This window comes from Globicephala melas, chromosome X, assembly GCF_963455315.2.
Source record: "Globicephala melas chromosome X, mGloMel1.2, whole genome shotgun sequence".
Lineage (NCBI taxonomy): Eukaryota > Metazoa > Chordata > Mammalia > Artiodactyla > Delphinidae > Globicephala > Globicephala melas.
In genome coordinates, this window is record NC_083335.1 from 119,290,299 (window position 1) to 119,434,477 (window position 144,179).

The following is a 144,179-nucleotide window of genomic DNA, read 5'->3' on the forward strand; positions in this document are numbered from 1 at the left end:
AGAAAGTAACACAACATTGTAAATTACCTATACTTCAATTTTAAAAAATGGTTAAGGAAAAAAACAAAACCAAACCCAAACCAGCACTGACTGCAGGAAGAGTCTTCCCCTGGTTGTTACTCATATCCTGATGCTTCCACCAATGGTTCAGAAGCTGCAGGGATTTCAGGGAGACTTCCAGAGGCTCAGTAAGTCCCGCAGACATCTTGCAGCACCCCGATAATAAGTACGTGCACATAGTGCCCAGGGGGCGGGCAGAGGGGTCCGTGCCCTTTTCCTGCTTAGCGACATCAGCCACACTTTCATCGCATACGAGATCTGCATTCTGCAGACAGCGTGATGAGGTGGGGTCCTGCCCTGGCGTTTTCCAGCCGGCCTGGCCCAGCTCTGTCACCTGGACGCGATTTCTGAGATAGCTCTGAGCCCAGCAGGTGCTGAAAACACCTGCGGCATCTGTCCCTCGAGGCCGATGGCTATCCATCCACGTGCTGTGTCTGTGGACAGATGCCCTGAGGCTCTGGGCTCTTGCCTCATCTGTCTCCCCACATGGCACGGGGAATCCCCTTCTTATTCCAAGCCAAGTGAGCCCCGATGGCTTTTACGCCTGCAAAGCCCCCTGTTCCCCATGGGGCATGAACTCCAGCAAAAAGCCCAGACAGAGATCCCAGTCTGCTGGGCGCTGGGTGACATGCACGCCTTACTGCGTCGATCGCTGACGAGGTTTAGCATCGGCTATGTCCTCTCTTAAGATTTTTTCTGTCACTTCTTGAGCTTAAATTGTACCGGTTCCCAAAGTGTGAAGTGTGGAACCCTGAGGGGGCGGGTTCCCCGAGATCAGGACATCCGCGTGGGAAGAACTCCTTTGCCTTTGTTAAAACTATGTGGACGTTTGCACAGACGGTGGAGAAGCAACACGGGGCGGGGGGGCGGGGGGTGAGGCCTTTTGGGGCTATAGTTGGTGTAGTGGAGAGATGACCCCCCTCCCGGGACGCCTTCCACCCACCCCCCCAGGTGACATTTTCAGAGCAGGAAGCCCCGTTACTCAGGAATGTCCATTCCTTCTGTCGATCCGTGTTCCCTGGACCCTTGATCCCGCAGGACATGACAACGTGCTGGATGGGCAAGGTCCAGCAGGTGGGAGAATTCCTGAGATACCGCCTGGTTTCTCGGGCCCCTGGTGCTTACGCGCTCCTATGGCCCCAGCCAGTGGCTGCACCCTCCCTGAGGACAGCATCTGGCCCACTCCTCTCTCCTTCTCTACAACCCGCCGTGGCTCACAGGGTTCAGATGGCGACTCATCCACTCATGCGGGCATGCACTCACACGTGCCTTCATTCATTCCATTCGTCCACTCCTGCATTCACACGTTCATTAATTCACTCACTCATGCGTGCATTCATTCATAAATGTATTCCCTCGTTTATCTACTCCATTCATTCACTCATAGTTCTCTCCCTCCCTGACGCACGTATTCAGCAGCCGAGGTGCCCATCACTCCATCACTCACTCATTGATTTTCAGTTACTCTCTCCTGCGTACACGCACCGTGCACGCTTGCATGCCCCTTTCCTTTGCTCACTGAGCGTTCGTTCAGTAAGATCACGTTTCCAGCGTGGCCTCTGCCCGGGCAGCGCGCCGGCCTTGGGCCCGGCCCGGGAGGCCACTGCAAACGTTTACTTTGGGGCTGGCCGGTTAAAGGTGAGATGTCCGAGCGGAGACGCCTCAGACTCCTGGATTGGGCGGGGAGGGGTCGGGGGGCCGGGGCGGGGCGAGGATGCCCGGCGGCCGCTGCCCCCTCCGGCTCTCCTTCCGGGGCGCCAGGGGCCGGGCACGAGGCGGCGCCGGCCTGGCGTGGGGCTGCGGCGGTCGCGTGGACCAGCGCCCGGGGCTGCAGAGCGGGGGCGGGGGCGGGCTTCCGGAGCGCAGCCCAGCAGGCCGGGCCGAGGCGCTGGGGCGCCGGGGACGCGTGGTGGGCGCAGGGCAGGGGCGCCGGCCCGGGCAGAGGCTGCCGGAGCGCCGCAGGTGCCGGGGCGCAGGGGCCGGGCGGCGCGGAGGCGGCCTGGGCGCAGCGGGGACTTGGCGCTGCAGCTGCCCGAGCGCGGGGGAGGAGCGGGGCGGGGCGCAGGGGTGCGGAAGGCCGGGGGGCGGGGGAGGCGCCGGCGCCAGGCGGAAGCTTCTGGGGCGCAGTGGAGGTGCTGGGCCTGGGGAGGGGCGCGGAGGCGGCCTGGGCGCTCGGGGGGCCTGGGGGCGCGCGAGCTGCCCGAGCGCTGAGGAAGGGCGCGGGTGGGGGGCGCAGTGGTGGTCGCGGGGCGAAGAGTATTCTGCGGGGCGAGGGGCGCCGGGCCAGCCTGGGACACAGGCTGCCCGGGGCGCGGCGAGGTCGCTGGGGACACCCGGGCGGGCAGGGGCCGGGGGACGACGGGGGTGTGGGCAGAGGCAGCCCCGGAGCGCAGAGGGAATATGCGGAGACCGGGGTGGGGAGGGGGTGACCCGGGGGAGGGGCTGTAGGGCGGTGCTGCAGCCCCGGGGGTCTGTCTGGAATGCCGAGCTGTCTCCGCAGGCCCGGAGCTCCGCGCGGATCGCCTAGAGACGACGCCTCCGCCAGGCCCGGCTCGAGGCCGCCCCCGCGCCCAGGCGCACTTGGCCGCCCGGTGCCCACGGCGCGCTGGGCCTCAGACCATGCCGGGTGAGTCGGGAAGACCCCTCGTGCTCAGCCTCCCTGCTCTCCTGGCGCGGCTCAGATTGGCCCGCGCTGGGGGCACCCCCCGCTTTGCGCGCGCAAGGTCGCCCCCAACCCCTCAGCTCCCACGGTGCGCCTTCCCAGTGACCCCCGGGGCTGGAGAGCTTGGTGTCCCTGGGGCAGGTGGAGATGGGGGTCTCAGCAGCTGGGAGGCGGGCGAGGTTTAGTATGGTCAGGGGGCGCTGAGATTTGGTAATTTTCCTTCTGTATAAAAGTAGCCCTTGGAGATTAAATGGGCTGGTTTGTTGGCCAGCGTGGAAACGCGTGGGCGTCTCACGGACGCGGAGACCCGTGGGAGTTCGTGCCCCTATGGCTCTGGGAAGACAGAGCCTGTGGTTCCCCTCCCCCAGCCTCGCCCCTCGAGGTCAGACTGGAGGCAGAACTGGTTATTCCGGTAAAGATCCAGGGTTAATCCCGCAGCGGGGCAGCAGGCCGACCGTGGCCAGATGCTGGGACTTCGGCGAGCCCTGGCCCCCCAGGGCTGCAATTCGGTCCTGTCTGCCTTCTCTTGGGTCTGGAGTGGACATCCGATTTGGGCAGTAGACTTCCAAAGCGTAGAAACGTGATGATGGAGAAGTTCCCTGGGGATCCAGTGGTTGGGACTCCGTGCTTCCAATGCAGGGAACACGGGTTCCATACCTGGTGGGAGAACTAAGATCCCACATGCTGCGACATGGCCAAAAAAAAAAAAAAGCTCCCAAGAAATGTGGTGATGAAACATAACCTCCACCCATGGGAAAGGTGCCCGTCCCGTTTTTATCATGAAGACACCCCGTGCTTGCACCAGTCCGGGCCTGAACATGCATGAGCGCATTTTTCAGGGAAAAAAAAATCTGGTTACTTATTATTCAGAGGAGCGATTTGGTAATTCAGGGAGCGGTTTCCATGCTTCTGTACCTCCTCTGTGCCTTAGAGAGGAGAATTGTTGGGGCAGAAAAGGCAGATATCCTGCCGTGTGCTGCGGTGTGCTGTCAGATTCTTGCAGAGAAGCAGAAAAGTCTGTGTGTTCCAGGCGGCGGTTTGGAGCTCTGCAGAGTGAAAAACACATTTTCTGCCAACCCGCTGGGGTCAATATAATGGTAGCATTCAGGAGGGTCGTTCGGACACATCGGCCACGGAATGTGCTAGAAAGAGCCCATCTGGGTGTTCAGCACTTTGCAGGGAACAAAAAACAGCATTGAGTATAAGAGGAGGGGCAGAGGAGGAAGTCGGGATGTTATTTCGGGGGAGGGTCCGGGGGTGGGTTGTAAGGGGGGTGGGGTAGAGGAAGGCGAGGAAGAGAAGTAAACATTTCTCCCAGACCTGTTATAAAACTGTCAGCCACCGCCGTCTTCAGGATGAACTCGGTTTTGCGGCATTCTTTTTTCCCCCCAACCTGGGGCTGGAGGACAGCCACCCGTTCTATTTCTGTTTTCCCACCCTGCACGCATGCCAAAAGTCCCCTCCCCAGCGCCCTGCCTGGTGGAAACAAAGCCTTTCAATGCAGGAGGCTTGGATAATTGTGCCGTGTTTTTTTGATGCCACGCCCAAACCTGACAGATGGGAGTTTCTTAGAGGTAAGGTGGTGTTGGAATCTGCAGACTTGTCCATGAAGTTTTCAGCCTTTGTGACATTGACGTCCACTGGTCTGCCTTTGCACTTGAGATGGAGATCTTATCCAGCCATGATTTTGCACCATCATGCCCCGGCCCCTGGGGGCTGGCCTTTGGAGTCATGTGTCTTTGACCTAGAACGTGACGTTGAGTCTTGGGGTCGCTGGAGAAAGGGGGTCTTCTCTCCACTGGGGCTGTCTTGTCATCCTGTTAGCAGAAGCCATAATCCCTCCCCCTAGCAAAGGGAGAGTCCAGTAGTTCCGTAAAACCTACTCTGCAGACCCAGCCCTGTCTGTCTCCTCCCCGAGAATCGGAAGCTCTGGACAGTTGCCCGTCGCTGCTGCCTGGTCCCACTGTAGCCCACCTGCCCCATGCCTCAGGCATCTGGGTCCCCAGAGACCTCCCAGATGATGTGGCTCTGTCTATAGGTAGAGATAGGTGATAGATATAGAGAAATAGATAGGTGATAGGTGAATGATAAACAGTTGGATAGACAGACGTTGGATAATGATAGATGGGTAGAAAAATGGCTGGATGGGTGGACATCTAGACAGATATCTTTTGGGCTGCAGACTTGAGTTCTGAGGTTTGCTGTCGTTACTACTCAGCCCACAGTGGAAATGCCAGGAATTCTCATTCCATCTTAATACAGGATAATGTGTAGACAGGAGCTGTTGGAACAGGCACACTTGGGCGTTTACCCCAGTGGAATGTCAAGGGTACGATGCCAGCTGCAGGAAAACCGGCTCCAGAAGCTTGGGTCCTGGTGTTCTGTTTGGCGTGATGGTGCCTTTGGGCCGTGCTCTGGGCAGGGCACGGTGGCTGGAGGGGAAGACCGTCTGGTCTTTGAGAACTGAGCTGTGTGTGTTCCAGCCGTGGGCTGTGAATTTTAATTTCTGTCGACAGCAGGGGAGCCAAGGCCTGGATTTCTGGATCCCTTTGTTTTTATCCTGGCAACCAGCTCCTGGGGGTCCCAGACTCACACTGCTTCAAAGTCCCCGTTAAAGTCAATGTCACGAGTTCCCACTTAGATTCAAAACTGCCATAAATCGGATTGGCCGTCTGAGTTTCTGCCTCTGCTGCGGAGACATTAGGAAACTGAGGGCCTTTTGGTTAATGAGACAATATATTTTCCCTTCTCCCATCTCCTCGGCCTCATATATCCTTGAGTTGAAGTCTTTCCAACAAGTGGGTTGTGTGGAATTTAATTAATGGCTTTGGCCATTCCTTCTGAGAGCCCAGTTCTTTTGAGCTGGGTGGGAGTCCTCACGGTGACTCAGAAACTCCAAAGCTCTGTTTCCACCTGTTGCTTTGTGTTCGCCCAAGACCCACCTATTTTGGGTGAGTTTTTGAGACTTGAATGCAGAATCACATAAGGGGTCTGAGCTATGCCCATTTGCCGTGTGGCAGCACCAGGAAGGATTTTTTAAATTGAAGTCTGGACGATTTACAACGTTGTGTTGATTTCAGGTGTACAGCAAAGTGATTCAGTTATACGTATGTATCTATATTATTTCGACTCGTTTCCCTGATAGGTTATTACAAGATAATGAATATGGTTCCCTGTGCTATACAAGTAGGGCCTCATGTTTATTTTATATACAGTAGTTTGTATCTGTTAATCTGAACCAGGGACTTTTAATGATGCTCCTCTTGGCTTTGTCTCACTCGTGTTTAGGGTTTCCTCTTTTCCTGTGTGTTTTTTTTCTTTTTCTTGTTTTGAAGAAGAATTGTTTTGCTTTATTTTGAAACAAAAGGATGCATGTGAAATGTCCTTGATGCGTATCTTAGAACAGCGAACAGTTATTGAGTTAGAGTTGTGAAGCTTGAGAGAATTGGAGGTGACCCTCAGCCCCGCCGTCCCATGAGACCCGTCGAAAACATAACCCTGTTGTTTTTGTCTGTGTCCACAGTGTCTGACCAAGCGTTTGTCACGCTGGCTACCAATGACGTCTACTGCCAGGGGGCCCTGGTGCTGGGGCAATCATTGCGGGACCACAGGGCCACCAGGAGGCTGGTGGTGCTGGTCACCCCTCAGGTGTCCAACCTGCTCAGGTAAGACTCAGACACACACCTGGTCCTTCCTCCTGAAGACGCAGGTCCCAGCCATGGTTCGTGGGCCCGGACCACCGGCTGTCCTGGGGGGCCTCAGACACTTGCACATTGCCCTCCGGTCGTTGTTAAAGGAGGAAGCTCTGCCAGGGGTGTGGCCAACTTCAGAATCCTTGTAGACAACACGCTGTGTGGGGACCGTGTCTTGTCTCAACTACGGAAACTCAGATGCCAGTTATCTTGCGGGGGGAGAGGGCAACTTTGAGAAGCAACTGTCCTAAGCTAAGTTAAAGATTTTTTTTTTTACGTTTTTATTGAAATATAGTTGAATTACAATGTTGTATTATTTTCAGGTGTACAGGAAAGTGATTCAGTTATATGTACATACGTATATATTCTTTTTCAGATTGTTTTCCCTTATAGGTTATTACAGGATATTGAGTAGAGTTCCCTGTGCTCTACAGTAGGTCCTTGTTGGTTATCTAGTCTATATATAGTAGTGTGTATCTCTTAATCCCCAATTCCCAATTTATCCCTCCCCCCTTCCTTCTTTGGTAACCATAAGTTTGTTCTCCATGTCTGCGCGTCTGTTTCTGTTTTGTACATAAGTTCATTTGTATCATATTTTACATTCCACGTACAAATGCTATCGTATGTTATATGTCTTTCTCTGACGTACTTCACTTAGTGTGACCATCTCTAGGTCCATCCATGTTGCTGCAAATGGCATCCTTTCATCCTTTGTTATGGCTGAGTAATATTCCATTGTATACATGTACCACATCTTCTTTATCCATTCATCTGTCCACGGACATTTAGGTAACTTCCACGTCTTGACTGCTGTGAGCAGTGCTGCTGTGAACATTGGGGGGGGGGGTGCATGTTTCTTTTTGAATTAGAGTTTTTTCCGGATATATGCCCAGGAGTGGGATTGCTGGATCATAAGGTAGCTCTGTTTTTAGTTTTGTAAGGAACCTCCACACTGTTTTCCACAGTGGCTGGATGCGACTTAAATTTTAAACTTAAATACTACGTGGAACACTTTGCTGATAAAATTGAAAGCAGGAAGTACTTGATCCTTCTAGGGAAATTCAGATGGTCCACATGACACCAGAGGAAGTGAAGCCCTTCTGCTGACCAGTAACGGTGGGAGAAATGGAGGATGTTATCAAAGGCTCATCTGGGGGAAGGACCTGGGCCTGGGCAATTGTAAGGGATGTTCTGTAAAACTGGGCACAATAAATTAATTTCCATGCAAGAAGAACTATGTGAGAGCCTAGGGGGAAAAAATCAATGTGTTCCTTTATTTTAAGACACTGTGGTAACCTTGATACGGAAACTTGATTTACAGATTTGATTGTGTTTCCATATAGATGAGAAAAGCCCCCCAGTACAGATTATCAACAAGGCAACTCTAGGCCTGGAGTAGAGAAATAAATGATGCTGGATAAACAACAGGGTCCTACTGTATAGAACAGGGAACTATATTCAGTATCCTGTGATGAACCGTCACGGGAAAGAATATGAAAAAGAATGTATACGTATGTATAACTGTGTCACTGCTATACAGCAGAAAGTAACACAACATTGTAAATCAACTGTACTTCGATAAAATAAAGAAGACAAAAAAAGAAAGAAATGATGCTTGCTGTAAGAAAGCAAGGATAGTTCATTGTATAAAAATCTATCATTGGGCTTCCCTGGTGGTGCAGTGGTTGAGAGTCCGCCTGCCGATGCAGGGGACACGGGTTCGTGCGCTGGTCCGGGAGGATCCCACATGCCGCGGAGCGGCTGGGCCCGTGAGCCATGGCTGCTGAGCCTGCGCGTCCGGAACCTGTGCTCCGCAACGGGAGAGGCCACAGCAGTGAGAGGCCTGTGTACCGCAAAAAAAAAAAAAGAAAAAAAATCTATCATTGTAATTCATCACATCGCTGTATCAGAGAAAGGCAATGATGTGATCCTTTTATATAAAAGTTGAACACATACCCACATGATTTCCAGGTAGATTTTGAAGATAAAGGTAAAATTTAAAGTGTAGGAAAATCTTAGAAGTCGAGATCTTGGCATGACTGACATCTGGGGCTGGATGACCCTTGGATGCGGGGCGTCCTGTGCCCTGTGGGGTGTGTAGCAGCCTCCCTGGTCTCCACCCACCAGGTGCCAGGAGCACCGCCCCCCCCGCGCCAACCCTCCTTGCCTTTGTGATAACGAAAAACGTCTCCAGATACTGACATAGTTGACTGCTTCACGTGTCTGCCATTTTTAATTACACAAAACAAAGGGTACCAGAACTGCTGTTTGTCAAATGTATTTGTGTAAACGTAAAAGGTAAAACAAGCCAATTAGGGAGCCCATTTACAAAATTTATAACGAGGAGAGGATGTTGTCCATAGAATAATGAAGGAACTCTTCCAATTGATAAGCAGAGATGGATGGATGGATACAACCAGGGTAGACGGCATGACCAAGGGATACGTACTCTGTCTTCACAGACATTGAAGTCCTGTCACATCAAACAGCTCAGTGATACGTATGACGCGTCAGGCTGGCAAATGTGTTTTTAAACGTCGGTGTTTTGGGAGGGGGGGCGTGCACAGACCTCAGTCATTGACATTAAGTGTTGTCATTAGTCTTTAACCAAATTGGCCGTCACCCATTCTCCCAATAGTGTTTCAGATGAATGGATGCTCGAGGTGTATTTCTTCTTGTCTAAGATGATTCCTGCAGGCCCCAAAGAGAAAGAAAAGAGAAGAAAATACATTTGTGTGCAGCGGACGTTTCCCTGTGCCCGGGCCGCTGGGTCTTCAGAGTCAGACCAAGGGCTGCAGTGGAACCAGCGTTGGGAACGGTGACCCTGGGGGTAGCCACGCATCCTTGGGGGGACCTCTTTGTGGTCCCATCATCATCTCCTGAATCATGGTGTGCGTGGAACAGTTACATAGAACTGATAAAGCAAAAAAAAACCAGACATGTCTGTTCTCTGCTAGATTCCTATCTCCTCAGCTGTCCAAAGCTGTCAGCACGTTTTTTCAGTCTTTCAGTCTACTCATGATGAACTGTAAAATATTCAGGGACAGTGTCACAGAAAGACTGGGAAAGGCTCACTGAGGCAGACCTAGTTGCACTGTTGTAGGACCAGTTATGTATTTTGTGGTCGTTGGTAGGGTTGAGGAACGGTGCTCTGTGATGCAGTCAGGGCAGTAGGACATAAACAGTGACCTGTGACTCCAAATGACCAGGGGGCGGTGTTCAAGAGACTGCCATTCCTCCAGGCTGTGTGGTACATCCATGGCTGGGGGAGTCTTTCTGCAGGGAAGGGGACCCAGTAGCATGTGCTTGTAGGTTCACACAAATTGCATTCTTGAAACTTAATTCTCCCTCCAGGAATTTAAGTTAAGGAGGCAAGGAGAGCTGAACAAAAGCCTATAAGGACATAGGTGCTACTTGTAGTAACGTAGAATGACATTTCTTGGCCCTCTACCTCCCTCTTTATACAATCTTGAGGATGCCATAAATGCCATAAATAACTGGGTAAAAAGCAGGAGGAAATTGGTGATGGCGTGGTATCTTCTTAGAAAGTTACTTTGAATACTGTGCAACGTGAAAGCACAAATGTAGAGTAGAAGTGGAAAAGCTACTAAGGAATAGAAAAGATAGACTCAGAAGCTCCAGCATCTGTCAAGAGTGGGAGTTTCAGAAAGGACAGGAGTGGAGAGAAGGGATTCAAGGAACTACTTCAGCTCTGAGGAAGGATTTTAGATTGTGGGTGTTCCCTGAGCACTGAGCAGAATGAATGAAGGAAACCCAAGTGTTGATGATACAGAAGGTACCATTTCAGAGCACGAAGAAAGAAGAAAAAGTACTAAAGGCATTTCAGGTCTCAGCCTGGTTGAGACAGCTGATGCCTCAAAGCTCTTAGACTACCTAATTTTGAAATGAAATGTCTGTATTCAGCTAAATGCAGTTTGAAAGCAAAATCAAGATGTTTCAGATATGCAGAAGCTGAGCCGTTTTACCCCTCAACGACCTTTGAGAAAAAATTACTTGAGGATATACTCAAGCACAATGAAATGTGAATCCAAGAAAGAAGAAATAGAATGTAAGAAGCTGTGCAAAACAAATAAACCAGTAATATTGAGAGTTAATTGGGAATGTATTGGTGAATAATTACGAAAACCTGGAATTAACAGTCCCCATGGGAGGTGGTTGGGGGTTAAAAGAGGAGGGAGACAGGTGAACGTACGCTAATATTCCTGTCTTGTCTGGGGCGAAGTTATAGATGATAACTGTTGTTACATTTGATAGGAAATAGTAAGGTTAAATAGATGCGTTGAGGGTTTAAGGGTGGCAACCACCAGAGGACTAGAAAGGGTATAAACAAAAAACACAAGGGAGAGAAAAAAATCGAAACCAAGCAATGAAAAGTAGGAAAGAATTACAAAGAAGAAAGTACCTTTTTCAGTGCATGATATTACGGAGTGTGTGATGTCTTGGTACTGGTGACATTAACCTTGGTCTCCTTTGGGGTATCTCTACTGTAAAATCATTATTTTTGTCTTTGTAATTGATAAATATCTTGGGAGAGGTACTTTTAGACTATGAAAACATGCTGTTTCTCCTCAAAACCTTTACTCATTGCTTTTAGGGTTCATCCATGAATTTTGTCTGCAACACTTAACCACTGTGATGTTCATCTAATGGTGATTTTTCTCTTTCCATCATTCCTTCTACATTTATTACTTGGAATTCTTCTGGGAGGAAGAGCTACCCCTTTTACCCCATTTACTTATGTATTCACTTGTGATATCAGTGTGGATCCGTGAATATTCATGTTATACTTTAGGTTTTGTTGTTGTTGTTTTTGCGGTACACGGGCCTGTCACTGTTGCAGCCTCTCCCGTTGCGGAGCGGAGGCTTCGGACGCGCAGGCTCAGCGGCCATGGCTCACGGGCCCAGCCGCTCCGTGGCATGTGGGATCTTCCCGGGCCGGGGCACGAACCCGTGTCCCCTTCATCGGCAGGCGGACTCTCAACCACTGCGCCACCAGGGAAGCCCTAGGTTTGTTTTTGTTTTCTTGCCCAAATTGCGTCAGCTTTGGCTCCTGGGACCTCCTCCTGACTGACTTACTGTATCCTTTTGACATGCCCCTATCCTTTTTCTAGCACCTTCTTAATTTTCTGTCATCGCAAAGATATTCCAGGCAATGATGAAGTAGAATTCAAGCAAAAAAATTTTTAATGGAACAGAGGCACATTTCATTTTGATGAAATGTACATTCTTTCAAAATTTGAGTCTCAAAACTTGTATGCAACGAGCGATGTAGGTTTTGAATATGTAAAGTAAAAACTGATGGAGAGCTTCTGTTGGTTTCTACCTCCTCAGCCTTCCCTTCTCACTGCCCCTGCACTTTGGAAAGAGAAAGTACCTTCCTAAGAGATGACCCGAATCAGTCTGTGTTAGGACAGTTTAATATGTCTTGCTTTTCACGTTTGCCTAAGTTTTAAGCATGAATGGAACGTGGGCAAAGCCACGAGACCCACATGGAGACAATAAAGCCTGGTATGCAGACTGCAGCAGCAAAGGGACAGCACGTCTCGTGTTAGAAGGTGGGCTGTTCTCCTGGGATTTGGCATGTCTTTTCCAGGGTGATCCTCTCGAGGGTGTTTGATGAGGTCATCGAGGTGAACCTGATAGACAGTGTAGACTACATCCACCTGGCCTTTCTGAAGAGACCTGAGCTCGGAGTCACCCTCACCAAGCTTCACTGTTGGACACTCACCCATTATAGCAAGTGCGTCTTCCTGGATGCAGATACCCTGGTGAGTACAAGGGAGGGCAAGGACCAGACCCTCCACCTGTTGAGGAACCCCCGACAAAGACCATGCTGCTCCCTCCTTAAGCAAGCTGCTAGCTTGTGCCGGTGGGTCCCCACCAGGTAACGTCCATCACTATCACCAACATCGTTTAGTCGATCAACATCAGATAGAACACACCTACTGCAGTGGACCCTGCTGAGTATACTGGGATGCTTGAAGGCATGTTCCTTCCCGAGGAGGGGTTTGTAATCACATTATTTTATCTACACAGGGTAAAATATTAGAGAAGTATTCTTTCTTGATTGTAAATTAGAGAGTCCTGTAGGGACTGGTACACCTGGCTTCTGAAGCTGTGGTATCCCCCATTGTCATTTGGGGTAGTTGCCGTTGGTGTAGGAGCCCAGGATGGGCACGTTCATGAACAGCCATTGGAGAGTCGAAATGTAAAATGAGGTTGGAGTGTCAGAGATACATGCGAGCTTGTCTTGGTTGTGCAAAAGCAGCTCTGTAGGAAAACGGGGGTGGAGAGGAAAATAATAAGTGCGTAATCAGAGTAATTTCTTTCCCAAACAGCACAGTTCAGAAAGCCGGTAGGTGTTGGAGAGAACTGCTGTTGGTGGTCAAGCTCTCGAAGACAGTGGATTATATGATATTGACTTGCAGACCTCTCTGTTTATGGATTTCCAGTCTTGTAGGTCACATTTGCTAGAGGAAAGAGAATATATACAATTAAGAGCATTTCATGGAGGATCTTAAGAACCTTGAAGTGATAAGTGCATTTCAGTGACGGTGTTACTTCAAACCCTTGAAGTAAACCAGGGAGCAATCTTACACACACACTCTTCTCTTTTGAATATAAGTCTAAAAGAAGAGAGTCAGGGGCTCCCCTGGTGGCTCAGTGGATGGGAGTCCGCCTGCCGATGCAGGGGATGCGGCTTTGTGCCCTGGTCTGGGAAGATCCCACGTGCCGCAGAGCGGCTGGGCCCGTGAGCCATGGCCGCTGGGCCTGCGCGTCCGGAGCCTGTGCTTCACAACGGGAGAGGCCGCAACAGTGAGAGGCCCGCCTACTGCAAAAAAATAAAAAAAAATAAGAGAGTCAGTCAAAAAATTGGGTATAAGTTTCCCATCACTGAACGTTGTCTGGCCCATTGTGAAGTTCCTGTTGCATTTCTCACTTGTGCCCCAGAGGTTAAGAGAAGCGTCGCTGTTCCTGAGTCCAAGCTTGTACTGCTCACCACACGAGACAGGCCAGTAAATTGAGAGACGAGGTGTTGGAGCAAGGAATAATGACTTTATTCGGAAAGCCAGCAGACCGGGAAGATGGTGGACTCGTGTCCCAAAGACCCATCTTCCCTGAGTTAGAATTCAAGCTGCTTTTATGCTAAAAGGGGAGGGGCTGAAGTCCTGCTACTGGTCAGAATATCTTCCTTCTTGCAGCCTTTCACAGGTTGGCCTGATGAGGGTTTCCTGTGAGCGCAAGAGAGGTATTTTAGCTTAACACTCATTGCACCGGAGGCAGGGTTCCCGGAGATGGGCCATTATGTATTGTTTAAGCTTATGGGCAACATCCCTTTGGTGATTAACTTGCAGCAAAAGCAGTAGAATACAAAGGTTAAACTAAGAGAAACAGGTCTAATATGGAGTCAGATTGGTTCTTCCCTGTGAGATCGTACGGGTCCCCCACGCTCTGTTGCTCCAGGTGCTGTCCAATATCGATGAGCTGTTCAGTAGGAGAGAGCTCTCTGCGGCCCCGGATCCCGGATGGCCGGATTGCTTCAATAGCGGGGTGTTTGTCTTCCAACCTTCCCTGGAGACGCATGGCCACTTGCTGCGGCATGCCACGGACCACGGCAGCTTTGACGGTAGGTGAAGGGCAGCTGGACATTTGTGGGAGAGAGTGGGGCCTGAACACATCCCTCTGCCCCACCGACAGCTATAGTCCCCACCACCCCGTATCTGTGAGCGGCAAGTTAAAGTTGGGGATTGAAGAACAAGTGCAGGAAGAGATGAAGATATAAGTAAGTAAGTACACAGTAGAGAGGACCGTTGACAATATCTTCGATGGGTAGAAGGGAGAACTCCTCAGTCCTGATCACATAGGATGTGTGGACAACCTTTCTCTAAAGGGCCCTATAGGCGACTTCCCTGGCGGTCCAGTGGTTAGAACTCCGCACTTCCACTTCAGGGGGCACGGGTTCCATCCCTGGTTGGGGAACTACGATCCCGCAGACCTCACGGCGCAGCCAAAATAAAAAAGGACCAGGTGATTAATGTTTTCAGCATCGTGGGGCGTATCGTCTCTGTGACAGATATTCATCCCTGTCGTTGTAGGGTGAAATCAGCCATTGACAGGACTTAAATGAGCGTGGATGTGTTCCAGTAAAACTTATTTACAAAAATGGGTGCAAGCCTTCGTTGGCCAACCCCGATATAGAATAAAGGGGAGAATGAACTGGAACCAGACAGTTGCCTGAACAGGCGTTAGTACATGGGAAAAATACTAGAATTTTTGTAATGGGAAGGAAAATGGTAGACTATTGAAAAATTGGAATGTAGGTTGGTGCAGCCACTGTGGAAAACGGGATGGAGTTTCCTCAAAAAACTAAAACGAGAACTGCCATATGATCTAGCAATTCCACTTCTGGGCATATATCCAAAAAAACCCCAGAAACGCTAATTTGTAAAGACACGTGCACCCCAGTGTTCATAGCAACACTATTTACAGTAGTCAAGCTTTTGAAGCAACATCAGATGAGTAGATAAAAGAGATGTGGCATATACACAATGGAATATTACTCAGCCATCAAAAAGAATGAAATATTGCCATTTGCAGCAGCATGGATGGACTTGGAGGGCATGATGCTAAATGAAACAAGTCAGACAGAGAAAAACAAATGCTGTATGCTGTATGGTATCACTTATATGTGGATCTAAAAAATACAACAAACTAGTGAATATAACAGAAAAGAAGCAGACTCATAAATACAGAGAACAAATGAGTGTTTATCAGTGGTGATGGGGGGCAGAATAGGGATAGGGGATTAAGAGGTACAAACTATTAGGTATAAAATAAGCTACAGGGACATATTGTACAACACTGGGAACAGAGCCAAGATTTTATAATGTTTATAAATGGAGTATAATGTCTAAAAGATTGTGATCACTGTATTATACACCTGTAACTTACATACTATTGTACAGCAGCTATACCTCAATAAAGACATAATAATAAACATTGATAGAAAAAAGAAAAGAAAAATTCCTTCTAGGTAAGGACGAGGTAACAAAGTTGGCAAAATTGATGGGAACAGCGATTGTCAATACCAGATAGAATTCCCTGGGGAGGGGTGGAGAATTTTGGAGACCGTGTGCGATTTTATTATTAATTGTTTGCACCATCGGTGGAGAATTCTGGAGAGACTATGCACTTTTTATTTTTATTTCATTTTATTTTCTTTGTTTGGCTGCTTTGGGTCTTAGTTGTGGCACGCAGGATCTTTGGTTGAGCTGTGGATTCTTCTTTGTGGCATGCGGGCTTCTCTCTAGTTGTGGCGTTTGTGTTTTTTTTTTCCTGTCTCTAATTGTGGTGTGCGGGGTCCAGAGCACATGAACTCTGTAGTTTGCAGCACATGGGCTCTCTCGTTGAGGTGTGCGAGCTCAGTAGTTGTAGCACGTGGGCTTAGTTGCCCCATGGCATGTGGGATCTTGGTTCCCGGACAGGGATCATACCTGCATCCCCTGCATTGGAAGGCAGATTCTTTACTGCTGGACCACCCAGGAAGTCCCGAGACTATGCACTTTTTAAGTGAATGGAGTGGGTTATCCGTCACTTTTGAGACAACGACCATGTTTTAGTGGGTTGAGAGAGGAAATGTAATTTGTGCTCTGGGATACCCGTGTCTTTCCATGATGTCTTCAAACATGTCTTGCATTCTCTCGGTGCACTGTACCATTCTTTATTAACTTCTTTGGCTGTTTGTTTACTCTCTAGGGGCAGACCAAGGCTTGTTGAACAGTTTCTTCAGCAACTGGTCCACAGCAGACATCCAGAAACACTTGCCATTCATTTATAACTTGAGTAGCAACACGGCCTACACCTACAGCCCTGCTTTCAAACAGTGAGTTTCATGCCAAGCCCAATTCTTCTAGACCTGGTCAACCATCCTCTCTCAGAATCTAATATCACCTTTTGGCATTTTGAAGGAAAAAAAAAAAAACCAGATCATCCTGCTCACTTATTTATTGCTTTACATGATAGGTCATCAAGGCAGCTAGGCTTAATGAGAGTGGTTCCCAAAGTGTTGCCCAGGGAACCCCCAGGGGTTCCCTGCCCCTCTCTCCAGGGTCTTTGAAGTCAAAGCGACTTTTAAAAACTTAATTTTAACATGTCATTTTCATCTTTTCACTCTTGTTTTCTCATAATTGGACAGTGGGATTTTACAGAAACGCCATGACATGATGTGATAAAAAAGCATTGTACTGAATGCAGGTGCAGATATGAGAAACCAACCGTCTCCTCGTAAAATAGGCAGTGTCACTCGTTTTACAAATTTTTAAAAATATAGTTATATAGAGTTATATTTTATGAAAAGATACGAAAGATGTGGCATTTTACGCATTTTAAAAATATATATATAGTTATAGTTTATGAAGAGATATGAAAGATGTCACTTTTTACACATTTAAAAGGTATATAGTAATATATAGTTATAGTTACACTTTATGAAAAAATATAAAAGTTATGTTAACATATAATGGGCCCACGGTTTTTTAATGAGTTGGTACACGGGTTTTCTAATTTCTCAGTTTTAACTTCTGTTGCGGTGAATATGGACAGATGGAATCCACGTGAACAAACATTTTTTGTTCCTCTGTGATTTGTAAGAATGTCAAGAGGTCCTAGAACCAAATGTGTGAGATCCTCTGCTCTAGGGGACATTGTTATAAGTGAAAATGGGAAATCTGAGAAGATTTTGAGCGTGCTTTTTTAATAGGGGCTGCACTGTCCCCAAGGAGGCAGACACTGGTTTGTGGGGTGTAAAGCCATCATATCCTTTTTAATGTAAAAAGCACGGCTGTACCTACAGAATGTAGATATACAAGGCAAATATGATATTAAAATGTCATAGGAAAGCAATTAAGAAAAAATTGTTTAAAAAGTTTCGAGGTTGGTGAGAGTGGTGATAATGAAAAAAAAAAAGGTCGAGAGGGTAAACTTCACCATCTTATACAAGAAGCCAGTTTCCTGGTCTGCAGCTTGCGTTATCTACTATAAAATCAACTTTTTAAAGTTGTTATCGTTTTCAGGATAAGATGATTTGGGCTACGGTACTGCCCATCTTTCTAAAAGACTCCTGATTTCTTCTTCCCGTTTTGGGGAACATCCCAAGTGAGTTATGATCATGTTTCTTGGTCTGTGGAAAATGAAAGGCTGCAAACGTGGATTGATGAAGCAGTTATTTTTACCGCAAGTCTAGGCGGTCGTTAATGACAGGATCGTCCATAACTCGTTGAGATGCATCTTTACGTCCCGCTGTCTGTGATGAGTCCTGTGGTTGTCACAGCCTCTCTGTGTGTGGTCACTTCCAAGAGGAAGGCCGGATGCTTTGTGTTTCCTCCTCAGATTCGGCTCGAGCGCGAAGGTGGTCCACTTTTTGGGGTCCACGAAGCCTTGGAACTACAAGTACAATCCCCAGACGGGCTCCGTCTTGGAGGAGGGCTCTGGGTCTGTCAGCCAGCATCAGACGTCCTTCCTTAACCTCTGGTGGGGGATTTACCACCGCAGCATTCTGCCTCTTTATGAAAATATCCTGCACGAGGACGAACAGACATCTCCAGGACACACAGTAAGCACACAATACCCTTGGCATCCAAGAGTTCAGACCGGGGATAAACTCTCCGTGATCCACACCTGTGGGTTTTCTTCAAATACACGTTCCTCCCTCTTTTTTTGGAGTCTCTTCTCATTTTTTTTTATAAGTGGTTTTATTCTTTTTTAAAAATTAATTAAGTTATTTATTTTTGGCTGCGTTGGGTCTTCGTTGCTACACGCGGGCTTTCTCTAGTTGCGGCGAGTGGGGGCTACTCTTCGCTGTGGTGCACGAGCTTCTCATTGCGGTGGCTTCTCTTGTTGCGGTGCACAGGCTCTAGGTGTGCGGGTTAAGCAGTTGTGGCTCGCGGGCTCTAGAGCACAGGCTCAGTAGTTGTGGCGCACGGGCTTAGTTGCTCCGTGGCATGTGGGCTCTTCCCAGACCACGGGTCGAACCCGTGTCCCCTGCGTTAGCAGGTGGATTCTTAACCTCTGTGCCCGCAGGGAAGTCCCTCTTCTCATTTTTTATGTTTCAGGAAAGACAGATTTAGGATATCTTAAGCAATTATCAAGTTATATTTTTATTTATTTATTTTTAAAATGTCACTTTTTATTCCAAATTCTTTTTTTCTGGCTTACAAGATCTTAGTTCCCTGACCAGGGATTGAACCCACCCCCTCAGCAGTGAAAGTGCAGAGTCCTAACCGCTGGACCGCCAGGGAATTCCTCACCAAGTTACATATTTTAAAAAAATCTGTCAAGGCCTACATTAATGAAAGAAATAAGGTTTTTTAAAAGTTCAGTGTTTATAGACATGTTCATTAAAAAAGGATGGAATTAGAAGGTAGTAAATAATGTTGATACACCCCAGGAAGGGCTCAGGCAAGGAAAGATACGTCATTTCGTCGCAAGAAAGAAAGACCATAGTTGGAAGTTAATGGCCAGCCCAACTTTAGGTCTTGTGCTAGTTTTCCTTCTGCGTCTACAGCCTATATCTAATGCAGGAGGATGCTGAAAGAGGCAGGCAACATTTTTTTTTTTTTTTGGTGTAAAACCGTAAATGTTTCATGAGCAGAATTGCTGCTGTGATTTAACAGGGCTGATGCATAAAAATCATTATTTAAATTAGCCGCCTTCATCAGAGAAAGAGCCCCTCACAGATTAAGTGGCTAAAGATGATTGATTACAAATGTCATTGGAGGGGGCGTTTTCCACTTTCCCTCCTCGATGGAAGTAGCATTCGGAGGTGGTTTCTTTTTTTGTAAATTTATTTTATTTTTATTTTCGGCTGCGTTGGGTCTTCATTGCTGTGTGCAAGCTTTCTCTTGTGGCGAGCAGGGGCTACTCTTTGTTGCGGTGCGCGGGCTTCTCATTGCGGTGGCTTCTCTGGCTGCGGAGCACGGGCTCTAGGTGCACGGGCTTCAGTAGTTGTGGCTCGCGGGCTGTAGAGCGCAGGCTCAGTAGTTGTGGCGCACGGGCTTGGTTGCTCCGCGGCATGTGGGATCTTCCCGGACCAGGGCTCGAACCCATGTTCACTGCATTGGCAGGCGGATTCTTAACCACTGCGCCACCAGGGGAGCCCCATTTGATTTTTTATAACTGTAACCCTACATGCTGTCCATAGTAGAGTTTCTGCAGTGAATTTTTTTTTTTTTTTTTGGCTGCAACTGGTCTTAGTTGTGGCCTGTGGGATCTTTAGTTGTGGCACTTGGACTTCTTAGTTGTGGCATGCATGCAGGATCTAGTTCCGCGACCAGGGATCGAAGCTGGGCCCCCTTCGTTGTGAGCACGGAATCTTACCCACTGGACCACCAGGGAAGTCCCCCTGCAGTGGACTTAACAGGGAGGCACCTGCCTTGCCAAAGACCTTTTATTTTTTATTTTATTTATTTATTTATTTTTTTTTTTTGCGGTACGCGGGCCTCTCACTGTTGTGGCCTCTCCCGTTGCGGGGCACAGGCTCCGGACGCGCAGGCTCAGCGGCCATGGCTCACGGGCCCAGCCGCTCCGCGGCATGTGGGATCTTCCCGGACCGGGGCACGAACCCGTGTCCCCTGCATCGGCAGGCGGACTCTCAACCACTGCGCCACCAGGGAAGCCCCAAAGACCTTTTAAAATAAGGTCCCAGGAAATTTTATTTCCTGGTCAGTTTTTGACTAGTGCATGTATCGGTACAACGGAGTGCAGTGTCCGCAGATGCTTGCGTTGGGATCTTGAAACGAGTTCACATTTTAGCGTTTTTACTATGGTTTCTGTTTGGTGCACCTGGGTGCTGCTTTTCAAGAGAACTAAAGCTTTCTCTGACCATGCGACACGAATGAGTAGGAGTTTATTCAGATTCTTGATAGGAAGTTGCTGTTCTTTTCTGCAAAGCAGTATGCGAGGTACTGGGTTGGCTAGGAAGGAAAATAAGACCAAGTCAGGTGGTTCTAAGAGTAAAACGTGGAGACCCTGTGCCTGGGGGTCCTTCCTACCTGGAGCAGTAATGTGAACGCGGATGTCGGCACTGGGGACCACTGGCCGCACAGGGGAGGGGATGGGCAGCGGGAGATTGGCAAAGATGTCAGGAGGACCTTGCTAACTGTGAATACCTTTTCTTGCAGGCTCACCTCGGGGGCGCTGGGGTGCCTTGTTCAAGTTCAGCGCCCACTGCTGAGGGGTCGTGTGCAAATGCTGTGCCCCGCTCCGGGGAGCCCTGTACCAATTGGGCGGAGGGGCCCCGCCAGCCTTGGCCTGAGAGCACCATGGTGGTGGTGGAGGAGACCCCCGCTTCGCCTGACGCATGCCCTGTGGAAGATGTAAGTATGTGCTCTTCGCACCGGTGCGATGGGGACACAGACGCTGGTTCCCCCGCGAGATGAAGCAGAGAGGATACTCCCCGGGGTCCCGGGGAGGGGCTGGGGGGACGGGAGGAACCTGTCTTCATTTTGCTCTGTGGTATTAGGGCCTCCTGAGTTTCTTTAGAGAAAATGGCAAAATTGCACGTCACAGTAAAGCCAATGACAGCTGCATCTAATCCCTGGAAGCTGGAAATGCTGCCTTATATGGAAACGGGGTCTTTGCAGGCGGCATTGAGTTAAGGACCTTGACGTGGGGACGTGGTCCTGGCTTATCTGGGGAGGACACAGTGTCGTCACGAGGGTTCTCCTAAGAGGGAGGCGAAAGGAAGCTTGATGAGATGGGAGAGAAGCAGGAGTGAGACGGGGAGCGATGGGAAGATGTGAGCTTCTGGCTTTGAAGGTGTACGGGAGCCACAGGTGCCTCTATGAGCTGGAAGAGGCGAAGAAATGGGCCATTGGCTAGAACCTCCGGAAGGAACTCAGCCTTGCCAAGGACAGCTGCCCAGTGAGACCCAGCGTGGACGTCTGACCTCCAGAACTGTTAACGTCATCAGTCTGCATTGTTTTTTTTTTGTTTTGCTTTTCACACTTCCTGAAGGTTGATTCTTTTGCCAGGTGCAGCCCTAAGCACTGTACGGTATACTGTTCCTGTTCAACGGCACCAGAGCACAATTCTTGTGTCCGTTTTTTAAAACTAATTTCTTTTAGTGTGTCGTTGCTTTACAATGTTGCGTGAGTTTCTGCTGTACAGCTAAGTGAATCAACTCTACGTATCCATATATCCCCTCTTTTTTGGACTCCCTTCCCGTTTAGGTCACCACAGAGCACTGAGTAGAGTTCCCTGTGCTCTACAGTAGATTCTCATTAGTTAGCTATTTTATATATAGTAGTGTATGTATGTCCATCCCAATCTCCCAATTCATCCCACCCCGCCTTCCCTCCCCCCCGGTAACCATAAGTTGGTTCTCTACATCTGTGTCTCTGTTTCTGCTTTGCAAATAAGTTCATCTGTATCATCTTTCTAGATTCCACATAGAAGCGATATTACACGATATTTGATTCTCTTTTTCTTACTGACTTCACTCTGTATGACAGTCTCTAGGTCCATCCATGTCTCTGCAAATGGCACTATTTCGTTCTTTTTTATGCCTGAGTAATATTCCATTGTATGTATGTGCCACATCTTCTTTATCCATTCCTCTGTTGATGGACACTTAGGTTGCTTCCATGTCCTGGCTACTGTAAACAGTGCTGCAGTGAACATACGGGTGCATGTGTCTTTTCTAATTATGGTTTGCTCTGGGTTTATGCCCAGGAGTGGGCTTGCTGGGTCATATGGTAGCTCTACTGTTAGTATTTTGAGGAACGTCCATCCTGTTCTCCACACTGGCTGCACCAGTTGACATTCCTACCCACAGTGCAGGAGGGTTCCCTTTTCTCCACACCCTCTCCAGCGTTTATTGTTTGTAGATTTTTTGATGATGGCATTGTTTTAAGCCACCTAGTTTGTGTCTCTAAAAATGAGAAGGTCATTGCCCTTCTATAAGGAAGGGGGGCTTTTTTGCGGTGTGTGTGTGTGTATATTTCATTATTTTGCACTCCCAGGCCATCTTTGCCATTAATTATGCAGCATTGCTGCCACCTACCGGCCATCCATTGAATGATTCACTCTGGGTTCTTCATTTTGGGGATTTGGAACCAGTCCAAAAAACCAAAAAAACGATTTTCATAAATTCCTGTAACTGCGGAAGAGCTGGGTGTCTGGATCTGGGATCCTTATTCCAAGTAGCAGCCTTTGTATGTATAGTCATGGCAGTGTCGAGGAGTAGGTCTCCGTTTTCAAAAGTTGAATATCTTGGGCTTCCCTGGTGGCGCAGTGGTTGAGAGTCCGCCTGCCGATGCAGGGTACACAGGTTCGTGTCCCGGTCCGGGAGGATCCCACATGCCGCGGAGCGGCTGGGCCCGTGCGCCACGGCCGCTGAACCTGCGCGTCCGGAGCCTGTGCTCCGCAACGGGAGAGGCCGCAGCAGTGAGAGGCCCGCGTGCCGCAAAAAAAAAAAAAAAAAAAAAAAGTTGAATATCTCATTTATTTCCCATATAAAGGCATGTGTGTTAGATAAATATTTTTGCAGTTTGTTATCTTCTCAGCCAAGTGTCCTGTCCTATAGCCTCTTGGGTTGGGAAATGCAGTTAGTGGAAAGATTAGGGATGCCTTTCCTTGTTTTTTTGAAGTTGTTGGCTGTTTTTGCTATGGTTAATTTCTAAATGGTATCCTTGGATGAAAAGAAGTACCTAGTTTAGACCAATTTGTTAATGTTTCCTATATGAGGAGTGGGTTTTGTTTACCTTTTAGGAAATCTGTCTCTAAATCAGGGTCATAAAGCTCATCACCTCTGACGTCTTATGGATTTTTTATTCTTTTTACATTAAAGTATATAATTGATCTGGAATTGATGTTACGTGATGAATGAGTTTGGGGTCCACATACATCACTGTTATGTGTGGATCTGTAATGAACTCAGCATGGTTTGCAGTCAAAACTGTTACATCTCCACTGCTTTGTCATGTCTCCTTGGCCATCAGTCAGATACTCACACGTTACTAGGTGGCTCTGTTTTTGGAGTCGCTAATCCTATGGGTTCCTCCCCCCCTTGGGAAATGGTATATACGTATATTTTTAAAATTGAAGTATAGTTGATTTACAGTGTTGTGTTGGTTTCAGGTGTACAACAAAGTGATTCAGTCATATATATATATATATATATATACTTTTTCAGATTCATTTCCGTTATAGGTTATTATAAGATAATGAATATAGCTTCCTGTGCTAAACAGTAGGTCCTTGTTTATCTATTTTATATATAGTAATGTGTGTCTGCTAATCCCAAACTCTTAATTTATCCCCCCCTTCCCCTTTGGTAACTGTACGTTTGTTTTCTATGTCTGTGAGTCTGTTTCTGTTTTGTAAATAGGTCCATTTGTACCGTTTTTTTAGATTCTGCATATAAGTGATATCGTATGGTATTTGTCTTTCTCTGTCTGACTTACTTCACTCAGTATGACAATCTCTACTTGCATCCATGTTGCTGCAGATGGTGTTATTTCATTCCTTTTTTATGGCTGAGTAATATTCCATTGTATACATGTACCACGTCTTATATATGTACACGTCTTCTTTATCCATTCATCTGTCGGTGGACAGTTAGGCTGCTTCCACGTCTTGTGAATAGTGCTGCTGTGAACATGGGGGTGCATGTGTCTTTTCAAATTAGAGTTTTCATCTTTTCTGGATACATGCCCAGGAGTGGAATTGCTGGATCATATGGTAACTCTGTTTTTAGTTTCTTAAGGAATCTCCATCCTCTTCTCCGTAGTGGCTACACCCACTTATATTCCCACCGAGGGGATGGAATTCTTACTTGGCAATTCCCTTACAGTGACACTCGGAAGACGTTTCAAAATCATCTGACTTCCATTATTTCTCCAAGAATTCATCTCCCAGTCTTACGTTTATACATTTGAAGGTCATATGTCTTTTTGGTCTGCTTTTAACATCTTTCTCTTAGGCTCCGGTTTTTATCATAATGACTTTTTATTATCATTTGAATTTACCCTATTTGGGTTTGTAGCACTTATTGAAACTGTATTCCTTCTGCCCTTTCTTTCTCTGTCTGTGTCTCTCTCCTCTTCCCACTTCCCTATCCTTCTGTGATTCCAATGACATCTACAGTAGGAATTTCATCGCATCCCATGTGTCTGTGACACACTTCTCCCATCTGTCTTCCCGTGCTTCCGTCTACTGGCCTGTTTTCCAGTTAACCAGTCTTCTCTTTGGCTGTGTCTAATCAGCTGTTAAACCCACATCCTGCACACTTTATTTCAACTATCGTGTTTTTAGTCCACATAAACGCCAAATGTTTACGAGGGGGTTTTCAGTACTCCCTTGAAACTCTCCAACTTGTCCCATCATTTAAAGTATTTTCCACGTTCAGTTACAGTCTGTGTGCCATCCACCATACATCTGTGTCTCACATGGATCTGGTTTTGTGCTTTGATTTCGTTTTCTCTTGATTTTCACGCCTTTGGTCTTGTCTCGCTGCGTGCTGGTTGATTTCTGATTGACTGCAAGACGTTGTGTATGGAAAAATGGCAGGGATCCTCTGAGGCTCTGAATCACAGGATCACCCAGAGAGCATTTCTTTCTTTTTTTTTTTTTTTTTTGCTGTACACGGGCCTCTCACTGCTGTGGCCTCTCCCGTTGCGGAGCACAGGCTCCGGACGGGCAGGCTCAGCGGCCATGGCTCACAGGCCCAGTCGCTCCGCGGCATGTGGGATCCTCCCGGACCGGGGCACGCACCCGCGTCCCCTGCATCGGCAGGCAGACTCAGAGAGCATTTCTTATGTGTTGTTTTTCTTTTCCCAGTAGGAAGTTTTCATAGAGATGGTTTGCCCACATGCTATTAGAGGTTGAGTTGGAGTGAAATTGGGTTTTGGTGTTTGTGAAGGTTGCTCTTTTGCTGGTTCTCTTTTCAGTGGAGTCCTAAATGAAAGCTTGTGTTTAGAGTGTCCCTCTTGGATACCTCATTATTTATGGGCTCCTCAGGGCTATAGCCTTTCAGTTGCCTCGAGGGGAAATAAAAGAAGTGTGTGTGTGTGTGTGTGTGTGTGTATATATTTTTTTTTGGTCTAGAATTTTAAGTTGCTTTTGGCAGGAGGTTTACCAGGAAACAAGTAGCTTCACCCATTGATGAAAGTGGAACCATCCCTCTTCGGTTCTTGAATGGATTTGTATGTTTACACTTTTTAGTTTTCACCACCTCTTACAGTCATAACGTTCACAAGACGATAGCCCATGGTGCAGAGGAGTGTGTCTTCATCGTGTGTCCTAAACTTACCTGCTCGGGCTGTGTATGTGAGCACTCTGTGTCTGTCTGTTGGCGGTCCGTTCCCCACACAGTCTGGCTTTACGATGCTCTCTTTCCGCGTTCATCTTTCTGGGCTTAGAGTCACTGGCTTCTCAAGCTACTTTCCATCCTTCAGCGGCTCTGTCTTCTTTGACCTGAGAATCCTCTGAATTGTTTCCAATCTGAGAGTCTCTCTTTTCAAGGTGACCCAAGCTTGCAGCAGCTAGTTAGGGGTGTGGATCAGTGAAATAGTGATCATCTCAGGAGAAAAATAAATGCAGAAGTCACATTTTACGTGTGTTCGTAAGCCTGCCAGCCGTTGGCTGAAAGGCTGGCATTGCACCATCATAGTATCAAATCCTTGTCTTGGAATTCTCTCCTGGCTTTCTGCACATGTGAAGAAAGACGTCCCTGTTTGTGGCTAGGAAGAGTAAGGGGAATATTTACTTTTACTGTTTCAGTTTATATTTTAGTTAACGTTCATTGTTTTTTATTCCTCTTTTTTCTATTGAAGTATAGTTGATTTACAATGTTGTGTTAGTTTCAAGTGTACAGCAATTAAACATATATATGTACATATATTTTTTTCATATTCTTTTCCATTATAGCTTATTACAAGATATCGAATATAGTTCCCTGTGCTCTACAGTAAATCCTTGTTGTTCACCTATTTTATATATAGTAGTTTGCATCTGTGTCTAGGGGTCTTGTTCAGAAGTTTGTATCTACGTCTAGGGGTCTTGTTCAGAAATGTTAGCGTGAGTTGACATAACTTCTTTTCCTGTTTAAATTTGTAAGAGCCTAACGCATCTGCAGAAGACAAGTGGAAAAGTTGTATTATTAGTTCATCCTTTCTTATCAAGTAAATGACCCTGAGTTAAATCTCTTCCAAGGAAGGATAAAGTTTCATGATGGCCCACGTGGAATTTATTTATGTGTTCTTTCTTGAGAGAAATTAAGCTGACAAAATTGACATTTTCCCCAATCCGGTTCAACTAATCTTTCTGAGATTACTCACATCTGTTGGCAATTAACCGTTTGCCAGGCCAACTGCTTCGTTTGTCCGTTACATCGAGTGTCAGTGCTGTGTATGATTCAAGAACTTGAGTGTCAGAGACAGTAAGTAATTTATCCAGTTCCTTTTTTTCAATGGGTGTTAGGATTCAAACTAGAAAATTCCACCACCCAACCCTGATTGGATGAGGAAATTATTTATTTTTATGGTATTTATTATTTGTAGATAGTACAATTATCTCATTCGTCATTTTTTTTTCCCTAAAGGTTGTTTTGGTGTTTTGTACACCAGGGAGACTTAGGATGCATTAATGACGTGGATTGAATAGGGCTCGTAGAGGGCTTGGTAGTCAGAGAGGTGTGAATTCAAATCCCCCCTCTCTCCCTTGCTACGTCTGGCATGTTTAACGAGTATCTCTGTCTGAAAGTTCAACTTTTCCTCAGTAAGAGAAGGGATCAGACTCTACGTCATGGGGTTGTTGTGAGATTAAAAGGAATAATGCGTAACAAGTTTATGAGTTTAATTTAGGGACCAGTGTTGAACACCTAATACAAAGGAGCTGTTATTATCCTGGCCTTTCATGTTTTGGATAAAGTTATCATTTTATTTTCTACTGTAATTATTAGAACTTAATTTTATTTTTGGCTTTCACGTACATAATCAAGATCAGGAAGAATGAGCCCATATTTTTTGTTTTTATTTTTTTTTAATATTTTATTGAATTATAGTTGATTTCCAGTGTTGTGTTAATTTCTACTGTACGGCGAAGTGGTTGTTATACATGTATCTGTTCTTTCTCATATTCTTTTCCATGATGGTTTATCACAAGATATTGAACATAGTTCCCTGTGCTCTACAGTAGGACCTTGTCATTTATCCATCCTATATATAATAGTTTGCATCTGCTAATCCCAAACTCCTGATCAATCCCTCCCCCGCAACCTTGGCAACCACCGGTCTGTTCTCTGTATCTGTGAGCCTGTTTCTGTTTTATAGATAAGTTCATGAGTGTCATATTGTAGATTCCACATGTAAGTGATATCATGCGATATTTGTCTTTCTCTGACTTACTTCACTGAGTATGATCATCTCTAGGTCCATCCATGTTGCTGCAAATGGCATGATTTTGTTCCTTTTTATGAGCCTGTATTTTAATTGGCACTTTCAAGTTGACGAGAGAGAAAAAGCAAAATTTAAAAAGAGCAACTTTATGAACACAGTGTTCTCTTCTACATTAAAAATGTTTTTACTGAATTTCACCAAAAATGTACTTTTGTGCACTTTTTACTGCCAACTTACTTCAGTTTCCTGATGTCCTCCTTTACCTCTGCCTCAGGACATTTGCACGTGCGTGCTGTCCTGCTTTTCTCACCATTGTCTCTTTCTCCCCACGTCTCCTGCTCATCTTTCAAACTTTGTTCCAGATGTTACTGCTTCAGGAGTCCTTACCCCTCCTGACGAGGTCGATCTGACCTTGATAAACCTGCCCTTGGTTCTCTGTCATTTTCCTTTGCAGAATTTTACAGGATTGTCATCTTATAGTTGTTATTGGTGGGACATTCATCTCTCTCCTTAGACAGTAAGCTGCATGAGGGTGGCCCACTCTTTGGTCTTCCTGCTTCACTCTCTGTGAATAGCCTTTGGACGTATACGTAGGTGCCTCCGCTAATACAGGGATGACCTGCCCTTTCTCCAAGACGGGAAAGCTGGTACTGGAGATTTGGGAGCTGGGAGTGTGAGTTGCCAGCCTCCGCGTCAGGTCAACTCACTCAACATCTCTGGGGCAGTGGCTGGGGAATCTGCCTTCCCAGCATGGAGACTGGTTTAGTTCTGTCTGACCGCCACAGTCGGGGTCAGCCCAGCCCACGACACGATTCCTGCCGTGTGTTTGCCGTGAGGATGGGCAGCTGTGTCCGCGTTCTCTTCTCTGTAGTTACATTGCTGGAGCCTTTGGACTTGAATGGGCTGCAGCCTGGGGGCGCGGCCTCGGCCCCCAACCCTGAATTCATCGGGGTGGGCTAGCTACTGTAAGAAATAGCCCCCCCAATACATACAAGTGTATTTCTGGTGCGTGTCACACTCAGCCCAGGCGGTAAAGCTGTGCTGTGGTCCATGCGGTCTTGCGGGGATCCAGGATTCCTCCCCTTGGCCTCTGCTCCATCACCATCCAAGGAAGCCCTTGTCCACGGCGGCTCCTTAAGAAAGGGTTAGGCTCCCACGAGGAAGCCACCCACCGCCTGTAATGCATTAAGTCGTGTCCTGTGCCTCTGGGATGATCTTTGCTACGTACCACCCTTGGGAGAGCCGAGAAACTAGTCACTCAAATGGTTTTCCGTAGGGTTTCGTTTTCCTGTGGAATCCCGGCTGAAATTGGAAGAGGTTGTCTGCCAAGGGACATTGCTCTTCACCTGACCTGTGGGGACAGAGGGTAGGAAACGTGTCCCCCACCTCAGCACCCAGTCTGGGGCGGACTCAGGTCACATCTCCTCAACGCCGTGGGTGAGAATTCATCATGTGGTCCTGCTTAGATGCAAGGAGCCCAAGACGAAGCAGCAGACACAGGCATTGGCGAGCTCCTCTGAGCCATACTTGCCGTATTTGGAGGCAGAAAAGCATTGATTGGGTGTTTGTATTTGCACGAAGGGTTGTCCTAACTTGGCGTTTGCTCTTTCTTTTTAGATGATAGGTTGGCCGGAAATGGAGACTTCCGCTGGAGTGATGTGTGACCCGTTGTCACCACCCTCCACCCAATTCGCAGACTTCACAGGGACCCAAACCAACTCGGTATAACTCACTTCTGTTTCTTTCTAATTCTTTTTTTTTTTTTTCCTGTACCGCACAGCATACGGGATCCTAGTTCCCTGACCAGGGATCGAATCTGCGCCCCCTGCCTTGGAAGTTCAGGGTCTTAACCACTGGACCTCCTGGGAATTCCCTGCTTCTACTTCTTAAGCATGGCCGTGTCTCTGCATGCCTGTCCATCGACCACCAGAGGAGGTGCCCCATGGGCTTCTTCACCATCCCGTGACCTTTCTAAATGGTTTTTCCATGGTGTTGTGACGAGTCTCTTTATTTTCGAGGTGGATAGGAGACCTGGTTGTCTATTCACATTTTTTTTCCCTCCTCCATCACTGAGTTTTGTGTTGGTCCTTTGGTCATTCTCTTATATCTTGCTTTAGGAAGACTCAGAAAAGAAAAAGATACAACATCAAAATGGCCTATATGTCTTCCTTAATTTTTGTTAAGTTTTCGGGACAACTTTGCACCCGTGTTTCACGTCACTATTCAAGGATTATGGCTTTCCCTTTCTTTCCCCCCGCTAAATTTACCCGCATGAATCTGGGCTTTTGTCCCCAGGCATCCTCAGAAGATTAAATCCAGACAGACTCTTAATCTCGTTGACAGACCATCTTAGTCAAGTGCTTCCGTAGACATTTGGTCTAAACTAATTGCCCCTCTCTGAAAAGTATTTTTGTTGTTGTTTTAAAATTTTTACTAGAGTTGATTTACAATGTTGTGTTCGTTTCAGCTGTACAGCAAAGCAAATCTGTTATACATACACATAGATCCACTCTTTTTTAGATTCTTTTCCCATATAGGTCATTACAGAGTATTGAGTAGAGTTCCCTGTGCTCTACGGTAGGTCCTTATTAGTGATCTAGTTTATATATAGCAGTGTGTATGTGTCAATCCCAGTCTCCTGATTTGAAACGTTAACCTTTACATCGCATGATAAATGTCAGCATCTCATCTTGTGCAAGAAAAAGCTGGGGGGAAGTTTAGAGTGGCAGAGCACACTCAATTACTTACTTATTTAGCACAACCCCTTCGTTTGGTCTTATTTTCCCAGGAAAAAGAGTTCTCTGTCATTTTGGTTAAGACTGCGGTCCTGTGAAGCCCCCTGCAGACTAACGATGGAACGGTTATGTTTCTAGCAGCCCGTGGAGAGCGCGGAAGGTGGCCCACCTGAGGAAGCCTTGGAGCCACGCCGGGAGCCCCCTGTGGATGTCACCAGGGACCCCAGTCTCCAGGATGCTTTGGAGGTGGTGTCCTCATTGTCTGCCTTGTCCAGCTCTCGTGATGGACGCTGTGCGCTAACTCAGGGGCCGGCTGCGTACACGCACTGGCGTTACCCCCATTTCGAGCCTCGCTTGTGGAGAGAAGAGTCCGCCTGCTTCTCCTGCTGCCTGAGACCCGTTTGTCTTGCGTTTGCCCGCGGTGGTCGGTCCACCCTCTTTCCTGTCCTCTGCTCTGATAATCACGCCCGTTCTCTCTTCAAAAGCTGTTCTGCAGAAGTTAATTGACGTTATGGGGCTGTGCTGTGTTTTCCCGCAAAGTAGGCTTGGAAGTTCATGCACACTGTCTAAAAAGACGAGCGTAAAAGCTGGGAAATTTGGCAGTGGTGGGGGAACCTTTCAATCCAAATCGAGCATGCGTTGATTTCTTCTTGAAGAAGGAAGTGAAAGATGCTTCCTTCGTGACTCTCCGTCTTACAGATGCTCTGGTCTCAAACTTCAGGCTGTGCGATGATGCTTTTAATGATGATGAAATGCTTTCATTTCTCTCTAACCATGATCTTAATAATACCTTTTGGTCTTTTAGAGCAAATACAGCTGTAGAGCTGAGTGTTGGGTGTAGGATGAAAATTCGTGTTGATTTTTTGGATTGTGTTTTTGTCTGTTGAGGCTGCGGTAACAGAAACACCATAGTCTGGGTGGCTTATGAACAATAAGAAATGGATTTCTTGGTGTCTGGTGAGAGCCCACTTCCTGGCTCACAGAGGGTGTCTTGTTGCTGGTTCCTCCCATGGAGGAAGGGGTGAGGGAGCTCTCTGGGGTCTCTCTTCTTTTGAATTTATTTTTTAATTGAGATATAGTTGAATGTGTCCCATTCTTTCCAGAAAGTTTTCATTCCCGGGAACTCACGGAGCCCCAGTCCAAGCGCTCTTAGCGGGGAAACGTGCTGAGCTATCCTGGAAAATATCTTGTTTTCACTCTTGCAGTTTCTTTGAGCAATACGTTGGCAATGTTTCAATAAACTGTGCGGGGATGAGTGTAGAAAGCAGAACCTTATATGTAAAAACTCTTTGAAAGCATCGTGGCAGATAAACAGTGGAGAAAGTGTTGCATGCCTAGTGGATAGAAACAGTAGCATAACTGTCTGGTGTCCAGTACTGTCCACCCCCCAGCCCCCCTTTTGCTGATCTATTTGCGTGCCAACCAAAAGTCAGGGGTGTGTGTGTGTGTGTGTGTGTGTGTGTGTGTGTACACATTTGCGTATTTATAATTTTCCTCATACGTATCCTTTAAGAAGATGGAAACCCTGCCATGGCAAGAAAAGAAAAGATTTAAATTAGTATTGAAATGGTCTTGCCAGGCTGTCCAAAATGTCATACACTTTATTTACACAATATGAACCTTTTCTTCATTTCACGTAGTTTGGTTACACTCAGGGATACAGAACGTGTTTTGTTTTTTTTTTTTAACTTTTAATTTTATTTTGGAGTAGAGTTGATTAACGATGTTGTGATAGTTTCAGGTATACAGCACACTGATTCCATTATACATAGATCGGTATCTATTCTTTTTTCAAATTCTTTTCCCATTTAGGTTGTGATATAATATTGAGCAGAGTTCCCTGTGCTCTACAGGAGGTCCTTGTTGGTTATCCATTTTAATTATAGCAGATACAGAACCTTTTTTTGGTGGGTGGAAAGATTAAGATGATCATATAAGCGTGTGTGAAAGGGTTTAGTGGCTAGACATTAAAACAAGTCTTAGGAACAAGTGGACACAAGTACAATGATAAAGTATAAAATTTCAAAAAAGTCAGACCAACTAAGCATCTTCTTGTGAGAAGGTTGTATTAAATTCAGCGTGTGGTTTGTTCAGAAGCAAAGTGTCAGCACCGTCTCCCTGAGACGTGGTGAGGTTTGTCCGTGGAACCGATTGCTCAGCCAGGTGGATGCCCGGGCCGGCTTTCACTCTCTGACGACGGTTTTTCTAACACCGTCTCCTGTGGGCTTGTCTTCCCTAGGTGGACCTGGCCATCTCCGTCTCTGAGATTTCCATCGAAGAAAAGGCACTGAGTCCCGATGAGGAGCGGAGGAAGTGGGAGGAGGGACGCATCGACTACCTGGGGAAGGATGCGTTTGTCCGGATTCAGGAGAAGCTGGACCGCTTCCTGCAGTGATGGCACCATGGCGTTGGGTGGCCCTGTTCCATGAACGTCTCGAATCCTTTCCAAGGGAAAGACTCTTCCACGATGTGCCTCTCTTTATGGTTGACCAGCTTGCGTGCCTCATGTCAGTCACGTGGTCCATCCAAAACCCAGCTCAAAGGCCTGTGTGACCCCAGCTACCCATGCCTCCTGGGGGTTCCCCAGGAGGTTGCATCTCCTTTACACCTTGTTGGCAAAAGGGAACAGGAATAACCTTCTGGTCAACCCTGGGTCTCTGGTCTTGCTTGAAGGAGCTCAGGATTCTGTCCTGGGCAGGTCCTGCCGTGTCCGTCCTACGTAGGGTTAGATGTCACTGCAGAGTTTCTGTCCCAGTGCCCGTAACACGAGGAGAGGTATTGAGTGCCCTGGGAACCTTTATTCAGTGCCTTGAGACTTTGCAGAATGAAAAGTCCTTCCTGTGAAGATGCAGCAAACGTTCGGATGCCTTGAGTGTGACTCCAGTGTGGACTTTCCCAAGCATGGCTGAGAAACACCACAGCTGTGGTTCCTCTTCAGCAAAAATACCCAAGAGGACTTGCAAGTGCATTGACAGGTGCCCCATGGAGATGTGTCAGAGATATTTGGAAGGAAGATTCCAGCTGGCTTGGGAGAGGTGACCGCTTCCAAACTGGTTGACCTACTGGTGTAGAAGAACCCAGGGTTTACGCTGAGGGGTGTCTGGTGGCCGTGCGCTCACGGTAGCTGGATTTGGTCGAGGCTGTTTCGAGGCAAACCTGTATGCGGCCCAGGACACCAGGCTGCCCTGTGCTGGGTCACACTACCTCACTTCACAGTATGGAGTCACTGTGCTCTCCAAGCCGTGCCAACTCGGTTCTTTCGGGACAGTTCTCCGTTTGATGACACTAGACGCTTTATCCCATGAGAAAGCCTCCCCTCCAAAAGCATCCGGAAATGAATGCGGTATGTTGGAGTTTCTCCCAGGGTCATTGCTGGTTGCCACCGTAGGATAATTAAAGCCGGATATCAGTCGCTGTACTGAAGAGAAGGAAATGTAGTTTTTAAATGTTGGAATGGTTTATCACGCGTGTGCAATTGAAAGTCATGAGTTCATTAGACACAGGTGTGGAAGAAGCTTGAGAGGGCTGTGTTCAAATCCATCTGAGGTCTGGGTGGACTTCTGGGGCTCATTGTGGCATTCACGTGTGTGAGGTGTGAGCTATGGAGGGGTGGTTTCTTTTTATCTATGGGTGAATGATTGGTCGTCTTGGTTGGTTTCACACAGATGATGCTTCAGGGGCTACTTGGAAATAGCCCTAGGGACATAGTCCTTGGGTGGGTTGCATGGGGTGATCACCAACCGTTAGAGTTATCCCATAACTTTGTGTTGGGGAAGGAACGTCTGTGCTCTGAGCCATAGTGTTGGACTAGAAGAAACGGGAGCCTGAGTCTGGCATCCGTGAGAGGAGGGTTCCAGGAGATGAACATCTGAGTCCGGTCCAGCTTCTCTGGAGAAGAGGATTCTCCAGTGCCTATGGTCGATCGCTCATTGGCTAAAAGTGTACGCTTAAAATGGACTTCTGCTGCGCATCCTAGGGTCAGTCCTCACGTTAGTCAAAGGCTAGCACACTGCAATTAAAATTTTAAGACAGCAGTGGGGTCTCCTTCGGATGTGTGTTGGGGTGTGTTCTGAGCCATTGGGATAACACAGGCATGGGACGCCTTCGTCCTGCCATAAACTTAAATAACCAAATGGGTTTTTTCAGAATGGGTGGTAGCAGTAAAATGAGTAGAACTGTTTACTTCTTACCCTCGGAAATCTCATAAGTTCTCTCCAGGCATGCTGCCTACTCTTCTAGCATTGACTCGTCCATTTCACCCATCCATCCATCCATCCACCTATCCGTCATCCCTCTATCCATCCATCATCTATCCATCCTTTCATCCATCCATCCATCCATCATCCCTCTATCCATCCATCGTCTATCCATCCTTTCATCCATCCATCCATCCATCATCCATCTATCCACCCATCACATGGTTTTTTGAGTTCTCTCCAAATGGCAGGCACTCTGACACGTGCTCAATCAATACATGAGAACGTACAAGAACCTGTAAGAACATTTTAACGACGTCTAAGTAATATCCATCCAAGAGGTGTACTACGAGGTTATTTCCTGAAGAATGCCAGTGCCAGGATTCGGGCCGTGTAATGTCAGGACTGCAGAGTGAACATAAGTTGAATCCTTGAGAGATGTGATTTGACCTATACTATCACTAATATTTTGGTACATAGGAGTTTTTTTTAAAAAAAACACATTTAATTGTTCTAGAAATATTATCCAGTTATTTTGGGGCAGGATGAAATGGCAGGTGAAGAAAAAGCATTTCCAGAGGTATTGACCTGGCCGGCTGGATTAAGGTGTGTAGATTTACAGGAACACAGCAAGTATTTTTGTTATTCAAGGTCACTTGGTCACATCCTGGCGCTGAATGCACAGGAGTCATCCTAATGCTGCTGAGTTTCGGTGTGGAAATGCGAACAACTTGAACTAAAATAGGGTTTCTTTTAGCCACCACACCTGAATTAGGAAAAGTAGACCAATTCTCCTTCCCGATTTCATAGATCTCTGCCCTTTAGAGGACCATGCCATTTTTACCTTAGTGTCTTAAGGTAATGTCTTATATACCACTACTGTCTTAGTATTTTTGGTTGTTCGGGTTTTTTTTTTGAAATTTATTTATTTTATACAGCAGGTTCTTATTCGTTATCTGTTTTATACATATTAGTGTGTACATGTCAATCCCAATCGCCCAATTCATCCCACCACCACCACCCAACCCCCGCTTTCCCCCCTTGGTGTCCGTACGTTTGTTCTCTACGTCTGTGTCTCTCTTTCTGCCCTGCAAACCGGTTCATCTGTACCATTTTTCTAGGTTCCACATATATGTGTGAGCATACGATATTTGTTTTTCTCTGACTTACTTCACTCTGTATGACAGTCCGTAGACAGCACCGATTGTTAACCAAGGTAATGAGCAGAGAATCAGCAAGTTTACTATAATAATCAAATTGTATGATTTAAAAAAGGGGGAAAATGGGAAGGAAATCGCAAAAAGAGGTGGCATATGTATACATATAACTGCTTCACTTTGCTGTACAGCAGAAACTGACACAACATTGTAAAGCAACTATATGCCAATTAAATTTTTTTTAAAGTTAAAAAAAAACACAACCTAGCACTGGACTGTCGCCAGAACAAACCGCTAATGGGGGACAGAAAGATGGGACTTGATGTCACGTAGACACTCACACGGCTTGGGGATGGGGACAGACATTCAGAACACGGAACAGGATGGGCTAGTGCACAGCACGGTGATGAAAGCTGACGATACTGTATTACGAACTCGGAAGTCGCTAGGAGAGTAGATCTTAAAAGTTCTCATCACCAAAAAGAAAGGGCAACTATGTGACCTGGTGGAGGTGTGAGCTCATGCTTGGTGGTGACCGTTTGGCGAGATTTATAAACATGAAATCAGGGCTTCCCTGGTGGCGCAGTGGTTGAGGGTCCGCCTGCCGATGCAGGGGACGCGGGTTCGTGCCCCGGTCCGGGAAGATCCCACATGCCGCGGAGCCTGCGCGTCCGGAGCCTGTGCTCCGCAACGGGAGAGGCCACAACAGCGAGAGGCCCGCGTACCGCAAAAAAAACAACCCATGAAATCAGGACTTCCCTGCTGGTCCAGTGGTGAAGACCCCGAGCTTCCAATGCAGGGGGCGCAGGTTGGATCCCTGGTCAGGGAACTAGGGTCCCACATGCCATGCAGTGTGGCCTAAAAATAAATAAATGGATCACAGAGTTTCAAAAGTAAATAAATACATGAAATCATTATGTTGCAGCCTTCAACTTACACCATGTTTGCACGTCAATGATAATAGAGCTGGGGAAGAAAGAAGAAACAAATCACACGCATTGGTCTCTGGTGGGTCCCCCACCATGTTTGGGCTTGACACCCCCAGTCTGCGTGATACATGCACGGATTTCCTGGTGGGGTTAGTTAACTCTGCCGGCTTGTTGCTGCTTGTTATGCGAAATAACTTTTCTAGAAGGCCACTCCTTGGTATCAACAAAACGCACAAAAATATTTCTCTGGCCAAGTGCTTTGTAGGAAATGTTGAAAGACATGCCCTTTTAGAGCAGTTTCTCAAGGACTTTTTTTTACCCCCTGCCTTTTCCCGTAAGTTCTTGGAATGAGTCCTTTACTAAGTCATCCAAGAACTATTTTTCGATTATTTACTGTTCAAGGAACCAGGAACCTCTACAAGAGATTTGTAAAAATATAACCTTGGCAGTTTGGGAAAAGACAGTAGGAAAACAAGTTGGGAAGAAACCCTTATACTGCTTCCTTTTCAAAGCAATCTGCTCTGGTAGGTGTCCTTCTAAGAGACAGAAGAGGAGAGACACAGACACAGAGGAGAAGCCCCAGGAAGACAGAGGCAGAGACGGGAGGGATGCGGCCACAAGCCCAGGGACGCCTGGAGCCCCCAGAAGCTGGAAGAGGCGGGAAGGACCCTCCCCTGGAGCCTCTGGAGGGAGCGCGGCCCTGGGACACCTTGACCTCAGACGTCTGGTCTCCAGGATGGGGGAGGACGGACTTACAGTGTTTAAAGCCTCTGGTTTGTGGTCATTTATTACAACCACCCCAGGAAACTAATACACACACTCTGTCAGCCTGTCTAGATCTCAGCTCTTCATCAAGACTGTGTCCTCCTCCAGAAAAGCTTTTCTAGACCTTCCAGGTTTCAGTAGTGGGCCAAGACCAGTATAGAGAGCGCCCAGTATTGGGGACCAGATGTGTGCCAAGCGTTTGATGTCCCTGATTATTTCATCTTCCAATACCCCGGGCATGGGCACCTACGATTTCCCGTAAGGGTCTGACCAAGTGCAAAGGCAACGCCTTAGAGAAAGGATGGTCTTGTCAACAAATGATGCTGAGACCACTGGACATGCATAGGCGCAATGATACAGCTTGATAGAGGACTCTTAGAACGCTTGGGTGGGTCTTCTTGAGCTGCCATAACAAAGCACCCCAGACCGGGTCCCTCAAACAACAGACATTTACTTCCCCCTGTCCTGGAGGCTGGAAGTCCGAGATCCAGGCGTGGGTAGGGTTGGTTCCTCCTGAGGTGTCTCTGTTGGGCGTGTAGATGGCCGTCTTCTCCCTGTGTCCTCACAAGCAGAATTGAGGACATCTGAGCAAGAAGGATGGATGGCACCCATGCCCGTATTCTGGTTACCATGGTTACTCTATTACTAGCGCTGTATGGTTGAGGGGAAACAGGTAAAGGGCACATCGAAGCTCTGGTGTTATTTTTATTTCCTACAACTGCACGTGAATCTATAATTATCTCAATGTAAGAAAGTTTATAAAAAGAAAATAGCTGTATACATCTCATGCTATAGTGGCATCAACTGAACTTGAGTTTCAGCGATGAACCCAAAGACATCATGATGAAGAAACAGAACAAGAAATTTGCACCCAAGACTGCTTGCTTCCAAACTCATATTTTTAACCACCCTGGAAAAAAAATAATAAAACCCAGTGGATGAGGGTTCTGATTTCTCCATATTCTCACCAACACTTGTCATTTTTTTTTTTTATTCTAACCATCCAACTGGGCGTGAAGTGGTATCTCACTCTGGTTCTGATTTGTAGTTCTCTAATAAGTAACGACGTTGAGCGTCTTTTCATGTGCGTATTGGCCATTCCTGTCATCTTTAGTAAAATATCTGTTGACATCTTTTGCCCATTTATTAGATCATTTGTCTTATTTTTAAAAAATTTTTATTGGACTAGAGTTGATTTACAATGTTGTGTTAGTTTCAGGTGTACAGCAAAGTGAATCAGTTGTACCTATACATATATCCACTCTTTTTTTCTTTTTTTCATTTGTCTTATTATTGAGTTGCATTCGTTTGCGAATATTTTCTCCCAGTCTGCGGTATATCTTTTCATTTTCTTAATGAGTGCTTTGAAATTTGATAAACTCTAATCCACCCCGACAGATCAGGCTTTTGCTACCTTATCTAGAAAATTCCTTCCTAACCTAAGAGGACAAAGATTCTCTCCTAAGTTTTCTTTGGCAAGTTTTGTCGATGTGTCTCTTCTGTGTGGGTCTCTGGTGCATTTTGAGCTCATTTCCGTGCACGGTGTGATAAGGAGCTAACTTTGTCCTTTCACATATTTTGAAAATCCAATTATGTCAACACCGTCTGCTGAATCCTCCACTGCGTGTTTTAACAGGCTGCCAAAGCTCTGTGAAATTTCCCTAGTTTGGACATTTGAGTGGGTTCCCCAGACCCTGCAGAGCATACTCACACTCCTGCAAAGCTTTCCTTTAGAGGTATTAATGGGGGAAAAAAAGCACAACCTAAAAGGTGAGAATTATGCTTTATTCCGTGGACTTTGTGAGGACGGAATCCCTGGACACAGGTTCTCAGATCGCTCTGAAGGACTGTTCCCAAGAGGTCCGGGAGGAGCCTGGATAGATAGGAGATTAAAAATAATAATAATAATAATAATAATAATAATCCCAGATAGCTGACCATGAAAAGATGACTGCTAATTAAAGAAAAACAGACATCTCAAGTGCGTGAATGTAGCGCTTTTCTGTGTGTGGGGAGATGCAAGAGTCTGGGCTCACGGAAACCATCCTTCTGATGTGCTCCTTAAGTCTCTAAGGCCAGGGTCCTGTTGTTCTCCACCCTGAATCCCCACCGTCGGGGGCGCTACAGAGGCTGAGGGCTGCAACATCCTTTGTTTCCTGAGAAGGCAGGTGACATTCTTTGCCCCCAGAGGCGGAGGAGACGGGGCAGGAAGACAAACGTGCAAGCCGGCCAGTAACGGGGGGGGGGGGGTAGGGGGTGGTGGGTGGTGGTGGTCAGGAACAGCCCGTGCACAAGCGCCCCACTGCCCTGCCCGTGGACAGGGCTCTGAGAGCGAGTGAGCTTTCCAAGGGGCTCAGGCAGACCCTTGCTCGGGCTTCCCTGGTGGCGCAGTGGTTGAGAGTCTGCCTGCCGATGCAGGGGACGCGGGTTCGTGCCCCGGTCCGGGAAGATCCCACATGCCGCGGAGCGGCTGGGCCCGTGAGCCATGGCCGCTGAGCCTGTGCGTCCGGAGCCTGTTGCTCCGCAATGGGAGAGGCCACGGCAGTGAGAGGCCCGCGTACCGCAAAAAAAAAAAAAAAAAAAAAGGTAAGGCCCAGAGACGGGCGGGATGCATGAGTGATCACACAGCTACCCCGAAGCACGGCGGGGGTGGCCAGAGAGCTGGGGGTCTCGGGGCTCCGTCTCCTGTCTGGACCCCTGTCCCCCTGACCATTTGCAGGCTATATGGTCACGTCCAGCATCACCTCACTTCTAGGCAAGGAGGGAGAGCCTGTGTCGCTATCACAAACCCAAATTGAGTCACCAGGCTCTCAAACCCTACCCTCGCCTGCAGACGAAAGCGCGAAGTGTTTAACCACAGCCAGAGGATACCTGTGGACCCACGTCGCCACGGAATCCTCCAGCTGTGCTCCCTCCGTGAGGGGTGCCTCACTGTCTGATGATTTAGGACAAAGGTCAGCAATTGATGGACAAATCTGACCCTGGGTCTATTTTTGTAAGTCCCTCTGGAGCGAAGAATGGTTTTCACGTTTTTTTCAAGAGTTGGACAAGATAAACAGAACAAAAAGACGGATATGTAAGGCGGACCTTATGTGGTCCACGCAGCCGACCAGAGTCCCGTGTGGCCCCTCACGGAAAAGCACTGCTGACCTCGACCCCTGGATTTGGAACAAAAAGGTCTTCCAGCGTGTTTGGTACGTATTTCTGACACATACCTGGCTGCCAGAAAGAATTAGATGGGACTGACTTACAAGAGGAGAATGGCTTACACCGGAAGGGTGAAGGATTTCATAGCAAATCACTGAGAGGTGAAGTTAAGGATGGTGTCCTGGGCGTGGCGTCCTCCTGCCTTGAAACCAAAGGTAGTTTCTCTAATCCAGGTGAGTTGTACACCTGTCACCTTACGAGCTTGTGTTGGCAGAATGCCTAGACAGGGTGTGCCCTGCTTGCAGACGGGCTGGTGGGGCTGGTGGTGGATGGAGGACCAAGCGAGTCAGTAGGTTGTGGAAGAATGCCAACACACCTAGTGGACGATGCTCTTGGGGTCTAGCCCCACAGCTGGACGAGGCATGCAGCAACGCCCGTGGCCAGTGGCCTCAGGGTTTTCCTCAACGAATCAATGACTTAAATGAAGACAATCCCAGGACTTCCCTGGCGGTCCAGTGGCTAGGACTCTGCGCTTTCACTGCAGGGGACACAGGTTCGATCCCTGGTCGGGGAACTAAGACCCCACAAGCTGCACTGTGCGGCCAAAAAAATACCAAAACAAATTAAGAGAACCTCCTTGCTGGCTATAGGGCGCCCCCCGGACCCTGCTCCCAATGTGCCTGCATTTGGGGTAGAAAGAGACAAACTACAGACATAAAATCACAGAGACTGTTTCTACAGGTGGTGCTGGGCAGTCAGACCCAACATCTTGGCGGTTTTCAAGGTCAATCCAAACCCACTGGCCACAGAGGGGTCGACTTGGATCTAAATTGTTGCTTGCTTTGGTCAAAAGCTAGGAGATGATGTTCCAACGGAAGGGTTTCCTTGATGTAAAACAAGATAGTGGGACCCTAGGACCAGCCATTGTACTCCTGGTTTCTACCCGAGACATGAAACAAGCTGTGTCCACACAAAGATTTGTACAGGAAGGTTCGTAGCAGCATTATTGCTCAGAGTGAAAAAGTGGAAAGAACCCAAATGATCCATCAGCGCAGGAATAGATTCCAAAGTGTGTCGTTCCCATAGCAACCAAGATCCCCAATGCCAAGATCATCTACCATTGTCAGTAGAATATTCGGTTTAAACGCATTCGCTGCTTTGAATTCTCAAGTCCTCAGAAGCAAACACACAGTGAGTAGAACCGCCAAAGAATCCCTGGACAGAAAAGAAAAAACAAAAAACGCAGAAATAAACGTCTCTCCCTTGTAATGAAAAGTCGGCCTTTCAAACCAGGTTGCTGGGAAGGTGTGTGTATTTTTCCACTATATTAGGATTTAACAAAGGACGGCCTCCAGCTTTTGAATTCTTTGGTCCCAAAGACTGCCTAATCCCACGCGCCGCAGGAAAGTTGAACGCGCTAGCTTTTGGTTTTGAAGGTCCTGGTCGGCCCAGATTCGGTTTATTTCACTGAATGCATGCAGGCCTCCACCTTCCCATCGCTGTGTAAGTAAATTCTCACTGCAGGACGGGCGCGCCTTTCCCGCGTCTCCGCTGCGCTCCGGGGACGGGTCGCGGCCGGACAGCTGGAGAGGGGAGGGGGCGCCCAGGGGCGGACGGCGCGTATCCTGGAGGGTTTGGGGAACACCGCCACCCTTCCGGGGGAGGCGGGGGGGGCTGTCCCAGTGCAGGAGGGGGAGGGGACACGCCGGCGCTCGGGATGGATGTGGGGGGGGCGTGGCAAGAGAATATAGAAAGGAGGATGTGGTCGCGCTGGGGGGCCGCCTGGAGGAGGGAGCCTAATGGGTGGCGCCCTAGTGAGTGTGGGAGGGGACGAGGCCGCGCCGGGGGGGCGGGGACCTGGGGGTTGGACCGGAAGTGTATGGAGAGCGGGGGGAGGGGAAGGGGAGGGGAGAGGACCTGGGGGTTGGACCGGAAGTGTATGGAGAGCAGGGGAGGGGAGGGGCGGGGACCTGGGTTTGGACCGGAAGTGTATGGAGAGTGGGGGAGGGGAGGGGCGGGGACCTGGGGGTTGGACCGGAAGTGTATGGAGAGCGGGGGGAGGGGGAGGGGGGAGGGGGAGGGGAGGGGAGGGGAGGGGCCCGCTCTCTGCCGGGGCGTGGCTCGCCAGGTCCCCTTCCTCTTCGCGGCCCGCCCTCTTTTGTTCCTTTCCCTTCCGGGCTCCTCGCCACCCCCAGCACCCCGTTTCGTGGGGCGAGCACTGCCCGCCTGTCCCCAAGCGCTTTCGTCCCGCGGGTGTACAGGCCAGAGAGCCGGCCTCCAGCTGCCTTTTGGTGACTCCCGTGCCCCCAGCCCCAGGATCCAGTAGGCACCGGGGCGCAGGGTCCCGCGCACCTGGCGGTGGGCGCGGCGCGTCCCGTGTGCTCCGTGGGTGCCCTGGCCGAGCGCAGCCTGGAGTGCAGGACTTGGCCGCGAGTGCTCCGTGTCCTGGGCCCGCCCACGAGATCCGGGGTGTGGCGTCCTCTCCCTCCCTAATCCGCTTAAAGTCCTGGGGCCTCCGGGGAATTGCTCTGGTAAACAAGTTTTCCTGGGTGGCTTTCTCGGGGCGGGCACTCCCAGGAGACTGGGGCCAGGAAGGAGCCGATTAATTCTGGCCGGGGCTGGGCTCGGTGAGCACACCCCACCCCCCCCGGTCTTCCGCCTGCAGGCTGGCCATCAGGATGTGAATCCAGACTCACGAGGGTCCAGGATGCCAGCCTTCTACTCTATGGGAGAGGCGTTTAAATGTGGTAGCCTCGTTGGCCCCTCAGCCGACTTTCTGTGTGTGCGTCTGCGGGCCCGTGGCAGTTTGCCTGGTGGTCAGTGTTTACCAGATGGGCATTGGAAATCCGTGTTAACCAAAAGCCTGGGGCGTAACGGGGTGTTGGAATTTACAGAAATGGGGCTGGAGATTCTGTTTGGAGCAGAGACCTTTGCCTTTTCATGGGTAGATTTAGTTGGCTTGTTTTTGACGGGGTGATGGCTTTAGCTGGATTCATTCTTGGCCGTTGTTTATTGCAGGCGCTTTTATCAGTGGAGGACTTCTGGGGAAATACCACACAGATTGAGGCCTGGAGGGAGGGGCAGGAAGCCAGGAGCCCAGGAGTAGCTTTGCATAGAATTTGGCAAGGGTGGAGACCAGATTTGATCCGTTGAAGAAATTCTGCATTGGAGGCAGTCAAGATTCCCCAAAACTGTGCAGAACAGGAGCCCTGGGGACACTTGGGCCAAGTACCCAAACAAAATACAGGCTGTCCTGAGGGTTTTGGAATGGCAAAGAGGGATGGGGGTCAGGGAGCTGCTGCCCCGAGAAGTACTATTTGGGGGAGGTTGCATAAGCAGGTAAGAAGGAACCAGGCATGGCTTTGTTGACATAAGAGAAGCCATTTTTGGCCTGAGCCATTTTGGGATCTAAGCCTGGCCACTATGCTTGCCCTTGAACAGGTCTTAGTAATGAATGATTTTTTTAAAAAATTAATTTTTATTGGAGTATAGCTGATTTACAGTGTTGTGTTAGTTTCTGCTGTACAGCAAAGTGAATCAGTTATACGTATACATATACCCACTCTTTTGGATTTCCTTCCCATTTAGGTCACCAGAGAGCACTGAGTGGAGTTCCCTGTGATATACAACAGGTTCTCATTAGTTATCTGTTTTATACATAGTATCAATAGTGTATATATGTCCATCCCAATCTCCCAATTCATCCCACACCCCCCTTTCCCCCTTGGTATGCATACGTTTGTTCTCTATGTCTGTGTCTCTATTTCTGCTTTGTAAATAAGTTAATCTGTATCTTTTTTCTAGATTCCACGTTTGTTTTTCTCTTTGGGACTTACTTCACTTTGTATTACAGTCTCTAGGTCCATCCATGTCTCTGCAAATAGCAGAATTTCATTCTTTTTTTATGGCTGAGTAATATTACATTGCATATATGAACCACATCTTCTTTATCCATTCTTCTGTTGATAGACATTTAGGTTGCTTCCATGTCTTGGCTATTGTAAATGGTGCTGCTATGAACATTGTGGGGGGGGGGGTACATGTCTCTTTTGAATTGTGGTTTTCTCTGGCTATATGCCCAGGAGTGGGATTGCTGGATCATATGGTAGCTCTATTTTTAGTTTCTTGAGGACCGTCCCTACTATTCTCCATAGTGGCTGTATTAATTTACATTCCCACCAACAGTGTAGGAGTCCCTTTTGTCCACACCCTCTCCAGCATTTATTGTTTGTAGATTTTTTGATGATGCCCATTCTGACCGTGAGGTTATAACCTCATTGTAGTTTTGATTTGCACTTCTCTAATGATCATTAATGATCTTAAGGGAACCAAAGAGCCAGCTGTTCTCAGGCAAGAGAAGGAACAGTAGCAAAGATCACAAACCAGTGGTGACGCCTCCCAGTTCTGCTTCAGTGGGGATTAGCCTGAAGCCTCAACCACCAGATCCACTGGGACCTAAAGGAGGAGGAGGATACTGACCTTTTCTGACCCTGTGACTTCAGTCAACTAAAGCTTAGACTCTGTGGACCTTGGCCCCAGTGCAATGCTGAATTCTCCCCTGCTCCAGCCCCTTCATGAATATGCATGTACCACCCAAGCGTTTCCCCCGCCCCCGCCATGAATATACATGTACCCTGAGATTAAAGCTTCCCCAGTTTTGCTGTTCGGGAAACACTGCTTTGGGAAAGGGCCCCTGTGTTCTCCCTACTTGCCGCAGATGATAAATCCTTCTCCTGATTGTGGCTTGGTTGTGTCTTTGGCTGCACACCCACCAAGAGGCGACCCCAGTTTTCGGGTCACGGTCCTGGGGTCTGGCCTTGATCTTATGGGTCTGAATTCACTTTAAGGAATGCAAAGACTCTAGTGGCTTCAAAGTATCAGGGACAAGGGTGTGGATGGGTCTGGGAGGGAGGTGACAGAGCACAGCTCCTATTCAGTGGCATGTGGGATCCTCCCAGACCGGGGCGCACCGTGTCCCCCGCATTGGCGGGCGGAATCTCAACCACTGCGCCACCAGGGAAGCCCTGATTCTTTTTTTTAAATAACTTTATTTTTTAAATTGGAGTATAGTTAATTTACAATGTGTTAGTTTCAGGTGTACAGCAAAGTGAGTCAGTTATACATATACATATATCCACCCTTTTCCAGATTCTTTTCCCATAGAGGTTATTACAGTGTATTGAGTAGAGTTCCCTGTGCTCTACAGCAGGTCTTTATTAGTTATCTATTTTATATATAGTCATGTGTATATGTTGATCCCAATCTCCCCATTTATCCCTCCACCCCCTTTGCCCGCTCGTAACAATAAGATTGTTTTCTATGTCTGTGACTCTCTTTCTGTTTTGTACATAAGTTCGTTTGTACCAATTTAGTATTGTATTCCTGAGCGGTGAGACGCTGAACCTGAATTCGGTCACACTTCGTCTTTAGAGTTGGTGAAAGGATTCAGCCCCACACAAGCAGACAGCTTGTCTTCAGGCCATTTTATTTTGACCCCAACGGAGATCCCTAGGGAGCGGGGACCTAGTTTTCCCGGGCGGTCGGCTCTTGTGGGTCAGCTTCCCGATCGCACCAGCAGAGGGGGAACCGACCACAGCAGGGCTGGAGCCACGGCTTCCAGAGGTTGTCCGGCATGTCCAGCTGCAGTGGAACCGGGCTGAGCGTCCGGCGATGGTCCTCCACGGCCTTTGTGATTCTCTCCATCACCTGATGGAATGAGGACTCCGTGTCTGGCGTGAGGGCGTGGGCCTCGGAAGGGTCTCTCGAGAGGTCAAACAGCAACGGTGGGTCATGATGGGCTACTTTGTCCCCAGAGCATGGGCAGACCCCTCTCCCGTAGCAGGCACCGGCTCCGTCTGGGTGGAACACTGGGGTCACGTAGTGGACTTTCCACACTGCCCCTCCTGGAGGAAGGGCAAGAATTGGGGAGGGTTGGCATGGAGACACAGGACACATTGCTGGAGAGCTGGGCGATTCACAAGTGCCAGGGGCTGGAAGCAGCCCAGGTGTCCATCAAGTGATGGATGGATACACAGTATGGGGGCCATCCACACAGTGGAATATCACACAGCCATGAAAAGGAGTGAAGCTCTGACACAGGCTGCCACGTGGATGGACCTTAAACACACGTTGCTCAGAGAAAGAAGCCAGACACAGAAGGACACACAGTGTGTGATCCATTTATCGGAATCGTCCAGAACAGGGAAATCCACAGACACAGAAAGTGGGTTCATGGTTACCAGGGGCTGGGGGAGGGGGATTGGGGAGTGAGTATTTAATGGGTTTGGAGTTTCATTTTGGAGGTGATGAAAATGTTATAGAGCTAGATGACGGTGAGGTTTGCACCCACTGTGAAGTGCTAAATGTCACTCAATTTTTACATTCGAAAAGGGTGAATTTTATGGTGACGTGAATATCATGGACTGAATGTTTGTGTGTCCTCCACCCCTGCAACCCCAGATTCATTGTGGAAGCCTTGAGCTCCAACGTGATGGGATTAAGAGATAGAGCCTTGGGAGGTGATTAGGGGTAGACGATGTTGTGAGGGTGGGGCCCCCGGGATGGGATTTGTGTCCTTATAAGAAGAGAAAGAGGCCAGAGCTCTCTCTCCCCAACATGAGGACACAAGGAGAAGGTGGCCGAATCTGACCCAGAAGAGAGTCCTCCCTAGAACCAGACCATGCTGGCACCTTGATCTCATACTTCCAGCCTCTAGAACTGTGAGAAATAAGTGTGCATTACTTTAAGCTCCCTGCTCTGTGGTCTTTTGTTATGGCAGCCGGAGCTAAGATGGTGAGGGAGAGCGCCACAGAGCTGTTTACAAAAAGGAATGAATTACTTGTCTTGACGGTGGTTTCCTAAGTGAATTCTCAGTGATGTTTTTCCTGAGCTTCTCTCTAGCTGTGAAGGTTCCACCAAGAAAAAGAGGGAAGGAAGGAAGGAAGGAAGGAAGGAGGGAGGGAAGGAAGGAAGGAAGGAAGGAAGGAGGGAGGGAAGGAAGGAAGGGAGGAGGGAAGGAAGGAAGGAGGGAAGGAAGGAAGGAGGGGAGGAAGGAGGGAAGGAAGGAAGGAGGGAAGGAAGGAGGGAAGGAAGGAAGGAGGGAAGGAGGGAAGGAAGGAAGGAGGGAAGGAGGGGAGGAAGGAGGGAAGGAAGGGAGGAAGGAGGGAAGGAAGGAAGGAGGGAAGGAGGGGAGGAAGGAGGGAAGGAAGGGAGGAAGGAGGGAAGGAAGGAAGGAGGGAAGGAGGGGAGGAAGGAGGGAAGGAAGGGAGGAAGGAGGGAAGGAAGGAAGGAGGGAAGGAGGGGAGGAAGGAGGGAAGGAAGGGAGGAAGGAGGGAAGGAAGGAAGGAGGGAAGGAAGGAAGGAGGGAAGGGAGGAGGGAAGGAAGGAAGGAGGGAAGGAGGGGAGGAAGGAGGGAAGGAAGGAAGGAAGGAGGGAGGGGAGGAAGGAGGGAAGGAAGGAAGGAGGGAAGGAAGGAAGGAGGGAAGGAAGGAGGGGAGGAAGGAAGGAGGGAAGGAGGGGAGGAAGGAGGGAAGGAAGGAAGGAGGGAAGGAGGGGAGGAAGGAGGGAAGGGAGGAAGGAGGGAAGGAGGGGAGGAAGGAGGGAAGGAAGGAAGGAGGGGAGGAAGGAGGGAAGGAAGGAAGGAGGGAAGGAAGGAAGGAGGAAGGAAAGAAGGGAGGGAGAGAGTAGCATGAATCTGTAAGACATCCTCCAGCGTCTGAGAAGACTTACTACTTAGAGGTCAGCTGGCACCAGACCTAGCTCAGCCTCAGGAAGCGATTTTGACCAAATGGAAGGAGAGACTGAGGCTGTCCTCACACCAGCACTGCCCCCCGCCGTGGGTCAGACCCAGGACTGCACAGCCTGAGCCCTGCGGCTTCCTGCTGCGTGGGGAAGGAGGCCCCCACTCTCCCTCTGGCATCCCCCCGGCATCCTCGCAGGGCAGCAAGTCTGGGGAAGCCACACGTGTAACCAGAGGGCAGTGAGCGGGACTCTGGTGGCCGTGCCTCTTCCAGGACCAGGCGGGAGGGCTCCCTTGGATCCTGGTGTAGGAGGACCAGGGAGGGAGACGGGGCAGGGCTGGGGCTGCTCCTGGGACCTGGACAGGAGAGTGAGAATGAGGCCAGGGGTCCCCATGCAGCCAGCAAGTGTGGGCAACCAAGACCTGTGGTCAGACGGGCATCCCGTTCCCTTCGTCCCCACAGCCACCAGATTTCCCTGCGCGAGCCCTGGTTCCCAGGCTGGCACCGCTGTGGTTTGGTGTTTTTATGGGAACACTGGCTTCTGTTCCCTTCAAAGCATTTATGGTGACCTGCTGTCTTTTTTGGGTTTTTTTTTTATATATATTTATTTACTTATTTGGCTGCGCTGGGTCTTAGCTGTGGCACGTGGGGTCTAGTTCCCTGACCAGGGATGGAACTCCGGGCCCCCTGCGTTGGGAGCGCGGAGCCTTAACCAAAGGACCCCCAGGGAAGCCCTGCGACCTGTTCTTAACAAGTGTCAGTTTTCTCACCTGTGAACTGGGGACAGGAATTGTCACCTGCTGGGATTTTCAGAGTAAAATGAGTTCATGGGCATCGGACGGACACTCATTCAATGTCTGTGATTGTTTTCATCGTTCAGCAGATGAGTACAGAGAGAAGACAGACAGAGTCGTAGGGAGGGGACTCAGGCCAGAGAGCGGTAAATAGACACCAGAAATGAGAAGATTGCCAAGAGTGCCGGATGCCTGGAAGAAAATACAAGCGGTCCAGGTGATGGAAGGCGGACGTGGAGGTGTGTGTGTGTGCAAGGTGCGGGCTGGGGTCATAGTGGATGCGGGATGTGAAGGTCAAGAACGGAGGACGGTCCGCCTCCTGAGCATGTTCTCGATGGCAGGGACGGGTCGTGCAAAGGCCCTGAGGCAGTAACTGCTGGTTCTAGAATCACAGGGCATGGTTCTGCTGCAGCTTGGTGACTGGGGGCTCCTAGGGTCCGAGCTCTTGCCCCAGAGAAGGGGAGGAGCTGGCTCATGTCACAGGGAGGAATCGGTATGGTGGGTGGTCCTGGAAAGGTTTTCATGGAGGGCTAAGTGGACAATGGGAGTGGGATGAAGAGTGGACCTGGGGAGGCCGGTGAGGGGGCCGTCGAAGAGACATGGCAAGTAGGAACAGGGGACTTCCCTGGCGGTCCAGTGGTTAGGGCTCCACGGTCCCAATTCAGGGGGCGTGGGTTCGATCCCTGGTTGGAGAACTAAGATCCCACATGGCGCGTGACACGGCCGAAAAACGAAAAGTTAAAAAAAAAAAAAGTAAGAACACACTCCCTATCTACCTTGAAAAAAAAATTGAGATATTTGCCCAATAACTGAGAGAGGAGAGGTTCGGTAATGGGGCAGCCACGGGGTAAAGGAAAAGAGGATGAACGTTGACCCCAGGTATCGGTGCCACTCACAGCAGTGCTTGAAGGTTGGGCTATGGAACTGAAGGAAAGTTTAAAAAAACCCTTAAAAAGGGAAATCTATAATATGTGACTTTAAAAAATCAAAAGCGTAGCAATAGAAATCATCCCTAAGCATAAATGCTGGTAGACTGAACTGTGCAATTGAATGAAAGTTTTCTAAAAAATCGTAAAAGGGGAAATCTATAGTATGTAAGTTTAAAAAAGCAAAAATGTAGCAATAAAAATTATCCGTAAGCATAAATAGTTGTAGATTGTGCTAGGTAATTGAATGAAAGTTTTTGTTGTTTTTTTTGCCACGCCCCATGGTATGCAGGATCTGAGTTCCCCAACCAGGGATTGAACCCGTCCCCCTCTGCAGTGGAAGCACGGAGTCTTAACCACTGGACTTCCAGGGAAGTCCCTGAATGAAAGCTTTTTTTTTTTTTAATCTTAAAAGAGGAAATCTATGTTATGAAATTCTTAAAAACCCAAAAATGTAGCAATAAAAATCATCCCAGATGATGATACTACTGGAAAGGATGGACAGGAAAAGGAGGGAGATTTTTAAAAAATCTATTGGTAACTTCCTCAAATAAGGGGGATTCCAAAAGGTATTCTTTTATTCTTGTTTCAGACAACTGGACATGTCCAGAGAATGGTTTTGAGGCATAAAGAAAAAGGAGTGAGTTGAATTGCAAGAGGGCTATAGGCCTTCCCAAACCCTGGAAGAAAACCAAGTCCTTAAGGCAAATCCACAAAAAAGGGAGAAAATGTCAGGGCAAAATGCAGAATAATAGAGAGGGAAACAGAAATGAAGAAAAGAGAAGAAACTCAAATAGCTGAAAGTCTGTTACCACAGACCAAGGCAGAGGCAGAACTCAAGCAGTTAGAAAATTTAAAAATATAGTTGTTTAGTAAATCCAAGAGCTGGATTTAAAAAGATTCATAGAAACAGAAAACCTCAAGCAACTCCAGTCAGACGATGATGGAGAATCCAGCTATAAATATGGAAGCAATTAAAATACAATGAAATGACTTGGTAAGGGAGCAAAGTGCTTGGTAAAACGAATAGCTTTTCAATAAGAAGTGCGGAGACATAACATGCCTCAGTTTGGGAACACTTGATATTGTAAAGATACCACTTTCCCCCCCAAAATCATTTATACGTTGAAGACAATGGATATTGATATTCCTGTGGGATTAAAAAAAAATAGTTGCAAATGATTTTACAATTCTTTTGAAAGGACTGTTGGGCCACAACAGCCCAGAAAAGTTTGAGGTGCAAAAATTATTCACTAAACATGTTACTGCTTGTTTTACAAAGTTATCGTTAATCTAACAGGTATGAGATGGTGTCATGAAGTTAAGACACGTGGAAAGCAAATATAGATTAAGAGGACAGACTGGAAAGGTTAGAATCAGGTTGGAACACCTGTGTGTGTACAAGTGTGTGTGTGTGATGATAAAAGTTGCACCTCACCTCATGGGGCTGGGGGACGGGAAAGCCATAGACCAGAGAATTCCCTTCCGATCACCACGGGATGATCGACAGTGAAAGGACGTTGCCGGCATCAGAAGAAAAATACCGCCAAGAAGGAAATAAAGGAGCTCGCGTGGACATGCAAAGGCCACAAAGAAGCAGAAAATGCGAACGGAGGCCAAGACATGACTCCTTCAGGCAGGCTACTCACTGTTCCGTTGGTGCCACCGGGCTGCGTGCAGGAAGCTCTCGCAGTAATGCATCAGGAACTCGTGCTCCGAGTGCTGGGCTGTCCCCAGGAGCAAGGGCAGCAGGTCCCGGCCGTCAATCACCCTACAGGCAGGAGCACAGGGACTCAGGGCGGGGCTGCTGGAAGGTGGGCGTGGCCTTAACAAGCCCAGGGCCGCCCCGGGGCAGTCAGCACCCCAGCCGCCTGCACACAGCGCCTTCGGCTAAAAGATGTTGGAGGGTCCAGCTTGCTTGGCTGAAGTAATGGTCCCCCCAGCCTTATTCTGAAGCACAAATAGCTAAACAAAATGGAAACACCTGCTTGGTTCTGTATGGATTTGAGCTTTAAGTCGTTATAGAACATGCGGCATTCTTCAACAAGACCTGGAATCATTTCATAAGTATATATAATAAAAGAAATCTACATGCATATGTAGTGTATATATGCAATATACATCATTATATAAAAAATATATACATTATATGCACAATATATATCATTATATACAAATAGACATATATACACTATATATGCAATATATAATACATACACAATATATGTATTATATATTCAATATATACACTATATATTATATATACTGTATATACAATATCTATGCATATACACATACCACATACATATACCATAGATATGTGATATATATACCCACCATATATACATAAAATATATGCATACCGCATGGATACACCACACATATAGCACATATATTATACACCATGAATATACACAATATATATCATTTCATTTCCAAACGTGTATTCATATACACATACACACATACGTTTACATATGTGTGTGTATATATATATATGTATATGTAAATAAAACCAAGCAACAATATATGGCTGAACTTCATCTTCTAGCAAAATACATTTGTGATATACATGATGGACAAATTTTTATTTTTAAAACAAATGAGATATTATAAATTAATGTTAAAAATTAGCAGCCAGTTAGGAGGAAAAAAAATCAACCAGAGACATGATATTCAATGTAAGAGAAGAGAAAAGAGGAGAATGTAATATTCAACATCTCTGCTGATAAAGCAGTGGAAATGATAACACACATATATGTATATGTGCATACACACATACTGTATGTGTCGTTTATATAATAAATAAATTACAGGTATAAATTAAACTGATTTTAGTTCTATTATTTTAAAAACAGATGCTCTCACATACAGCCAGTAGCAATTCCTAGGGAACAATTTGACAAAATGTATCAAGAGTTTAGTAACTGGCCACACACTTTGACCCAGGAATTCAACTTCCAGGGGTTTTTACTAAGAAGGTAATTATGACAGGCAGTAAAATGACAAAGCCAGATTTTTTTTCAAAATGAACACGGCTGAAGTCCACCTGTAAGAGGTTAGTTGAAAGAATACTGTAAAGCCATTAAAATTTCTGTCCATGCATAAAGTGTCTAAATATATATAGATATGTACATATATCTCTCTATATATACAGAATATTTTATACAAATATATAAAATATCTAAATATATATAGTACATAGGTATCATATAACTTAATTATGTATTCATCTCTACGTTGTCAAGTTTATGAAATAATTTTATTTTCTTTCTATTCCTCCCAAATTTTCTATAATTTTTAAAGGAAGAAAAACTGGAATCGGGCTTCCCTGGTGGTGCAGTGGTTAAGAATCCCCCTGCCAGTGCAGGGGCCACGGGTTCGAGCCCTGGTCCAGGAAGATCCCACATGCCGTGGAGCAACTAAGCCCACGAGCCACAACTACTGAGCCCGCGAGCCACAACTGCTGAGCCCACGTGCCTAGAGCCCGTGCTCCGCGACAAGAGAAGCCACCGCAATGAGAAGCCCGCGCACCGCAATGAAGAGTAGCCCCCGCCGGCCACAACTAGAGAAAGACCGCGTGCAGCAACGAAGACCCAACACAGCCAAAAATAAATAAATAAAATAATAAATAAATTAAAAAAATAAGAAAAACTGGGATCATGAAAAGTCCCTACCACACTACATCAAAAGGAATCTCTTGTGATGAATCGTTAGTAAATTCATTGATGCGTTTCAGTGACAATCGTCCTTATTATCAAATGGCTTCACTTAAGACTGAGAAGAGAAGGACATTTTGTGCATAAAATGAAGCAGACGTTGGATCCCAGCAGAGAATGATGAGCGTTCTTCCAGATACTGATCTCACGGATGTTTTATGCCAAACAAAAGTGACAGTGATGTTTGACATACATGTTGGCTCTACACAAAACGCAACTACCTTCTTTGGGCTGCTCTGTACCTGTCATGGGGCACCTGGCCACCCCCCAGCTGGACCACGGTGGGGAAGACATCCATCAGGCTGGTGGGCTCGTGGATCAGGCGGCCAGCGGGCAGCACCCCGGGCCACCGGAGTATCCCTGGGACCCGGATCCCACCTTCCCAGCCGCCCATGCCTTTGCCACCTGTGTTTAAACATGAACAGGAAAGAATGTGATTGAAAATCCAAAGTGGTCGCTTACCTGGGTGATTTAACCTTTCCATCTGTTTTAAATCTCTCTCTCTCTCCCTCCCTCTTTAATTACATGATGACATTTAGTTCCTCCCTGGCAGAGCATAGATTTTGCTTTATTTATTATTCTGGGTGTTGGTTTTCCACCACACAGGGGTCAGGACATGGATACCTTTGGGGACATTATTCTGTTGACCACAACGATCATTTGGGTTCCTTTGGTTTTTGTGACTTTGCTTTGTAAACTCCCATTCCAGAGAAAGCGTTGGGAATTATTGGGAAGAGATGAAGCCAGTACACATGGATCTGGGAATGTCTCACCCTTACCTTTATATATCCCATTCCAGCCACCATATTGATTGTTTCCAAACTGAGCCTCTAAGGATCCCCCATGATCCGACGTAAAATAAACGAGGGTACTGTTGGTCAAACCTTCCGTGTCCAAGGTATCAAGGATCTTCCCTGCAAAGAATAGATGCGTGTGTGCCAGTCAAAATAGAAGAAACTCTTACACCGGATTTTTGGAACGCTTCCTTTAAATGAGTCTTCAGTGTTAAAGCTTAATGGGAGTCAGCAGTAATATAATTGTGCTATTCTCAGCATCCTTGATCTAAGATTGACATATGTCTTTGTATGTGCCCCATCCTGTTTCCAGAAAGTTTCAGGAAAGCTACAAGTGTACCTGCTGCATAGGACAACGTCGTGAACCCTTACAAATGAGGCAAAAGAAGATTACAGAGAAAAATAGGGAACAGGATGGGAAGGACGGTGACAAAGGCATTTGTACGTGGATGAAGAATAGTTTTCAGTGGCAGTTCTAAGTTTCTTAGAGTCACATAAAAACTATCTGTACCCCCATGTTCATAGCAGCAGTATTTACAATAGCCGATAAGCAACCCGAGTGTCCATCGATGGATGAATGAATAAAGACAATGTGTTGTATACATTCAACGGACTATTATGCAGCCTTGAGAAAGGAGGAAATCCTGCCACTTGCAGCGACATGCATGGACCCTGAGGGCATTATGCTCGGTGCAGTATGTCAGACAGAGAAAGACAAATACCGTGTGATCTCACTTACATGTGGGATCCAAAAAGCCACACCTACAGAAAGAGAAAACAGATTGGTGGCTACTGCAGGTGAGGGTGAGGGGTGGGAAAAAATGGGGGAAGGTGGTTGGTTAAAAGTTACAGATTTAAAAAAACGAGTGTATTTCTTTGGTGTTTGGGTGTTGCTTTTTTATACAGTCTGACCAGGTCTGCATTTTTTTTTTTTTTGCGGTACGCGGGCCTCTCGCTGTTGTGGCCTCTCCCGTTGCGGAGCACAGGCTCCGGACGCGCAGGCTCAGCGGCCATGGCTCACGGGCCCAGCCGCTCCGCGGCACGTGGGATCCTCCGAGACCGGGGCACGAACCCGCGTCCCCTGCATCGGCAGGCGGACGCTCAACCACTGCGCCACCAGGGAAGCCCTGGTCTTCTCATTCTTTACATCCTTCCCTCCTGCAGTTTCTGGACGAGGAACCATCACTTTCTCATCTGGAAAAGGTACCTACCCACCATCCAATCCATCTCTTCTGTGTTGTCCCCGTACAGCCCATGGGGACTCCTCCCTCGGAAGTTCTCGGTAGTGATGAGAGGGGTGTGGACATGTAGAAAGGACACGAAGAGGAGGAAAGGTCCTTGCTTGTTTCTGAAAGTAGATACGATGTGATGGGAGTTATTTTTTGGTCAACCTGAGACTGAGCTCCCACAGATGCTAAATACAAATTTCCATTGTCACGTCCTTACTCAGACACATGACTGTGCTGCTCTACCCACCAGCAGCAACTGCGTAGATCTGTTCCACGGCGCGATGTTCCTGTGTCTGAGAATCTTCAGTGTGATGACTTTCTTCCTTCTAAAGTCTTTGGAAAAGTCCACACGAATTTTTTTATTTTTTGGCCGTGCCACGGCATGTGGGATCTCAGCTTCCCGACCAGGTATCGAACCCGTGCCCCCTGCAGTGGAAGCGCAGAGTCCTAACCACTGGACCGCCAGGGAAGTCCCTCCACACTGATTTTATACGTCTTTTTCTTCCTGATTATCGTTTTCTAACTCTATGGACTTCGGATGACTGAAAGTAAAATAGAATACCAGGATGCCATCTGGTCTGACTTTCATTTTATTGTTATTTCGGTATATTTTTCGATTTCCAACTTAGCTGAAAGAATAAGTGATTTGCACATTCAGTTTTCTTTACAACTGCTCTTATGCAATGAAGTTTAGGGTGTGGAATAGTCATGAAAAAACCCACTTTCAAAATGATGTATATGGGGTTATTAATCTCAAGTTGATTCTCCCCAATCTAGACAATTCCTCACCTTCCCCTGTCTTCACCTGATCTTTATGGTCTAATCTACACCCTTAAAGGACAGAAGCAAAGGTGAAGCTCTTAGACTTAATAAGGACACATCAGGTTAGTTTGTTCTAATTTGAAAGCCAAGTATTCGCTTCACACCTGACCCAGATTTGGCAATTCCATCAAAAGCTCTCTAAGAATATTCCGGAACATGATCACCACCCAGGTAAGTTGGGGTTCCATGGAGTCACCCACACTACTGGAACCCCTTTGGGGAGCACAAAGTGGCCTCCGTTTGGTGTAGCTTTTCATTGTGTCCCTCCTGGTCTGGCCTGGTAAGTCTCTTTGTCACTGTCACTCACATTTACATCCAGGCTGAAGTTAGCCACAGGACTGCTTGGTCCTGATGGTAGAGCTTTAAAAATACTTAGAATTTATTGCAAAACCTACAGGTGATTCAGTTTCATATGTTCATTAAATACCACCCCTGTGGTAACCAGGGGTGCTCAAAGAATTGGACTGGCTCTTTTTTTTTTTTTTTTAGCCATGCCAGGTGGCTTGCAGACCAGGGATAGAACCCGTGCCCCCTGCGGTGCGAGCTCAGAGTCCTAACCACTGGACCCCCAGGGAATTCCCTGGTCTGGCTCTAAAATAAGAAGGAACAGCAGCAAATTTCAACTGACTGGTCAGTTGTTTCAACGGATCCAGTTGAGTTTCAGGGAACATCATTTATGCCCCATTTTACCAAAAAAATGTCTTTCTGAGCTGGGACCGTTTCACCACGCCAGTACCCATTCCAGAAGAAGCAGATTCCAAATTCATTTTCATCCTGAAGCCACCTTTGATACTCACCTTTTGACAAAGGATGAGACCTCCTTGAGCATAAGAGCCGTCGTCCTTTGAAGGGACATGGGCTGCTCGGTGATGGCGTGATTTCGCATCAGAAAGCAGTCGGCGTGAACAATCAGGGCACCCATGAAATAGGAGGTCGTGAGGCACAGCAGGGCCACAATGGCTGAGCAGATGACCAGAGTCCAGGAGCCCGCTACCAGGCGAGTGAGTTTCCCAGCGGTGAGTGTAAAGGCGGCCAACGCCATGACATGCGAGCAGACGTTGAGTTTATGCTCCAAGCCTGCGCGCTTTTCAGACACTTCCCCGGGCTCACAGTCTCCCATCATGGAAAACGGCATTCCGTAGAAATGGTCAAAGCCATGGCTGAGCGGGTGGTGGCAGTAATCATCGGAGGATTCACAGTTGAGACCCAGATGCCATTTTCCTGAAAAGCAAGAAGTACGCACACGTGACAACGGTCCGACCATCCCTGGGGGCGTGGGTATGGTGTGCTTGCCAAGTTCTAGGCTCTCTGCTGGGTGGTGGGATGAGGTGGGGATGTAGAGGAGGTGGGGGTAGCGTTTGCTGTTGTTTGTACCACAGCCTGGCCAGGTCACTTCAAGGGAATGAGGACCTTGTGTAGCAGCATTTCCTGTGCTGCTGGAACAAAGTCCCATAACTTGGTGGCTTGAAACAACAGGAATTTATGCTCTCACAGTTCTGGAGGGCAAGTCCAAAATCAAGGCACGTGGGCAGGGCCACGCTCCCTCCAGAGGCTCCAGGGGAGGGTCCTTCCCGCCTCTTCCAGCTTCTGGGGGCTCCAGGCATCCCCAGGCTCGTGGCCACATCCCTCCCATCTCTGCCTCAATGGTCTCACTATCTCCTCTTTGTAGTCAGATATGTGTCTGTCTCCCTCTTGAAAGGACCCTTGTCCTTGTACATAAGGAAACCTGGATAATCCAGGATCATCTCCTCATGTCAAGATCCTTCACTGAATCACATCTGCAAAGACATTTTTTCCCTAGGTAAGGTTATATTTGCAGGTTCCAGCAGTTAGGACCTGCTATCTTTGGTGACCCTTATTCAGTCGACTCCACCTGACTTTGCGACTGTCTACAGGAGAGCAATAATCAAGGCACACAGTGGTCACACGGCTCTAGAAAACTCCATCTGATGTGACCAGCATGAGCAAACGATTTCCTGACTTTAGAATTCTCCGTCCCTTTTGCTAATTCATTATAATCACAGTCAGGGTGGTGGTGGGTGACAGGTTTTGCAGACCCCACCTGTCGTGTTCAGTCAGTGGAAGGTGATTAGCTCCCCTGCTGTCACTGCTGGAGTGTTGATACGCTCTATGTACCTTCTCAGCAGCCCAATGGTGTCCGTCACCCAGAAGACCTCATGTGATTTCCCGAGCGATATATCCACGAATCTATTGGATTCTATATTCAAAGAGCTAAAGAGTTAGCTTTGCTCTTTCTGATCGACAAAGGAGACTGTTAGCAAAACTTATTACTATAACATGATAATGATCATGACTTCTTGGGCCCCTTTCAAGAAACTGCCATCCCTAATTTTCATTCATTCTACACATGACGTACGTGGTTTGTTGACGTATAGAAAGATAAGCCTGCTCTTTATGGAAGCAGACAGGAAGGTTCTAAGCTGTGTGGTCACATTTCTAGACAGGAAATGGGGAAAAACAGCATGATGAAAATTTTTGGTAATTTGGTAAAATTAGAAAAGAAATGAGAAATCCCACTGTGTCCCAACTATTTCATTTCCAAACTTCTTACTTGACTATAACCTCCCTATAAAAGTAATGTGCTCCAGGGAGATCAGCTCAGTGCTTTGTGGTCACCTAGAGGGGTGGGATAGGGAGGGTGGGAGGGAGACACAAGAGGGAGAGGATATGGGGATATATGTATATGTATAGCTGATTCACTTTGTTATAGAGCAGAAACTAACACACCATTGTAAGGCAATTATACTCCAATAAAGATGTTAAAAAAAAAGTAATGTGCTTAATACTTAGAAAATGTCCATACCTATGAGTCCAGTGGCATAGCCTTTATCTTTCAATATTTTTGCAAAAGTTGTTTCATTCGGTGGAAGTCCTCCAGATACGCCCGTCCACTGAAGAACACGGTAACCATTACTGGACACCATACCTTTGATCAATCGTTTTCAAAGAAATGTTACAATCAGACATCGATTTGTATCATCATTATTATCACTTTAACTTAGAACATTCGGTGGAAGTCTCCATTATTCAAAATTCAGTTGAAAATTTACTTCCAACGTGGGTTGGCCTCATGGGTTTTATTTTTGTCAGCAAAGGAAATGATTCATTAATCGAAAATGTTAGCGGGAAGACTTACGGTCCCGCTATGTCAAGGTTGTAAGCCGAAAGAGAATTAAATGAAAAGGAAAACAGAATTAAAAATGATTTTATGATTTCACCAAACTCTTGATAGAATCCAGTACTTCTCAAACTGGTCTGCACATTGGAATCATGGGAGGGGTTTCCAGAATATCCTGACACTTGGTTATCATATCACCCCAGAGACTGTGATATTAGTTGGTCTGGGGTGGAATTTGGAATGGTTAAAAGGTCCCCCCAAATGATTCTCATGTGCTGAAAAGGTAGGGAACCACGGACATAATTCATCCTGACCCTGATAGATCCAGGACCTCTACCCAATCATTTAAAAATGTAGGTTCAAGATTTTTATAAAGCTCTGCAGTGTGCAGTTGAGAACCAACGGTTTAGAAGATGCTCTTTGCCTCCTAGACCTTTTTGATGACTGCAGCTTAGTCTGATCAGAGAGGATCCACTTGGTTCAGAGAGCGAATGAAGTTCTCAGTGATCATGCTTTGGACATTGGAGAATTCTGAGATTTTCCAAAACCTCAAGAACGCGTCTGGTTCAATGAAGGCTAGTGAAAACCAAATAGTTCTAGGTCAGGACAAAGAAAGTTGGGGTGTTTCAGCTTATGTTGTCGAGGATTTATTCTTCCCTGAGCAGGTTGCAGAGAACTATATATAGGAGGGTCTCTGTGGGTCACTTTGATGGGTCAACTTGACCAGGCTACGGTCCCCAGCCATGCAAACACTAGTCCATGGGTCTAGGTGTTGCTGTGAAAGTCTTGTGTAGATTGGGTTAACATCTGCAATCAATCGACTTCAACTAAAGGAGGTGACCCCCGTGCAGGTGGGTGGCCTCATCCAGTCCGTTGGAGGTCTCCAGGACAAAAGCTGAGGTTTCCAGACACAGAAGGGATTCTGCTTCAAGACTGCAACACCAGATCCCACCTGCGTCTCCAGCCTGCTGTCCTGCCCTGAGGATTCTGGACTTGCCAACCACACAGTCACACTAGCCAGTTCCTTAAAATAAATCTCTTTACAGAGTAGGAGACAGAGATGGTAGATCCTAAATAAGTAGCTGATAGATTGATAGATGGTAGATGGATAGACAGATGATAGATGGATAGATAGATGATAGATGGATATATAGATAGATAGATGATAGATGGATGGATAGATGATAGATGAATAGATAAATGAGAGATAGATGATAGATAAATGATAGACAATAGATAGATGATAGATAGATGGATAGATAGATGATAGATAGAAGATAGATAGATAGATAGATAGATGATAGATGATGATAGATAGATAGAAGATAGATAGATCTTGTTGGTTCTATTTCTCTGGAGAACTCCGGCTGATATAGGGTCTGAAGTCTGTCCCTACTCCCAGGAGTCAGCTTCAGGGTCAAAGGGCAGAAGGACATTATACAGACTTTCAAACTTTTAGTCTAGTTTCTACCCAAATCCCCAGGGAGATAGAAGATTGGGAGAAAAAAACCCTCCAAACCCCTCTGAAAAACAAACAAAAAAACCCCCCAAACCAAAAAACCAAAAAGCCCCAAACCCCCCAAAAACAAAAAACAAAAGAAAACAAAAAAGCCAAAAAACAAAGAAACAAAAGAAAACACACCAAAAACCTCTCAAAAAACAAAACTAAAACCAAAACCAAAACCCAAAACCAACCAAACAAAAACCCCAGAACTTTATAACAAAAGATCTGCATGACTTTTAATGCAAAAGAGTATGATTTTGGAGCCCCTGAGGTGGAAGCGGAGGAATATTTTGTCGACGTATTTCCCTCTTTAAAATCATTCCGAGGTCTCAGATCTTTTTCTTGGGGCCACAGAGAGCAAAAGAAATTCCTTTTCTACGCGGCGGGCAGAGATTTGAAAACAATCTTCGGAGACCCCTATCTCTTCTTCTTCAGATTAAACATATTTGGTTACTTAAACTTTTGCACAACCAGAGTCATGATAATGCCTGTTAGGTCCCTTAATATCCCTCGGGGTAGGTTATTATGTATGTTACACTAAGGGTTGAAAAGCTATGCCCCCTGGGGCAAACGTTGCCTACCACCTGATTGCATAACCCCTGCAGGTGGAGAATGGTTTTGTACATTTTATTTAATGGTTGGGGAAAAAATCAGAAGTAGTATGTTTCATAACATAGGAAACTATATGAGATTTAAATTTCAGTGTTCATAAATAAAGTTTTATCAGAACACAGCCATGCTCATTTATGTATGTAAGGTCGGTAGCTGCTCTCAAGCTACAACAGTAGAGTTGTGTAGCTGTATCACAGGCTACATGGCCCACAAAGATGAAAGTATTTAATATCTCGCCCTTTCGAGAAAGCGTTTGCCAACGCCTGCCTTATATGGTTATCCACATCACAGGAGACCATCAAATGCACCGGGCTCTACCAGTGTCACCTCATTATCTATAGCTCTTACGGACTCCAATCTGATGGGGGACTTAGAGCGTTCTCTTCCCACTGTACTGGAGAATCCGCACGTGATTAGTCAAAAAGAGCATGTTCCTGCCCACTGCGTGGTTAGACGGAAGGAAGGACAAACCTGATCGGAGAGGGTATCTGCCTGTTAGGAAAGCGGCTCTGCTTGGCGTGCACACGGAAGCCGCGGCGATGTGCTGGGTGAGCATTACGCCATCCGCGGCAAGGCGGTCAACGTTCGGAGTCCTGCAGACGGAGACGTTAACTGCTTTACTCCTTAGCGCACAAACAAGAGGCTTTTCCCGTAAGCATAGTGACATCTTACTTAATAGAAAACTTTCCAGTCACCAATTAACACATGCATGCGTTCTTAGGAACGAACAAAAGACAACGGCTTTGCAGAGCTGGGGATGGACCCAGAGACTGTAATACAGAGTGAAGCAAGCCAGACGAGAAAAACGAATACCGTATCATATCTTTTCCATGTGGCGTCTAGAAAAATGGTACAGATGATCTTCTTTGCAAAGCGGAAATAGAGACACAGATGTTGAGAACGAACATATGGATACTGGGCGGGTGGGATGAATTAGGAGAATGGGATGGACATAGACACGCTACTATATATAAAATAGGTAACTAATGAGAACCTACTGTATAGCACAGGGAACTCTACTCAGTGCTCTGCGGTGACCTACATGGGAAGGGAATCTAAAAAAGAGTGGCTGTTTGTATACGTCTAACTGATTCACTTTGTTATACTGCAGAAACTAACACAGCATTGTAAAGCAACTATAGTCCAATAACAATTAGTAATTTTAAAAAAGGCAGTGGAAAAACTTCAAATGTCTTCTGAAACATCGAAGAAGTATCCACTGCGTTATTATTGACCAAGTTTCCACAATATACGACTGGTGCCGAGGCAGAGACGATAAGAGATCCAGAACTGAGAGTCCAGAGCGACTTCTCACTTAGGACACACAGTCTTCTTTTTCTCTTTACTTTTTATTTTATATTAGCGTGGAGTTGATGAGCCGTGTTGCGTTAGTTTCAGGGGTGCGGCACAGTGACTCAGCTATCCACAGACGTGTATCTATGCTGTTTCAGATTCTTTTCCCATTTAGGTCGTTACAGAGGATTGAGCAGAGCCCCCTGTGCTCTACAGAGGTCCTTGCTGGTCACGCATTGTAAGCACAGCTGTGCGGGCACGCTACTCCTAACTGGAAGATTTGACTCCACGCTACCAGCGCACTGTCGGTGGGACGTGAGGGTGGGACTCAGATGCAGCGTCAGGGTAGTGCCTGTGCTACCAGAGACTGTGCTGATGGAGATCATACTTAACAGTGAAGCGATTATTCACACACAGGATGCGTGTGAGCTGGCGTTCGTGCAGGTGTGGGAAGAAGGCGGGATTAAGGGCGTTCAGAGAAATGATGTGTGTGCAATTCTGTTATAGTTTGAATTGCACAGACCGAGGGTCAGATGCGATATCAGTGGCCTCTGCACCGGGGTGTCAGATGAGCAATTCTCTGGTCCTTGCCTTATGGTGTCGTTGCCATAGCAGCCGACATCTCCGATGCCGAGATCGTCTGCCATCAGGAGAAGGATATTCGGACGGGAACCAGATAGACTGCGGCAAGCTGAGGGCTTCAAATCCAGAAGCACACTGACTGTCAGAGCCAGCCAGCTCCTGAAAAACAAGCTACCCAACAAGGCTTCATGCTGCTTTCCACCTTATCGACACTACTTCTGTAAGTGGGAAGTTGGGTTCCCTCTTTTAGGGGACTTTGATATTATCATCCCATTTCAGAAGAGTTTGAATACACCTCTTAGGCATTTGAATTTTTTCTCTCTCTTTCTTGCTTTTTTTTTTAAAAGTTAAAAACAACTCATCCTTTCACGGATGCCACCCTGGGCACGCAAATAAACAGCAGGACAATGGTGTTCCAATCCCCAGCAGCGTCATGAAATAAAGATGGAAATCTGAATCTGATGGAATTTGTGTCGTGGGCTTCCCGGAAAACCAGACACCGGCGCCATGGCAAGACTGGATGCACAGCTGCATCGGAAAGAGTGAGGTGGAATTCTTTCTGTAGCTGCCGGGGAGCGCCTCCCAGGAAAGGGCGCGTGGAACGTGTATATTAATCGTGAATCCTCAGGAGGGAGTGACCAATTACTAATTTAGAAAGATCAGTTTACTATCAATGCATTCTGAGAAAGCGACATGAAGTCACACAGAGGCAGACCTAGAAGATGAACGAGTGCCCATCATCCTATCTTACCAAGAGTGTTCCAGACGTAACATGTCCTCTCTGTCCTTGTATTTCCTGGAAGAGATAAAGAGGTTGATATTAACACAGGCAGCAGAAAATGAACTAATGCAGGAAGTCAAACAGTAAGTCTGTAACGAGAAGGGAAACGTGGATTCTCTCTGGTGTTATCAATAACATCTTAACTCCTAAAAACTCATCAAGGAATGAATGTTCTTCCCTACTCGAAAAGCTTTACGAATGCTGAACACTGTCTTTAGAACGGAGAACATGGCCTTTGTTAGCTCTAGCTTAGGTCAGAGTGTGATCAGTTTTGAGGCACTCTGTCAGAACAGAAACGTATCTCCCTGTAGGTGAAAGTTCCCGAGGTGTTCTAGATCCAGGAGTGGCTGCCAGGAACCATGTTTGGTCCAGATGGATCTTAAATCCCATACATGGAGCAAGGAAGCAAAGCCGCGTTTCCGCTGAAGGTTCTGGAATTCTGGGGCCTCACCAAGGTCGTGGTTCACGGCTCTCACTTGCACAAGCTCTGGACAAAGTGGGTGTTCCGCTCCAGTGGAACGTGTTTCAGCTTGAGGAAGCTGTGAACGCCCTTGAGATAGGCCCTTGGGTGAAACGGAGCCAATGTGCAAATAACGTACCTGGGAGCAGAATGTAGGAGGTAGGCTGTGGGCAGAGCTGGAGTGGCTCCGTCCTGCTTGGAATTCTGCTCCAGCCTGACGAGCTGGAAAAACCAGCTGGTTTGGGGTGTCTGCCTTTGCGTTTGAGTCCTGATGTGACTTAAAAAAAAAAAAAAGAATGTGGGGAATTCCCTGGTGGTCCACTGGTTTGGACTCCACACTTTCACTGCCGGGGCCGGGGTTCAATCCCTGGTCGGGGAAGTAAGGTCCTGCAAGCCTCAAGGCGCGGCCAAAATAAAGAAGAATGTAGAACATGTGTTTATCAAGAGCCGATGGTACATATTTTGGGCTTTTCTGCCCAGATGGTCTTGTCGCTACTACTTCTCTCTGCTGTCATAGCATGGAAATGGCCACGGCCAACCCAGATGACTGGCCCTTGTTGTCCTCCAATTAAACTTGATTTCCAAAAACAGGCAGAGTTTGCCAAACAGACCAGAGATTCCTGATTCCCGATATAGAAGGCAGGAGTATAAAGGAAAATGCAAAATTAAGTGATAAAATATTGATATGAAATGATCTCCAATTCATATTTAAAAATTTTTTTGATTGTGGTAAACACACATAACAAAATTTCCCATCTTAACCATTTTTTTGGTGTGTGTGTGTGGTACGCGGGCCTCTCACTGCTGTGGCCTCTCCCGTTGCGGAGCACAGGCTCCGGAGGCGCAGGCTCAGCGGCCATGGCTCACGGGCCCAGCCTCTCTGTGGCATGTGGGATCCTCCCGGACCGGGGCACGAATCCGTGTCCCCTGCATCGGCAGGCGGACTCTCAACCACTGCGTCACCAGGGAAGCCCTATCCAATATATTTTAAATGAAAAAAAAAAAAAAAAAGAGTCAAGAGAGTATGCTGCTGTCCCTACAAAACGATCATAGGAAAGGGGAAGAACACGTGTATTTACGTGTCTACAAAGCCGTCTGGTGACAACAGCTGCTTTCTGCAGATAACTGGCAATCCTGTCCCTTGATGCGTGAGAATCAGACCTTGGGCTAACTTTCTAGCTCTGTTTCCCTGGAAACCCAATAAAGGTAGAATGTCAATGGGTGACTGGGCAACATTACGTGCAATAAAAATGCTGGTCCCTGGCAGCCTGTTTGTGGCCATGAGGAACCATGAAGACATGAGGGAAGCCCACTTGGGGCTTCTGGGGGTCAGTGGCCCTTGACCTGGCATGGCTTTTGCAGTGACCCAGAAGCTCTGCTCATGAGTTGTCTGAAGAGAAGTTGGCTCGCGTGGTGGGCGAGCTTCCGAGCTGGGGATGTCCAGCCTTTCAGAGTGACACCCTCTCCATCTAAACTGTCCCCTGGGAAGGTGCAGACTAGCTGCTGGCTGGCTGTGTGTGCAGAGGCGTGGATCGCTGTACGCAGGGCCTTCTCCAAGGAGAAATGCCCCGGTGTGCTTCCACCCTTCTCCTTCTGAGCTAGCCTGACATTTCCTGGTGCTTCATGTTCTCTGGACATTAGCCCTTGCCTGCAAGACAGAGGTGGCTCCTTCCAAGCTCACTTGCAGTTCAGGTGCTTTCTCACACCTCCCCAAGTTGCGTCCTCCTCAGCACAAGGACAGGGCAGTGCACCTGTGGTCAGCCGGATGACCACTGCATGCAACTGGGACAGGGCTTGGGCAGCGAGAAACCCCGCAGACAGGTTTCTCTGGATGGCTCTCTGTGGTCACTGCCTCTGTAGCGGGGAAGCTTTCAGTTGGGATCAAGGCTGAGGGCTCCTATCACTCCTGGTGAGACGTACCGTGACCCAGGCTGTTTATTTACCTCATTCCTTTCGAAGAAGGATCTTAGTGAGGTGTGAGCTACCTGGCTTGCTGCCTCTTTTTCGCTTCTGGTAGCTGGTGTACAGGTGGGTGACCTGTTGCAAGGTGATTGTGTCTGTTTGCACAGACACAGAGTTAGCTTTAGGGTTCTTTCTTGGTGTTATACATCCCATGGGTGGACAAGGTACAATGCCATGTACACCCCGCCCAGCCCATTAGAGTATCATACAGAGTAGTTTCACTGCCCTAAAAATCTTCTGTGCTTTGCCTGTTCATCCCTCTTCCCATCGTAACCCCTGGCAACCACTGATCCTTTTACTGCCTCCATAATTTTACCTTTTCCAGAATGTCATGGAGTTGGACTCATACAATACGTATGTTGTGGATGAAACTACTCCACTCTCTGATGGAAGGACAGAACACCAGGGACTTTGCCTACTAGACCTGTTTTAACATGTAGACAGTTTGGATGGCGTATCTCAAATTGAGCAGAGGGGGGAAGCTGGAAATGCTTTCGTTTCATACCATCGGCATTCGCCGTACCCTTTCGTTTGTTCCATTTTGCAATTTTTGGCTACAAATCTTTACCTCTCAGGAGGTCTGTATGAACATTTTAATTTATATGTATTTATGTATGAAATAAATACATTTATGTATATGTATGTATAGATACATGTATATATAAAACACAATAATCATATATAAAAATATGAAAATATAGAATATAGTATAAAGTAGATATGATTGTTTTCTTTACATCTATTTTAATCTTTTTTTTTTTCCCCCCAGAAAAAGCATATTATGGGCTTCCTCTGACTTTTCTAGGGAACGTGACTGGTTCTACTTGTTCTACTGGTGGGTTAGAGTTGAGTGTATATACGCCGCTTGAGCACATGGTGGAAATGTCATACGAGGTTTAGTTTTATCAAATCTTTGGTTCACCTCTTCAGTGATAGGCTCTCTATACTTAGCTACACAGAAGGAGCGTATTCTTCTGTTCCAAGGAACACAGCATCTTATCCCTTAGAACACTGCATGCTTTTCTCCATGTTGGCTACCAGAGAAAACTTTCCATAAGAAAGAGACAAAGAAAGAGCAGAGGGTAGGGTGGTGGTTGCGGGGGGGGGGGGGGGTGGGGGTGGGGGGTGGGGGGGGGAGAAATGGGAGGATGTTGAAGGATGCAAACTTGCAACATGTAGGTAAATACTTTCTGGAGAGCTGACCCACCCACAGTGATTACACTCAACGCTGCTGTAATGTTAAGTGTCAAAGTTGCTAAGAGACTAGATCTCAATTGTTTTCAACACAAAAAAGCAATGGCAACTACGGAGGTGATAGCAGTGTTAGCTAACGCTATTGTCGCAATCATATTGCAACATAGAAATGTTATCAAACTGACCCTTTGTATACAGCAAACTCTCACAATGTTATCTGCTAATTATATCTCAATAAGCACAAGGAGATCAACTGCATGCTTTGTGACGACCTAGAGGGGTGGGGTAGGGAAGGTGGGAGGGAGACGCAAGAGGGAGGGGATATGGGGATATATGCATACGTATAGCTGATGCACTTTGTTATACAGCAGCAACTAACACAACAATGTAAAGCAATTATACGCCGATAAAGATTTGAGAAAAAAAAAAGAATACTTACCAAAAAAAAAAAAAGTCAAATACTTTGACCATTTAAAAGAAAAAAGATACAGAAAAAGAGAAGGAAAGCCCGGCAATGAAGTATTACCCATAATGTAGCCTTTGATGCTCTTCCAGGGGAGAAAGAATTACAACCCCTGGTTCCCCGCTGTCCTCCAGACCCCAGGCAGCAAGTCTCATTTCTCCACTACACTTGAGCCCTGTTCCCAAACCCGGTTCCGTTTTGAATCTTAGCATCTCTTCAACGTCCAATCCACATGCTCCCAAATCTCTTAGCATCTCGCGTAGTTACATTCGCTCTCTCTCTGAACTAAATTCTGCATTCCTTGTAGACATCACCCAAGGCAAAAATCTGACATGCATATCTTTGCTTTCCATGTTTAAGAAAGTTGCCTCTAACATACGGCCAGATGCTGCAGTGTGCCCTGCAGCCACGCGTACTTAGGGGGGCTGCCACGGGTCGCTGGCCGGGCTGGAGCGGCCTTGCTAGCGTCTCAAGAAAAGCTGGTTACCTGAAGGGCTGTCTCTGGGCCAGGCCAGCTGTAGGTAAGCGAACGGCTGCTTCTCCGGGGGGGACCAGCCCTCTGGGTCCTCTTGCCGGGAGACACGATCTCAGCTCTGAGTCAAGGACCTCTCTCCGGTGCACGCATGTGCCGGCTGATTCACTCTTCAGAGCAACAAGGATCGTACGGAAACCAAGTTAGGTTGTCCAGAGAAGGGGCCGGGAAGTCCCTGGCGTCTGCTGTCTGCGCTTTTCGGGTTTCTACAGAAGCCCTTCTGTTCTCATTTACAAACTGTAACACTTGCAGAGGGATCTCTGACAACTCTTGCTGGAAACAGGGAGTCTTTCATTCACAAGTAGGTTGAACCCCGCCTGGCCTTTGGTCAATTCAGACGGGGCATTTGCTGGCTGTGTCTCAAAGCAGGGAAGCAGTTGCCTTGAACATCCCTCTGGAACAGTCCTGAAACGTCCTGTTTCTGCCGCCTCTGGCATCCGCCTTCAAAATAAACAGAAGACAGAAAATAGCTCTGACTAAGCTGCAACTACCTCTAGATACAAATGATGTTTAATTACCTGATAACGTGACTCTCGGTGGAAACTCGTTTTTGGCTGCACGCCAATTTCTTTTTCTTTTCTATTCGCTAATGTAAACATTTGTTCTGTACATCTGTGTCTCTATTTCTGCTTTGCAGATAAGTTCATCTGTATCATTTTCCGAGATTCCACATCTATGTGTTAATATACGGTATTTGTTTTTCTCTGTCTGACTTCCTTCACTCTGTAAGACAGTCTCTAGGTCCACCCGCGTCTCTGCAAATGGTGCAGTTTCGTTCCTTTTTATGGTTGAGTAAGGTTCCATTTATAGATGTACCCGATGTATCTACAAGCAAATCAGTTACCCCCCAAAAGACCCCTCCGGGGAAGAAGGGGGTATTTGGAGGCAGGAGAAGACCTGACTCTAGCTCGCCTTGTCAATGTGACTATATCGCACCCCAAAGCTGGTGAAAACTGGGAAGAACAGGGATTGAAATTACTTATACCTGGTTGGTGGATTTTGGATGCAGCTTTCTGGGACAAAAAAAGACAACTTGGAAAACCTGCAGTCATGAGAACAGTGAACTTACTGTGAGTCACTCATGCACGTCCGATGCTAGGTCACCAGCACTTTCCTGAACTTTCCAGAAGGTGCAGGCAGAAAGTTTCTGCCCAGGTAGGTTGTGACTGCCACCTGGCTGCACAGTAAAATGCATCTCGAATTCAGAAATACTATCATGAGGGTGTTGCCAATAAAATTTCCTATGCTGCGGGCTGTCTCTTCACTCTCTTGGCCGTATGCTTTGACACACACCGGTTTTTAATTCTGAGGCAGTAAAATGTATCTATTTTTCCCTCTTTGATCGCTTGTACTTTTGGTGTCATAGCGAAGGAATCATTGCCAAGTCCGAAGTCATGAAGCTTTAACCCTGTATTTTCTGGTAAGAGCTTTGTACTTTTAAGCCCCCTTTTTTAGGTCTTTGCTCCATTTGGAGTTCATTTAGGGGTCTATCCACGCAGTGGCATATTACGGTCATCAAAAGGATTGAAGCACGGACACAGGCTTCAACGTGATGAACCTCAAAAACGTGATGCTCAGTGAGAGAAGCCAGACACAGAAGGACACACAGTGTACGATTTCATTGATATAAATTGTCCAGGATAGGTAAAGCCATAGAGATTTGGGGCTGGACACGTTGAGTGGTCACCAGGGACTGGAGAGAGGTGATGATGAAGGGGGACTCTTACTGGGTAAGGGGTCTCCTTTCGGGATGATAAACATGCTTTGGAACTGGATAGAGGAGGTGCTTATACAACATTGTGGGTGTGTTAAACCCTCTGAATGGTAGAGTTCACAATGGTAAGTTTTGTGTTATGTGTATTTTAGGACAATCAAAGAAACGAAAAAAGAACCTGGGGATAAAAATGTCTGCTGTAGAACAGAATAATAGAGTTTGTAACTTGCCCCAAATTCCATTTCTAGTAAGTTGTTTGATCCACGGCAGTGGTTGACCTGAACGTGTCCACTTAATTATCCTGCCACTTCCCCTGAGAGAAAAGATGTTGAATTTGACCGCTTCCTTTAATAAGGACACGCTGGGTCCTGGGACCCTTTGTTGGGACCTGGGACCCTTTGAGGCAGTACTGCAGTGCTTGCCCCTGGACACGCCTCTCCTTAAGCGACGAAATACAAAGAAACTCTATGGGACTAAAAATAACTGCATGCATGCGCAGTTGGGACAAATTCTGCACCCAAAAGATACAAAGAGACCAAAAAAACACAACTGCCACTATTGAAGAGCGGGGAGCAAACACAGGTGTCGGGAGCAAAACCAGGGTACTACGCATGCCCCCTGCACACAGCACCACCTAAGGGGTGGGCAGACCACCCAAGCCTCCCCTCCAGCCCGACCCCTGGACACACCCCTACCCTCACCTCATATAAGGAACAAGTTTGCCCCCCCTTGTTCCCAGCAAGCAAGGGAACCTGTTACTTTTGTGAAGTTCAGAATTAGTCTTTTATTATTTTTTTTTGAGAGGGTATCTATTGTAATTCTCGAAGGGAGATGTGCAGCTCATATCATTGCAATGAATAAATTAACTCTAAGTATTAAAAATCTTTGGTTGACACAGAGCCTAACAATTTGCCAGAGACAAGGATTTTCTTAGGTCACATTTACCTCGTAATGGCTCTAATTTAAGTTTTTATTAGTAGAATTTTTCTTAGTGAAGAGCAAATGTAGAGGGATTGGGTCTGTCTCAGCCGATGCAAAAACTGAATTTATCTTAATTGTTAGGGAAAAAAAGAATGTTTTTAGTAACAGATGTATTTAAAATTTTCCATTTTGTTGAGTATTCTCTTTAATACTTTATAATACTAATGATTCAAGGGTCATCGAATAGCAGGTGGTTTGGAGGACCTTCGGAATTTATGTGAATCTCTTTAGAAATCCCTTGTATAATTGGGGAACCGTATGGTAAAGACATCATCCAATCTGTTAAATTCCTTCCGGTGGGGAATTAGTAAAATAAAGCAACGAGGAAACTGCCTCCTCACTTTTCATTATTAATGTATTTAAATTAGAAAAAAAGAATAGAATCACAGAGCTTCTATTCTGAATCAATAACCCTTTGAATGCGAAAGTCAGAATCTTGCGTCATTCATATTACCCAAAAAGATAATAGTAAATGGGGACATTTATGGCTGTGTCACTATTGGGGGTGGAAGGGGGCTGCTGGCACGTGGTGGATGGAGACCAGAGAAGCTGCTCCACAGCCCCAGTGCCCAGCACGCCCCGCATCAGAGGGTCATCCAGCTCCAGATGTCAGTCGTGCTGAGGCTGAGACACCCTGACCAAGCACGGAGACCCCGTCTGTCTATGTGTCTTTCTATCTATGTATCAATCATCTATTTATTATCTATCAACCATCTAATATCTATTTTTATTTTATTTCTTTTTTTCTTCTTTCCTTCTTTCCTTCCTTCCTCCCTCCCTCCCTTTCTTTCTATTATCTATCATCTACTGAGTATGTATCTATCATCTATAATCATCTATTTATTTATCAGCTATTACTTATCTATCAACTATCTATCATCTGTCTATCTATCTATCTATCCAGCCATCCATCACCTCTATCTACCTATCTGTCTCTCTCTCTATCCATCCATCCATCACATCTATGTCTCTATCTCTCTATCTAACTATCTATCTATCTCTCATCTAACTATTTATGTCTCTCTATCTATGGCAGTGATTTGCAACCAGAGACAATTCTACTTCCCTACAGACACTTGGTGATGCCTAGGGACATTTTTTATTGTCACAATTTTGGAGCTGCTCCTGGCACCTGGTGGGTGGAGACCAGGGAAGCTGCTCTGCACCCCACAGGGCCCAGCACGCCCCGCATCAGAGACTCATCCAGCCCCACATGCCAGTAGTGTTGAGATGGAGAAACAATGGTCTAGGACATTACCTGACTCTCCAGGTGTGCCTGTTCCCTTCATGTCACATCCACACATGAACTTTTAGCTCTTTATACATCACCGGGGAGTTTGGTTTATCCAAATTGACTCTCGCCCACCTCCAAGCTTTGGTTCTGAGCACAGAGCAGAAACAGAGGATGCAGAGGCTAAAATGGAGAGTAGCGTCAATTGTTCTTCTCCGCTTTGGTAGAAACTTCTGAGTTTGGCTGAATCATGCCCGGAATCATGTAATTCTGGCTTAGCCTCACCGACTGTTCCCATCAGGATATCGTGGGGATCCCACTGGGCATCAAGCCATTTTTAGGGGTCCACTTTGCAGGTCGACTGTGGGTTTGGTAGATAATTACACATTTTCCAGGTGTGTTAGGGAAGGAGGGAAGGTGCTTCTCTTTCATTGGAAGAATACAGGCACTTCCGAGATGGGTGTCAGCTGGAATATTTTAGTTCGTGAGTATTAATAGAGGGAATTTCTAAAAATTAAAGTATATTTGATTTACAGTATCGTGTTAGTTTCAGGTGTACAGCACAGCGATTCAGATGTATACATACTCTTTATATATATATTCTTTTCCAGATTCTTTTCCTTTATAGATTATTACAAATTATTGAGTAGAGTTCCCTGTGCGATAGGACCTTGTTGCTTATCTATTTTATACATAGTAATGTGTATATGTTAATCCCTAACTCCTAATTTAGGGATAAATTAGGAGGCAACATTTTAATTCGTGGAGGGCTGTGTTTAAATTTATTAGTTTGACCTTGAGTTGCACCCTGCTCCTGTAGCCCATTTCATCAGTGGAAAATGGGATCAAGGATGTGATTACTGTCCCGCCTCATGGAGAAGTGGAAAAGCTTAGGGAGAGACCATGCCGGTGGCATTGCTATATCCTTGGATGAAACGTCCCGTAAAAGTAATTACTCTTTTCAGTTCAGCTACGATTGGGAAATGCTTATAGAATTACACAGCTTTACCATCAAAGAGACCCAGGAGATCAGGAGTACACCCTTCTTATTTTGAAGGAAGTTACATGGAATTCTCTAAGAATGAATGCATTCCAATTTATGTAGCCTTTCGTCTTCACAATGCACATTTCAGGTGATTTCAGTTTGACTCAATACAAAAATAGTGTTGCAATTAACCTCCTTATGCCTGCTTGTTAACTGTCTGTTTCTCCAAGGTTAAAGGTACAAATTCTCAGTTTCAGCTCACCATCATTAAAAAAATTTTTAAAAATATTTAGTGGCAACTTACGCTCATAAAAACTTTCATCAGTGCCGGGGGGGAAGGTAACGTTCTTTGAATCCTTGTGAAAACCGCATACTTATCAAACTTGAAAAAATATTGGTGATTTGATAGTGAGGCATACTACCTTATGATTCTTAAAATTGACTTGTTTTCTCGTTGCTGAGGAAGCTAAGCATATATTTATGTACTTATTGATCTTTTGTGTGTCTTCTATGAATTGCCTGTTGACACCCTATGTCTTACTTTTCTGTTGTACTTTGTTCCTTTTCTAATTTTTTTCATAGATATTATTGTAGATGTCTCCTTCTTTGAACATGCCATTTTTGCTTTGCTGTGTTTATCTCTTGTCACATGGACTTTTTTCTTAATTACTTGTATTTGTTTCCTGGGGTGGCTGTAACAAATAACACCAAATTTGGAGGCTGGCAACAATAGGAATCCATCCTCCCCCATTCTGGAGACCAGACGTCTGAGGTCAAGGTGTCCCAGGGCCGTACTCCCTCCAGAGGCTCCAGGGAAGGGTCCTTCCTGCCTCTTCCAGCTTCCGGGGGCTCCAGGCATCCCTGGGCTTGTGGCCGCCTCCCTCCCGTCTCTGCCTCCATCTTCACGTGGCTTCTCCTCTGTGTCTGGGTCTCTCCTCTTCTGTGTCTTAGAAGGATCCTGTCTTTGGATTTAGGGCCACCTTCATCCAGGAGGACGTCAATCTCACATCCATCACTTCATCACGTCTGCAGAGACCCTATTTCCAAATAAGGTCCCATTCACAGGAACCTCCATATAAGTACCCACTGAGATATCCACGACTGATCCATGTTGCAATTTCTGAGTCATTGGGAGTTAACCACTAAAGACGAAAGCATTAAAATCTGGAATATTTTTAAAACGTTTTTCCCAGCTTCATTGAGACAGAATGGACGTATAACACTGTGTAAGTTGAAGCTGTGCGGGGTGATAATTTGTTATCTGTAAACATGGCAACGTGGTGACCATATCGAGGTTTGTTGACACATCCAACACCTCGCATAGTTACAAGCTTTTTCCCCTTGTTTGGAAGGTCCACTCCACCATCCAAAACACTGGGGGCTTGTGACTCTCTCTGATGGAATATAGGACAAGCACATTTGCACAAGTATTTTGTACACCAGCCTTTCACCCATTCGCGGATGTAATCCTTGTGTTGGCCAATGTGTTTCCTCGTCTTTCTTAGGTGCAAACCATGAATAACACAGTCTTATCTAATAGTTTTTTGGGGGGTGCTTCGAATGAAGTAGGTGACTTTGGCCGCCTCTTTAAAGAGAGCTAAAAAATAACGCTAGTTTGTAAAATCGTATTTGTGTATGATGTGTCAGCCTCATGCATTACTTACCTATCTTTAATAAAATTCTATGTTAAAATTTGAAAAAAATATAGGAGGCTATGGGGGATGGGGTGGGAGGACAGGCAGAAGTGAAGCAGCTTTTGGTAGAAAGGGACTTCTTGATATTTCTTAAAATCTGGAATTGTTAAGTACAAAATTTTGAGGCAATAGGAGCTCCCTTATATCATGAAGATAACTTTGATTTCTTTCTATTTCACAAATAACTTTTATTCCTTGCCGGTTAGAAAGAACTTTCCACTGGCGGCTAAGACTGCCGGTTGTGACTCTTACCTGTGTGGACTGGAGAGGCACTTATCAAATTTGGGTGGGAACAGCAATGACTGGTGAATCTTAAAAGAAGCGGTTCTTGCCTCTCTCCCCGAGCTCTTGGGAATCTCTTGATTCCTTGGGTGTGCACTTACTGAAATGCCATGTCCTATGTTAAGCGGTGGGGTTGGGAAGATGAAAAAATATGGCTTTTCAATTTGCAGCCACATGGATGGACCTAGAGATGATCATACTGAACGAAGTAAGTCAGACAGAGAAAGACAAATACCATATGATGTCACTTATATATAGAATCTAAAATATGACGCAAATAAACTTACCTACAAAACAGAAACAGACTCACAGACACAGAGAACAGACTTGTGGTTGCCTAGGGGGAGGGGGTGGGGGAGGGATGGAGTGGGAGCGTGGGGTTAGCAGATGCAAACTAGGATATATAGAATGGGGACCAAATCTAAAGCAGAAGTCTTGACCGGGGGTCGTGGGGCGGAGAGAATGGACCACGGGTCAAAGGCTGGGGTGTGGGCTTCACCAGTCACTCCCGGGCTGTCAGCCTCTAGAGATGCTACATGGTAGCGCCTCACTGGAGGTCAAAGACTAGAAGATGGCCCTGGGAATCGCGCACACACACACACACACACACACACACACGATTGAGTCAGAGACCTCATACGGCATCCCGGGTCTTCAATTTACCAGCCTTGTGAAAGTCATTTAAACTGTGTGATTCCCCAAGTCCCTGTCCCGTAAAACAGGACCACTAACATTAACCCTCGGAGGCAAGCCAGGTAAAGTATTCTGAGGACCCACAGGGATCCTGTGTTGTAGAAATGCCTTGGGGATGAGGAAGCCCTGTGAACCGTTTGTTTGGGAGGCTTCACGGAATGTTCGTGACGAGGAAATCCAGACCCAACATTGTCCTCCTGATGGCGGACGACCTCGGGGTGGGAGACTTATGCTGCTACGGTAATAACTCAGGGATGTAAAGAAACCGCCAAGAAAGAAAGATAGAAAGAAAGAAAGAGAGAGAGGAAGGAAGGAAGGGGGGAGGAAAGAAGGAGGAAAGAAAGAAAGGAAGAAAGAAAGAAAGATGGAAAGAAAGAAAGAGAGAGAGGAAGGAAGGAAGGGGGGAAGAAAGAAAGAAGGAGGAAAGAAAGAAAGAAAGAAAGGAAGGAAGAAGGAAAGAAAGAAAAAAGAAAGAGAGGAGGAAAGAAAGAAACGGCCCCGCCTGTAGCTTATAGCTGTGGTGCTCTGCCAGCCACATCTCTGCCTTTGAGGAGGGCGGCTCGTGGGGAGCAGTTTCCACTGAGAACAGCAGAGGGGGCCCTATGAAAGGTGCAAAACATCAAGAGAGCATTTGGGATCCCGGTCACCTGAGTCTATACTTGTTGCTGTTTTTATTTCTGTGCTAAAATACACAGGACGCAAAATTCATCTTTTTAACCAATTTAAAGCTAGCAATGCAGAAGCTTAGAGTAAATTCACAATGTTTTACACCCAACACCTCTGTCTAGTTCCAAAACATTTTCATCATCCCCAAAAGGCAACCCTGGACCCATTAAGAGTCACTCCCTCTTTTTTCCTCCTCCCAGCCACTCATCTCCTTTCTGTTTCTATGAATTTGCCCATTCTGGAAATTTTATGTGAATGGGATCATACAATGTATTAGATTGCTAAGGCTACCGTAACCAAGGACCACCGACAGGGGGAGAAGGGGTTAAATAACAAAACTTAATTTTTTCACAGTTTTGGAGACTAGAGGTCCAAGATCAAGGTGTTGGCAAAATTGGTTCCTTCTTTTATTTTGTACTGAATCTTGTTTTTCCCCTTCCCCACCGCCCCAGAATTGAGGTCTGATTCAGAGTGAAATGCCCATTGACATTTGAATTTTGAATAATCAATGAATACATTTTTGGTACAAGTAATGACTCATGCGATATTGGGGATGTACCTATACTAAACAATTATTTGTTCTTCATGTGAAATACCAATATGACTGGCCATCCTGGTGATCCTAGACCCCAAAGGACATCTGCATGTGACATATAGGAAGTACAGAAAGAAAAGGGAAGTACAGAAAGAAAAGGGACTACCTGGGAAAGACTGGAATCATGGAGAGCCAGAGGAGAAATTTCCAGGATGTTGGGATGAATCCTGGGGTTGTCAGAGTCTCCTAGAGTCCACGGTTCAAGGTGTGGCAAGTTTTACTGCATAAATCCCTTACTTCAACGAACTCCAGTGGGAGACCCAAGAGTTTCCATCCAGCCAGATACCCATCCACACGCACGTTCATTCATACTCATTGCATCCCCCATCATTAAAATCTACATTTGTGTATCTATCTATCTATTATCTATCTATCAATCATCTATCTATCTATCCATCTATCATCTATGTCTATCTATCTATATGTCTATCTATATGTCTGTCTGTCTATCTATCATGTGTCTATCTACCATCCATCTATCTATCCTGTATCCTGTATCCATCTATCTATCATCTATGTCTATCTTTCTATATGTCTATCTATCTATTATCTATCTACATGTCTGTCTATCATCATCTATGTCTATCTAGCTATATGTCTATCTATCTATCATATCTTTCTATCATCTCTATTATCTATCATCTACGTCTATCTATAGCTATCTATGTGTCTATCCTAACAGATCCTGGGCGACCATCTTGGAAACGATCCATTGACAAAAAGATACGTTCACAAAAGGTGGAAGCATTTCTCTGCTGCTTCTTGTCCTAGGGGTTCCAGCACATCCTTATTTTATCACCTTGGGAGAAGATGCCTTTTGGATTTAGGATGTGGTGGAACAGAATCTTAGAAGTTTAGCCTAAGGAAGCTCTTCTGAGACCGGCTCACCTCTTGTTTGATGGGTGAAGGACACAGGTTATATAAGCTTCTATTAAGACCACATCGTAGAGTGAATGGGGCTCTGATTGTTTCTCTCTTCCTTTCTAGTTCCTCTGGTCACATGTTGAATAAAAAGCTGCAGAAAAAGCAAGCCTTCCATTCGGCCTCATTCTCAAGTCCCCTCTGAGTACATACCTGTGAACGCACCTGACTACACACCAGCCCCTTCACCTCCTTGTTTATACTTTATTTTTTACATGAAATGAACAGAGGGCTAAATATTCTAGCAACGTTCCCAGGCAGTCCTTGGGAGTCTTTTTTGTTTTTATTTTTTTTAATTTATTTATTTTTTGCAGTACGCAGGCCTCTCACTGCTGTGGCCTCTCCCGCTGCGGAGCACAGGCTCCGGACGCGCAGGCTCAGCGGCCACGGCTCACGGGCCCAGCCGCTCCGCGGCACGTGGGATCCTCCCGGACCGGGGCACGAACCCGCGTCCCCTTTATCGGCAGGCGGACTCTCAACCACTGCACCACCAGGGAAGCCCAATAGGTGTTTTTAATCATTAGATTATTTAACCACTAGGGGGCACACTCATATAGCTGCGAACTTGTCTGACTCAAAATCCTGAAACAACTTTTTTAAATGTATACATTTCTTTCATTTCTATAAAGGTAGCATAAGGTGTTTTTTTTTTGTTTTTTTTTTAAGGATCTTGACATGGATTCTGGGACTACCAGGGGCTTGCTGGGGTCACGCAGCTGACCATGACAAGTCAGTTTAAACTTCATTCCTAAAAAAGGAATTTGCAAGGGAGAGACGCTTTTCAACTTTTCACCTTCAATTGGATCAAGAAGTTCACCCCCACCTGCCTTGTGTATCTTAAAGAATATAATTTATAGATGCCTCTCAAACCGGTAATAACTTTGGTGGGATAGGATGTATGATGTAAGTGTTCCGATAGGAAGAGCAGAAAGCAAAAGTTACAGAAGAACAGACAGAGGGAATAATCGAAGTGCGTGACTTAATATCTGGATTTTTCTGAGTAATATATTGATGACAATGTATTTGACTCATTCATCCCGTCGCTGGAGAGCGTTAATTGAGCACTTAGTAGTAGTCCAGCCACCTCTGGATGGAGCAATGGACATTTTCCATTTCCCTGCTGGCGGGTGTCAGCCCGCTGAACCTCTCCTGGAATGTGAAACGTGGCCTCTTGGACAAGCTTCGGTCCTTATCAAAAGCATCTCTGAAATTTTAGGTGGGGCTGGACAAGCACAGACCTGCTCCTAGACTTTTCATGGTTAAGGTAAGAGCTTTATTTTAGCTGAGCACTGAGAGACGGAACAGAACCAGCATTGCAAGGAGCCGGGAGTGGAGGAAAAGACGAGGAACTGGGGTTTATGGCCAAAGCGGTGGGGCGTCCAGCAACCCTGTGCTGGTCTTTGTAAAATGGGAGAATGATGGTGGAGGTCCCGAAGATGATGGTAAGCAGCTTATAGGATGTTCTAAATGGGAAGGGAAGACCTTGGTGGGTTATAAGGAAAGCATGGCTTTCCTGACACTCATTCTAGCTGCCATGTGGGGAGATGCAGAGAATGGGTGGTGGGAAGTAATACCCAGTAAATCGGGGACTGTAGGGGACATGCTGGCAACAGTAGGCTACGTGGGCGAGGATGGTAGACCTGCCCGGAGTAACGGCACAAGAAAGACCAAAGAACGCCATGACTGAGGAAGCCAACTGGTGTGGGTGGAGGCAGTCTCCCATATATTTGAGACCCATATTGGCAATGGGAGTAACCAGACTTGCTGGTCATTGATTGTGGGCTGGGGTGCAGAAGAACAGACAGGATACTTATCACTGATGACTTCTTGTTTTCTTGTTTGAGCCACTGGAGGGATGCTGGTGCCATTTGCAAAGATGGTGCTTGAGGGAAAAACCTACACACGGCAGGCTCTGAGTTCGAGATGCTCTCACCAAGAGACCCAAGTGGAAATGCCAAGGGAAGGCTGGATGTGAGGACCTCCTTGGTCTGGAGATGAGAAAGAAGCTGTTGGGGAGACTGGTTCCAGCCACCCCTGTTGGTTTCCTTGATCATGTCCTGCGCTAGTTCAAACTGGCTCTTGCCTTCTGAGGACATGAATTCAACAAGTTCACTCTTTATTTCTCCTCTGAGGCTCCAAGAACGCCAACCGATGCTCCTTTTAAGAACAGAGTAAATTCAACGTCACTTGCCGTCTGTGCCGATAAAGTTATTACCTAACTTTAGGTAGGTAAAGGGACTGATGCGTGACCAGGTGAAATCAGGGATTGACCATCTCTCTTTTTTTCCCCCAGAAAATCATTGCCAATTTAATTAAGAATATTTAATATTTGGGGTAAACTAATATAGTCACGGTACCCAAATATGTTGCCCAAAGGACTCCTTCCTTAGTGTTACTGCGCTATGGACAAAATCTCATAAAAGCATTTCTGTAGAGCAGTTTTTGTTACCTTAGCAGAGCTGTGTCTGTAGCTAGATCGTGAGATGGCATTGTGACATGGAACTGAGCATTACGGCGATCTTAGATAAAATACTCTTCTAGGAGGGTAGTGAAGTGGTGGTTCCTGGTGGCATTTTAGGAGAAAAAATCAGAAGCTGTTTCTACATTTCAACTCTTAGAATATGACCACACCTCTTTTTTTTTTTTTTTTTCCTATTGGCAATATGACATTTTTTTTCTTTTTTCCTTTTTCAGGTACTTCAAAGAACTTGCCATGATATTCATGATAAAGAGGTCCTGTTAGTGCTACCAGAAAAAAACCCTTGTGAAAGAGGCAAGTAAATACAATTCAAAATAGACAACGACCTCCAAACCCAACTTCATTGCATGGAATTGAGATTCCAGAGGAGTAGAAAGTAACCAGAGGCAGAGAACCATTTCTTATGCGTGATTCCAACGCTCAAGAGGATGAAAGAATTCTTATTTACACGACTTATGACCACATCTGTTTTGATGTCATTATTTTAGCTCATGAATTCAAGGCAGCTTGGAAGCCGATCTTTCACCTGTTTTATATATTCATTCAACAAACACTTAGGAGAGTGTGCTAAGGACTTGAACAGTTCCTACCTAATGAATGCTGGGAGAAGTGAGTTTCCATAGGATGCAAGATGGATGGACATAGAGTTACACCCTCCTGGCTGTCAAGTGGGTTTTGGACTAAACAAGAGTGGGTCTTGAGGAGATGCCAATGAGAAAGGCATTGTAATCAGGAAAGTAAGAGATGATAAAACCTTCAATCTGGCCCCTGGCATCAGAGCTGGAAGGGTTTAGGGAAAGTGCCGATGAAGCCCAGACATACACAGTATCACTTCAAAACGGCCACACAGCCTCTTCCTCTTTTCCAGGAGAGGTTTCTGCATCAAGGGACCAAGGAGACGGGTGTAGCTAAAAACTTAAAAGGCAGGAGTTCCAAGAAAGTGTTTGTATGAATTTCCTGGGGCGGCTGTAACAAAAATGGCCACAAACCGTGAGCTTAAAACCACAGGCATCCATCCTCCCCCATCCTGGGGACCAGACGTCTGAGGTCAAGGTGTCCCAGGGCCGCGCTCCCTCCAGAGGCTCCAGGGGAGGGTCCTTCCCGCCTCTTCCAGCTTCTGGGGGCTCCAGGCGTCCCTGGGCTTGTGGCTGCCTCCCTCCCATCTCTGCCTCCGTCTTCCCGGGGCTTCTCCTCTGTATCTGTGTCTCTCCTCTTCTGTCTCTTAGAAGGACCCTGTCATTGGAGGTAGGGCCACCCTCCTCTAGATGACCTCATTTCAAAATCCTTCACTTTATTCCATCTGCAAAAATCTTTTTTCCAAATAAAGTCACTTTCAAAAGTTCTGGGCTTAGAACCTGGACGTATTTTTTTAGGAGTCACCATTCAAACCACTACAGTTTCCATATTAGGTATTTGCCTGGCGGCCAGTGGATTAAGGTGGGTTTCTGTGTGTTTTTAAAGGTTGAAAAGGCAGCAATAATAATAATGTTATTCCTGACATACCTCTTGGTATGTTAGCACAATAAAATTTCCCTAGATTTGCTTAATGAATCTTTACAATAAACAGCAAGGAATCGACTGTTCCCTGTTTGATTTGAGTCTTGGATGCAGTGAAGGGAAATCTTAAAAGTCATTAAAAATCTCACTACCTCCTGATGGCTCACCAGACACCTTTCATCCTTCAGAAACAGCAACAGAAATATAATTTCCAAGAGAGAAAGCGAACAGAATTCCACGTCGACATCCACGTCAATGGAAAACGTAGCTCGGTAGACATGGCTAGGAAAACGAACAGAGAGTAATTTTCAAGATTTCCTTTCATTAAAAACAAAGCTTGCTGGTTCAGAGATAAAGGAAAGTAAAGTGCATTTTTTTTTTTTTTTTGGTAAAGGAAAGAATCCTAAGATTTGGAGTAAACTGCTTGATACTGGCAGGAAAAACGTGGCTGGAAATATAAAAGTGCTATCTTAGTTCAAGGTGACTCTGCAATGGTTCTTTGAAACTCCTCTTATAGCCTATGTTAATCTGATTGATCTATGCAATATAAGAGCACAGGAAAGCCATAGGGACCCATGCTTTACACGTCCATGTGGGATTCTGTGTATAAAAAATGTGTCTATCAATACAGGTTATTGGTAAAATTAAATAAACACTCTTGGTCATCATGCCTTTCTGGGTTTGCCAACGCTTGGTATACACCCAACTCCAATTCTAGAGGATGTATATTATCTCTCACATCATGGATCAGAGCAGATTTTCAAAAACCAAGCGGAAATTCCACTCCAATGAAAAAAAATTCTTCCATTTCAAATAGTATAAGCCCAACTGGTGCTTTTGAAACAACGGGATCAACTCAGAGTCTAAACTCTGCAGTTCTGTAATCATCAGCTGTAGAGCTGAAATATTAACGGAAATTGCTAAAATGTTGGAAAAACTCTGAACAGATGGATATACCATGAACCATAAGATGTCCATGACCTTTACCAAAAGCAGGGGAGAGTCATTTTAAAATTTGATGATGAAACGACAGCTAGATGTTTTTAAAAGGTCTATGGCAAATTTTATTTATATCAGACAAATGTTAAGTTAATCATTGCCTCTGGTTAATGCATATCCCAGATCTTGTGACGTTGTGCATGAAATCTAGACTCACTCGCTGTTTTTGCAGAGTTACGTGGAATTGTTTATTGAGTCTAAACGGAATCACAGCTTAGCTGCCTTCCGTGCTGAAGGGCTCTGATCACTTCCTGAAGGGAAAAGAATGTGAACTCTTTGCAAAAGCATCCTACACAGCACATTCTCTCGGAAATGCAGTGGCTATTAGATTTTTCATGTTTGTGTCCATGTGGTCACTTGGAAATGTGATGAATTTCTACAGATAAATAGTTAGATGAGACATAGATAGAGGGCGATAGATAGATAGATAGATAGAGATAGGGATAGACATAGATAGATAGAGATAGATGACAGATAGACAGATACATATGATAGATAAATGGCTGGACAAGTGGGATGGAAGAATGGATGTCTGAATAGGTAAATAGATGGGAGATACAGAGATGACAGATAGGTAGATAGATAGATAGATGGACGATAGGTAGCTAGAAGATGGACAATAGGTAGATGACAAATCACTTAATGATATTAGAAGATGGATAGATAGATAGATAGATATAAATAGATAACACAAAACGTCTGACCAACAAGATAAAGGACAGAATAAGTCTACTGAACCTAAGCTTTCCACATACCCCTGCGTCTGCTGGCCATCCGCTTTCTCAGGCGCAAGGGGTAGGCTCAGACTTTTCACACCCAGAGCCCTCACACCTGGCCGTTCTCTGCAGCGAGGTGCCTATTTACACCAGGAATAGCGGCACTTACGATGGGACCATAAAAGTAAATGCAGAAGCTGCCTTACGGTGGAGGGAGGGCAATGGGACTGGGTTTCAGCTACCGTAGCAACTGTCCTGTCTGTTTCTCTGCCCTGCGTGACCTCAGCCCTCGGCCAGGCAGTCCCCCTGACTCAGCTCTAGATGGGCCCCTGTTCTTTATGCCTCACAGGGACCCACAGGGAAATTCATAGAATATCCCATGAGTAACCGACATGGTATTTAGTAGCATCATTCATTCACAAGTCAATCAGATTGAAGTGAACACATTTGAATATGCTAAGCCCGTCGAACACAGAAATCCCTTCCGGTGAAGCAGAATTGCGTCATCGAACCAGTTACGGTGAGGAAAAAAAGTCATACAGTCAAAAAGTTAAGCCGCTTTTAAAAATATATGTGATTTTGTTTAGAGTTTGTTTTACACATAGATGTAGGAAAGCATGGAGGACTTTCTTTTTCTAACTTTTTGTTTTATATTGGAGTACAGTTGATTTACAAAGCTGTGTTAGTTTCAGGGGTACAGCAAAGTGATTCAGTTATACATAGACATGCATCTGTGCTGTTTCAGATTCCTTTCCGATTTAGGTTGTTGCATAGCACTGAGCAGAGTTCCCTGTGTTATAGGATAGGTCCTTAGGGCTTTCTGTCTTGTATGCCTTGCACGCAGAGTTCGTATCCTAATAAACACCTAGGTCGAGTTTGTCAAATGAATCAACGAATACGCAAAATGACTGGCGTTGAGCCCCGGGCCTCGCTTGGCATCGGGTACGACACAACGTTTTCCAATATACGTCAACGTTTTCACAGATAGTAAACTCTATTATTATTACTGTTAGTAGACTTTACTTTTTAGAGCAGTTTTATGTCCACAGAAAAATTGAGCAGAAAAGGGACTTCCCTGGAGGTCCAGTGGTTAAGACTCCATCTTCCAATGCAGGGGCGTGCGGGTTTGAGCCCTGGTCGGGGAGCTAGGATCCCACATGCCGCGTGCAGTGTGACCAAAAATTTTTTAAAAATTGAGCAGAAGATACAGAGATTTTCCATACGCCCCTTACACCCCAGCACCCATGCACAGTCTCCCCCACTATCAACATCCCCACCAGATGGTACATTCTTTATGAGTGATGAACCTACATGGACACGTCATCATCACCCAGAGGCCATGGTTTACCTTAAGTTTCACTCTTGGTGTTGTACATTCTGTGGGTTTGGACAGATGTGTAATGACATTACAGTGTCAGAGTATTCTCACTGCCCTAAAATTCCCCTGTGGTCCACCTATTCATCTCTCTTCCCTTCGTAACCCCTGGCAACCACGGATAATTTTACTGTCTCCCTAGTTTTGCTTCTCCCAGAATGTCATAGAGTTGGAATCCTACAGTACATGGCTGATAATCAATTTTTGAAGCAATATACCAAATTCTTTTCTTGGAAAGGAAACGTTTCTTTCTTTGATCAAAGCAATGCTTGAACCGCCGCCATGTGTCCGACATTTTATTGACATTACCTCATTTAATTATTCCAACATCCTCGTGAATTAGGTCTTAACATCAGCGTAGCTCAGAGATTCCAAGTTCAGGCAGGATAGGAGGGAGGGAGGGCTCTGAATCGCAACCCCTGTGTCATTCACTCCATCGTTGCTTAAGGACACCCTAGAGTCTGCTGTTGACTTTTAGGGTCAGTGACCTTACACTCACTCTATCCCTAGCCAATCATGTGTTCTGAGACCCCTTAACATCTCCTCGGAGCTGAGATTTCATAGAAGTTAAATGTCCTAAGGTGAGGGGTCTTATTTAGGAAACAAGAACAAGGCTACCTGAGTATACAATTCATGTTTTATCATTCTGCTTGACTGTATTTCCTACGTACAAGTGGGGAAGACCCAAATAATTTTGGACAAATGCCTTGTGCAGACACAGCTATTAGAAAAATCAAAGGAGGCAGGGCCTCATTTAATAGGCAAAACGTTCTGCCTGGTTCTATGCACACACGGGAGAAGTCTTGAACTTTCATTTGGTAGCATAATTGGAAAGAATTCTTTCCTCTCTCTTGGGCATCGTATGTGGATTCTACCCTACCTTACAGTTTTGGGCAATCAAATAAAACACAAAAAGGTTATGGATCTTGTCATATCCTGCCTAAATTAAACAAGAGAGCGATTCAGAAATTTCTGAGGGGCTCCGGGGGACTCATTGGGTCTGTCCCGAGTGTGTGAATTTGTATGGGAATCCCAGAGTTTCCTCTTTCTTCAGATCCCCTTCCCTTCAGTCCTCTGGGGCCCCTTCTCATAATTAGTAGCTTGCAAGTCCCTTCCTGCCCTTCCACTGAAGTTCCTATAACCTCACCGCATGCAAATAAAAAAGGGAATATGCGATGTCTACGTACAATAAAGGAGAATTAAAGGTGAACGAGCTCTGTTATCATTGGTATGCCCGTGTAAATGCTTGGGCGCGGGATTTCACCAAGCTTGTGTGAAAGTAACCACATGCTTGGGTTAGCTCCTACTGAACAGATCTGAGTTTAAGAGACATAGGAAGGGAAAACGCCATTTGTATAAGATGGTGCACACATGAGGCAAACAACTGGAGGGATGGACACACAAATATCATCAAGGGGTAGGAAAATAAACACAGATGACAAATATTTGTGTAGGACAGTCCAACGGAACATCAGATGGACATAGCCACAGGCGGCCAAGAAAAAGCACAGATGGTGAAGAGATGTCAAAGAAAGCAGAGACTGTTTTCACCCTGGAAGCGGGCATGGTTCTACGTGTAGAATCCAGGTAGGTTCCCGTGTCTTGATCGCGGAAGCAGGGATGCCGAGGTCAGCAGGAAGCAACCGCTTCCCCTGCCTTTGCGGCCCCACACTCTCGCGCTCAGGTGTTTGCGGACAATAAACGTGTCAACGTGCGTCTGTGATGTCTGCCCTGGGTTTTTCCCCAAAACAAAAGCAGGTCTGCTCTTGAGCGCTCAGATTCCATCAGTGGCGCACTGCCAAATGCTGAGCTATGCAAACAGGGCAGGTCCTCCCTCCAAAGAGGGGAAAGAGGTCTCAACTTGTCTCAGAACCTTTCTGATTACATTGATTCCGTGGTGCTTTGGCTTCCAAGTTATTTTTCAAGCTGTTAGCTCATCCTAAAGTAAATACAGCTAATGTTCTGTATTCACTGCAAATGGATTCAGTACCCAGTACGGCGGTAGGATCCAATTGATCTTTGAATCCAATCAACATGATGTTGTCAAACCATCCATAAAGATTGACGTCCAAAATGTTTTTAAACATCCAAAAGAGAGAAGTTTACTTCTGTCAAATTTTTTCTTTTTTCTTTTTTTTTTTTTGAGCCTCTCTGCATCTAACTCTTGTAAAGACAGAAGTAACCAGCAAGATTATTTATAAATAATGTAAGTATGACGATAAATCCTATGATAATCCCCGTAACTTGAACAAAAATGATTTCTTGTCTTCACAGCTTAGGAAGGATCTCATTGGACACTGTAGATAGATAGATAGATAGATAGATAGATAGATAGATAGATAGATAGATAGATAGATAGATGATAGAAAATGAATAGATGATTGATGCCTAGATGGACAGATAGATGACTGATGGATAGATAGGTAAATAGATATATGGATGATAGATAAACAGATGCTAGACAGTTAGATGCATACGAAGTTACCTGAATTTTACTGTTTAATTGAATCAAGATTTATACAAACATGCCACATAGCGAACAAAATATCTGAAAACAATTTTATTTCGAGAGCTGTCTTGTTCCGTGGTGTATACGGATCTCTCCTTGGGCTTCCCTGGTGGCGCAGTGGTTGAGAGTCCGCCTGCCGATGCAGGGGACGCGGGTTCGTGCCCCGGTCCGGGAAGATTCCACATGCCGCGGAGCGGCTGGGTCCGTGAGCCATGGCCGCTGAGCCTGCGCGTCCGGAGCCTGTGCTCCGCGGCGGGAGGGGCCACAACAGTGACAGGCCCGCGTACTGCCCAAAAAAAAAAAAAAAAAAAGAATGTCTCCTTCATCAGAACGCTCTTAACTTCATCACTAACTGTGATAAGAACACTCTTTGATTTGTAGTTTCTTCCTAAGATTTTTTGGCCATCACGTCCTGTCCATTTGAATCAGGCCGTCGGTTGCTCACATGCCCAGCAGAACTTTTCGAAAGCTGGCTAACGGTCCATCTGTTTCCCGGAGGATTACGTGGGGGAAAAATATTTTATTGCCTTTAAGTAACCTCAAGAGTTTTAAATATTGGCAACCCTTTGTCTCTCTTGTCAACAATTTTTAATGTGACCTTTCCTCTTTGACTCTTTTATTCCTTATGAACCTCACATGTGTTCTCAGTCCATCGTCTTCTATTTGTATGAGAATTTGCTTCACGTGTAGAACCCGAGTGGGGTCCTAGCCTCCGATCACTCTGAAAGGTTTTTCTACACAAGCACGTGACGCGCCACCTATTAGCCGACGTGCGGTAAGCGGTGGGTGGTTCCACATCACGTGATAAGCCTGCTGTACCTCGTCTAGAGGACACTCCCCACAGATGACAGGTACTAAATCATTCTGCACACAGCAAACGGCTCCCCCAGATTTCCAGGTCTTCCTCAGGGAGACCTCATGCCACCCCTCTTGAGAACCAGCGCTCTGAAGACTTTTAAGAGAGGGAAGAGGGTGGAAGGCATTCAGAAAGGACTCCTTGTAGACTCAGAATGTATACAAGTATCAAAATTAAAACTAAAGAGTGGATGGAACGTAAATTTCCGCAGCCACTGTGGAAAACAGTATAGAGCTTTCTCCAAAAACGAAAAATAGAGCTACCATATGATCCAGCAATCCCACTCGTGGGCATATATCTGGAAAAGACAAAAAGTCTAATTCGAAAAAATACATGCACCCCAGTGTTCATAGCAGCACCGTTTACAATATCCAAGACATGGAAGCAACCTAAGTGTCCACCGACAGATGAATGTATAAACAAGGTGTGGTACATGCATACAATGGAATATTACTCAGCCATGAAAAAGATGATGGACCTAGAGATGATCATACTAAGTGAAGTAAGTCAGACAGAGAAAGATAAATATCATATGATTTCACTAATATTTAGACTCTAAACAAATGATACAAATGATTATTTGTAAAATAATAAAAATAAAAATAATAAAAAAATAAAATAACATTATTTACAAAACAGAAGCAGACTCCCAGACATAAGAACAAACTTATGGTTACCAAAGGGAAAAGAAGGTGGGAGGGATAAATTTGGGAGTCTGGGATTAGCAGATACACATTACTATAAATAAAATAGATAAACATATATATTCTTCTTCAGATTCTTTTCCATTATAAAATACTGAGTAGAGTTCCCTGTGCTATACCTCCTGCATATATAGCACAGGGAAGCCTACTCAGTATTTTATGATAACCTATAAGGGAAAAGAATTTGAAACAGAATATGTATATACGTATACATATAACTGAATCATTTTGCTGTACACCTGAAAGTAACACAACATTGCAAATCAAGTATACTTCCCATTTGGGGCCGTGCACACGGTGGAGCTGACCCAAATCTCCCTCCCCCCCATGGAAGCCCAGGGGAGGGTGTGGACGCATTTCTACAAGGAGCCCAAGGTTTCCCAAGACGGATGGCATCCAGACATTCAAGCCTTCCCAAGCATCTCTGTTAGACTGAGGCCAGCTGTCAAGGATGGAAGACAAAAACCCCTGACCCAAACGCCAAGCATCGTGAGCAACCCCCGGGGCAAAGACCACAGCAGTGATCCCGCAGAGGCAGCAGGGTGCGGTGCCGTGAAGCGAGATCTTGATTCCCTGCCCCGGAGTTGAACCTGGGGAGCCTGGATGAAAACCAGGAATGCTAGACACCACACCCCCTGGCTCTTGCCCCCAGTTAAAAATGCATTTCTCACAGAGGTAAAACTGTAAAGACAGGTGCAAAGTTTATTGTTAGGGACACAGCACAACAACAAGTGGGAGAGTGCACAGAGAAACAGTTTGCTTAGTTAAGATAGAAGCAGGGCAGAGACGCACACCCGGAGAGAAAGGGTGTGGGCGTCCCCCCTAACCAGGAGAAGCCCTTTAGTAAAGAGGCAGTTAAGTCACGTATACAGGGCAGTTCTTCCGGGTCTCGGTTTACCTTTGGCCAATCATCTGGTTTATTTTTACACACCTGCCCTGCCTAGGACCCTCCTCAACACACATGCACAACTTTTTTCCAAGATGGATTTCAGCCCAGAGGCCTATGGGACGGCCTTAGCATCACCTATTATGGGGTGGTGCCCCTTCCTTTTTGACCCCCAAGGAGCCTCAGTAGTTGTGACGCACGGGCTTAGCTGTTCTGCGGCATGTGGGATCTTCCCGGGCCAGGGCTCGAACCCACGTCCCCTGCCTCGGCAGGCGGATTCTTAACCACTGCGCCACCAGGGAAGTCCTCATCTTTTTCAATAACCTAACTTCTTTTCTCTCATGCATGGTGACGGCTCTGGAGAGTGTTGACAGGGAAAGGCCACCTCTGTGAGAAGAATATGATTTTTACAAGCTGCTAATGACAGAACAGCAAAGTAGAAAGAGGGTCAGTGAAGCACAGGGATACGGCCACACTCCTTGAACCAGAGGCAACACAGAACACATCTCGTAAGCCCAGGAATTCCAGCAACAGGTGCTGCCTGTGATTTGAAGTCTCCCCAGCTGCCTCATGACAGTACAGACTGAGAGGAGGACATTTCCCTCTACCCTTCCAGGCTCCTCTGGCTGGTCTAAGAATGAAATGGACATGAGACAGATGAACAGGAGAAAATCACACAACGTTTAGTCACACGTACACATGGGAGAGACCCGGGAAAACTGAGTCACTCACCAAGATGACTGAACCCCTTCCCTTAAATACCATCTTCAGTTAAGACAGAAGAACCTGTTGGGATAGTGATTTGGGACCTCAAAGGGGAGGAAGGCAGTTCCCATGGAGACGGAGAAGCTAAGCGAGTGTTTGCTGGGTCTGCAGAGAGAGACAGGGGGACACAGAGAGGACTCTGATCTCTGGGCCCGGCTGAGTTTCCATCCCCCTACATGCCTGGTCCGTATGCTTTGCAGACACGTCTGGCGATGCTCTGTTCTGGGAACCGACGTTTATCTAAATTTTCTAGGGAGTTAAGTTGGGGGTGGAGGTGAAAGAAAGACCTCGTGAGTCTTCTGTTTCTTCAGAGTCGTCAACCACCATTTATCCTCATTATCAAGCCAAAGAGATACATTTTGGGGCCGCAAATCTCACTCCCCTACACGATACATCGCTATTAAATTCCTCTTTCGGATGAAAGAAAAAAAATCCTCTCCAGGAAAACAAATCGCGCGGCTCCGCTTCCAGCTAAGTGAACTTGCTCCTAGGCGGGAGAGAAAAAAAAAATAATCCTGGTGCCTCGCCGTGTGGACTTACTCCTTTTACTCATTCCCGAAGATTGCACTGTCATTTTGGGGGAACCTCCCCAAAGGCCGGAATTTTCTTAGCAAGTATCATTCTTAATGCAAACCATCTGTTCAATTAAAAAAGAAAACAGAATGACCTCAGTTTGCTTCAAAATAGACGATTCTTTGGTTTTTCACCAAGAGGCAGTGCACTAATTAATTTTCTAAATGCTGACCTCGTTCGAATTATTTCAGTGCTTTTGATGAAAACCATGTGTCAGGATGGGGTGTGTTTTTACTCTTCTATAGGCTCCAAACTGCTGGGTGTTTTGGTGCACAGCAGTGTCAGGTTACTCTCAGAACAAAGACCTGCAGTGTGAACTTGGGGGAGGCTGGGGTGGATTTTAAGGAATGAAGTGAGGGGAACGAGTAGCAGAGGTGAGAGAATTAAAGAGAAATGCGCCCAGTTTGTCAATGTGTTTACAGCTGGCCAACCTATGCCAATTATACAGCCGATTCGGCCGAGATCAGACCCAGAAAATGGGGGAAAAGAAAACGTGAATGACCTCATGGGAGAATAAAATGGAACACCGACAGTGATGAATGAGGGGCTGCAGTGGAATTCAGCAGGGTGTGTGTGTGTGTGTGTGTGTGTGTGTGTGTGTGTGTGTGTGTGTGTGTGTGTGTGTGTGTAATTGATGATCAAAACTTTACAGGTCATTGAAGAGAATGGCACTTCAAATTACAATTAGGTTTGAATAAAGAGATTTATAACTTACTGGCTTATCTTAGGCTTGTCAGTCAAATGCTTTTCTGAGACCCAAAAATAGTAGTGATATTTCAGAATAAGGAGGAAGAATAAAACTAGAGCCCCAGGGGTGGGCCACGCCCTCCCGGGATCCTCAGTGTCAATCACGTTTCCATAGTAACTATACTTTCCTCGTAAGGAATTAAATGAGAAGAAAGCTATGGACTAATGCGCATGTATAAGTCACTTTAAATATTTTAATATTTTCTTTCTGCACCTTTGGTGGATTTTCTTAACACCATATATAGGATTTGTGAGCAAGAAACATCAAGGCCCTTGGAAAGGTATAAGCAGGGAGAAGTGGTCTTGGTTAGATGGCATAAATTACGATTTCATGTTTTCTATACCATAACGAAGGCTTAAGGGCTGCAACCAATGTAATCAGTCCTGATGAATTTGAAATCCATCTACTTGTTGTTAGCAACCGATAAAGCCCAGACATCGTGAGGTCAGGCAAACCGTGACTATGTAACATTTTTGAGTAAGGAACTCCGACACATAATGTTGTAATGTTTGGTTTTCTCAGAAGTATGTTTTGCATAAATGGGGAAAAATATGGACAAAGGAATTTATCGAAGACACTGCAGTGCCAACTTCAAAGCTGAAAACACTTGGCGCTCTAAACATTCACTTACGTTGTATCGCGGTAGGTGGGGAGGGAAATATTGGTATTCCAAAAATGAGTTAAGAAGGGGGCTTCCCTGGTGGCGCAGTGCTTGAGAATCCGCCTGCCGATGCAGGGGACACGAGTTCGAGCCCTGGTCTGGGAGGATCCCACATGCCACGGAGCGACTAGGCCCGTGAGCCACAACTACTGAGCCTGCGCGTCTGGAGCCTGTGCTCCACAACAAGAGAGGCCGCGACAGTGAGAGGCCCGCGCACTGCGATGAAGAGCGGCCCCCGCTCGCCACTAGAGAAAGCCCGCGCACAGAAACGAAGACCCAACACAGCCAAAATAAATAAAGAAATTAATTAATTAAAAAAACAAATGAATTAAGATAAATGACTTAAGAAAATAAAATTAAGATTTGGGGAAAATGCCATATTCAACAAAGGTTGGAAAATGTTCTTATTCTATTAGAAAGAAATGCTCTCATAATTTAACCGGTAAAAATCTCAAGGGTGATATCAAATATAGAAACAGTAAGAAGGAACACTCCGTGGGCTGAATCTGCACTTCGGTGATGTTAACCCGTCAACCTGACTAGATAATTACCAAAGGCCACCTTATTTTACATGTAGAGATGAAGACTATGCCCCTTTTAATAAGATTGCTGAAACATAGAGAAAACAATGAAGGGATATACAATTATGTATATGGTAGACGCCACGTCACTTGGAGGACAGGAGCTGGACATATACTATTGCATATACGGTAGAGTCCACTCCACCTGGAGGACAGGAGCTTGGGCATATACTATTATATATATGGTAGACTCCAGTTCACCTGGAGGACAAGAGCCAGGGCATATACTATCACATATGTGGTAGATGCTACTCCACCTGGAGGACAGAAATCTGGGCATATACTATTACATATACGGTAGACTCCACTTCACCTGGAGGACAGGAGTCTGGGCACATACTCTCATATATACGGTAGACTCCACTTCACCTGGAAGACTGGACCCTGAACATAACCTACCATATATATCATAGTAGGAGAGCCCTGACCATCATGACACCATTAAAGTCATCCAAGGACCTCTCCATTCCAGATACGGGTGCACGTGGATTTGGTCAACAAAACCCTACACAGACCCCCAATCCAGTAGACGCAGTCACAGGCTCAACCCCACTTACCTGGTGTGAGACTATCAAATAGTGAAAAAAACTCATAGGAAACTCCAGCACCCAGTTTGGGATTCCGAGTTATGATGTGGACTCTTTTCCGGGCACTTCCTTGGAAGTCACCTTGAGTTGCTTTTCTGCAGAGCGGACGTCTTCCTTGGAGGGGACACATGCACTGGTGGTGAGGTGATGGCTCAGTTGCTTCTGTGTACCTTTGCGCTCGCCAGGGCTCTCCAGAGAAACAGAACCAACAGATACACCTGCACACGCAGCTGTGTTTTAAGGGACTGGCTCATGTGATGGTGTCAAATCTGTAGGACAGGCGGCAGGCTGGAGACCCAGGTACACGTTGAGGTTGCAGCCTTGAGTCAGAATTCTGCAGGGCAGCAAGCTGGAAACTCAGGTAGAAATCGCCTTTTTGGGACCTCCCCGGTGGCTCAGTGGTTAAGAACCCGCCTGCCAATGCAGGGGACGCTGGTTCGAGCCCTGGTCCGGGAAGATCCCACGTGCCGCGGAGCCACTGAGCCCGTGCGCCACAACTACTGAGCCTGCGTGCCGCAACTACTGAAGCTTAGAGCCTGTGCTCTGCAACAAAGGGAAGCCACTGCAATGAGAAGCCCGTGCACCGCAACCAAGAGTAGCCCCTGCTCTCCACAGCTAGAGAAAACCCGCATGCAGCAACGAAGACCCAACACAGCCAAAAATAAATAAATAAATAAATTTATTTTGAAAATAGCCTTTTCTTTGGGAAAGACCAGTAGTTGAAGGTCTTCACCTGATTAGACGAGGCTCACCCACATTACCCAGAATCATCCGCTTTATTAAAAGTCTACTGGTTGTAGATGTTAATCCCATTGACTAGACACTTTCACCTGGTATTTGGTATTTAACAAACACCTGGACTAGGTATTGACTGGACAACTGGGCTTTATACTCTGGTCATGTTGTCATATAAAATTAACCAGCACAGCCTGCATTGAGATTGTAGACTGGAGGAGAAGAGGACAGGTAAGGTCGGTAGTGGCGCACAATTACCACTTGGCTAACAAGAGAGCATCAAGGACGTACTATGGTTTTCTTGTACGTGTGACCATGGCAGGGCCACCAGGTGTCCGGAGGTCTGGTCAGTATTATTCTGGGTGTGTCTCTGATGGGGTTTCAGGGTGAGATTAGCATTTGGATTGGTGGCATGAGTTAAGCACGAGGCCGTCCCCAGGGTGGGTGGGCCTCGTCTAATCAGTTGAAGGTCCAAATTGAACAAAGAGCTGCCTCTCCCCCAAGTAAAAGAGAATTCCTCCTGCCTGACTGCCTTTGAACGGGGACATCAGCTTTGTCTTGCCTTTGGAGTCAGCTGAAACATCAGCTCTTCCTGGGTCTCCAGTTTGACAACTCACACTGCCTGCACATCTTGGGACCTGTCAGTCTCCATAATTGTGTGGCCTGATTCCTTGTAATAAATCACTCTCTCTCTCTCTTTCCATATATATATACATACACTCACAAATATATAACCAGTAGAATGTGTGTACGTATAGATATATGAACTATAGAATGTGTATATATAGAGATATAAATGTATAATCAATAGGATGTGATATATAAATAAAACCAAGATATATATAAAAGCAATAGGAGGGTGTATCCACCTATCTATAGAAATAGATATCAATATAGAGATATACAGAACCAGTAGGAAGTTTGAACCTATCTATCTATCCAAGACCAATAGGATGATTGTATATTTATAAATATCTAATCGATAGGATGGGTGACATATATATCATATATATGAGATGTATTATATATATATTCAATAGGAGGAGGTATATATTTGTGTGTGTGTGTATATATATATATATATATACACACACACATATATATATGGTTTTATATATATATAAAACCAATAGAAGGATGTGCATCTCTCTCTCTATATATATAATATATAACCAATAGGATGCGTATATATGTATAACTATATAAGCAATAGAACATATGACAACTTACTATATATATTTGTGCGTGTATACATATATATATCCCAAAGGATTTTATATATATATCTCCAGTAGGAGGGGGTATGTATACATATAACCAATGGGAAGATGGGTATATATTTATATATATAACGAATAGGATGTGTGTGTGTGTGTGTGTGTGTGTGTGTGTGTCTCTCTCTCTCTCTCTCTCTCTCTCTCTCTCTCTCTATATATATATATATATATATATATATATATATATATATATAACATGTAACTCCATGGATGACCCCTTACAGCTGTCCTCTCTTGCAGCCCCAGGAAGAAGCACTGTGTAGGGACAAACAGGGCTGCGGTGCCCTTCCAGGTCAGGCCTCCTGAGGGGGAAAGTTGGATGATGCATGCACACAGGTGCAGTTAAAGCTTGCCCGCTCCACATTTTTTGACAAAATAATGAATGCCTCGTAATAACGTGAGGTTACCGTGTGTCCATCATCGTGCTAACCCCTCTACAAGCAATCCTGTTAGTATCAGCACACCTAGTTAAGTCCCTAACGCATGCTGTGTGCGGAGTCTCCTAAAACCTTGTTAAGTTTCAGCTCACGTGGGTCACTCAGCCCCGGGAGCGTGTCATTATTATGAATCCCACTTTGCAAATGAAAAAACTGAGGTTTTATAGAGGGGATAACGGAGCTGGAGGCTGTCCCCATGCTGGGAATCAATCAGATTCTCAGGTTACTGTCTGTTGTCAGCACCGCTGTTTACTGTCTGAACCCCTCTGTTCCTCTTTTCAAGGAATAGTTGCCTTCTTGTTATGCATATGAAGAAAGAAAGATGCCTGGACCTGCCTTGAAAATTCGCAGGGCGTTTGCTTTCATGAGTAGAGAACAAGAAACCAAGTCAGGGGCACCATGCTTCTTACAGAGTAAAAACTTGTTTGGGAGGATTTCTCTACATAAAAAACTTCAGTCAACTGGCCCTAAAGCAATATTCCTAACTTAGTGCCAAATGGTCCAAATGAAGCTGTAGAAAAGCGTTCAGCCCTCGGGCGGACTGGGCTTCTTCCTGCAGCCGGACCCCCCAGGGACTCCACTGGCAGCCCCCGCGGTGAACAGGAAGGGAAACAGCGGGCTTAGTCCCCCCCGTGAAACCCTCCAGCCCGCGGGACCGGAAAGGAGGCCTGTTACTGGCACGTGGGGAGAAATGAGATGCGTGAGCCTGTTTCTTAGTAGAGAATATACTTTTACTAGAGATGGGGAATGAAAGAAAGTCGGCAATAACACACACACACACATACGCACACATACATACATACACTATGTACATACACACACATTGTATATGTAAACACACACATATATAGACACACGTATACAAACATGCATTCTATATACATGCACGCACATATATAAACACACAGTATATACACACACTCATATAAATATACACACCCACTGTATATATACACACACATATATATACACATACACTATATATATTTACTTATATATAAACACACATACTATATATATATATACCCACAGTATATATACACTTATGTATAAACGCACAGACACACTATATATGAACACACAAATATACACACGCACATATATACACATTATATATTACACACATATAAATATATACACACTATTTACACACACATATAAACACACAAACTATATAGATACTTACACACGTTTACACACACATATACACTCATATATGCACACATATAGTGTGCGTATACACATGTATATATGTACATGCAAATATATAAATACATACAAGTATACCTACAAGAAATGAGTAAATATCTTCACCAAAGAGCATGAACTAGACCTTCCAAAGCAGCACTGTTTACAACTTCCCCGACATGGGCAGGAACCCAACAGTCCAACAACCATCTAACGGACAAAGAAACCACCGTGTGGCCTGCATATTCTACAGTGATGAGGAACAACAAAGGAGTACTCCATGCCATGGCACAGACGGCTTTTCCAGGCGTAACGCTGAGTGAAAGAAGCCAGACACAGAAACACGTACCTCTCGGCCCCGTGGAGGGAGGCCCTTTGGATGGAGGCCCCGTTACCAGGCCAAGCTCTCTTGCCCTGGGCACCACGATCGCGGTCTCCTTGGTGAGGGCTGCTGGAATCCGGGCCGATCTTTGTTTCCCTTTCTGGGTGCAGGTAATATTTAAATTTGTTCACATCATGGAGGAAAGTCCAGTTCTCTGAAATAAACTGCCAAGAAGCAGCTTAACAGGAGAAAAGGTACACCCATGTATTCATTTTTAATAGGAATTTATTCAAGTTTAATAAAAATAATTAAAAAAATTTTTTCCCTGAGATGCAATGGGGGCATCTCCAAAAGAAAAAATACAGAATACCAGAAAATCTAAACTGTAGTGAGATTTGAGAGGTTATATACTGTCTTTATAGGGGGAGTGGGGGAGGGTAGGGGCCTTTCAGGGGACAGTGGATGGTTTTCAGGAAAGATGCTGGGTCCTTAGAAAACACGTGGCAGGTGTGACCATTTGTGACGATGTCTGGGTGTGGGGCTGCTCTTGAGACGAGAGTCAACCTTCCTGGTTGATGGAGCCCCTTCCCCCCCCCATCCTGGGAGGACTGATGACAGTTGAGCTCCTTCTGGGGAAGTAGGCGCGTGCATTCCAAAAAGCGTCTTTCTGCATAAGCTGATTTTTCTAGTGCCTCCCGTTCAAAATAATCAATACACCAATGCAACACATATTGGGGTGGCCTGTCCCAAATTCCTTCATTCACTTTTCCCCAAGGGAGCTTTCTTGCTATGCAGTGGTTTTACCTGAAAAGAGCACGTGCCAACGTATTTCTGGTGTCATGTGTGTGGACCCAGAGTCCCTGTGTGTTCGAATGTGAGTGTATTTGTGTATTTGGTTGGGTGTTACTTTTAAATGTGATTTTATTTTCGTGGTCCTGTTTGCCTGCTATATAACAGTGTGGGGGGTGTGTGTGTGTGTGTGGTGTGTGTGTGTGTGTGTGTGTGTGTGTGTGTGTTTGGTATTGCTGGGCCATGTGGAATGCATAATTCATAAAAACTGTATTCTTTTCTTATGCTAATTTAAATGGATTATACTGTAGAGCTAATAATGTCTTCTATTAAAATGATTGACATGTGAGTTATTGAAGCCAGGGGCTGCGAGTTTCAGTTTTCCTTTGGACAACTCTTAATATTTATTTTATTATGCTTGAAGCTCTACTCACTGGATGAGTTTCTTTCCTTCCTTCCCCCCCACCCCACCCCCCGCCTGCCTTCCTTCCTTCCTTTTCCCTGAATAGCTTCACTGTTGCATGATTAGTTTTTAGTCCTTTGCAACTTTCTTTTGGATAAGGAGTCAAACACGCTTCTAACTTCAGCCTGCGATTTCTTTTCCAGACATTTCACCAGCCGCCCCGCACGGTTACTCAACACTGCTTGTCCCCTCCCTCTGTTTGAGAAGAGCTCTGTTTCATACATTAATTGCGAATAAACTCAGACGTGCTGGGCTGATTGAGAATAAACTCAGACGTGCTGGGCTGATGTTCTCTGTGGTCCTGCAGCTCCTGTCTTCATCCATTCGGAATGTCTCACGCCGCAGGAGGCAGATGCCTGTGGATGCATGGAGAGAATTCAGGTTCATGCCTCCAAACGGAAGCAAGGGGAGAAAATGCGTGAGGCAAATGAGGCAGAAGTGAGGGGGTCCGATTCCCTCACTTGCCTCCCTGCTGGTGAATGCATTATTCTGCTCCAAGGAAATTGGAGAAGGAGGATGGGGAGGGAGGGATAAATAAAGCCAATAAATTCACACGGGGGGCGGGGACTTTGAAAGTTATCCATGAAGGAATTAAAGAATAAGATGTAACTGATGAAGCCCTACGCAGTCTCTGTCTTCTTATGTATTGATGGTGTCAGACTCCAGCTACAGAGAAACAGGGTGGGGGGTAGACTGAGCTTTAACCTAATTATCTACATTCTGGTGCACATCCTTTGTTGTGCGATGCCGGATGGGTCCCTTGATTCTCTGGAGTTCAGCTTCCTTAGCTCCATAACAAAAAGGTGTACCTGTGTCATCTTGACTGTTCCTTATGAAATTCTCTGAGTCCTACAAGACAAAAAGCAAGATAATTTCCCCAAATCACTCTTTTTTTTTTGTAATGTAGAATGAGTTCCCTCCTTTCTATGTTTTGTCTCCAATAAAATTTGGGGAATGAGATAGTGGACTTCTATGGGTTACTCAAGGTGACGTCCCCCTCAAAGATCAGAACGGATGCTTCACTGCAGAGAAATGTTGAATGACTCATTTGCCACCAGGTTTTAGGACGGAGTAAGAAGTATAGTGTGTCTTCACCCAGCCTTTGATTACACACTACATACGACTCTTTAGTAAGAAAGGACAGAGCATGTTAAAAAATGTAAACATCATGTAATAAGCATATCCAGGTAGATAAATGTACGTCGACAGATGAATGGATAAAGAAGATGTGGTCCATATATACAATGGAATATTTCTCAGCCATAAGAGAGAATGAAATAATGCCATTGGCAGCAACATGGATGGACCTAGAGATTGTCATCCTGAGTGAAGTAAGTCAGACAGAGAAAAACAAATACCATATGATATCACTTATATGTGGAATCTAAAATATGACACAAATGAACTTACAAAACAGAAACAGACTCACAGACATAGAGAACAAACTCGTCGTTGCCAAGGGGTGGGGCAGGGCAGGAATGGATGGGGAGATTGGGGTTAGCAGATATACACTATTATATATAAAATGGATAAACAATAAGGTCCTACTGTATAGCACAGGGAACTATATTCAGTATCTGTAATAAACCAGAATGGAAAAGAATATGAAAAAGAATGCATATATATGTATAACTGAATCACCTTGTTGTACAGCAGAATGTAACACAACGTAGTAACTTAACTATACTTCAATAAAATGCATTAAAAAAAAAGAACATCCAGATATTGATAGAAACAGGCTTAAATTTAAAAAGAGAGGAAAAAGAAGCGACCTTGAATGCTAATTGTGTATCCAACAAAGTGGATCCCACTAAGAGAAGGATAACATCCAGTTTGGGAAATCAAGGGACTCTTCCGAACCACAGACAGAAGGGTAAAACACTACCTTGTAAATGATCGGTAATGATTGATGTGTTAAGTGCTAGGAATTTTAAACGTTTGTTGCTTACGAGTTCTCAGCCCCCCAATCGAGCCTTCTGGCAATAAATAAATAAATAAGGCAGAATCATGGCTAGGTCGCGGGTTTGACCTGTGCGTGTACTGATCTCTATGACTAAAGAATAAAAGGAATGAGAAACATGGTAATACGTTCCGTATTTTAGGAATTGGTTTTTGTTTTGTTTTGTTTCGTTTTGCTCTTCTGACTTTATCTTGGCCTCAGTTACCCTGTAGCCTGACTTACTGATTTCCTTGAAATGTGACAGTATGCATTGCTCCATTCCAAAGTAATTCCAGAGAGAAGATTTGAAACTATAAGTATGATTATTTCCTATGCCTGCCAAGAATTCTGTTGTTCTGATTTTCCTTTCTTTTCTAATCTATCCATCCTCATCTTAGGGAATAATTTTTCATGGAGTTAAAATTGGGATCTCTTCCTAACCACAGTGCGTTTTATACAGAATGCTGATCAAAGGGGACTTCCCTGGTGGTCCAGTGGGTAAGACTCCACGCTTCCAATGCGGAGGGCCTGGGTCGCACCCCTGGTCGGGGAACTAGATCCCACATGTCGCAACTAAGACCCGGCACACAGCCACAAAAACTAAAAAAAAAAAAAAAAAAAAAGTCAACCAAAGGATTATCACAAGACTCTTGGAGCAGGTATACTTTTTCTTCTTTTTTTTTTTGCGGTACGTGGGCCTCTCACTATTGTGGCCTCTCCCGTTGCGGAGCACAGGCTCCGGACGCGCAGCCTCCGTGGCCATGGCTCACGGACCCAGCCGCTCCGCGGCATGTGGGATCTTCCCGGACCGGGGCACGAACCCGTGTCCTTTACATCGGCAGGCGGACTCTCAACCACTGCGCCACCAGGGAAGCCCGAGCAGGTATCCTTTTAAGTGGTCCATACCTTCTCAATGGCTTGAGCTGAGTTGCACCACACGCAAATGCTGCTGAACCGGGCAGGCTCTACTAGGTCACCGATCCACACTGGCTCGATCGGTGGATGCAGGAGTTTGAGACAAGGCTTCTGGCCAGTGCTGGACAGAGCCGGGGAGCCGTGGTGTGATGGGTTAGTTATGGGCGGGTGAGCCTCGTCCAGAAACGTCATGTGGTTCGAGCGTGTGCTGGAGTCCATGCCATTGTCTCCAGCTGAACCCATTGAATTGCAGGCAAAAAACAGAATGCCAGCCAGAGGGCTACTGTATACAGTATTTCAATTAATTTGTAAAATCAATTCAGTACACATGTTCACGGTCACTGTCAGGTATCAGCCCGATCTGCCCATTTTCTCCAACTGGGAGGTGGACATGGGAAGCTGAAGGGTAGTCAGGCAGATCATTTTGTGCTCACAAAGGCACGTGATGGAAGTGATGTGAATGTTTTCTGGCTTGAGATGCAACAGGATTAGAGAGTTCGTCTCTATTTTTATTATTATTATTTATTTATTTTTGGCTGCGTTGGTTCTTCGTTGCTGCGCGCGGGCTTTCTCTAGTTGCGGCGAGTGGGGGCTACTCTTCCTTGCGGTGCGTGGACTTCTCATCGCCGTGGCTTCTCCTGTTGCGGAGCACGGGCTCTAGGTGCATGGGCTTCAGTAGTTGTGGCACGTAGGCTCAGTAGTCGTGGCTCGCGGGCTCTAGAGCACAGGCTCAGTAGTTGTGGCGCACGGGCTCAGCTGCTCCACGGCCTGTGGGATCCTCCCGGACCAGGGCTTGAACCCGTGTCCCCTGAATTGGCAGGAGGATTCCCAGCCACTCTGCCACCGGGGAAGCCCCATCTCTATTTTTGAAAGGGGTGCACCTCCTTGGAAGTGTGGACTTGACCTCAGACGGGCAGTGTTCTCTCCTGCAGGCAGGGTAACGCGTGGTCTGTCAACCTGGTCTCTACGGATCTATTTTTCCTTTGTTTTATTTCACCATACTCCTTGGATGACACACTGTCTCTTTCTGGATATGCTAATACCTACGTTCAAGTTTGGTTCTGTTCTATGAGTCCCTCTGTCTCCTTAAGGTGAAGATCTCTATCTCTTTCTGTTCTGATATCTTCCTTCTTGCAATTCTTTATTTCCAAGTATCCATGTATCCTGCCCACAGAGCCATTTTCAAAAAGAACTCCCGAATGCTCAGTCTGATTCTAAATGATGGCAACCAAGTACGTGAAAATTTGTGGAAGATTTTCCTACACAAAAATGATGTTGTGTACTGACTGGGTCATTTTCTTACAACTGTACCTCTAAAATCAGGGATGAACTCAACATTACGAATTGGAAGGAAAGCTGTGACCTGGATATTGAGGGGTGAGCCTACGATCCCAGGGAAAATAATCTATCGCAGAGATTATGGGTGGTGATCACCTCTGTCCAGGAAAAACAGTCTGTGACCAAGATGATGATCTGTGATCACTGCGCTCACCTCAGTCCAGGAGAAATAATCCATGACTGAGACGGTGGCTGGCGATAATCTTATTCCGAGTTTGATTACAACAGGGGTTTGAAATGTGGGACTTTCCGTTTCACCCTGTCATCCAAGAATGCTTGACTAGCTAACAGGCTCAGCACTTCCTGGCAAGTGCACGCTTGGCCAAACTGCTGAGTAGAGAGAAGACTGAGCTTGTCTGGGGGACTCCTGCAGTTCCTTCCCCTGCAATCACTCTGCCCTCCCCCAAAAGAGAAGCTTCTGGCATCCCCCTGCCCACCTGAGATGCTCAGTCTGCCTGGGCTGCCTACACAGTCTTGCATGTTCTACAAATGTTTCCCTTTCTTCCTCAGGTCAATCTATACCTGTCCCATTGATCTGTTTCTTCAGGTGCCTGATCAAGGATCAAAGCAACGTTGCAAACATGTTCTTACTAATGACCCTGGTGGCTCCTGGATCAATGTCTCGTGCTTACAGCTGTGCTTGCCTCTAATCTCGGAAATTTGATTGCCTCGGATGGTTGTGAAGGTGGAAGAGCAAAGGGCCAGGGGCCCATCTGAGCCTCTCCTGAAATCCCGCCACGCAGATGCTTCTTACCCCTCTGACAATCCCATCCCCGCTGCTTGTGATTCAGTCTGATTAGCCAGATTGAGGTGGGACGTTCTCCTCTAAATCGCTGAGTAGGACTGAACTTGGTTGAAGACATTAGATTCCTTTTCTTTCTCTCTTTGAATAGAATGTTTTCTTTAAGCAAAGAGCCGTGTCTATAGAAAGTTTAGCTTAGAATTATCGTTTTGTTTGAAATTATTATTTCTTTCCAAAAAATTCAATTTCTAGAAAGTCCCAATCTTTGTTTCTGAAGGAGGAGTCTCGTCATTCTGCCCTCTGTCTCTGATCTTTTTTTCACGAATGCCCTTTGCACGAAAAGGATGGAGTATGCAGAGCCTTATGGCTGCCCCAGGAGAAACGTTGCCGGAACTGCCGGCTCTGATACGTTCATATGTGTTGAAAACTGTCCTATGAGATCACAGAGCCGGCCTGGAGTTCCTTCCCCAGCCAGAGATGGAAATACCAGATTCCTCATGTTCCCTGGAGCACAACTCACACAGAAAGAACTCACTGCCTAGCTAGAAATGGAATATTGTGAGATCATATAAATATATATAAATAATTCCATCATTTGGCATAATTCCCAATATGCTTTACAGATAACCTCTTTTTATGGGTGGAATTTTGTCTCCCCAAAATTCATTCGTTGGAGTCTTAAGGACTAGTACTTCAGAATGGGACTGCATTTGGAAGTATGGTCTTTGCAGACTTAATCAGGGTAAAATGAGGTTATTATGGTGGACGCTAATCCACTATGACTCGTGTCCTTATGTAAAGGAGACATTTGGACACAGAGACATGTGTACAGGAGACAGCCATATGAAGACGGAGGCAGAGGTTGGGGGGATGCGTCCACAAGCCGAGGACTGTCAGAGATCCCCAGGAAACCACCAGAAGCTGGGAGAGAGGCGTGGAACGGATTCTCCCGCAGGGCCTCCAGAAAGAACCAACCCTGCAGATGGCTTGATTTAGGACTCCTGGACTCCAGACCTTCGAGAGAATACATTTCTGTGTCGAAGTCACCCAGGTTATAGCACTTTGCTACAGCAGTCCTGGAAAACTAATACGCACATCATCTTGCCCAAGGTTTGAATTTTTAATATTTCTTGAATTTCAGTTAACGTGTGAGAAATTGAGGAAATGTTCTTGGTCTTCTTGTGTTTCACTCCATTCCTGTGTTCCACCTTCTCCGGAGCAGAGGTCCTCAACTAGGGGGAGAGAAACTGGGATGTTTCCCCCCTCCCCCTTTTGAGGTCTTGTGGTTGGGCTAAGAGTAAAATTGACACAAAACAGATGAACAGGAGAAAAAGAAACATTTTAATTCCTGTTCTTGGAGCTCTCATAGAAATGAGACTTAAGAAGTGGTCACAGCAGGTGGCTTTTACACTATTTAGACAAAGAAACAAGAAACTGGTGAGGAATTGACAGGACAAGCTTAGATTGGATGCCTCATTAAGGAAGAATCTAAGCACAGTTTGGGCTTGGCGTGTTCAATTAATAACGTCACAAGGTTTGTTGATACAGGCTTCTCAGCCCCAATTCCCTATCTCTGGGAATAAGGATGTCCTTCTATCTCCAGATGGAAGGTGGTCACCTTTCACAGGGGAGATGTATTTCCCACTTCATAGAGACAAAGTGGAAGTTCAGAGTGTCCCTCGTACATTGGCCATTTCTTAAGCAACTTTAATTCAAAATAATCAATACGCCATTGAGTCCTATTTTCGGGTGGCCTGACCTGATCCCCAACACTACCCACCTCAGGGGACACTGGGCAGTGCCTGCGAACATTTTTGGTTTCACAGCTGGAGGGGGAGGGGGTACTCCTGGCATCTGGTGGGTGGAGGTCAGGGATGCTGTCCAACACCTCATTATTGAACAGGACGCACAGCAGAGTTACCTCGTCCCACAGGTTAGGAGTTCAGAGGTTGACAAACCCTACCTTAGAGAACCCCAAGCTTTGAAAAATGGATATTAAATTTGGAAAAGTCTGACGGTATTGCAGAGGCTACTTAGGGTAACTACAGCCCAGCTTCATCCTATCTCAGCCAGCAAATTACATTTTCATGGGAGACACTAATTCCTAGGAAAAACCTTTACCGAGGTGCCAAGGACAGGGCTCGGGGATCCCACCACCCACAGGCTGCAGCCTGTGGAGCAGTAAGAATCCTGCTCGTCAGTCACCCTTTTGCTTCCATTGGGTTCAACATCCTGGGACCTCATGTCCCATGCTTCTGCCGTATCCCACAATGTGAGAGAATCTTATACGACAAGAAGCACGCCGTATGCAGTAACTTTCCTTTGAAGCTGTAATTTGCCTGTCTTTTTCATATCTTCAGGCCATTGAAGATATACATATTATCTGTTGTTTAAAATGTTTCCATTAAAAGACAAATAGCATATGATATCGCTTATATGTGGAATCTAAAAACAAAAAGGGTACAAATGAACTTATTTACAGAACAGAAGTAGGGTCACAGATGTAGAAAACAAACTTATGGCTACCAGGGGATGGTGGGGGGAGGGATAAACTGGGAGATTGGGATTGACATATACACACTACTGTATATAAAATAGGTAGCTAATAAGGACCTCCTGTAGAGCACAGGGAACTCTACTTAATACTCTGCAATGACCTGTGTGGAAAAGAATCTAAAAAACAGTGGATATATGTATAACTGATGCACTTTGCTGTACACCTGAAACTAACACAACATTGTAAATCGGCTAGACTCCAATCAAATTTTTTTAGAAGTTTCCATGAACACTTGGACAAAACAACCACGCTCGTTTCCTCGTATTGCTGTAAAAAATGATCACACGCTGAGTGGCTTAAAGCAAGAGAGATTTGTTCTCTCATACATCAGAAGTCCGAAATCGAGGAACTTCAGGTCCACGCTCTCTCCGGAGGCTGTAGGGGAGAACCTTCTCTTGACTCTTCCAGGTTCTGACGGCTCCTGGCAATCTTTGGAGCACCTTGGTTTGGAGACGCATCACCTAATCTCTGCCTCGATTGTCGCATGTCTGCTCCCTGTCTCGTCTCTTCCTAGGAGGACTCTGGTCACGTGGATTAAGGGTCCATCCTACTCCAAGATGACCTCATTTTAACTCATTACACTTGTACGTTTCAAATCAGATCACATTTAGACGTTGGGCAGATGTGAATTTGGGGGGAACACTGTTAAACCTAGGGTAACCATCTTCGGGGGGAATACTGTTCAACCTAGTAGAACCACCAAGCAGAAACAGCAGATATTATTAAAACCAGATGGCAAATATCTAAAAATATCCGCTGAACTTGACAATGTCCAAGTACAATGCCCACCCGTTGTAACTATGAGTGGATGACATGCCTCTATCTGTTCGACTTGCACTTGGCTGTTTTAGAGAGACCGTGTTCGATTTTGTTCAGACCATTTGTTACCAAGACCAAGCCCATACCGTCGCCCCACAACAGACCAATAAATTGAGAGGAGAGTTGTTAGGGCAAGGAATAGTGAGCTTATTTATTTATTTATTCATTTTGGCCACACCGCACGGCTTGTGGGATCTTGGTTCCCCAACCAGGGATCGAACCCGGGCCCCCAGCAGCGGAAGTGTGGAGTCCTAACCACTGGACCACCAGGGAAGTCCCAGCAGACCTAGGAGATGGTGGACTAGTGTCCCAAAGAACCATCTTGCCCTGGTTTGCTTGCTGGTTTCTTTTTATAGAACAAAGAGCAGGAGGTGAAGAGGTAAATTTCAAAAAAAAAAGCCATAACTTATTGCAAATATTTCCTTATTCTGGCCAGACTCCTGGGGGGATGTTAATTTCTTCTTTCCTGCAGTCATTCAGGGGTGGGTCTGGTTGGTATGTTTCCTGTGAGCTGAACAAAGGTATTTTAGCTTAACCCTCAGGCAGGGGAGACAGGGTTCCCAGAGACTGGCTATTATGTATATGTTAAGCTGTAGGCAACATCCCTTTAGTGATTAACTTATAGCAAAAACAGTAGAATGCAAAGGTTAAAGTAAAAAGAAAAAAGATCCAACATGTAGTCAGATTGGTTCTTCCCTGTTACACTTTCTCCCAACCTTCGTGACGTTGATGATGGAAAGTTTTCTGTCCTCTCCATTCTTAAATCCATACGTTGGTCTGGACATGCATCTTGGCATCCTTTCTCCTGCCATGAATGTCCCCCAGAGTTGATCTAGGTGAGACATGAAAAGACAGGGGAGACATCGAGAGTGAGATCTGTCATCTGGAATCACAATCGTGGGCAAAAGAACTCATGCCAGAGAGCATATTTTCATCACTTTAGTTAGAAAAAGATACACAGAGTATAAGGGAAGCACCCGCTGCTTTCGGGATGAATGCAGAACAGGAAACAGCAGGCCTGGTTTTGGAGACACTTCAGAAAGGATGTGCGTGGTCTGACCCCTGGCTTCGCCAAGGGAACAGGCCACGTCCTCTCCCTCAGGGAGGAGAGGAGAGAGACAGGAAGGAGTTTCTCTCACTCTTTTCCTTGTGGAGAATTAAGTAGCCATCCCTGCTCCCTATGGAAACAAACGTTTTCCTCCTGCAGTCTCTGCGTGCTCTGTTCTGAACGTCCTCTCGGTGAACTTGCGTGATTGCAACATCACCCGCTCTGAAGACCTTGGATATGTTTGCCCTGGAATTCACTAATATTCGGTTTGTTTACAACGCGGCTTTCCTGTCCAGCGTCCCTCAAATTCCACACGTTGGGACCGGCCACCTACAGGGTGGAGCGAGCCGATCCCATCCACAGCACAACGACAACTGCTTTGAAGACTTGAAGAGAAGCAAAACCACAGAGGCGAATCCACGGAGAGAGGCAACGCCCGTGAGCTCACATACAGTGGGAGGCGAGGGGGGATTTCAAAAGTGCCAGAGGCTTCTCTCGGCAGAGGTGGGGGACTTTGAGGTGCCTTGCCAGATGCACTTAAGGAAGGAATGAGGAAGAAACCAAGAATCCCCAGGGTTTCCATGGCATCAGGTCTGCTGCAATCCTTCCGCTGCAAGCTGTTTCCTCCTGTCCCAAGCCAGAAGGCGGAAGGATGGTGCTGGGGTCAAAAAGCGGCAAGATTAAATGCGGTTCCTGACGTGCAGAGAGAGGATTGCAGAGAATCAAGTCCTCCTTGAGGGCATGGCCCCCAACCTGCTGGAGAGGTGACGGCTATGTACTGTTAACAACAAACACTAGGGCCGGAGTTTGGGGAATGGGCATAAAAAAGGTGGTACGTAAATACCATGGAAGTTTACGTAGCAAGAGTAAGAAATGGCTTGGAAGCAACCGAGATGTTCTGCAGGAGGTGATGGATACATAACTGGAACTGGAACTGGATGGATACATACATGGGACTGTGGTCCATCCAGGCCATGGAATATGAATCAGGGCTAAAAGGAAATGAGCTATCAAGCCATGAAAACACATAGAGGAACTGAAATGCATATGACTTAGTGCAAGAGGCCAAACTGCAAAGACTACAGACTGTGTGATTCCAGCTCTAGGACATTCTGGAAAAGGCAAAACTAGGGAGACAGTCAGAGGATCAGTGGGGGTACCAGGGGTTTAGGAGGGGCAGGTGTGAAGGATGGATGGGGGACCACAGAGGATTTTTAGGGCAGTGAACCTACTCTGTATGATGCTCTAATGTTGGATATATGTCATCATAAGTTTGTCCAAACCCAGAGAATGTACAAGACCAAGAGTGAACCCTAAAGAAACCTATGGGCTTTGGGGGAAGATGACGTGTCAGTGTAGGTTCATCTGTTGTAACAAGTGCCCCTTCTGGAGGGGGATGTTGGTAATGGGAGAGGCTGTGTGTGTGGGCACAGAGGAGGTCTATGGGAAATCTCTGTACCTTCCTTTCAATTTTGCTGTGAACCTGAAATAACTCTTCAAAAAGTCTCTTTACAAAAAGAGAGAGAGAAAAAAAAGGGATGGAGTACTGATGCATGCTACGTCATAGACAATCACGAAAACACAATGCTAAGTGAAAGAAGCCGGTCACAAAAGACCACACGTTGTAGATTTCATTTGTATGAAACGTCCAGAAAAAGCAGCTCTATAGAGACAGGGAGCAGATTGCCAGAAACTGGGTGTGGGGTGCTTAGGAACAGGGTTAACTATAAACAAATACATGGGAATGTGGGGGGCAGTGATGGCAATGTTCTAAAATTGTTTTATGGTGATGGCTGTACAACTTGGTAAATTTGCTAAAATTCAGTAACTCTTTTGCTTCACACAAGTGAGTTGGATGGAATGTAAATTACACTTCCATTGTTTAAAAGAAAGTGGGTGGGATCACGTCCTCTGGCAGGTGTCACGCTGGGATCGATCAAATAGTAAAGTAATATCCGCGGAATTCTGAATCTTTTTTTACAGAGCCTGGGCTCTTAATTTTTAGGACTGAATTCTAGAGCTGGCTTTTCATGTTCAGCTTTATATAAGCACATCTCCAATTTAGCCTGACCCTTAGAATAAATGCAGCCCAGCGTTTAGAATTGTAAGATGGGATTGGATTTACAGCTTTGCACTTACAGCCATTTAACTGTTGGAAGATTTGGTCAAGTGTCAAACTGTATAATAATACGTATATCTCAGGACCCTGGAAAGGACTGCATATGTGAAAAGTATTTGCAAACTGTAGGAGACTTGTAAAAAAATTACACTTCTTACTCTAGTTAATGTTGTTTTTTATTATTGAACACTTACACATATTCTGCCCTAGTCCTCGGTTCTCTGACTGCAGACCTTGGGGCTGGAAATGAGCTTTTAATATAAATGGCTATGTTATCTTTTAAAGTGCCAACTCTTGTGTTTCAACTACGAATCTTTTGGACAGAAGTTTCAAAATGGCAGATGTAGACATTAGTTTCATTTTCAGTTATTTTTAGCCAATTGCTAAGTGAAAGAAATGATCTAGTGGTAGAACGTCCCCATAATATTTTATAAAATCACTCATATATGATGAGTTAAAAAAATAAGATTATACTTCTTTCTAAATTAATCTTATCTGTACTTTTATACCAGTGGTGGACTTGTGAAAAGAAAGTTGTGTGCAATTAGAGTTTAAAATATTTTAGGGAGACAAGTTGTCCAAAGTATGAGATCAGGTAGCCTGTCAAAACTGGTTATAAAGAGAAAGGTTTGGGAAATAGATGATTAAAACGGTTGAAGAAGGATGATCTATTTTTTTCTCCCACTTTGGGCTTAAAATCTCTATATGGGAAACGTCGGAAATATATTTTGGGTTCATTTGTACACGAAATACGTATAAACAATATCAGCAGTATCTTTTTTATATAAATTTATTTATTTTATTTATTTTTGGCTGCGTTGGGTCTTTGTTGCTGCGCGCGGGCTTTCTCTAGTTGCGCGAGCGGGGGCTACTCTTCATTGCAGTGCGTGGGCTTCTCATTGCGGTGGCTTCTCTTGTTGTGGAGCACGGGCTCTAGGGCGCGTGGGCTTCAGCACTTGTGGCACACGGGCTCAGTAGTTGTGGTGCATGGGCTTAGTTGCTCCACGGCATGTGGGATCTTCCCGGACCACGACTCGAACCCGCGTCCCCTGCGTTGGCAGGCAGGATTCTTGACAACTGTGCCACCAGAGAAGTCCTCTACAGTATCTTTAAATCACTCTGCAATGATGGCCAACTCAGCTTTCAAAATCACTTTCGTCTTTTCGACAAGGTACACGAGGCAAGTTGTTGCAGATTTGTTTTTTGATGTTGATGGGAATCGTCAGGGTGGAGAAATCCATTTTCTCTGGAAGTGGTGTGGTGATGAGAAGATAAAGAATGAAAGGGGTACAGAGCCAGGGCAAGTCAGCTGAGGGACTCTCTGAAGTGTACGTGGATCTCTGGAAGGGCAAAGGTTAACTCAGGGGATTCCCTCTGTCTCTAGTTGACTTACGGTGCAGGGGTACAGCTTCCGGGTTGTTTTAGCACCTTTAGATGCACCTGGGCACATTTAAATAAACATACACTTTTTAGAACAGTTGCAGATTTACAGAAAAATTGTACAGAGAGTAGTTATATACCCCATACCCAGTTTTCTGTATTAACGTGTTGCATGAAGATGGTACCTTTATCACAGTTGATGAGCCTATATTGTTATTAGCTAGACTCCATACTTTATTTAGATCTCCTCTGTTTTTCCCTAATGAGCTTTTTTTGTCGTAGGAGCTCATGCAGGTTTGCACATGACATTGAGTGTTTCTATCTCTTCAGGCTTCTCTGGGCTGTGACATTTTCTCAGACTTCCTTTTTTTTGTTTTCTGTTTTTTTTTTGCGATACGCGGGCCTCTCACCGTTGTGGCCTCTCCCGTTGCGGAGCACAGGCTCCGGACGCGCAGGCGCAGCGGCCATGGTTCACGGGCCCAGCCGCTCCGTGGCATGTGGGATCTTCCCGGGCCGGGGCACGAACCCGCGTCCCCTGCATCGGCAGGCAGACTCTCAACCACTGCGCCACCAGGGAAGCCCAAGACTTCCTTTGTTTTTGATGACCTTGACAGTTTTGAGGAGGACTCTGGGCAGGTATTTTATAGAATATTCTTCAACTGAGATTTGTCTTGATGTTTTGGTCATGATTCCACTAGGGCTGTGGGTTCTTGGGAGGAAGACCACAGAGGTGAAGCGCACTTCTCATCACGCTGTGTCCAGGGTGCCTGCTCTCAACCTGACTTATCCCTATGGATGTTGACCTTTGTCACCTGGTGCAGGTGTGTTTGTCAGATTTCTCCATGGTGAAGGTAGTTTTTCCCCTTTTCTATGTGCCAACTAACCTGTCATAATGCTGTGAATAGACCTCTATTCCACGTATAAGGACAGAGACCAAAGAGAAAGATAGATGGATAGATGATAGGTAGCTAGGTAGCTAGGTAGATGGAGATCAATATATTTATATGCAACTATCTAGCTATCTATCATCTATCAAATCTCTTCACCTATGTATGTATGTATCTATTTACCTATCAACATCTATCACTATATCTATCAATATCTATCATCTATCTATCTATCATCTATCTATCATCTTTCTGTCTATATACCTACCCACCTACCTACCTAGCATCTATTACTAATAGCGTTCTCTATTTGGATGTAGGAACATGGTTTTCATCCCCCTAGCCATTGTTGAGATAGCTCTTCCATTTTCATGCATCCGCTCCATCAAGGAAGATTCTTTGCTCTGTAGGATTACCAGCCTGGAGACACAGGAGAGGACTCCCCAGCGCAGTCCTTGCTCACCCTCAAGTGCCTTCTGCCTGGAACTGCAGTCTGGAATGAATAGTCTACACATCTGACACAATCCTTTCTCCCAAAGGCGAGTAGAACATGGCTTTGTCAGACGCAGGGCCAAATCGCTTCCACCCAGAGCATCTATATTTTCCTACAAAACATTGCTCGAGATTAAATTCTACCAGCACCGATAGGATCTTTTAGCTCTATGTTATTTCTCTCCTTCCCCTATCCTCACTCTGTCCTACTACTAGCCTTATTGCCATGGTGCCTTTGCCTCCATCCAAATTGTATGGGTCCCTCCTCACCTCCCTGGTAGGTAGGTAGGTGGGTAGGTAGATAGATGGATGATATGATGGGTAGATGGATGGAAGGATGGATGGATGGGGGGATGGTTGAGATGCTGCTTTCAAGAGGGATTGGATGACCACCATCTTGTCCGTTGGAAGTTAAGCCAGTGTGTTTCTACTGCCAGGAGTACTTGCATTTTGGTTCAATGTCTGTTTAAGAATTTGTTTGTCTCCATGGGAAGGGGAGATCAAGAAGGGCAAGTGTGTTGAAGTGTATAAGGAAGATCCTTCTCAGTGACTAAAGGCTTCCCTAATCACAGCTCCTTGTAACAGAAGACATCATGTAATTATGTAAAGGTTCCGTCAGAAAGTGAGAGTTCCGCTTGTGTCTCTACCACCATGGTTTCCTGACCTAGGATAAGTCATTCCGGGTCTTTAAGTTCTGGCATCTTGAAGGGTCAAGACCAGAACACCGATGCCATGAGCAGCTGTGTGAACACAGAGGGGTTCGGTGGTCACATCCCCTAAACGTCTATATTGAAGCCACAGCAAAGATTCATTTCCTTCAGGTCGCCGTGTACCCATGAAGCATCAGCAGGGATTCTGCTCTCTGGAGTTACTTCTGCTCAAAGGGGATGGTCCAGAACTAGGGTCACTGCCACCCTCATCTACAAGAGGTGCTGTGGACCTAGAAGCACAGAGCAGGAAATATTTGATGCTCGGCACACACATGACAGCCACAGAACCCTTAGAAATGCCTTTGTGGTCATCACTTTCATACTTGTGTCCCAGTGGAAGAAGGGAGAAAAAGGGACTCAGAAAGTGACCACAAAAAATGCCAATCACAGGCAACTCTTGGTCAATGTTACTGTCTTTTTTTTTTCTAGTCTACGTTCAGATCATCACGAATGGACATTTGTGTCCATTCCTTCCTCCATGAATGATACACAGACGCACACTTCAGATCCCAAGCTTATCTTTGAGATTTGTATCAATTCTAAAAAAAATTTTTAATACATGTGTGGGGGAATGAGCCACCACCATCTTCCCAATGAGTAAATATACAGAGACACCGGTCTTGCCAAGGACAAAACCCAACAAACAAAAAAAGGGTCCACACAAAAAATGACATTAGGGCCGATTGAAACCAGATGCCCGCGCGGGTTTCCCTTGGAGAAGTTCTAAATTTTGTTTGGAAATAATAAGAGTGCATAATTCAAAATCCCTCCCTTTTGTGTATCGAGAAAGGGAGTGTGGGTTCAAAGGTTGCTATTGGGTGGTTACGTTTTCTGTTACGAATTTCTGCGATTCCGTAGATACCGGGAGAGTTCCATGTTCGTGGAGCCGCGCGCGCCTCGCATCTGTTTTTCTCTGGAGCTCAGAGCACGATCATCGTTCTCATTTGGTTAATTATTTGTGGGGATTCTGTTGGTGGTGGATGACTCAGGACATCATTTCAGACCAAAAGTAATGAAATTGGCAAGAAAAGTGTGTTTGTTTGTTTTTTCACAAACTTAAGAGTTTTTTGTTTTTTTTTAAACAAGAGTCTGTTCACTTCCTGTAAAGTAACCACTGCTGTGGTTTCAAAGATGCAAGACAGTGAAGGGATGTGTCTGATCTCCTAACCTGGCTACTTCCTTGTTCTCCCGGGGAGTCTGAGGCACTTGTCCCGACGACTAGCTATTTGCAGGACACAACGGCATCTACCAGTACCCCTCAGCATTATGGGAGTAACTCGTGTTTTTCCTATTCAGGACAATAATGCCGTCAGTGAGTCAACTTTGCCGGCAAAATCGCATAAGACCCAAAGACAAATCGTGATACATTAAAAAAAAAAATTACCTTAAAAATCATTCTGGGTGTCCTTAGGAGCTAAAACTATTGAAAAAGTTGAAAGTGATGCCTAGAATTTCTGTAAATATTGGCCTTAAAGTTGGTCGGTTTAAAAAAAAGGGGGTGGGGCTTCCCTGGTGGCGCAGTGGTTGAGAGTCCGCCTGCCGATGCAGGGGACGCGGGTTCGTGCCCCGGTCTGGGAAGATCCCACATGCCGCGGAGCGGCTGAGCCCGTGAGCCATGGCCACTGAGCCTGCGCGTCCGGAGCCTGTGCTCCGCAACGGGAGAGGCCACAGCGGTGAGAGGCCCGCGTACCGAAAAAAAATAAAAAAATAAAAAAAGGGGTGGGGGAGAGGAGTTTATGGGATGCTTTAGAAAATGGTGTATATAATTAACTATGATTGTTTAGAGGGTATTAGGTTGTGGTTATGGGAAAAGGATCGGCTTTCAAAGTTTAGTAAATAGAAATCCCACAGTTAAGTAGATACACATTCTCAAGGGAAGTTTTCTTTGGCAGGAACATGTCCGTGGCAGTTGCTCTTTGCCAAGAGAAGAGCCCTGTAAGCTGGAAGGATTTCCTGTCAAGGGTATTACAGGACAGATACAGTGCTGTGTTCCTTTTAGGATTGTTTGCAGGAATTAATTCTTCACACTCAGGGTAATTGCTGGGTACTTCCCAGTAACCAAGAAATTGTTGGTTCTACCAGGGAATCAGAGCTCGCTTTGGATGGTATTGGGTACGTTTGCTACGGCTGAGCACAGGTGCCCTTGCATTATTACATGAGGGAGGGCGGTCCCCATGTGGCCATGGGAGAGATGGGGTGGTCCTCCAGTGTAGGTCCCCTGCCAACAAGACCCTCCATCTTCCGCCTGGGGTGGCTTCCTCGACTACATTTCCTCCTTTCCTGGTTCCCCTGAACGTGGTCAGGGATGGGGGTGGGATGCCGACTCTGAGTGCGGGGTCTTATGTGGTGTCCTTTCTGGGGACCCTGCAGGCATCTCACTATGGTGGTCTTTCTTCCTTCTCATGCCCGCGTGGCATGTCTGTGACAGCTTGTGCTGAAGGGCATCCCATGCTCCCAAGTAAATCTCAGCTGACACACAGCACGGTTATAAGCAAACGACAGACGCATGCCTGGCGTTGGTGTGTCTGACGTTTCAGGGTTCAGAACTCTGACGGCAACGTTCCAACATCATGCTTGGGAGACCGGCCAGTCTTCTCCGTGCTCTTAAATTTCGAGGACTCAGAGATGCAATCTTCTTGGTTCCACGTTTTCCATGTTTTTTACCTCCAGTGGTGCTCCTGGACGCTTCCCAGGGAACAGAACAGTTGTTTGCTGTTTCTCTGGATTTGTTCAAGAAGGTACTGGAGAAAGGTCTTATTTCCAAGTTTCCTGATGAACCTGTGTTCCGGTATATAATAGTTTGCATCTGCTAATCCCAAACTCCTGGAAAAGAATAGGAAAAAGAATGTATATATATGTATAACTGAAGCACTTGGCTGTACACCGGAAACTAACACATTGTAAATCAACTATACTTCAACAAAATAAATTAAAAAAAAAAAAAGATCCATTCCGAGCTAAAGGGTCCTAGAACTCTGTCACTTCTTTCCAACCAACCCTCTCTCTCCAAATTTTGCTCAGAAATCAGCCTTCCTTCCTGGGTTGGTGGGACCCAGCCAGAGCTCATGGATTACACACTGGGAAACGGCTTTCCACAAAAAGTCAACCCCAGGCGACCTTGTCCGTGTAGGTCCAGCCCGTGAACGGCCGTCGAAAAGGGCAATTAATGTGGTCACTTCAATGCCAGGGGCCCTGGTTTCCATGCAGTTGGGCCAAATTGAAGCCCAATTAAGCACTCAGCATGCTATTCCAATTATGTTTTTTTTGCGCCAGATCGTGTTGTTTTCCCCCCAGTAATGATCCTGAGGCAGTACAGGGGAAGGCATGTCATTCTCCAGGCATCTGGGGGTATTTAGTGGGCCTTCAGGGTGAACATAAAAATAGTCTCTTTTAGAGAAGGAAACCGTCTTTGCTTAAAATGCTGATGGTTTGTTCATCATGGATTGTTTTTGCGTTCATCTGATTTATTATAATATTGCATTAAAATATTACGTGTCTTGACTACTGAATTTTTTGCTGCCCCCTGAAAATTTTGCCAAGGTAACTGCTTCTCTCACCTCACCCTAGCCCTGCCCTGGGCACCAAGCTGGTTAAAAAATTATATCTATCTATCTATCTATCTATCTATCTATACACACAGACACACACACACACACACACACACAGAGTTATCTATAGCTGGTTACAATGCATTTATGTATGAATACATATATTTTTAGAGATATGGGAACATATGTATAACTGATTCAATTTGTTATAAAGCAGAAACTAACACACCATTGTAAAGCAATTATACCCCAATAAAGATGTTAAAAAAAAAAAAAAGATTGAAAAAGGCTTGGACTATTGAATTCTGTCACCGATGTGTTTCTGGTTCTCATTTTAGAATAAATGATATCCATATCAGATTATCTAGGTGATTAGCACAATGGATCTGACCTGAAAGTAGGAAGCCTTCAGCTCAGCTGTTCCCTGAATCTGACTGATTTAGTCCACATGCTCCACCCAACCCAGGAAGGGAGCCAGCCACTGCCTCACTCCACCAAACAGTGTTCAGTGTTTGGGTGGAAAGGAAGATGCATTCCAGCTGTCTCCAAAAATGAAGAAAATCGGAAGATTTTCCCCCGTCTTCAGTGAAATAAACCTGACCTTCTGGTAGGAGAGTCTTAAATCGGAAATGGTTTAACCGAATCACAACAGGAAACAGCTCTGGTTACAGCCCAGCTTGCTTAGGTCCTAATGGGTGAAGAGAGCATCCCATCCCTACTTCCCAAAACTCTGGGTATAGCAGGTAGTTGTCCTAAGGGGCCTTGGCAAAGGGTGTTGGACTTTGCCTTTGGGATTTCTGCTGTCAGAAGTGCCTAAAGAAGAATGAATATTTGCCACAGGAAGAAGCAATAATTCAATCATTGGGAACCCTGTCTCTCAGTGTAGTTAATTTCTATTTAATTAGCCAGTAACTACACTTAAAATAAAGAACAGTTGGTAATCAAAAACAGGTGGATAAAGGATGAGCAATTGTGCGACAGGATAGAATTACTGGGCCAGAACAAAGTTGGGGGAGAGTGAGAGACACGACGCTTCAGAGAAAACATGGCTGGGAGCGGAGTGATCGTCGACAGGCAGCTCTGGGTCTCCTCAAGCTTTATATCAGCTTTTCCTTGTGTTTGTTAGCCATCAATACACTGATTTTAATCACCAAAAAAATTATGTATATATATTATATTTTATACATACATTTATATCAATATATAAATTTTAAATGTATACGTATGTATTACATTAACCACAACTGGTTAATTGTATCCAAGTATACTGTGTGTGCCCCTGGGTGTACGTGTGTACAATTTTTAACCAGCCATATAGTATACACTTATGAACATATTATATATACATATATTTTATATGTATTAACTATAATATATGTATATACAGATATAATTTTAACCAGTCATATATACATACATATGCGTATTATACATACAAACATATGTCTATAGTTTTTACTATGTATAAAATATATTGTATATTTTAACCAGCCATACATAAGTAAATACATAATTCTATATGTATAAAATACAATATGTATGTACAAAAATAGATGTAATTGTACCCAACTATATAAACACACATGTATATATGTATAAACATATGTGTGTATATATTATGTATATACGTGTGTGTGTGTGTGTGTATATATATATATACACACACACACACACACATATCTATATGAACTTTTAACCATCAGTGGCGCCCAGGACAGGGTTAAGATGAGGTAAGAAAAGCTATTACCTGGGCACAGAATTTCGGGGGGACATAAAAAACGAAATTCAGTAGTCAAGTACATAATATTTTAATTACACACACACACACACACACACACACCCTCTGCTCCGAGACCATACGTCTTCCCACAAAGCAGACAAGGTAACATTTGCAGCCAGCCCTGGTACGTAAGTAAAGAAACTGACCTTGTTTAAACAGAGGCCTGACTTCTGACCTCAGCTCCGGAGATGACCTCGAAGTCCTTGGAGTGTCCTGCCTGATAAGAGTGTCTTTTTCTTTGCCTGGGGACCTTGGATCACTGGATTTAGGGTCTAAAATGTGACATGGGGTGGGCGGGGGTCAGGTGCTGCCAGGGAGTTTGAGGGTGAGGGCTGGTCAAACTGGCAGGGATGCTGTGATGTAGGGTGGGAGCTTTGGGTCCTGCCCAAAGTTTCAGCTCCGAGCTCCATAGCGGCTGAAGGCTGAGGTCCATCATGCAGGCCATTGACCATGGAGCCCTCGATAAAGTCTGAACACTGAGGGTGGGGTGAGCTTTCCTGGTTGGCGATGCTTCCTGCAGAGGTATGATCACCAGGGGTTACCAGGAGGAGTGTGTGCTCCACGGGGAGAGGACCACAGGGGCTCTGCGCTGGGTGCTTTCCTGGACCCTGAACGGGGCATCCCTTCCCCCGGACCCTGAGCTGTGCACCTCTTCCTGTGGCTGACTCCACTGCGTGTCCCTTGCATGGAATACACGAGAGCCCTAAGTGTATAACAGCTTGCCGTGAGTTCTGGGGTCCCTCTAGTGAATGATCAAACTCAAGCGTGGTCTTGGGGACCCCCAAAGGTTGCAACTGGTGGTCTGTGGGAACCGTTCCTTCTAAATCCGACCTTGGCTAAGTCTTGCACTGACCCTGTCTTGGCCGGATCTAATGAAATGCAGTGCCTGGAGGTTTCTTTGGAGCCTGGGTTTTTTGTTTTTTTTTTAATTTTTATTGGAGTAGAGTTGATTTACAATGTTGTGTTAGTTTCAGGTGTACAGCAAAGTGAATCCACTCTATTATTATTATTTTTTGGTTCTTTTCCCATGTAGGTCATTACGGAGTACTGAGTAGAGTTCCCTGTGCTACACAGCAGGTTCTTATAAATTATCTATTTTACATTTAGTACTGTGTATCTTCCAGTTTATCCCTCCCCAGCTCCCCCTTTCCCCTTTGGTAACCATAATTTTATCTTCTATGTCTGTGAGTCTGTTTCTGTTTTGTAAGTGAGTTCATTTGTGTCATATTTTAGATTCCACATACAAGTGATACCATATGGTATTCGTCTTTCTCTGTCTGACTTACTTCACTTAGTATGATCATCTCTAGGTCCATCCATGTTGCTGTGAATGGCATTATTGCATTCTTTTTTATGGTTCAGTAATATTCTATTGTGTATATGCACTCCATCTTCTTTATCCATTCATCTGTCCATGGACATCTAGGTGGCTTCCATGTCTTGGTTATTGTAAATAGTGCTGCAATGAACATTGGGGTGCATGTATCTTTTCAAATTATAGTTTTCTCTGGGTATATGCCCAGGAGTGGGCTGGCTGGGTCCTATGGTAGTTCTATTTTTAATTTTTTAAGGAACCTCCATACTGTTCTCCATAGTGGCTGCACCAATTTACATCCCCAACAGTGTAGGAAGGTTCCCTTTTTGGAGCCTGGGTTTTTGATCATACTTTTCTCTTTTTCTTCACAAATACGTGTGTGTCTGTGTGTGTGTGAAAGAGAGAAAGAGAGAGATTAGCAAGACAGACCCCTTCTTATTTTTGTGTGGTTTGCAGCCATCTACTGAGATTCTAGTAATAACGTTGTCCCAGGATTGGAATTTAAAATGTCCACCAGAAGCCTTGACGTGGACGGGACCTTTGGCGGCTTTCCTATCTTCCTGGCGATTTATCCTCTTTGCGGACTTGTAGCCACACATCTGTTTGTATTTATATCCAGATGAAGCAAGTCTGGGAGGCTCTCATTTACAAGCTGACCTCGGAGATATTGTAGGTTCACTGCAATCAAGTAACTGGCAATAAAGCAAGTCCCACGAATGGTGTTGGTTCTCGGCCCGCTAGATTGTAGTCCAATTAAGTGTGCGGTATCGTGACATCGAATAAAGCAACGTACCCTCATTACAACGTATTTTATGGTGAAAAAACGCTAACCGTCCTCCAAGCCTTCAGTAAGTTGTAGTACTAACTTCAAAGCTCACTGATCACAGATGATTATAACTAACGCAATCAGAGTGGAAAAGTTTGAAATACTGGAAGAATTACCAGAAGGTGACCCAGAGACAAACGGTTTTGGAAAAATGGCACTGATCGACTTGCCCCATGCAGCGTAGGCACAAAACCTCAAATTGTAAAAAAATAAATAAATAAAAGTGCAATATCTGTGAACGCAATAAAATGAGACATGCCTGTAATTTTTCATGGGGGGATTTAGGAAGGGCACAAACACCCCATCACACTGACCTCGGTTAATCGTAAGGCACATCTGAATTGCTCACGCTTGTAGTACCCCATAGGCAGTTGTGTATTTCTTTTTCTTATCTATTATTTATTTATTTATGGCTGTGTATGCCTCTTCGTTTCTGTGCGAGGGCTTTCTCTAGTTGCGGCAAGCGGGGGCCACTCTTCATCGCGGTGCGCGGGCCTCTCACTATCGCGGCCTCTCTTGTTGCGGAGCACAGGCTCCAGACGCGCAGGCTCAGTAATTGTGGCTCACGGGCCCAGACACTCCGCGGCATGTGGGATCTTCCCAGACCAGGGCTCGAACCTGTGTCCCCTGCACTGGCAGGCAGATTCTCAACCACTGCGCCACCAGGGAAGCCCCAGTTGTGTTTTTTTTTTTTTTGTCATTGATCCAATTTACTTCCAAAGAAACTTGAATCCCAACCTGGCTGTGACTTTTCACAAGACAGGTGATACACTGCTATGACCCATCCCGTCTTCTGGTGCAAGTGATTCTGAACGGTTGGGAAGTTTAGGAACAAAGAAGCACTTGTACCGAAACCAATCCATTTTGGAGACTGTCTTTAGACCTGTCTTCTCTCTGTATGACTTCGTTTTGCATTTGGTGAAATTGGAAATGAGTTATAAGGTATGGCTGGGGTTCTGGTTTTCCAAGAAAAATAACGGACAAAAATCTAGAGGACTTTTGCAGACGCAGGGTTTTGGTGGGTGAGGCCGTGAGCAGGGCGGCAGCATGTGGTCACATGGGTTGAAAGCACAGTCTGGGATGTCAAGACATGGGTTCTCCCAGGAATACCTAAACCCACATGTCATGTGGCCGGTCAAGCCGACGCTTGGCAACGTAAAACATTCTCTAATTCGCAGAGCAGAGAAAGACGCATGCATCCACTCCAGTACGACCGTTTTTATGGACCTAGGCAAATATTTCACAAGTGTGTGGTGGCGTGACATGCTCTGGTTATAGCTGACTTAAAATCTTTGAAAAGAACAAGTGTCGACTTCCAGGACTTTTATGCTCTATAAACATAATCTGTTTTACCTAAAACGTGGATTCCCTGAGGCTGCAGGCAATTTTGCCCTAAAGGAATCCATTGGTTGGGTGAAGCCATGCAGATCCCGAGCCCCTGAATTGAAACAATCTTGAAGATTTGAAAACGGTTAGGATTTGACCATGTCTATGAACTCAAAAAACATTGGACGAGATCAAAAAAAAATCATGGGCGACTTTTTGCTTTCACGGTGGTGATGGACACATTTCCAAGAGAGCGTGTATCTTTTATATTTGTACTGGCTTCTGCGTTTCCCCTGCAACAAAGCCCTCTTGTGAGATTTTAAACTTATAAAAGTATATTATGCCTGAAAGCGTGCCCTTGGGACTGTTCACAGCTGTACGACTAAATGATGAATTTATTACAGTTCCTGTAATTCCTCCAGTCTCACCAAACACAGTGGTTCCTCAGGAATATGCAAGTTCATAGACGCTGAGCTAGCATTTCTATAAAACTGTTTATTTTTTAACCTGAGGAGAAAAGGAGTTACATGTTGGCATCCGTACGTGCCGTTTTAAATCATTGACGCAGTGTTTTGACATTTTGACGCAAAATGGATCGAGGAATTTTCCATGAATAGATTTGAAGGGGAATTTTAATTTTTTTACAGCGCACCTGAAAAGCTAACATTACTTTGGAATCAATTCACCCACAAATATGATTGCCTTTTATTACTACCTGAGGAAATGAGAATAACAAAATACCTCTTCCAAAATGATAGCGTGATTTGAGAGAAAACCGTAGCTCAGCGGATTTCCTTAGTCGCCTGAAGTTTTGCGTGATTCCCTAAATGGTTAAATCTTTATGGGTGTATTGCCGCCATCGACAACGTGCCGGATCAGACTCGCCCATGAGCTAACGGTTTCTAAATGTTAAAATACTTTTAAAAATTCAAAGGAAGGGTGATATTTGTTGACATAGCGTTTTATTGGCAAACAGCTGTGCTCATTCATTTATGAATCACCTGTGGCTGCTTTCGTGCTATGATGAAATAGATAAAACCACATGACCCACAGAACTGAAAATATTGACTATCAGGCCTGAAAACGTTTGCTGATTTCTGGTTTTACGTAGTGAGTTAAGCAACCACTAATTTTGGAATTCTGTAGGTTAGGGAGCCAATAGATGTAGGTAGATGTCAACCACCCATTCAGCGTTCTTGCAAATGACTTGAACAGGACATGAAAACATTCAGACATTAGAAATGAGAGATCCAGAAAGGAGAACAGTCACATATGTTGGCACGAAGAAAACCCCAAGGAAGAGATGCAAGTTGAGCGAGATCTTTGGGGATAAGGCAAATCTTGGAAGAGAAAGCACCTCGTTAATTTAGGGCATCTTTTTCCAAAGCAGGTAAGGTGGGGACACCATCCTTACAGGTGGGTGTTTCTGCCTGGGGTGGCAAGAGCAGTGGCCTTTGGGGTCATCACCATCCCAACTCTACCTTTCCTTCCTCCTTGTCACCTCCTATCCCGTCCCGAGCCAGAGGGTCTACACAAACGAGTATTGTGCCTGTGAAGAGTTGGACTCTGTTCATCAGTTTTAGCGGAAACTAACAGAAAATAATCATCCTCACAGGGTCACACAATGAGGAAATGCATGCTCGCACACAATGAGGAGTGCTAGGCACGGAATCATTGGGTTTGGCCATCTTCCTCGTCTTGGCTTTGTCTACAGGCTAGCTTCACTCGTGGTGTTGAGATGTAGACTGGACATCCCTGGGGATGTCCACAGGTGGCAGAAAGGGACCCCTCTTATCCTGTGTCCCTGTCCCGGGGAGAGGGAACTTTATCTAATAGCTCCCTGGAAGACCTGATCTCCTGTTTTTACGTAAAGTTGTGTTATATGCCTACACTTAACTCATACATCATGTGGAAAATGGAACCACCCATGGTTACCTTGATACAATCAGCATTTCACCAAAATCCTCCCTTGGACTATATGACCTCAGGAAGGAGAAATGGATACCCCCCCAAAACTGGTGTCTACTAGCAATAAATAAGGGGAGATTGGACGAAAGTTGGCATCAAATACTCAATAAGAGTTTCCTAAATTGATATAGGACCTGTACCCTGAAAAAACAATCATTTTTACTCCAGAGCTGTGAGTACCAGGATACCCCAGCTTTTTCTGGGACGTGCAGCTGATTGCGAAGACTCAAGTACCAACGATTTCTTTTTTGCTTCTTTCTTCAGAAATCCTTTGGCCTATTTCAATTTCCTTTCTTGCGTAATTTGTTAAAATTAGCCAGGACAGCTGTGCGAACACTTGCCTCGGCTAATTTCAAACTGGCGTGCGTCCAGTATCGTGGAAATTCCACTTCCTATGGGTCTGAATAACTGTGGTCCACAGGTACAGGCAACAAGGCTGTGGTCATTCCCCCAGTCAGATTCCACAGTTGGTAGATCTTGTGATCTGTTTAGTTTCACTGGTAGCCCCTATCTTTTGTCAGAACCGAAGTGTGGGAAGCCAGCCCAGCTCTGAGGTCAGCTTTGGGTGCAGAGAGGAAGACACTCCTTCCAAATTCCCTTTTTGTGAAGCACTGCTTTCCTCATAATGCCCTTGGACCTTACAGAGTGACTTCTCTTTGGTCTCATCGTGTAGAGGCAAGGAGAAGCCCTACAATTTATCATCTTTGGATGAAAACGGGGGAGAACTTGTCTTTTCAAAAATTGAAAGAAAAGAATTTTCTACTTATGAAAATCGCTGTTGAGGTGTAGGAATAGGCTGGTCAGACATAGTAATACAGCAACAGTGTTTCACAGGGTCAGAAACCGTCCATGTAATTCCATTTTCATTTGTGTCTTGAGAAATGGAATATTGCCGGTCATATCAGTAAACAAAGAATGTCAGTCATCAGCAATTTCAGCCACAGCATATGGTGAACCGCTGAGCCCTGAGGGAACCCAGGAAGGAAAAGAAAGAATTCCTGCCATCTAGCAGCCATCGGGCTGCAGCCGCTCTCCACGGTGAGCCCTGAGGAAACTCAGGATGTGAAAACAAAGGACCCTGGCCCCAGAGAGCTGAGGTGCCTATCAAAGGAATGCTTTCAGTGAGCCCAGACTCTCTTGCATCTTCTCATACATAGAAAAGCCCTAAATTTCTTAACATGAGATATCTGGTTTTCTTCCATTAATAGTGATCTTTTTTTTTTGCGGTACGCGGGCCTCTCACCGCTGGGGCCCCTCCCGTCGCGGAGCACAGGCTCCGGACGCGCAAGCTCAGCGGCCATGGCTCACGGGCCCAGCCGCTCCGCGGCACGTGGGATCCTCCCGGACCAGGGCACGAACCCGTGTCCCCTGCATCGGCAGGCGGACTCCCAACCACTGCGCCACCAGGGAAGCCCAATAGTGATCTTTTGTTCCCACTACCTGCCCTTTGTTGCAAAACTTCGATATAACATAGCTACGCCTTCACCTCCTCGGACCAGTTCTCTCAGGGTTACTTGAGATGATGCCTCCCGGGCTTGAAGTCCTAAAAATTTTCGCCAAATAAAACATGACTCTCAACTTTTAGGTTGTGAATATATATATATATATATATATATATAATTTTTATTCGACAGTCTCAATGTTAGAGATTAAATGATGCAATTATTTGGATAGTTGCAGGTATAAAAGTTAATGGAAGAAAACTTAAATTCTGCTGTTGTCAGTAAAATGTCAACCTACTCTACGTAATTTTAGTAGACATATATTGAAATCTCCGTTTCACATTTCATCTGTGACCATACTGGTATCTGTTAGAAATAGACCACAAAGATGCAATCAGTGTTTTTAACAAATATCTTGTTAGATTTTAATTCTTTGGGGCTCTGAATTGTGTCTTCTAACTCCCCCAAATTTGAGTCTAGGTACTTTTGGGTTAATTGATTGCCTGACATCAGCCTGTGAAACTAAGCATAAGAAAAACATTAGATGCTATTACGAAGCGCTCAAGAAAGTGTAATAACTCACACCTGTGTCCTTCAACCTTGCATAATGTCCTATTGTTAGGGTTCATTATTACCTGTCAACTTAGTCCTTTTTCCATGTAAAGTGAGGTACTTTATAAAGTTTTCGTCCATCAATTTGTTTTTTAAGATTTTTTTTTGATGTGGACCATTTTTAAAGTCTTTATTGAATTTGTTACAATACTGCTTCTGTTTTAGGTTTTCCTTTCGCTGATTTGTGGGTTTTTTTGGCCGTGAGGCACGTGGGATCTTAGCTCCCTGACCAGAGATCAGACCCACACCCCCTGCCTTGGAAGATAAAGTTTTAACCACTGGACCGCCAGGGAAGTACCTGTCCATCAATTCTTAATGTTTGAATTTCCTATTATCACATTTGGATAAACGTATGTCTATACTGTCTACTCTAGTGAGCTGCAAATTACATTCTGATACCTGAAGGGAGTGTATATAAACCTTTATCCCAAGTTTGCAATTTATTCCTAGCTTATTTACAGTAGAAACAATTAAATATACGAAAATGCGAGAATGTGAAACACGGGCATTCCTATCGGCACCACCGTGGGTTGCTGTCGATTTTTTTTCTTGGTGTACATCTTTCTTTTTCAGCAATCAATATTGCGGTGATTGTGTTGGAAGCAATGGCTTGACTTTTCCGCCATCTACTCAGGCTGTCCCGTGAGTTACCTGCGCTGTCTGGGAGACACATGTGGCATGACCAAGACACAGCTCCATCACGGAGATGGTGTTGCTTGGTTGTTTGTCACTTTGTTTCTCTCTGCTCTCCTCCTAAAAGAAATAAAGGGTAACTGAGGCTTTCTATTTCTCTTCTAAATGTGCACTCAATGATGCTTCTCTTTGAATGACGGAAATGTTGGGTTTACAGAGCCATAACAGCTACCCTTGGGGTGTCTCCTTTCTCTGAAAAAAAAAAAGTTTGTTTTTTCATCTGAAATGAAAGCGTTGAGCCTTTCAACTCAAGGGAAAAAATAAACATGGAGTAAGTCTTCTCTGGTGTTGATACAATTCATCCTGAGTCCTTTCCCAGCAATATGGTGGCTATGTTTTCCTAATCATACTTGGCCCACATGCACCAGGAGGAAGTGGGGGGCACCGGGATAAAGAAGGATGTTGAGGCCAGGAAAACTGTCCTGGAACTGACCATTTCTGTGTCCTTGACTCTCCGGTTACCTCATTAACTCCTGTCACCTCATCTATAAAGTGGGCACCATTCTATCTGCTTTCTCCTTTTTCTTGTAAGGTTGGCATGAGTTCGGGTTCAATAAACATGCATCTCCATTCTTCTTTTTCTTCTCTCATCCCATCTCCCTTTCTCTTCTATGGGCAGCTCCCTTCCTTTTCTTTCTCCCGGTGGGTAAAATGACAGAGAGCAATTGTTTAATCAGTATTTTTTATTGAAGTAGAGATGATGTACAAAGTTGTGTTAATTCCTGCTGTACAGAAAAGTGATTCGGGTATACATATACATGCATTCGTTTTTTCATATTCTCTTCCATGATGGTTTATCCCAGGATATTGAATATAGTTCCCTGTGCTCTACAGTAGGACCTTGTTCTTTATCCATCCTATGTATAGTAAGTTGCGTCTGCTAACCCCAAACTCCTATTCCTTCCCTTCCCCGCCCCCTCCACCTTGGCACCCACGAATCAGTAAGAGAGAGTATTTTAAGTAGGAGCTGCCCTTAGGAGTCCTGGCTACATGGCCCCCAAATTAGCAGCTGCTCGCCTTCTTCAGGGGAGTGAGTCTGGGCGAAGCCTGGTGGCTCATTCACCGCCACCGTACACCCCTTGCCCCGCGGCTAGGAGCAGTTATCATAAACTGGCTCCCGCTAAGCTCCGGACAGGTTGTATCTTAATCTTGTCTAAGATCAATGAGACACTCGTTTCCTCCAGTCCAAGGGAGCGTTGCTGTTTAATGTTCACCAGCACACTGAGGAAAACGGGGGGCATGGAAGGTATTTTCAATAAATACTTGGATGTGATTGGATGAAACTGAGTGGAGCACCGTGGTGAGGTTCCCAGGGCTGCTGGAACAAAGTACCGCAGACGGAGTGGCTTGGCTCTACAGAAATGTGCCATCTGGGGGCTGGAAGTGCAAAATGAAGGTGCTGGCAGGGCCGCACTCCCTCTGAAACCCATAGGGGAGGATCCCTCCTCGTCCCTCCCAGCTTCTGGGGGCGGCCGGCCATGCTTGGCGCTCCTGGCCTTGTAGCTGCATGTCTCCAATCTTCTCCCCGTGTGCCTGAGTCATCACATGGCATTTCCTTCCTCTTAGAAGGTCAAGTCCCACCCTGATGACCTCATCTTGGCTTATTTGTATCTGTAAAGGCCCTATTTCCACATAAGGTCACATTCATACATATGGGGCTTCAGACTTCAACCTAGCTTTTTCAGGGACACAATCCACCCAATAAAAGGTATGAGAGACAAAGCAACAACAAAACAACAATATAAATTCATAGAAGAAGGGAAAACCTGGTATCGGAGTCCATCGGGTTGACTGTAATGCCAAGAACGTGTAACCTAAACTCAGTTCCTAAGTGTTCAAAATATCATGGAGTACCAGATACAATGAATGAGTCTGCAGGGCTTAAACCTCTTCGGGTCAGCACACTCCTGACACTGAAGCATGAGCCTCGTCCTACAGCAAGACCACGCCACGTACGCACACGAGACACGTTCTCAGAGCTCTCACCAACTTCAGAATATCTCCGGTGTCCTCAGATCTCCATTCCAAGAAGGGCCGGCTCGTAGACGTTCAGCTGACAAGTGGGTCAGAGCCAACTGAGACCTGGAGAGGTTGGGGGGATTCCAGGGAGAAACGGAAAATGATGAAAGTCTTGGCAAAAGGCTACTAGAATATGTCTAAAGAGAGAAACACCCTTCGGAGGAAATGGGACTGGTTAAAGGAGCAGTCTTCAGTCCACGTCTGAGCGACTGAGCAGGGTCCAGGGCCACGTAACTGCAAAATTTTAAAAATTCTCAGTAGCTCCCTCAACCTCTCTTGGTAGCCATTGCCCAGAAAACTCGGAGGAGTGTTTACTGACTGTTGACTAGCTGTCCTGGAGGAGAGGACGATGAGAACGGAGAGGACAGCTTGAGCACCAGAGGCTTATAGACTCGCACATGACACGGCTCAGGCTGCCGCATCAGGGGAGCCCAGACGGGCTGGCTTATTCAAGAGACATTTATTGTCTCCCAGTTTGGAGGCTGGACGTCTGAGATCAAGGTGTCAGCAGGGTTGGTTTCTAGGGAAAGGTCTCTTCCTGGCTTGCAGATGGTGGCTTCTCCCTGTATCTTCACGTGGTCGTGCCTCTCGGTACATGCAGAGAGATAGACAGAGAGAGAGAGACAGAGAGAGAGAGGGAGAGAACACGCTCTCTTCCTCCTACAAGGACACGAGTCCTATCAGATTAAGACTTCACTCTGAGGACCGCCTTGATACTTAGTTACTTCGCAAAAGACCTGTCCTGCCCTTGTTCACTCTACCAAGTACAGTCACACTGAGCATTCCTGTTTGTAGCAAGTTTCTTCTTGCATATCAAATACCGAAGCCAAGATAAGCAGATATACATGGTGTATGTCATCTCTACACCCAAAACATGAGTTCATTTTCACAAATATAATTTAGCAGGGAGGAGAACTTTGCTCTGAACCAGACTGTCAAACTCTCTTGTACTTAGGAGTCACCTAAATGTTGGTTTTACCTTTTGTTTTAGTGTGGATTTATCGTCCACTTGTCATGTTCAATGTTGGCGACCCTTATTCTATGTACCAAGCAGGGGGGCCAGGATGGTTCACTTCCCAAAAGCCCTGCTCCTCCAGGATGCTCTGAAAATGGAATTTATATCCCGTCTCACGGAGTTCCTGCTGTGTTTGTGGATAACATCACCATGTCATCATTAAAGTGAGATGCTGCTTTGCAGGGGTGGATTGTAAAATCTTCTCCTAGCAGAGAGACCTGCGTTTGGAATTTCCCTTGGAGCACGAGGGACTGTTGCTGGGATGGAGGCTTAAACCACATGAGACTGGTCTTTAAAGAAATCTGGGAGGGCTTTTCCTTCATTTGAAACAGGAAACGGAGAGCCCCGAGGGGGAGTCGGAACAGTTGTCGGGGGTGACTCTCTCTTGAAGTTGGGGAGAACGGAGGGAGAGCTTGGGGATCTGAGGTCTCCTGTGAATCAGGTTTGGGAAAAACAAGCCACTGAACTTGTACCAGGAAACTTGGTGTAACCAGGATTTTATTGCCCATCTGGAAGATGTTTTTAGGTGTCCAGAGCCTTTAAAATGAATATCTGCATTTTTGCAAGCAGAAACACGCTCACTACACACCAAAGACATCAGGGCTTTGCATCATCGTGTGTAGGGTGAAGGATGCCTACAGCATGGATTTTTAACCCTCCTTTTCAAATTCTTGTGCTAAATAAGTATAGGATTCTCTAACTGGGTTGAACCATAGCAGAGGTGAAGAATAAAAGGAAATGATTTGGAAATGTCCTAATACTTAACAATTTAGGTCACTTCACCACTTTCTGGGACAGAATCTTTGGATGGAGTTCATTATTCTCACTTCATATCCCATTAAGACATCATCTCTAGATTATGCTAAACCGCTCGTTCATCACAAAACCAAGAATACGTTTCTGCAATAATTCTTTTCCATCTTGCTGTACTGTATTTGATTTCCACCGTGCTACCCCAGGCTTAAGGACGTGACCCAGGATGTGCAGCGGTTGACAGAACATACCCTCACAATGCTCTTTTAAAATGATTATACTTATAGGGACTTCCCTGGTGGCGCAGTGGTTAAGAATCCGCCTGCCAGTGCAGGGGACACGGGTTCGAGCCCTGGTCCGGGAAGATCCCACATGCCGCGGAGCAACTGAGCCCGTGCGCCACAACTGCTGAGCCCACGAGGCACAACTACTGAGCCCGTGCGCCTAGCGCCTGTGCTCCACAACAAGAGAAGCCACCGCAGTGAGAACCCACGCACCGCAACAAAGAGTAGCCCCCGCTCGTCGCAACTAGAGAAAGCCCACGTGCGGCAACGAAGACCCAACGCAGCCAAAAATAAATAAATAAATTTAAAAAAATAAAATGATTATACTTATAATAAACATCTTTTCATATTAAGCATGTGTGTTCAGTGAAATATCAGAAATGAAGAGCTATGAGCCGGTGTTTGTCTTCAAAGCAACTCAGCAGAGGGAGTCTTGGGAGCTCAGAGGTCTTTGTTGGGGCCAAATGTGTAATGTGGGCAGATAAAGATAAGGTGAATGTTTCCGACGTCTGCGTCAGACTTGGGCACCAGATAAGTTAAAAAACCCACAGCAGAGGCTTATGCACTTCAGAGTGCCGCTTGCGAGAGACCAATTCTGAAATCCTTCGCTCTTGGCTTTCCAAGAGTTCACTCGAAAAGCAAGGTCTTTTTCGGGAAGAAACAGGGTGAGCTGACGTGGAAAGAATGGGAACAACAGTCCCCTAGTAGAGGGGATTATTTTTTAATGAGTTTAGTGTTTTTACTGTCAACTTTCCAAAGTACCACCAGAAGCCAGCATCTTCCTTCAACCTCGTTATCGGGTTAGGGGCCCAGGAATTCGTCTGAATCCCTTAGACTTTCTCTTTAAACAGTGACAAGGATGCCGGGCGAGATAAGGTCCCAGATGGGAAAGCCAAACCCGGTCCCCGAAGCTGTGTGTTGGAGCGCCCTTCCGAAGCTCTTTACTCTGACGTTATTCAATGTGTGTTGACGAGGGGCTATTTGCATTTTCCTTGACAACAGATTATGGAAAGCAGGTGTTACATGTGTCGATTTATTTTTTTTTTCATTTTTTAGGATTCTAATTTTTATTTTTATTGTTTTTACATCTTTATTGGAGTATAATTGCTTTACAATGGTGTGTTAGTTTCTGCTTTACAACAAAGCGAATCAGTTATACATATGTTCCCATATCTCTTCCCTCTTGCGTCTCCCTCCCTCCCACCCTCCCTATCCCACCCCTCCAGGTGGTCACAAAGCACCAATCTGGCCAGGAAGCCTGTGCTTTACGATAGAATGGTGACCGGTTTCCCCAAAGGTGCATCAGGAGGAAGCATCGTGCTTTCTTAGAGATAGAGCCATCCACGCTGAGTTCTTTTATTGTCTTTAAATATGGGCGCCAGGGCTTCCCTGGTGGCGCAGTGGTTGAGAGTCCGCCTGCTGATGCAGGGGACGCGGGTTCGTCCCCCGGTCCGGGAGGATCCCACATGCCGCGGAGCGGCTGGGCCCGTGAGCCGTGGCCGCTGAGCCTGCGCGTCCGGAGCCTGTGCTCTGCAACGGGAGAGGCCACAACGGTGAGAGCCCCGCGTACCGCAAAAAAAACAAACAAACAAAAAACAAAATAAAGATGGGCGCCAGTTCTCTTTCTGGCTCTTTTGAGCGCTCATGGGGCTGGGGAACCTGGGCAGGATGCTTGGCTCTCACTCACTTTGGGTCTAGTCATCAGCCTGCCGGTGTCTCCTCTGCCCCAAGGCTGTCTGGACCTTTAGCCAGAGGCGCTGTGGACGCCGGTCCCATCATCCCAACCGCCATGACCACAGAGAAGGCCAAGTGAGAGACCACAGCTGGACCCGGAGAGGGTCCCCGCCGGGCACACCCGTGGCTAAGTATCGCTGGGGCAGCAGAATGTGTGGGGACCTGGACACGGAGACCCAGACACGGAGACCTGGCGTGGATTCACCTCTGACTGGCCAGCTTGGTTATGATAGCGTTTTTCTTCACGAAGAATCTCATATGCATTTGAGACACCCTGGCTTCCCTTAATCTTCAGATGCAGCTTGGCTTTTAAAAACTGTATCTAAGACCTAAATAGATATGTCTCCAAAGAAGATACACAGATGACCAAGAGGCACATGAAAAGACGCTCAACATCACTAATTATTAGATAAATCCAAGTCGAAACTGTAATGAGGTATCACCTCACACCAGTTAGAATGGCCATCATTAAAAAGTCTACGAATAACAAACGCTGGAGAGGGTGTGGAGAAAAGGAAACCCTCCTACACCGTTGGTGGGAATGTAAGTTGGTGCAGCCACTGTGGAGAACAGTATGGAGGTTCCTTAGAAAACTAGAAAGAGAATTACCACATGACCCAGCAATCCCACTCCTGGGCATATGTCCAGAGGAAACTCTAATTCAAAAAGACGCATGCACCCCAATGTTCACTGCAGCACTATTTACAATAGCCAGGACATGGAAGCAACTTAAATGCCCGTTGATAGAGGAATGGATAAAGAAGATGTGGTACATGTATACAATGGAATATTACTCAGCCATAAAAAAAGAAGGAAATAATGCCATTTGCAGCAACATGGATGAACCTAGAGATTGTCATACTGAGTGAAGTAAGTCAGACAGAGAAAGACAAATATATGATATTGCTTATATGTGGAATCTAAAACAATGGTATAAATGAACTTATTTACAGAACAGAAATAGAGTTACAGATGTAGAAAATAAACTTATGGCTACCAAGGGGAAAAGGGGGGGAGGGATCAATTGGGAGATGGGGATTGACATAGGCACACTACTATATATAAAATAGATAACTAATAAGGACCTACCGTATAGCGCAGGGAGCTCTATTCAATGCTCTGTAATGACCTCTATGGGAAAAGAATCTAAGAAAGAGTGGATCTGTGTGTATGTATAACTGACTCACTTTGCTGTACACCTGAAACTCACAGAACGTTGTAAGCCCACTCTACTCCAATAAAAATTAGTTTAAAAAACTGTATCTTTAAAATCTTTTTTTTTGCCCCGATGTTTTCTTTTGCAAAGTTTAACAGACCAGCTGATACAAAATACACCAACCCTGCTTCAAACACATCCTGATGATAGCCAGAGCCTCAGCAGGCAAAGCAACGTTCCTCCGGCCCCAAATCCTTAAGGGGTTTAGGAGACTGCAGCTTAGCACAAATAAACATCTGCTGTCTTCTCTTCCTTTGCCCGGTCCTTTCAAGTCCAAAGGTTTATTATTACTGTTATTGTTATCATTATCATCCTTATTTCATCCTGCAGTAATCTACAATAATAGCTCTAAGAACTCAGTGCTTAGCAAACCTCTGAGCCCCCTTGATCCTCCCGATAGCAGTGATGAAAACAGATGCTCTTTGCTGAGCAGAGTGTGTTTCTGCCTCAAATCCTAAAGCCATGATGTCCAGACCCTACAGGACTGACTCACGGGTTGGATTTATTTTTTCCACAGTAGCCTTGAGAGCATCAGTGTAGGCAACGCTGGCTTTCTGGAAAAGCATGCATGATTCCATAAGAACAGTATTTATGTGCCGAGGAGCGCTGGAGATGTTGTTTTGTTGTTTGTTTTTTGTTGTGTTTTTTCTTTCGCCATTTCTAGCATCAAGCAGACTGCATTCCTTGTAAAGGCACCAGTTCGGCTCACCCTGGTGCACACGGTGTCTGGTTTGGTACCGATGATGGACAGCTGTTGTTGTTGGCGAGGCATGGCCGTTGATGACGGTGGTCCCGCTGATGTGCAAAGTCTGAAGAAGCTATAGGGTGGGTGTGATAAAGGAAGGAAGTGAGAAAACCCACAATGGCTGGGATGCTGGGATGCCGAGAGTCCCAGCTGGGTTTGCCTCCAGGTTGGAATATTTTGCTGTCCATCTAGTTAAAACGGAGGGGCCCTCTCCTGTACAGCACAGGGAACTATATTCAGTATCTTCTAACAACCTATAATAGGAAAGAATATAAAACATGGATGGACCTAGAGATTGTCATACTGACTGAAGTAAGTCTGACAGAGAAAGAGAAGTATCATAGGATATCGCTTATATGTGGAATCTAAACAAAAATGATACAAACGAACTTATTTACAAGACAGAAATAGTCACAGATGTAGAAAACAAACCTACAGTTACCAAGGGGGAAGGGGGTGGGGAAGGATCGTTAGGGAGTTTGGGATTGACATGTACACACTACCATATTTAAAATGGATAAATAACAAGGACCTACTTACTGTAGCACAGGGAACTCTGCTCAACCTAAAATGGAAAAATAATTTGAAAAAGAATAGATACATGTATATGTATAACTGAATCACTTTGCTGTACATCTGAAACTACCACAACCTTGTTAATCAACTATATACTTCAATCAAAAAATAAATAAAGGGGGAAAAAAACCTGAGGGGCCCTGCCTGTATGCATGCATTTCCATTATTACTGAGAAGGCCCTCCTTCATTCCATTCTCAGGGAATAATCTGGGGGCATCTACGGAAAATACTCAGAGAGAAAATGTGCCGTTACGGGGATCTTAATCCTTCACCAAGGCAAGACCAGATGTGTAACTGATAAACACTACATTTTCCCCCGTTGAACTGTGTTCCACATGCCTGACCATATCTGAAGACTTACATCCCCATGGGTTCTCATAAAATACCCAGGGGTTCCCTGAAAACTAGATGATTAAGGGGGGAATCTAACCAATTAACCTTAAGGAAAGAACGCAATGCGTCCTCCACAACGCTTCTTTTTTTCTTCCTGGTAAAGTCCTGATTTTTTGTGTGTTTCCCTCCGCACACACACACATACACACATGCATGCGAGCACACACACACACACACACACACACACACACACACACTCACTCCGCTCATTCCAGATGGCAGGCGATACACAGTTTGTTTTTTTTTCTTAATGGCTAGCATTACTTTATATTTTAAATTGCAGACCAGGGTTGTGAAATGCTGCCTCTCAGCAGGGCTTTTTTTTTTTTTTTTTTTTTTTTTGGCTTTAGAAAAAGGTCCTTTGGAGTTTATTTATTCTGAAGAAGACATCAAGCATTTGGATGGAACCTACGTACCCCAAAGGAGCTTTGGCTTCTTTGCCGAAAAGCCTGTTTCTGGCCTCTCTCTTTAGCTGAACTTGAAAGCGGCTCTATCAACATGTGCGATAAAGAAACCTTTGCATCATCCTTCAGGCCGGGCTCTGCAGCGCCTGTGGATCTGTCGCCAGGAGGCCTGGGTCTCTCGTCTCTCCTTTATTCTGGTGAAAGCTCAAGCTAGGTTTCCAGCTCCACACACCAGAAAACCAGCCACATCGTTCAAAGACGGCTGGGTGACTAAGTTCAAGATTCCTGAAGCCTGAGTCGTGTTCTGTTTCTTTATTCTTCTCTCAGTGGGGTTATGTACGTGCAGCATCTGACATCTATTTTCCTAGACTTTTGCTACCTATCCTTTAAGTAACTTAAGAAAGAGGACTTTGATAATCTCTAGAGACGGTCATACTAAGTGAAGTAAGTCAGCAAGAGAATGACAAATAGATGATATCACTTATAGGTGGAATCTAAAATAGGACACAAATGAACATGTTTACGAAACAGAAGTGGACTCACAGACATGGAAAGCAAACTTACGGTTACGAAAGGAGAAGCAGGGGAATACATTAGGAATTTGGGATTAACAGATACACACTAGTCTATATAAAATTGATAACCCATTAGGACCTACTGGATAGCACAGGGAACTAGACTCAATATTTTGTAATAACCTATAAGGGAAAAGAATCTGAAAAAAATTATTTCTCTATATAGATATTTCTATATACAGATACAGATATATATAACTGAATCACTTTGCTGTACACCTGAAACTAACACAATACTGTAAATCAACTATATTTAATTAAAAAGAAATTAATTGTTTTTAAAAGAAATTAATTTTTTAAAAAAGAAAGATAATCCTGCTATCCTCTTGTTTTCTTTTGGGCTTTTTTTTCACCGTTAGAACCCATGCTGCCAGAAAACACATGCGTTGCTACCCAAAAACAGCCGTGTTCTGCTTCAAGCCCATGGCTTTTAGAGGAGACCCCCCCCTTCCCCTTTAGATGCTGGGATGGGGGAGGGGCTCACACTTGGCTCTCAGCAGCCTCCCCGCTGCCCTGGGGAGTGAGATAAGGCCAGAGATAAGATCAGCTCTTCAAAGCTCTTTTAATTGGAAAGAACTTGAGTTGGGGTTTCTCCCCACACCTAATGTTCCAAAGGCAAGAAATTCTTAAATATAGACTCACTTTCTGTTTCTCTCCAACTTTTTGAGCAGCCCATAGATTTTTGTTTTTGTCTGTATAAAATCACTTTTAATTGAAAGCACCAAAGACTTGTGGAAGGAATTCTTGTTACTCCTTTCTCTGCAGCTCAGACTTAGTTAAGTTTCCGTAGTAAATTGAGATGAAAAATCTTACAGTTCTAATGCAGGCTAATGATGGAGTTGTGGTTGAACCCTAGGAAGGAAAGCCTGTAGAGTCCCACCAGCCCCAGGACATCTTCGGAACAGTGGGTGGCGACTAATGACTGAGGTCAGAAGCCTAGAGTAGGGCAAGGAGGAGATACTGCAGATGGCAAAGCACTGGTCCTTGTTCATCGCCACCATATAAATCCCAGGGACAGCCCGGGAGAAGCTACCTCATCATGCTCCCTGGTTTGGCATCCATCCATCGTTTGACTTGGTCTCCACCATGACTTGGAGGTCCTGGAAACACCCTCCCCCCCAAGTTCAAGTCATTTAAATCCAATTATCCTTGGCTGCTCTCAGGGTGGCCTCAGTCTTTCAGAGAGATGTCACCCGTCCCCACTAAGCCTTCGTACAGTAGGTGTGAGAGGTGGAAATTTAAGACCACCGTGATCTCTGTTCCCATGATGATACTACATGGCACAAGTCTTTGTGCAGATGGAATGAAGGTTGTAATAACTTTGCTTAGAGGTAATCTAAAGGGAAATGATACAGATTGGCCAAGTCTTGTCACATGAGTCCTCTGAAAGTGGAGTGTTTTTCTCTGCTGATTGTAGACGGGAGAGATTCCAAGGGTGAGAAGGATTCTGTCCACCCTTGTGGACTTGAAGATGGCGGGGCTGCATGGCGAGACATGAGGGTGGCCTCTAGAAGCTGAGAGCAGACCCCGGCTGACAGCCAGGAGATCAACGGAAACCTCAGCCCTACAACAGCAAGGAAATGAATTCTGCCAACAAGTAGGGAACAGGAATGAGTAGGAAGCAGGTTCTTGCCAAGAACCTTCAGATAAAGACCCTACCTACCTGGCCAACACCTTGATTCTGACCTTGTGAGGTACCAAGACACAACTTAGCCAAACCCAGTCTTTGGGGCTTTTGACCCACAGAGAATGATAAATGGGAGTTTGGGATGAGCAGATGCAAACTAGTATATACAGGATGGATAAACAACGAGGTCCTCCTGTAGAGCACAGGGAACTCTATTCACTATCCTGTGACAAACCATCATGGAAAAGAATATGAAAGAAACAATGTCTCTGTGTATAACTGAGTCACTTTGCCGTACAGCAGAGACTGACACAGCATTGTAAATCAACTCTACTTCCATAAAAATTTTTTTAAAAAACATTAAAAAAGATAAATAAGTAAGAATAGTAAGCAGGCATTGTTCTAAGCCATTGAGTTTGTCATAATTTGTTAGACAGCAGTAGAAAACTCATTAGACCATGACTTTGCCTTCTATCGCCAAAATTAGGGCAAATATGTCTCCTTGTACATCTGCAATTAACACAGTTATCTCCCATATACACAAAGGGTTACCTGTGATGAGCGGTACTGAGATCTACCACTTCCATAAAAGAAAATGGAATTTGCTTAGACATTCTTTTTATTGAAGTATAGTTGATTTACGATATTATATTACTTTCAGTATCTACAACATAGTGATTCAATATCTTTATAGATTACACTCAAAGTTATTACAAAATAATGGGTATATTCCCCTGTGCTGTACAGTATATCCTTGTTGCTGGATCTATTCTATACATAGTAGTTTGTACCTCTTAATCCCCGACCCCATCTTGCCCCTCCCCGCTTCCCTCTCCCCACTGGTCCCCACTGGTTTGTTTTCTGTATCTCTACAGTCTCTTTAAAGCTCATTTTAAGGGTCTCCTCCACCGAAGTTAGGAAGTGTTTGAAGTGTGGCACTGAAATGCCTCACAGCAGTTTTGGGAAAGCATGGTAAATCCAGGCAGGAATTCCTGCTCTGTGTCTCTATGAAACTTAACTTCTAGTGACACCCTTTTATTTATTTATTTTGCTGCAATGGGAACATAGGCACTAAATAACTTTTAAGGTGTATCGCCACTCTGAAATCATTTATAATGTTTGTAACGTGGAAGGCTCACCTTCCAGCATCCCCTTGAATTCTGTTCCTTGCATAGGCTGGCCTTACCTGTTGGGGAAGAGTTTTGCGGGGCTGGGGTAGAGAATGAGATTGCATTTCTGGGTAGGGTTTAAAGAGCGATGCACATTTTTTAGTTTATAAATATACAGGTCAGCTTTAAGGAGAAGAGAGGGCTCCAGCATGGCAAGGAAAAGGTCTGCAGAGCCCCAAGAATATGGGAGGAATACCAAGGCTTTCAGGTGTGTGTGTTTAAGAGGTTTAAAAGATTGAAATGAGAGTTCCTCCAGGTGCCTGGAAAATTGCATCTCTCTCTCTCTCACACCTGCTCTGTGGCGCTGCTGCGTCTTTAGTTTAACAAGCATGCGAAGATGTGATTTCAGTATAAGCCATCTCAAATCCGTTGATCCCACGTGGAAGTAGGTGGCGTAGAAATGACGTCTAAATGAGCATGCATTTGGCTGTCATGGGCAGTATTTTGGTTTGTGGAAGAGAATTGCAGTGTGTGTGTGTCAGTGTGTGAGAGTGCAAGAGGGGACACACAGCCTGGGATGTCCAGGGGCAGGTGGTTCCAATAAGCAGTGTGGATACATGGTAAGGGAGAGTTAATTGTATTTTCTTTTTCTAACAACTTTTCACAACTATAACTCACACAACATACAATCCACCTACTTAAAGTTGCACAATTCAATGGTTTTTCGTATTCTCACAGCCTCGTGCTACTGCTACCAAGTCCAAGTTCATGCAGCTAAGACAGGCCAATAAATCAAAAGACAAGGTGCTGGGGCAGGCGGACTCTCAACCACTGCAGCACCAGGGAAGCCCTCAGGCTTCTTTTATACTAAAATGGGAGAGGGTGCGGCTGGGTGTTGCAAACCTCTTGGTGCGGGAATCCTTTGTTCTTGCAGCTGTCCACGTGGGTCAGGTCAGGATGCTCCTAAAAGCCTCCAACAGGACAGACTTATTCTCTGTCCTGCAACTTTTTATCTCTGTATGAATGAAGAGTGTTAATACCTTTAAATGTCAAGCCTGGGAGGCGGAGCCTTGAAAACGAGCAATTATGTATATTTCAAGCTAAAGGCAACATTCTTTTACCAGAGGTGCAGAGCCAGCATTACTAGGCAGAGGCAACAGAGCACAGAGGTTAGAGCTAAAGGAACAGAGCTGATACGGAGTCACGTGTGCTCTGCACTGTAACATAACCATCCCCTGCAATTCATTTGAGAACATTTTCATCACCCCAACTAGAAACCCCAGTCTCTCGCTATCACCCCTTTATCCCTCTATCCCGCACCCACCCCAGCCCCTGGCAACCATGAATCTGCTTTTTCTGTCTCTATGGACTTGCCTCTGCCGGATATTTCAAATCAATGGGACGAAAACCTTTCTGAACTGGTTTCTTTTACTGAGCGCGTTTTTGAAGTTCATCCGGGCTGTAAAGTACTTCCTTTCTCTTTAAGGTTGTATGATACCCCATTCTGTGTCTAGACCACATTTTAGTTATTTCTACTTACGATTCAAAGAGTCGGTAACAAGTCTACAGACTCTGTCTGGGTCAAATTCTGGGCAGGATTTCTTATAGCAGAGCCTAGTGTTTGGACCCCGCAGGGCACGTGGCTGTGTTTGTTTTTTACCCCTGTTAGGAACAAAGAGTAACATTTATGTTACTGTCTTTCCCAAACCCTGCAGCGTGTTAGCTTCCAGAGTAACCTAGATGGGAAATCTGGGCTTGGCCAGTGGAGACATCTATGGGACAGCGATCATGACGCAAACAGCTATTTCATTAAGGTCAGACTTAGTTTAGGAGAAAAAACTTGGATACGACCCATGATGGACTTTCCTTGTTTCCCCGCAGAACTGAACCTCCGTACCCACTCAAATCCTGGTGAGGCAGAGAGATGCCTGAGGCCAAAGAAACAAGGGAACACGTGGACCCTCAGAGGAGGGGACCTTCCATGTGACCGTCCTCACTTCTGACACCAATTGTGAGTTTGGAGGAATCTCCCCGAACACTCCCAGTCACGGTGTGAGCTGTTGCAAACTGCAAGGTCACAGGCTCACGTGGGCTCAAGTCTATGCAGCCTCTCCCTGACCACGAGAGAAACCCTGATATTTCAACACAGTACAGAGTCTGTTGCTCCCCTGTGGTGACTTTGGGGGTGTCTGTGAGACCCTCACCTGTGTCTTTTGAGAAGCCAACTAATGCACACCCCTCCCCACTGGATTGCAAGCCCACTGCCAAGTGCACACGGGTGTCAGAGAGAAATAAAGGCTTCTGCTGGTCGCCTTTCTAGCTGAACTGGAAAGGGGGCTCGGCGCACGGACCTAGCAGGCTCCCCTTCTCCCCGCAGTGAGCTGATTCTCCCAGGTAGAACTGGGGCAGCTGGACAATTCTGTGAAGTCGTTCCCTTCACAACTGCCTCTGCCTCGGTGATGCCCCCCTGCAGGAGGAAAGGGATGGGAGTGCACACCTGTTGCAGGTGCAGGAAGAGAGAGACAGAGAGAGAGAGAGAGAGAGGGCGGACGGAGAGCCAGCAAAAGAAAGTTCTCAGACCTCCTATGATTTCCTCCAGAGGTGGACAAAGAATCCCTCCCACCTCCTGAATTCGAAAGGGATGGTAGGAGACAAAATTAAATTTGCTTTATGTTTACACCCAATGAGTCATGATTGTTTAACACACCAGTTACATACGCGTCCCCCAGAAGAGTCCTCAAGAAATGCCAGGCATATAGCGTCGTAAGTTGGATCTCAGTGGCTGTAGGGGTGAGGACGCGGGTGCCGCAGTCATTGGGGAATTCCTCCCTGCTCCCCTCCAACCATGCATTGCAATGAAAGGGCAGTGATGAAAGCTCATGTGGAAAAAAAAGGAATCGACCTGGTGGTCGTCAGAGCCCTCTGCATTTTCAGAGTCGTATCCTCTGGTCTGTGGCTGCATTTCTGTGTCTCACATTACAAAACCCCAGGCTCTAACTGGGTGCCGGTGGCCGTGTACTCAAGACGTAAGAAAGATGAAACATCTTGAACGTTCCAGG

General features: G+C 45.7%; 2 protein-coding genes across 16 annotated transcripts; one reads left to right on the plus strand and one right to left on the minus strand.

Annotated features, from left to right (window-relative positions):
• Positions 1-2,500: 2,500 nt before the first annotated feature.
• GYG2 (glycogenin 2) lies at positions 2,501-59,422 on the plus strand. 12 transcript variants are annotated; one of them, XR_009560786.1, is made up of 13 exons: positions 2,501-2,686; positions 6,246-6,387; positions 12,029-12,203; positions 13,900-14,062; positions 16,192-16,318; positions 17,824-18,046; positions 20,613-20,807; positions 29,448-29,552; positions 30,704-30,811; positions 32,805-33,908; positions 49,382-49,531; positions 50,811-52,285; positions 53,525-59,422. XR_009560786.1 is itself a non-coding variant. In XM_030837289.2 (10 exons), the coding sequence occupies exons 1-10, from the start codon at positions 2,680-2,682 to the stop codon at positions 32,958-32,960; spliced, it is 1,401 nt and encodes a 466-aa protein (XP_030693149.1). In that variant the 5' UTR covers positions 2,501-2,679; the 3' UTR covers positions 32,961-37,369. The 12 variants fall into 12 exon arrangements, 5 of the variants coding, with proteins under 5 accessions (XP_030693149.1, XP_030693143.2, XP_060149005.1 ...); XR_009560788.1 differs by having other exon boundaries at positions 50,811-50,858; XR_009560789.1 differs by lacking the exon at positions 50,811-52,285.
• ARSL (arylsulfatase L) lies at positions 45,824-69,534 on the minus strand. 4 transcript variants are annotated; one of them, XM_060293020.1, is made up of 11 exons: positions 69,260-69,534; positions 64,664-64,708; positions 63,922-64,028; positions 62,509-62,630; positions 59,607-59,729; positions 57,580-58,003; positions 55,943-56,079; positions 54,717-54,851; positions 54,180-54,342; positions 51,868-51,989; positions 45,824-46,662 (listed from the first exon to the last, which is right to left on the minus strand). In XM_060293020.1, exons 3-11 carry the CDS (start codon positions 63,975-63,977, stop codon positions 46,283-46,285), a joined length of 1,662 nt encoding a protein of 553 aa, XP_060149003.1. In that variant the 5' UTR covers positions 63,978-64,028; positions 64,664-64,708; positions 69,260-69,534; the 3' UTR covers positions 45,824-46,282. The 4 variants fall into 4 exon arrangements, with proteins under 4 accessions (XP_060149003.1, XP_030693150.1, XP_030693151.1 ...); XM_030837290.2 differs by having other exon boundaries at positions 63,922-64,083; XM_030837291.2 differs by lacking the exon at positions 63,922-64,028.
• Between the last annotated feature and the right edge of the window lie 74,645 nt (positions 69,535-144,179).

What these genes read in the sequence shown, in the direction of transcription:
- ARSL (XM_030837290.2), bottom strand. Translation starts at nt 64,686, where the DNA reads ATGTTACGTCTGGAACACTCTTG. An exon ending in TATGGCAACGACACCATAAG is followed by an intron (nt 62,631 to 63,921) that starts GCAAGGACCAGA and finishes CTCCGTCTGCAG; the next exon opens with GACTCCGAACGTTGACCGCC. An exon ending in AGAGATGGATTGGATGGTGG is followed by an intron (nt 54,852 to 55,942) that starts GTAGGTACCTTT and finishes TATTCTTTGCAG; the next exon opens with GGAAGATCCTTGATACCTTG.
- GYG2 (XM_030837289.2), top strand. An exon ending in TACAGCCCTGCTTTCAAACA is followed by an intron (nt 16,319 to 17,823) that starts GTGAGTTTCATG and finishes TTTCCTCCTCAG; the next exon opens with ATTCGGCTCGAGCGCGAAGG. An exon ending in GTCTCCAGGATGCTTTGGAG is followed by an intron (nt 30,812 to 32,804) that starts GTGGTGTCCTCA and finishes TGTCTTCCCTAG; the next exon opens with GTGGACCTGGCCATCTCCGT.